The 127,500-nt window shown below is 44.3% G+C and overlaps 2 protein-coding genes across 3 annotated transcripts; both read left to right on the top strand.

The window, feature by feature from the left end:
- Window positions 1-8,976: 8,976 nt before the first annotated feature.
- On the top strand, window positions 8,977-86,558 carry LOC308311390 (L-threonine 3-dehydrogenase, mitochondrial-like). 2 transcript variants are annotated; one of them, XR_013963649.1, is made up of 11 exons: window positions 8,977-9,103; window positions 11,836-12,073; window positions 12,842-12,884; window positions 13,330-13,400; window positions 14,627-14,776; window positions 15,944-16,116; window positions 18,200-18,290; window positions 18,808-18,900; window positions 19,188-19,364; window positions 20,487-20,936; window positions 86,435-86,558. XR_013963649.1 is itself a non-coding variant. In XM_080758075.1 (10 exons), the coding sequence occupies exons 2-10, from the start codon at window positions 11,848-11,850 to the stop codon at window positions 20,624-20,626; spliced, it is 1,164 nt and encodes a 387-aa protein (XP_080614201.1). In that variant the 5' UTR covers window positions 8,977-9,103; window positions 11,836-11,847; the 3' UTR covers window positions 20,627-21,082. The 2 variants fall into 2 exon arrangements, 1 of the variants encoding a protein (XP_080614201.1); XM_080758075.1 differs by lacking the exon at window positions 86,435-86,558 and having other exon boundaries at window positions 20,487-21,082.
- A 2,528-nt stretch (window positions 86,559-89,086) lies between these two features.
- Window positions 89,087-109,407, top strand: LOC308311597 (retinol dehydrogenase 16-like). Its single transcript, XM_080758348.1, has 5 exons — window positions 89,087-89,187; window positions 91,770-92,090; window positions 94,991-95,249; window positions 105,917-106,080; window positions 108,034-109,407. Exons 2-5 carry the CDS (start codon window positions 91,772-91,774, stop codon window positions 108,252-108,254), a joined length of 963 nt encoding a protein of 320 aa, XP_080614474.1. The 5' UTR covers window positions 89,087-89,187; window positions 91,770-91,771; the 3' UTR covers window positions 108,255-109,407.
- The last annotated feature ends 18,093 nt before the right edge of the window (window positions 109,408-127,500 follow it).

Raw genomic sequence — 127,500 nt, 5'->3', positions numbered from 1 at the left:
TGCGCGCTGCGCGACGCACGCTCCTCTATAAGGCTGCTATGACGTAGTGCATCCCCCGCGGTTCTGATGTATGTGGACACAGTCTTCTTCTAGAATCTAGATTATATTAGAATGAGTTATTATTTATGTCTTTGTCGAAAAACCGCGACTGCCAGAATTAAATAATGTCAACGTTCCCGTTTCGCAAATTAAGCGGCCACCATATGAAGCATGAGCCCCGGGCCGGCGGCTCCCTTATCATCCCGCTCCCGTCGCAGGGTACCCTGTAGCCGGTCACTGCAGCCCCTCCTGTCCGCTCCTTCTAGCCTATAGTGTGTAGGCTACACACTGTGCTCAGTGTGCTGCTCTGCTCTCCGCAGCTCCACAGCCCTCTGCTCTGCGCCGATTCACTTTAACCACACACACACACACACACACACACACACACACACACACACACACACACACACACACACACACACACACAACGCGCGCACACACGCGCGCGCACACACCGTGCCTCACTTCGCCCTCTGCCGGAGAACAGCCTCATTTGCACATCTGCACACGTGCGCGCACACACGCATGATCATGTCTCATGAACGAGTGCTTTAGTTGGTATTTTGGGGGCTGGTGGAGACAGGGAGACTCGCCCAGAGTCCGAGCCGCAATCACTGAACCTCTGGACGGACAGCGGCATGACGGGCACCGGTGGTCACGGAGGAGACGGGGAGTCTGACTCAGCCACAGATGATCTCTTTAACAGCTTACCTTCTAAACATGGTAATTGATAACTAAGACGGGATTTAACCATTCAGTTTACAACACGTACCTCTTTAATATATCGCCGTGCGGAGTTGGTATACATATATCCGACTAGAGCAAACTAACGCTGTTGCAAACAAATAAAGGCCACTTCCTACTTGTCACTTGAGTGTTACGTAGCAGGCTGTGTGCCTCTGACTAACTGTAGGTCTAACCAATTGCGTCAAAGATAAATTGTTTGAACCCGACCCCCCCCCCCGGGAAATAAACACATAGAGCCCATCCAGACTAATATCCCGACACAGTGTTGTGTGATATTAGTCTGGCTTATACACCGGCCACCTGTGCAAAATTCTAACATCCGTGGCCCCGGAGGTGAGCACTAGTTTTTAAATCTGAACGCTCATGTACACGTTGGCTTCGTAAATGTAGCAAGGAGCTCAAAAGAGTGGGAAGGTCTGCCATCATGCTCGTTAAGAACGAGCATCACCATGGCTTACATTTCCCGTGGTAGTTGGAGGAAATGTTTGTCAATAAGTGTTTACTTCCTTGTAGTACAACAGAGGGAACACTGCATGGAAAATGTTAAGTTCAACATTTAACGGATTTCTTTCATTTTATCTTTTGCCTAAAGAAGAGCTTTCCCCTGAACATCAGGAGAGGAGTCTGGTCCAGGAGGAATCAGAGGCTTTTATGAATAAAAGAAGGCTACTTCAAAAATCAGTGGAGGATGCAGTGGAAACTGATGATGATGATGATGATGATGATGATGAAGGCAGAGAGACAGAAGCCAGCACTTCAACGGGTAAGGACTAGTTATCATATTTTTTGAGCAGTGACATAACCACGTATTTATTGGAAGAGGCATTTGATATAGTAAAGATAGATTTTAGGTTGATCCAAGATTTGGGTCACAAGGTGGCGGTAATGCACCAAAAACTGGTTGCCAAGGTTGCCATCTGCGTAAAGGGCTGAAAAAACCACCACAAAATGCATTGCTAACTATGGGACATATCTGTACACCAGAGCTCTACACTAGCCGCAATTTGCAACTCTAGATTTTTTTATAATGGGAAGAATCTAGAGTTGCAATACCCTCCATTGACTCCCCACTCATCCAATTTGGTTTGCGATCTGCTTGTCTTAAACGACGTTAAACTCACCAACATTGCAGCTGTAGTCCAAGCTTGAATTATCCTCTTTCAATCTGCCGAGCTTGTTTTTCATAAAAATCCACCGTAGACATGTTATGAGCTACTTTCTGTCAATATATTCTGTGCAGGTGATTATTTTAAGTGCTGGAGTTTGGAATCACTCGTCGTATGTCATTGAACGGCCCTGCGTATCACCTGTTTCGAATTTGCACATAATGCAGGAGGCAGCAGCGCGACCCGTTAACAAAAACGAGTGCTTCCAAACACTTAGAAAAATAATCACCTGCAGAGGATGTCTTGACAGAAAGTAGCTCATAACATGTCTACGGTGGATTTTATGAAAAACAAGCTCGGCAGATTGAAAGAGGATAATTCAAGCTTGGAATACAGCTGCAATGTTGGTGAATTCGTAGACTGAGACTAAACAACAAAGTTCACACCCACAACTACAGAGACAGTTCAACAAACCATGTGCAACCCAGATTACGGCACAGCTGGGACTAAATACATTTTGCTCCTATGCCACCAAAATGTGGAAGGCCCTACTAACAGCCATTAAGGCATGCAAATCCCTTGACTCCTTCAAAATCTCTCTCAATTTCAATTCAATTTAAAGGGCTTCATTGGCAATACAGCAATAAAATCAAAACAAAAATGATGTACATTTGAAGGTCAGAATCTTCAATAGATCAAATTCTATGTACCAAGATCACTCGATGCAGGTATAGTGCACTGTGCAGGGATATACACAATGATTAGTATTTAGGGTGGTTGTGTTCCATTTGATATCCTTCGAGCTGAGCACGATATTTAGGAGTTTTAATATGGCCAGTTGGAATTTGAGGTCGGTGAATTTTATCATTTCATTTAGAATCCTATCTGCCCCACAGGCCTTCTTGGTTTTAAGTGTTTTTATTTTTTCTTGTAGTTCTTTTAGGTTGATTTGGGAATCTAGTGGATTCTGGTAGTCTTTTATGGCTGACTCTAGGTTTTGTAGTTTATCTTTTATTTGTTCTTCTCGATTGGGCCAAAGAGGCTAGAAAAATGGTTCACCCATATATCTCCATTTTGGATGGGTAGTTCGTCCTGTTTTAGCTTATTAAGTCTGTTCCAGTTTTCCCAGAAGCTGTTTGAGCTGAATCCTCAATATCTTGCAGTTGGTTTCTAACATGTTGATCTCTTTTTCTCTTACTGTGTTCTTGTATTGTTTCAGTGTTTCCCCATATTGGAGATGTGTGTTGTGGTTGTCTGGGTCTCTGTGTTTTTGGTTTCCTTATTTTTTCTTGCAGTCTCTCTCAAAGGGCACGGACGGCTGCAATTTAAAACTTGTCCCCGTAAAATCTGAATCCCCCACCCACTAAATGTGATCTTAAACAACCAGTAGTTGTACTGGCAGCAGCAACAGCAGTAATAATATTTGTGTGGTTGCATCTTGTTGATGGCACTGTTATTAATGTAACCCTGACGTTACATCAGTGTGTTGTACTGCAGTGGTTATACATAATAGTATGAGAGAGAGCTAGTTTCAGCTAGCTCGGTTTGGAACCTCTATGCCGCTACGCTTTGGCTTCGAGATGAGGTTCCGAGGAAAGCTATCCCTGCGCTGGTAGAAATGGAGTCTAGCTGGGTCCAGCTCGTCAACAAGTAGTGGATTAAACCCCTTTTGCAGTATTTATTTAAAAAAAGTATAGGTATCAGAACCAAGATACATTTTAAACATTTTTTAACATGGGCATCAAACAACCGCTTAAAATCAGGCTTAAATAAACATAGTCCAGTCAACCCCCGTTCACATGCGCAGTACTGCTTCCATAAGAATGCATTGGGAAAACCTGGGAAAAGAATCGTACTGGCTGACAGACAACCGTTTTGTAAGCGGTTGTTTGATGCCTATGTTAAAATCTCTCTCTCTCTCTCTCTCTGAAAAATAACACAAAGGGGACTAAAACAAATTTCATCAACTTTTTTTTACCTGTATTAACTGATGTGATTCAGTGTAGGCCAGTCAATCTAAGCAGAAAAGGGGCGTGACCCAAAATAAATTGCAAAAGTAATCGCTCAAGGTTTTTTATGATCTTTAGGTTTAACCCATTCTGAACGGGAACCCATTTTGGTGCTGGCATCATGTTATGCTTTAGCTATTGAAAAATAGCAGATCTACAAGCTCATAGCGCGCCACCGAGTGGCGCGCTACGAGCTTGTAGGTCTGCTATTTTTGAAAAATCGAAGAACGACTGACATTTTTTAGAATCTGATCTCGGGTCAGAATGGGTTCATCAGAACAGTGTGTGTCCAGTGGAAACCTCACTATGAATCTGATCTCAGGTCAGAATGGGTTAACCATCCAATAACAATAACCGGTATTGAGGATCATGGTAAATGCAGGGGTTGAAAGTTTGAGTACCATTAAAAACCTTTAGGCCCTTAAGGCAAAAGAATATATATATATAATTTGAATTATGCTTTAAGGCAAAAAAAAGTAAACGTAATACTTTGTAAAGTTAATGAGTATCAAAGCAATATTTTGTACATTTGTTATTAGCACGTGCATTCCATATTTCCATAGGGCTGGACCACACATGGACATATCACATCATCAACTTGCCACAGGAGAAGTCCCTATTGAGTGAAAGAAATAAAATATTTAAGGTGCTTTTATTTATTTATTTTAGTTATAGAGGGCAAGTCAAATGTTTTAAGGCATATTTGTCTCATTAGCCAGGGGTCCTTTTAAGAAGCATGTAAGCATGCTAACACCACTAGCTCTCGAGTTACTGAAGTCCTTCCTTATTCACTTGATTTCAGGCCAGTGTGTGGAGTCCAGACTGCAGGTGAAGATGGAACCTGAAGACATTTCTATTAAACCTGAAGACCACCCACACCTCAGTAAGTTTCATGCTCTTCCTTATATCCCAATTATGTAAATCAATTATTGGAATATCCATCAAATTTCATTTTGAAATATATTCTATTTAATGTTTATTTTCTTATTACCATATCCAAAAGCACTTTGGATTTTGCACAAATGCAATGCGAAAGAAAACGGGACCATATAAGTTCACCTTGTGATTGCCTTTACAGTATGGATGTAGGTCTCAAACAGATTTCATGGTGTCTCTCTGTAGGAGAGTCTAGAAAGACTAGAAAGTGAGTCTGAACTGTGTGAGATAACACAGATATTTGCCTGTATTTTTCGAGGTTTAACCATTTGAACCCTAGCATCCCTATATTGTGGGGGGAACAGATGCCTTATACATAGTCGATCTACAACAGGGGTGCCCACACATTTTGGACTTGAGAGCTACTTTCAAAATGACCAGCTCAACACGATCTACCCATCAAACAGATTATCCCATTGCTGAAAATAGTTTTTTTTTTTAAATACCTGAGGGGGCTTTGGAATAGCGGCGATGGTGTTTTAAAAGACAAACACACTTGGAATGGGAAATAGAGGGGTGGAAATGAAGTTGTTTTCTTGTATAACTTTGTAATGCTACTACAGCTGTTTGTGCGAAACACTCTTGAAAACAAAGTATTGCATAAGCCCTTTTTGATGTCAATCAAGTCAACAAGTCAAGTGGCAGAAAAATAGTTTAAAGAATATATACATTTAAATTGTATATTTTTAGGGGAATGTCATGTGATCTACCAGCATAGCCTTTGTGATCTACTGGTACCTTTTTGGCGACCCTGATCTACAAGCTCACAAAACATTGCAATGAGCTGCAAGTGAAACAAGATATTAAGCACTTGGAAGTGTGCAGGAATTACTCTTCTGTTTGATTCTGTTTATTAATTTGACATTAATAGCTTAAAGTGTATAGTGCTACTTTTCAACACTTATCCACAGGAGGCTTTTCTAAATAGAATAGCACTAGTCTAAAACCCAATCAAGTAAAAAAAATATACTGTACTTATATACTGTGAGTGTCAGCCTATAGCAGGCTGTATTGTTCCATTTTGTGATGAGATTAATATCTTGCATGTTCATAATGTAATTGTCAAGCCCCAGTGCACGCTCTCCTGTGAGTGTTCACTCGTGTTATGAGTTGCTGATACATAGCTAGCTATACATGATGGGAAAGCACTAGCTAAATTATGCACTGTGGTAGTCTATATTTTACTGACGTGTAGTCTAGGCGCTGGCAAATTGTGTCTTGGTGATGTACTGAGGCTAAATCGGTCTGGCGGACTACCTAAACACATGCAGACAAGATCGGAGCCTGCGTGTGAAGTATTGTCTTTTTACATATAGTTTCATGACTCAAATGGAAGAAGTAACTAAACATAGCAATTCTAATTATTACTCACAATATTTAAGGTGCTGATCTGTTGTTAAAACTTTGAAGGTGGCTCATTTTCTACATGGAACAAGGACTGGAAGATTTTAGGAATCTAGTATTAACTATTATGCAATTTTTCTGCTCCTAGACATCCTGCACATGGATGTGTGTAAAGAGGAGGATTCTATTAAACGGGAGAGGAGCCCCAGTCTGCTCCAGGAGGAACCAGAGCCTCCACACATTAAACATGAACAGGAGGAGCTTAAAGAGGAACAGAGGAACAGTGAAGAAGAAAATGATGATGATGAAGAAGAATACACCTCTTCCCACTGCTCTGAAATCGAAGTTGAACTTGAATCTGACTCTGAAATCACTAAAGACAGTGATGATTGGGAGGAGACCAGTGAACACATTGATGACAAACAGCCATCATCATCATCATCGAAACAGAAGAGTTTCCACTGTAAACATTGTAAGAAGAGTTTCACTAAATCAAATAATCTGAAAACACATCAGCTTGTCCACACTGGAGAAAAAGCTTTTCACTGTAAACATTGTGACAAGAGTTTCAGCCAGTCAGGTGTTCTGAAAAGACATCAGCTTGTCCACACTGGAGAAAAAGCTTTTCACTGTAAACATTGTGACAAGAGTTTCAGCCAGTCAAGTGTTCTGAAATCACATGAGCTTGTCCACACTGGAGAAAAACATTTCCAATGTAAACATTGTGACAAGAGTTTCATTGAGTCGCGTTCCCTGAAGTCACACCAATATATCCACACTATCCACACTTTTCACTGTAAAGATTGTAGCAAGAGTTACACAACGTCGCGTTCCCTGAAGAAACATCAGCATATCCACACTGGAAAAAGAAGGGGGAAGAAGCTTGTCCACACTGGAGAAAAACATTTCCAATGTAAACATTGTGACAAGAGTTTCATTGAGTCGCGTTCCCTGAAGTCACACCAATATATCCACACTGGAGAGAGACCTTTTCACTGTAAAGATTGTAGCAAGAGTTACACAACGTCGCGTTCCCTGAAGAAACATCAGCATATCCACACTGGAAAAAGAAGGGGGAAGAAGCTACTATAAATTAATTTATTCATTGTTCATTGTTCTGTTCTTTAACTACATAGAAGTGTCTATTTGTATGTCTCTAAATGTTTTGATGAATTGAACAATGTGGACGTATGTTAATTTAAAAGACTTAATTCAGGCATTCATTGTTTAAGAATACTAATTGTTTAAAGGACATGATTATTTAAGAATACTATAGATCTGAGTGTGCGGAGCTTCCCTTTATTTTTTCTTATACTACCTTTGTGGCTCCAGCACCTCCCTTAAGTTTTTTTCAGCAGATGAGCGGTGGTTATTTTTCTATTTTTGTAAGAATACTATAGTTAAAACACTTTGTTTAAAAAACGTTTGATTATTTAAAATATATATTTAATGTTTAAAATCAACCATGTTTAAAAAGAGAACTTGTTTCTTTGTTTTCGAAGGTTTTCAACCTTATGCATGAAAAAGTTGGACAATAAAAAAAGTTGACTTGAGTTGGAAAAACGGAGTTGTTTCCTTTAATGTCCTTTGGAGTGGAAAAGAGTTGACTTTACTATGTGTAAACAAGTGTAACGCTTAATTGGGTCGTCCACTCACAGTTAACAGTCTTTTTTGATTGATTGATTGAAATCTTTATTAACAGTTTGCAGAATTACAGTACATTTCAAGCACAAACTCAATACAAAGACTGTTAACTGTGAGTGGACGACCCAATTAAGCCTTACACTTGTTTACAACAGGGTCCACATTGTTCAATTCATCAAAACATTTAGAGACAAACAAATAGACACTTCTATGTAGTTAAAGAACAGAACAGGAATTCATCATATAGGAAGCGAAAAGGGAAAAAATATATATATACAGTGAGGGGAACAGGGGGATAAAAGAGAACGAAAGACAGAGTGTAGGGCGCCTGCACACAACACCATGCGTTGATGCCATGTGTGCATATGTGCAGGCACCCAACACCACGTCCATACAAAAACATAGTACAATCCAGATAAAAATTCAGCTTTTACAGAGGCCAGTTTCGAATTGCAGCCATCCGTAGGTGCCCTTTGAGAGCAGTTTTGAAGGAGCCAAGGGATTCACATGTCTTAATGACTGTTGGTAGGGCGTTCCACATTTTGGTCGCATAGGAGCGAAAAGAATTTAGTCCCTTGTTTGTGCCGAATCTGGGTTGTACATGGTTTGTTGCACTCCCTCTGGTGTTGTGGGTGTGGACTTCGTTTACATTAAGGAAGTATTTAGACAGGTACATGGGTATCTTGGTGGTACTTTGTATTGAGTTTGTGCTTGAAATGTACTGTACTTCTACAAACTGTTAATACATGTATCAATCAAAACACACAAGACAAACATATTTTCTGATCAAATCTTTCAATTCCGTTGGATTGCCTCCCATGCGCAATTGCTACTGTACTTTTGACTATTGTATGGAGTGCTGTTATATAGCTTGTAACGATCTGTAAGGTCTGAGATTATTCCACGTGCAGGCACTGCAGACTCGGGGGCACTATCTTGAATGGAGCCTTATATCCCTTATGCCAAATAAGCATCCTTGTATTACTAGAGTCGGTCGGTCACATAATAAGGAAGTGGGCCGGGCACGTGTCTGTTGCTGCAGCTGTAAAGCAGGAGGGGGCTCTGGTTGGCGGAGTCGTGGAACGTGTGGCCCGGGTGGGCGGGGCCGCATCCGGCGGAACGGAGTAGGCCAGCGAAGCAACGAGCAACGCCGTCTTCCGGTTGGTACTGGGCAGGTCTGCCGCTCCGCCTTCCATTCTGTCTGGATGAAAACACAGAGGAGGGAATCATAAAAGTCTGCATTTTAAAGCTGTCCACCAGTGAAAGGCAAATAGTAAAGTGAGTGGACGAACCCGGCATGTCGTTTTATTTTGTGTGTGTGTGTGTGTGTGTGTGTGTGTGTGTGTGTGTGTGTGTGTGTGTGTGTGTGTGTGTGTGTGTGTGTGTGTGTGTGTGTGTGTAATGCAAGCGTGCCAATAGATAGATATGTAGGCTATGCTGCCATGCTAGCTGAATTTAAACCTAGTAGCTCCCATGACAACTGGCTCAGTTCCAGTTTTCCAGTTCCTGTGATATATTAGCCCTAGCTAGCCGTGTGTGTGTGTGTGTGTGTGTCTGTGTGGGTGGGGGTGTGTGTGTGTGTGTGTCTGTGTGTTTTATCTTATCAGCATCTGCTCTTAGCAGCTTCTTCTTTCTGTCGTTATCACACTGTCTCACACACACACACACACACACACACACACACACACACACACACACACACACACACACACACACACACACACGTGAGCTTTATTTATTGACCAACGTGCAGTGGTTTTTGTAAACGTTTAGTTAGCTATAATGCTAAAGAAGTGCAGTATGTACGTATGTATGGCACACCACGCAATTTATGTTGGCTAACGGTTAGCCATGTTCATCTTAGCCCTGAAACATATGACTGTCATACGAGCGTCATGTGAACCATGGCTATTGTTGATCTCATCATAATAGTATTGCCAAGGTCAGTGGTTCCCAAAGTGGGGTCCGGGGACCCCCAGGGGGTCCCTGAGGGAGTTCCAGGGGACCCAAATGGACCCTTATGGGTCTGCAACTGAGTGTACAAATGGAACCAAAATGGACCCGTACACTCTCAGAGTTAAATTAACATTGATTTTACAATATCATTTGGGGGTCCCAGAGATATAGAAATGCCATTAAATGGGGGGTCCGTAGACTAATGCATGTCAAACTGGGGGGGGGGGGGGGTCCTTGAAATGAAACGGGTTGAGAATCACTGCCAGAGCCATAGAAATCTTCTCTTATCCTTGGCATATCTTTTCAAATGGGGGTCCGTGGCGTGGGCTAATTAGTGTCACTTTGGGGGTCCTTGACATGAAATAGTTTGGGAAGCACTGATGTTAATCTCATCATACGATTGCACAAGGTGGTCTACTACTACACTCTACTCTGGGCTGGGCTGGGCAGTAAACCCCTTCTATATTTAGAGGCGGTCAGCAGCCTCTCTCTCTGCGGCTTGTTCAAAGTAATTAAGATCAGGTGGCCGTGGCAGGTGACATCACTGCACTGGACATGATGTGTTTTACTGCCCAGGCACTGTGTGTGTGTGTGTGTGTGTGTGTGTGTGTGTGTGTGTGTGTGAGAGAAACAGGCGAAAGTTAAGCCATGATCATGTGAATCATGTCTATAGTTCTGCCGAAGTGTGCACAGACAATAGTTATTTATAATACTATACTATATATAATACTATACTATAATACTATAGCTGCTTCAAGGACAAGCTGAACCGTAACAACACAGGCTGAGGCTGTAACAAAGACAACAGGCCTATAGTGGAGACGTCGTCCACAATCTGACCTGAGATGAGATCAGATTCAAAAAATTTTCTTCTACATCCTGACAGTTTTCATTCTGACCTGAGATCAGATTCTAAAAATTGTCTTCTACATCCTGACAGTTTTCATTCTGACCTGAGATCAGATTCTAAAAATGTCTTCTACATCCTGACAGTTTTTATTCTGACCTGAGATCAGATTCTAAAAATTGTCTTCTACATCCTGACAGTTTTCATTCTGACCTGAGATCAGATTCTAAAAATGTCTTCTACATCCTGACAGTTTTCTGAAAAAGCTATGTTTCTATAAGTCGTTCTTCGATTTTTCAAAAAAATAGCAGATCTATAAGCAGATCTACAAGCTCGTATAGCGCGCCACCGAGTGGCGCGCTATACGAGCTTGTAGATCTGCTATTTTTCAATAGCTAAAGCATAACATAACGCTAACACCAATTGGGGTCCCCGCCCCCAAAATGGGATAATATCCTTCCTGGCCTCATCGGCCGAAGTGACTTTGAGAGTTGAGATCGGGTACACTAAAAAGTGATGTGAGATTAGAACATAAAATGATAGCGTTATCACCCACTTGAGGTGGATAAAGGGTGTTATTGGCGGAGTAGAGCCGAGTGCTCGACACATCATAATCAGTAATAAACACGCACGCACGCACGCACGCTCAGCTCAGCTCAGCTCAGTTGTTGACAACATTTGTCCTTGTATTGCACAATGATGTTTAAAGGAGAATTCCATACTAAAAGGCTTTCTTACCTTTCTTTGTAGTTGTTACTTCCCCACCAAAGAGGTCCAGGTGTTATTTTGTGCAAAAGCTCCTTATTGGCTATTTTCCCTACCATAAGCCCTAAATGAATTGCATTGAATTGAATGGGAATTGAATGGGGCTATGGGCCTGGGGTGTTGTGCTAATTCGCTTATTTCCATCGCTCAAAATTATAATTTCTTTGTATATATCCTCTCTTCATAATGTAAATAATATCCCAAGCGGCACACTTTACTACTTATTTCGATGGAAATAAGCGAAATTTTATTATTTATTTTAATATTTTTGAAAAATCGAAGAAGACTTGACATAGAAACATATCTTTTTCAGAAAACTGTCAGGATGTAGAAGGATATTTTTTTAGAATCTGATCTCGGGGTCAAAACGGGTTGAGTGGGTCATGTATGTTATTATTCACAGACTGGACACGTGTGTCTTCTTTCTTTGTCTTTTGAACAGGGAGTGTTCAGGATGTCTTCGGCGGCGGCGGCGGCGGTGTTGCTCCGCGCTGCAGCGAGGCGTGCCTCCGGGGGGCGTGGGGACGGCGCGTACGGCGCCCTGAGGTCCAGCAGCGTAGTCGACGGCGCCTCCAGGTGTCGCGCCTCTGCCCATGTCGAGAGGAGGAGTTACGCCTCCTCTTCATGCACGGAGACGGACCATCATCATCATCATCATCACCCCAAAGTCCTCATCACTGGTGGGACATTTCAGTGCGTTCTGTTTGCAGTGTTATGTCAACATCGGGGCTGTGTGTGTGTGCATGATGCATCGCTCTCCGCTTTGCCTATATAATTATAGTTAATTCACCTATAGTTCTTCTTCGTTTTCTGGGTAATCTGGGGTGTGTCTGTCTGTCTGTCTGTCTGTCTGTCTCTCTGTCTGTAGCCTGGAACTCACCTATGCTTTTTATGGCATAGGCAGCTCCCGGCAGGATCCGCCGGGAGAATGTATGCGCAGCTGCGCGACATGAGACTAATTAATTAGAGCGACAGAGAGAGAGAGGAGCGAGGAGCGTGTGTGTGTGTACATGTGTGCGTGTATGTCAATTTTACAAAGGTGCAGACGATCAGAAATCAGCAGAGAGTGAGCAATGTTTGCGCTACTCTATGCCGAATTGAAGTGGACTCAGACCCAGACTTTTTTTTTCCTCCCTGGAAATAAAAAACAGGCTCACTGCTACAATCTAAAATATCTAAAACCACATATTACACACATAAAGACCCCCAGGAAAGTGTTCTAAAGCTTCTAAATGTCATTAACATGTATTTTTTTGCAAAAAGGGTGAAGTGTCCCTTTAATAGTGGCCTCTATTCCAAGCTTCTGACGGACATATTCCTGATTATAGGCTGATAACATTGGAAGTGGGGCGCGTGCCGCCCTACACCAATCATTCCAAGTTGCTGCTCCTCATAGTGGTTTCCATGACGGCCTATATGCTTTTTTTTTTTGTCTTTCTCTGTTCCAGGGGGACTCGGTCAGCTGGGGGTGGGGCTCGCAAAGTTGCTGAGGTACAGTAAGCACCTCCGTAACGTAACCACCTTCACCAAATGTCCATGTACCAAGTGTGTGTGTTGAGTGTGTGCTAGACCCATTTCGACCTGAGGAAGATTCTACAAATGTCTTCTAAATCATGACCGTTTTCTGAAAAACCTCATGTTTCTATGTCAGTCGTTCTCAAACATTTTCACGTCAAGGACCCCCAAGATTATATGTATTTGGCCACCGACCCCCCATCTGAAAATATGTTGTTCCAGGGACCCCCCGTTCGCTCTGAAAGAATATATATTCAAAGATTTGTGCCACATTTTCACGATTTTTCAAAAATAGCAGGACCTACAAGCTCGATTGTCTTATTTGTGTGCTGTCTAGATTTGAAGTAACAAAACTTGGGAAAGTTTCCGAGTGGGGTACAATCCATTCTCATAAAGTGTTGTGTTCATGTTTCATCCCCAGGAGACGGTTTGGAAAAAACAATGTGATTCTGTCTGACATCCGGAAGCCCTCAAATGATGTGTTTCACAGCGGTAAGTGCGTGGTAGGGGTGTCACCATTACACAAAATTAATTTTAAATTTTAAATTTTAAAACAAAAAACTAAATAAAAAGTTGGTCACAAAAAAAACCATTACACAAAATGATACACGATAATGGGCTCACGATAGCTATATGATACTGTGTTATCTATCTATCTATCTATCTATCTCTATCTCTATCTCTATCTCTATCTCTATCTATCTATCTATCTATCTATCTATCTATCTATCTATCTATCTATCTATCTATCTATCTATCTATCTATCTATCTATCTATCTATCTATCTATCTCTCTCTCTCTCTCTCTCTCTCTCTCTCTCTCTCTCTCTCTCTCTCTCTCTCTCTCTCTCTCTCTCTCTCTCTCTCTCTCTCTATCTCTATCTCTATCTCTATCTCTATATATCTTTTTATTTTTTAGTCTGTTTATCCAATTTTCTGCATTGTAACTTCAACTACACTTTGCTGCGGTGGAATCCATGTTAATCATTGTAAATTGTATTAGCTCAATGGACAAGTGAAGCGCTTCTCCTTTTTTAAACCGTAACCCGCATGTTTTCTACGGATGGATAGACACCGGGAATAATACATGGTCATCAATACTGCATTTTAAACCTAAATCCCACTAACATCTGATCATTTTAGATGTTCGCCTCATTAGTGTATCCTTGTTATTTCCAACACAGCAGAATACCAGAGAAGGTCGCCTTTAAAATCCTTAATATTGACGCTCTCTTAGATCATATATATGTGCCGGTATATACACACTATTGCCGGCTATGTAAGATCGTCGTGAACGAGCGTGGACATTATACTATTACTAATTAGAGAAGTAGGCAAACTAGCCAGGGTTAGGCGGGGTTGGCGAAAAGGCCTTTCTGTGTGGAGTTTGCATGTTCTCCCCGTGTCCCCTATAGGGTAGGTACCCTCACAAAAAACATGCAGTAATCCTGGTCACTAAACTGCCTCCCCCTGGCCAACAACACTGTAACCTCGCTATGCAAATGTGTGTGTTTGCACATCTGGTCTGGTCACCCAAAATGCGGAAGTGCAACCGAGCGCTCAATGTTAAAGCCCCCAGCTGCACGCACGGGGGGGGTTTCCTCGCCATGAATCCATGGGTCCGCCTGCAGTCCTTCCTCTTACCACTAGGGGCACCATAGCGCTTCAACGTTGGAGCGCCTCACACTGGCCCCCTTGTATTGGTCTCTCCCCTGCAGGTCCATTCATCTACTCTGACATCCTGGACTACAAGAACCTGAGGGAGATCGTGGTGAACAACAACATCAGCTGGCTGGTCCACTACTCGGCCATCCTGTCCGCCGTGGGGGAGAGCAACGTGTCGCTGGCCAAGGAGGTCAACATCACAGGTACACACAACGTTCCATCTGTTCCATCTGTATCGAGTTGGCTCCATAATGTTCTACAACTGCTCCCACTAGAACGGCTCACACATGTTCTCCAAGGAGACATGGATGGATTCTTCTTGGTTTGGGGCCCAGTTGTGGAATACATGGGAGTAGAATACGCAGAAATATTATCAAGAGGTTTGGCAAATTAAGGAAATATTCATGTTAAGAACAAAGGCTTTAAGATTTCTAAGACTACATGAACAAGTATATAAGGAGTAAGAAGAAGATGATGTATGGACGTATGTATGTATAATGTATGTCGGTTAGTCTGTGTATGTATATGTGAGTCATGTATCGGTTTGTGCAAAAATGAAAAAAATAAAATGATTGAAAGAAAGGTACACACAACACACGCACACACACGCACACCCAGATTCGGCACAAACAAGGGACTAAATTCTTTTCGGTTCCTATGCCACCAAAAGGTGGAACGCCCTACCAACAGTCATTCAAATATGTGAATCCCTCGACTCCTTCAAAACCGCTCTCAAAGGGCACCTATACGGACGGCTGCAATTCGAAACTGGCCCCCGTAAAATCTGAATCCCCCACCGCACACCCCCTTTTTCCCCCTCACTGTATATGTTTCTTTTCCCTTTTTACCTCCTTTATGATGAATTCCTGTTCTGTTCTTTAACTATATATAAGTGTCTATTTGTACGTCTCTAAATGTTTTGATGAATTGAACATGGTGGAACCCTGTTGTAAACAAGTGTAATGCTTAATTGGGTCGTCCACTCACAAGTTAACAGTCTTTGTATTGAGTTTGTGCTTGAAATGTACTGTAATTCTGCAAACTGTTAACCCATTCTGAACGGGAACCCATTTTGCTGTTGGCATCATGTTTTGCTTTAGCTATTGAAAAATAGCAGATCTACAAGCTCATAGCGCGCCACCGAGTGGCGCGCTACGAGCTTGTAGGTCTGCTATTTTTGAAAAATCGAAGAACGACGTGACATTTTTAGAATCTGATCTCAGGTCAGAATGGGTTAATCAGACCAGTGTGTGTCCAGTGGAAACCTCGTATGAATCTGATCTCGGGTCAGAATGGGTTAATAAATATTTCAATCAATCAATCAATCAATCAAAAAACACACAGTGACGACCTCGTTCTCTCCACAACAGGCCTCCACAACATATTGGACATCTCCACCGAGCACGGCCTGCGTGTGTTTGTGCCCAGCACCATCGGGGCCTTCGGGCCCTCGTCGCCCAAGGACCCCGCTCCGGAGCTGTGCGTGCAGAGGCCTCGCACCATCTACGGCGTCTCCAAAGTCCACGCCGAGCTGATGGGTGAGGTGAGATGCACGCATGCACACACACACACACACACACGCACGCACGCACACGCACGCACGCACGCACGCACGCACGCGCAGCCTACATAGACAAACACAAGAACATGAAATACGTTGCTATACAAGGGCTGGCCCCGAAAGGCAAACTTCTTTGTTAGAAAAATTCTCGACAGGGGCATTGTTGTTGTTTTTTTATATTTCGGACTAAGTTTGAACTTGTGAACTAGAAACTTTAAAAACACAAAAGCCAGGGTAGTTTTTTTTTTTTTTTTTTAATCAAGCCCAAGCATGTTTGAAAGGGAAACATCGATAAATGGTAAATGGTAAATGGTGCATTTATATAGCGCCTTTATCCAAGGCGCTTTACATAGATTGTGCATTACATTCACCCATTCATACACCGATGGCAGCGGAAACCATGCAAGGCACCAACTAGCACATCGGGAGCAATTAGGGGTTCAGTGTCTTGCTCAAGGACACTTCGACAGTAACTCTGGGGGAGCCCGGGTTCGAACTGGCAACCTTGCGGTTCCCATCCAGGCACTCTACCCCTGAGCCACCGCCGCCCCGATAGTGTGACCGTTGAGTTATTCATTCTACCTTCTGAACTCCTTTGGCCAGAAATCGTATATCCTGAACATTACACTTAACTCGTTCTGTACGGGAACCCCTTTTGGTGTTTTTTAAGCTTTGTGTACGATATGAAAACAATCAGCCAGGATGAATGGATTAGTAGTAGGTTGGAGAAGTAGTCGATCTCTATACTAAAATTAAGAAAGAATAACATGACACAGAGACGGTCACCGCTTAATTAAATTAATTTAGGACCTTCTAGCAGTTAATTTCGTTTTATTAAACACATTTCTCCTGATTTAGCCCATTTGTTGTAATGGCATCATCATGCTATTATGCCCGTGGATATGCAGAGTGAACTTAATGATAAATTAATATGATAATACTTTTTATATAATCAGTATAATAGTGGGGCAGGATGGAAAAGGGGCGACCGACCGTGCAGAAACCTTTACATAATGGTAATTAAACATTAAAACACCTGCGGCTTATAGTCCGGTGCGGCTTGTATACGTACATATTTCCCCTAAATTTGGCTGGTGCGGCTTATATTCAGGTGCGCCTTATAGTCCGGAAATTACGGTATATATATTTCTTTCAGAGCGAACGTTTTCAATCTTTGCTTCTGGGGGGGGGGGGGTCCCTGAATACAAACCAAATACAGATCATTTTCGGGGTCCTTGACATGAAATAGAACCACTGACGTATAGAAACATGGGTTTTTCAGAAAACTGTCTGATTTAGACTGTCGAATCGTCCTCAGGTCTACATAACGAAGGCATTACACTTTACCTCACGTTTTCCACTTACCGTATCATCACTAGCAGAAAACTACATGGAAACGAAATGAAAACCAAGCTATGATGACTAAAACTATTCATGTTAAGACATTTTATCTACATTTATTGTGGTATTAACGCTTGGGGGGTCAATACCGATGTCAACATTGCTGTTATGGTCGATTATCGATTTTCGAGATGTTGAATAATCTGTATCAAAACTAGTTCAAACAAGTTCAAACTGTAGTGTATGTAGACACAGAATTTGAGAAAGCAATGCTTCTTTATTCCAAAACTCTTATTGAATCTGCAGCCTTCATCATCATCATAATAAAAGGCTTTTTAGTTATTATAAAATAAAATATCGGCTGAAACAGATTATTGTTATTTCGGTTTCGATACCGCATTTTTAAGGCCAACATTGGCCTATATACCGATAAGATGAGCGGTTCATGGTTCATCCCTATAGGGGGAACCTACTATGTTCCCTGCTCTTTTGTGTTTAACCCATTTTGGCGTTAGCATTATGTTATGCTTTAGCTATTGACAAATAGCAGACCTACAAGCTCTCGGTGGCGCGCTATGAGCTTGTAGGTCTGCTATTTTTGAAAAATCGAAGAACGACTGACACAGAAACATAGCTTTTTCAGAAAACTGTCGGGTTGTAGAAGAACATTTTTAGAATCTGATCTCAGGTCAGAATGGTTCAAGTCCCGTTGTCTCTCTCCCAGTACTACCACCACAGGTACGGGCTGGACTTCCGCTGTCTCAGGTACCCCGGCATCATTTCTGCAGACTCCCAGCCCGGCGGAGGCACCACTGGTAAGCACTTAACTGGTTAATTTCCTCTCCATATGCACATCCCAGTTTTTGAGTGGTGCAACCCAGGGGGGGCTGAAGGGTGGGAGGGAAATCGCGGCCGAGCACAGCGATAATAATAAGTTATTTAGGATCTAGTTAACCGAGTTAATCGTAACAGTATGTGACTCTTGTGTGTTGTTGTTTGGGTTAGATTCCTTTAAACCTGGTGCAGGTGAAAGTAAAACTACAATAGGTGTTTGCTGTCTCGTCATGTTGTGTCTATCTGTCAACTCACTCGCTGTGCATTCTGCATTCAGCACGCTCTGATAGACATGTCAAAAAATGCTCCTCTCTTGTAGATCAGCTATTTTCATTTGTGCTTGTTTTCATAGACCTGGCCACTTGTTTCTCTTGCAAAACTGGCAACACAGCAAGAGAAAGAGGAACTTATGCACACACAAACGCAAAGACTTATGGGCTGTATGAAAAATGTGGATAAAGCGCTTGACCAGTCCAGATCTTTCCCTCATTCCGCCAGACTATGCAGTCCAGATCTTCCATGCAGCCGCGAAGACGGGTCAGTTTGAATGCAACCTGCGCAGTGACACACGTCTCCCAATGATGTACATAGGTAGGAGTACACACACACACACACACACACACACACACACACACACACACAGGGGGGTGGCGGTGGGGGTAGGCGTCACGCGTCCGGTGGTTGGGAACCTCTGCTTTATGCTTTCCTCTCTGCAAGCTCGGTAGAAAAAAAAAAAAAAACAATCTGCATCATCCCCATTCTCTCATGTCTCCATGTTTTCTTCATCCTCTCCGCCCACCTTCGCCCCTCTTGTTGCTCCACTGGTGCTCCTCTTCTGCCCTTCCTCTGCACCTCTTGCCCCTCCCCCCTCCCTACAGATGACTGTCTGAGGGCCACCCTGGAGGTGCTGGAGGCTCCGGCGGAGGCGCTGAGGAGCCGCACGTACAACATCCACGCCATGAGCTTCACGCCACAGCAGCTCGCCCAGGAGATGCAGAAGGCGCTGCCCGACTTCAGGATCACCTACAACGCGGAGCCCGTACGACAGGCCATAGGTGGGTGGACTTTAGGCCATAGGTGGGTGGGTGGACTTTAGGCCATAGGTGGGTGGACTTTAGGCCATAGGTGGGTGGGTGGACTTTAGGCCATAGGTGGGTGGACTTTAGGCCATAGGTGGGTGGACTTTAGGCCATAGGTGGGTGGACTTTAGGCCATAGGTGGGTGGACTTTAGGCCATAGGTGGGTGGACTTTAGGCCATAGGTGGGTGGGTGGACTTTAGGCCATAGGTGGGTGGGTGAACTTTAGGCCATAGGTGGGTGGACTTTAGGCCATTGGTGGGTGGACTTTAGGCCATAGGTGGGTGGACTTTAGGCCATAGGTGGGTGGACTTTAGGCCATAGGTGGGTGGGTGTATGCGTGGGTGGACTGTTTGTTGGTGTTGTTTGGATGAATGAGTGGATGGATTTGCTTCAGTGTTGACTTTGTTGGATGGATCATGGATGTTGGGAGGATGGATGTTACATGGATGGAAGGTGGATGTTGGAGGGATGGATTAGGTACTACTAGGACTATTACTACCTTTTTAATATTTAATATAGACAGCAAATAGCATATATGGCAAGAATAACTTTGCACCTCGTGTCACCTAATTTCTTCTTTTTTAAAACATCACAAAGCATCGCAGACAAACACAAAGGTAAAAGCAACATTGTATACCCCCCCCAAAAGAAACAAGCACAACAGGACAAAGGATCAAATGAAAGGGGAAAAGAACTAAACAAAGAAACACAGGTCACATCATGGGATGGGTTACAGTCATAGTATTGTACACTTGTGAGAGAGGCACTCTCTGTTAAATCTAAAATCCACTGTCTCCGCTACGTTTGGGTCACACCAAGCAGTCTAATCTAGGGAGGTACGGATATTTAAGTATTCGAGAATAGGTCTCCATGCCTTAGAAAAAAACGGCACAGAAAACCACCCAATGATAGAACCGCAGACATTTCGATTAATTATTAACTGTTACGTCTAATTGATGGATTTCTTAACGGCGATTAATCGATTAGCGATTAACATTAACATCCCTACTTGCTAGAGATGAAGTGTGATTAAAAGAAAACTAATATTTTGACTTGATTTCTCTCTCTCTCTCTCTCTCCCTCCCTCCCTACTCTAGCGGACAGTTGGCCAATGGCATTGGAGGACAGTGCGGCGCGCCAGGACTGGGGCTGGAAGCACGAGTACGACCTCCCGGAGTTAGTGACCGCCATGCTGACCCGCCTCACCCCCGGGAAGCGGCTGGCACACGCCGCCTGAGCCCCGTCGTCGTGGCACGCCGTGAGAGTGGACTCCATCCAGGAGAGAGTTGAACTTCAGTCCCTGTGTCCACATGTCACTCCTCTGGGACGGTACTCTTAAGGCCTATTCATAGTCTGGATTTTCGGTGGTGAGGTGACCACCGCTCCGGTGGTGAGGTGACCACCGCTCCGGTGGTGAGGTGACCACCGCTCCGGTGGTGGTGAGCTGACCACCGCTCCGGTGGTGGTGAGCTGACCACCGCTCCGGTGGTGGTGAGCTGAAATAACGTTGAGCGGTGGTGAGTAAAAACAGAGAGAAGAAGGTGGCGGTGGTGGTTTGGTCTTCACCGCGGCTCAGTGACGTCATGTTGTAGTTCGGTGGTCAGTACCTAACCACCGAAAATCCAGACTATGTATGAGTCTTTATGTCCACATGTCCCTCCTCGAGGACGTGCACTCTGATGTCCAAAGCCTTATTATCATCATTACGACGTTTCTGTGAGTTAGACCGGAGTTTATGGAAACCCAGATCCATTCTGGAGACGTATGCTCCCGTCACCAAGTGTAGTTCTGTTTAGTTTAGTTTTGGCTTGTGCTGACACTGGCAGCTATAAAAACCAAAGCCATAAAATATACTTTTAGGTATTACAAAAAAAGGAAAGAGAAGAAAAATGTCCAAAACCAACTAGCTGTTACTTTTCAACAGCCATAGTATTTGCCTAGAGTACATCCAAATATCCTCCTGAAAGGCTAGCTCCCCATATCCTATACCGGTTACCCTGTTTTCTTTCGCTTACTTGTCTATTTCACCTTATTCCTTCTCCTTCTAACCGCCGTCCCCTCCTCTGGGACACGGTGGCATTGTTGTGCACTAGTCATAAACGAGAGTCAAAGAAGAATCCGACCGCGCTGCTGGATGCTAAAGCGAAGTTACTGAACCTTTCCAGAGAATTCCGCTCTCTGCGTTCCTGAATGTAGTATATGCATGTTCTCGTACCTCGCCATCTGCAGATAACTACTATTATGCAGATGACTTTCCCGCCCGTGGAAGCATGACAGTGTTGCGTATAATAGCAGCTCTGGGGTAAAAAAATTAAAATAAGAAAAAAGGACACCGTCCTTGAAACCAGTTGGCCTTTAGAAATGACCCTTTACTCAGAATTCCCAACTTGCTCCTAAATATAATATGTACTGTAACCATAGATACTTGAGCCTTTACTGTTACCATGGATGTTGGTGCAGTATGGTGGCCATAGCCGGTGTTGCTATAGTCACGTCTTTACGGGTGCTTGAACCATAGTGGCCTGCTGTAGCTTTATGTATCATGGGTCTTGAACCATAGTGGCCTGCTGTAGCTTTATGTATCATGGGTCTTGAACCATAGTGGCCTGCTGTAGCTTTATGTATCATGGCTCCTGAACCATAGTGGCCTGCTGTAGCTTTATGTATCATGGCTCTTGTTGCAATAGAGCGTCACAGTCGTCCCGCCCCCCCCTTTCGTGACGACGAGCGGCGGCCCGGAAGATAATGTCCCATTCATTTTTCCCATAGACGTTTCATAGGGTATTTATTTAAGCCATTAAGACCTGGAACAACCATTACTGAAAAATCGTGAAAATGTGGCAGAAATCTTTGAATATATATTCCTTAACATTCGGTTTTACACGGAAATCTTTGCTTCTGGGAAAACAACATATTTTCAGATGGAGTTGGCAGCTGATTGCATATAATTCTTGGGGTCCTTGACATGAAATAGTTTGAGAACCACTGATATACACTGTAGAAACATAAGGTCTTTCAGAAAACTGTCACGATTTTGAAGACAATTTGGAGAATCTGGTTACAGGTCTTAATGGGTTAAAGACCTGTAAGCGTCGGACAAAGCCAACTCGGATGGTGGCAACTCATGACGATAAACAATTTTTTTTGGGGGGCCGAACGAATAATTAGAAGGAGAAACAACAACTCATGACAATAAACAAATAAAGTCTTTATTGTATATGACTTGTCACCATCCGAGTTGGCTTTGTCCGAGGCTTACAGGTTTTTAGATAAATACTATCTGAAACTTCTATGGGAAAAATTAATGGGAAATTATATTCCGGGTCGACGCTCTATGGGAGCCCCAGGGAAGTGCTTTGTTCTACTGTATACTAGGGAAATTGTTTTATTTATTATTTTATAGATTTTTCATTTGCACTTGTGTGTGCTTTATGTATTTAGTGTGATTTTAAGTTATCAATAACTTCTTAGCATTGTTTCATTTTGTTATTCTGTCTAGCAGCTTTAAGCATATTATATTATTTTGGTGCTAAGTGGCTTGTTTGAATGTTGAATGCGTTAGCAATGTGTTTTATTCTGGTGGGAAGCTGTGTAGTGGTGCTCAGTTTGGGGAATTATAATGTGCTTTATGTAATTCTATATTTTTTATCCCACGATTTTGTAACCCATTTTTCACCCCTGTGTCAATCATCTAATGTGACCCTGGGCTCTACACACCCTCCGCCAACCTGGGGAGAGCAACGGACTTAACTCATGCTTCCTTCATGCTTGAGTGTCCAAGTTGCTCCTTTACACCTGACAGGGGGGGGAGTTTCCCTGGTTGGACGTAGCGCGTGGAAGGAACACGTTATTCCAACCAGTTCCTTTCCCCTAATGTGCTTTATGGATGTTGGATGCACTAATAAGCTGTAGATGTAGAGAATGAGATGTTAACGTTTTGGTACTGTGTGTGTGTGTGTGTGTGTGACACATGTCAGCAATTTGTGATCCATGGAAATGTAAGACTTTCTTTTCAAAAATGTAGGTTGGTATATTTTGCTGCTTTTCTCATTTAGGCAAAAATGTGTTCTTTTTTTTCTTTTTTATTAAATATTTATATAGATGGATCACATTCTCACTATTGTGACTATTTTAGTTTGTTTTAATTTTTTCTGTCATAGAACTTGCCACTTTCTTTGGAGAATAGGTTTCTCATCGACGCTGGGTAGTAATTGGGTAATATTACAACTGAAGTTGTAATATACAAAAAAAACTATATGAACATTGAAATATTGTTGTTATATTATGACAATAAAGGAGATGTAAAAAAAACAAAAAACTGTCCTATTTCATATTCATATTCTCCAAATAATCAATTTGTGCCTTTATAGATGGCAGATAATTTTCGCATTCTGTTTCCGTGCGGGTAACAGGAAATACTATATTGAAATAATATAATATGCCTATAGCCATTAGCTTTTAACCCATTTTAGACTGAGGCCCATTCTAAAAAGCGGCCTCAGGGTTAGGAAAAGAAATGCCATTAGGGGGTCCGTAGGCTAATGGGTGTCAAGCCTGGGGTCCTTGACATTAAACTGGTTGAGAATCACTGAATAGAGCTTTCTCTCATGGGCGTCCATGGCATATCTTTATAAACAGGGGTCCGGGGGCTAATTAGTGTCAATTATTTTGCTTGTCCAGTTGTCCTCCTTTGTTTACTAGTATTGATTGTGTCGCTGAGTAGGTCCATATGTCTTTATTTGGTTGTGTGAGCAGCCCCTCAGGCTGTATCGTATATTGTAAAAAAAATACATTGAAAAACATAAAAGTAAAAAGAAAAATACCAATCAAACCTTAAGCCTATAACTCTTTTAGGACGGTAACCCTTTTGGGGGTTTATTTGCATTTCAAGAACCTATATTTTTGGCTAGCCATGTACAACCTAATTGTTTGGTAAGTGGCCCACAAAGTGAACAGTGTACATTGTATACTGTGTAGAGAGTAGCCTATATGAGGACTGTAGTGGCACTCCGTCTAAATGTTTCACTTGGTGGAGTAGACCTCATGAAAACACAAATAGTAGTTGTACGCAAACGACAAGACAAAAATAACTTTTCTTCCCCTACTGGGGAAAAAACACCAACAGTTACAGAGTCATGGTCAAAAAACGTTGTTGCTTCCTTCTATGTCCGACTCCAACTGACTACAAGACTGTGACATCACACAGAAATACACACAGGTGCCTCAAAATGGTCCAAATTGGCTCACATTAACGTCAAAGGACAATTAGGTCACACTCAGGTCAGGTCAGCAGTCAGCTAGACCTTTTTAAACACACATGACACTCATGTGATGCAATCAAATAACCAGCATAGCTTTTTACCCTTTTTTTTTTTACCAAACTAATTCTTAATCTTACTCATGAATTCACTTAAACATAAAAACATTGACAATTGGCACCTATACAAGGACCACATCTCTGTGTGACTGTGTCAACACTTTATTAGTGCCCCTCTGGGACCCAATCAAATTACATACATGAATTAATGAAGTACATCACAATATTAGACCTAAATATTGCATAGAAATAAATGTAGGCCTATGATAAATGTAGACCATATAGGCCTACACAATAAAACAAACACAAATAGCAAAGCATTTTCTGAAAGACTTAAAATAATTCTATTAAATACATCGTTTTTTCCCCTTTTTTATTTACAAAGATATTTGTAGTGTATTGCTTCTCCAGGGACTACTTTATGTGGCAGACCACTCTGCCTTGTGCTATAGGTGCCCTTAGGTCCTACACAGCTGCATTGGATATCCTTGATTGATGTGTGTCAGTTCTATAAACCTGACCACATGCGCGGCAATATTAAAGCTCGCGAGGTTTGCCTAAAAAGCACAGACATACAAGCGCTCGCAGCAGTTGTATGCGCTGGTATTGTGGCTTGTAGCTCTGATATTTTCGTCTCGCGCGGCTGCACCGCGGCCACTTTCCTTTAGTTGTCAAGTTTCCGTCTTTGAAGCTGGTCGCATGAACCCGGGAGAAGAGAAAAGAATGAATGGGGAAAACACACACCTGCCGAGCATAGGAGGAGATAAGGTGAGTTTAAATTATTAATTATTAATTAGTTATTAATTTTAAATGTTTTTTTACAAACACAGACCGTGGAGGAGATAAATACGTGAGGTATTAAAAAGATAACTTATATTTTTAAATGTTCTGTGGCAGTGTGGCCTATTGAACACCTTAAGCCCAACTCCTAGCACCCTTTTGGGGGTTTTACATTTTCAAGAACCTATATTTTTGGCTAGCCATGTAGCCTAACACATAATTGTTTGGTAAAGTGGCCCAGAAAGTGAACAGTGTAACATTGTATCAGTGTAGGCAGCAGGCTACAGAGTAGCCTATACGGACCACATGGCAACACTTTATTAATGTACTGTACATGTACATTACATACATGGTTCATGCATTAATATAGTGAAGTACTTCGCAATAGTGTACTTTGGGAGGGATAGAACAAAATACAAACATTTATAATAACTATTACATCGTTTTACTTTCATGGCAAGGTCGTGCTTTGTAATTAGGCCTATTTCACCCCGCCCCCCTATTTTTTTCGCGCGCCTAATAAACAGAAATTAGGCTTGCAGCTCTGTTTTCGTCTCGCGCGCCACTTTCCTAAAGTGAAGTTGTTTATTTGTTTGATGTTGCAGCCTTGCAGGAGGAGAAGAGAAGAGAAGAGGGGGAAATACACACACACCGTGCGAGCAGACGTGAGTTATTATAATTTTTTTGTAATTTTAAATGTTTTCTCCATATTAACATAAAGCACACTCGACGAAGAATGGAGAACAACGGCAACAGCGAGCCAATGTGTAACTGCACAACGAGGCCAGCTCGTGCATGCATATAACAACATTAACACGTTGAGTTTATAACTTTTATATGTACATAAATACAGTGACTTAGGCTATGACATTAATTAAGTAGATTTATGCCTATATTAGGCTATTGTTATTGTGTGAGGCATATTGTTGGGCTTTCAGTCGTCTGAACAGCTGAACTTGGGTCGAAATTGTCAGTATATTTAGTCTTAGTTTTAGTCATCGTAGCTTAATTTTCATTTAGTTTCCATTCGTTTTTGTCAGTGAAAAAAAGTAGTCGACGAAAACAACACTGCTATAGCTTAGGCTATTGTGTGAGGCATATGGGCTTTCAGTCGTCTGAACAGCTCAACTTGAGTGAGGTTCTCCATAAAAGCATAATTATACAGAAGAGAAGGAAAGCCATAATGTATAGAAGAAACTTGAAATAATAACTATAGTGTTTGACACACGTCACGTGGTGTTACATTAACAATATCAGCAGCACTCTTGACTCTGTTTGGACAATGGAAACACATTATTATAATATTATTTCATAATTAATATTATTGATATTAATATAATATTATTATTAGACTGCTATTGGTGTAAATTGTATCACAGACACATTTCTTCAGTGTTTCAAAGTGGTCATTCAACATGACACTGGTTGCACTGGTGTGTCTAAAGCAGTTGGTTTTCAATCAATTTCATTAATATTAATAATATACGGTATATAATCAGCTCTCATCAAGCAAAGTGATAAAGTAGAAGACATTACAATGATGATTATGCAATGTTTCCACTACTCTGCTGCCACCTAGTGGGAAGCGGGGTGGAGTGCAGTGGTATGGCAGGTCTATTATGAAAGGGGAATGAAAAAGAACAATGAAATAAAACACAACTTCTTTCTTTTTCTTCTTTCTAGGTCCAGCTATTCCCGTAGGAGTGGACGTCCAGGTGGAGAGTTCGGACAGCATCTCTGAAGTGGATATGGTACGTTCTAAAATGACTACTACAGGCTGACAAGCAGTGTTGTTTTTGGCAGCAGATTTAGATTTTAGTTTTAGTCATATATGGCTGTATTTTGCGTGTCTTAAGGACCAGGTCTTATTCCCTAACTTGAGTAAACTAAAGACCTGGAGGCGTGATCAATGCTCTTTGGCCACTCAGAATAGCCAAATGGCCAAATGTTTGTGCACTAGTGCCAACTGCTGTGGACATTTAAAAAAAAATAGTCTAATCCCCACTGCTCATGATCACTGTTGCTGTGTTAATGTGAATGCATTTTATATAGTATTTTAATGCACCTGTGTATTTTTTGTAATGTTTTATTGTTGTAACTGACTGCCGGTGTGCCAAAGATGAATTTCCATTTTATGTCAATTTAACCCATTCTGACCTGAGATCAGATTCATACGAGGTTTCCACTGGACACACACTTGTCTGATTAACCCATTCTGACCTGAGATCAGATTCTAAAAATGTCAGTCGTTCTTAGATTTTTTTCAAAAATAGCAGACCTACAAGCTCATAGCGCGCCACTCGGTGGTGCGCTATGAGCTTGTAGATCTGCTATTTTTCAATAGCTAAAGCAAAACATGATGCCAACACCAAAATGGGTTCCCGTTCAGAATGGGTTAATGGACAATAAAGTTTTCTTTATCTTTATCCTTATAATTATATGCTAAAAATAAATAATAAATACATTAAATAATAATTATAGGCTAAGTTAGGTGCTTAACCTACCTACCAGTAGATCACAAAGGCTGTGCAGGTAGACCACATGACAAGCCCCTAAAAATACATATAATTTAAATATAAAAATGTATTTTTGCACCTGCCACTTGAATTAAGGTGACTTGATTGATTGACATAAAGTGCCTGTCAGCTCAAACCCACAATGCAATGAAAGTCTTTGTTTTCAAGTGTGTTGCGCAGATGTCAGTAGCATTATACAGTTATACTGTATATATATTTTTAAAACCCTACCAGTTCCATTTCCTCCCCTCCTCCCATCTATTCCTCAAGTGCGCCGCTAGGTACATTTAAAAATAAATCAGCAATGGGATAATACTGTTTTTTGGTGGGTAGATCTTGGTGAGCTCGTCGTTTTGAAAGTAGCTCGCAAGACAAAAAAGTGTGGTCTTTATGCCAGAGCATTTTCACTGTTTTAACCATTTAGGCCTGGTGTCGAAATTTAAAAAAATGTCTTCAAAATCCCGACAGTTTTCTGTATCAGTGGTGCTCAATATTTCATCTCGAGGACTGGCGTTTCTTTCTAGTGTGCCAAAATGCATGTTTTTTTTACTCTGATCCATTGATACTTGTAGACAAGTATTGTTTGACAAAAAGGTCTTTGGCACTGCTTTAAACCACTGCATCTGTTATCCAAAATGTAAAATGAAATTTGGAAAATTATAATTAATGTAAAGTGTATGTGAACATGCACGGTACATACTTGTCAGACTATTAATCTTAGCCTTTTATTCTTGTTTATGCCCCAAAATGACCGAATATACAGGCTTTGTAGGAATTGTAGAAATGTTAGACCTTGATATTAAACATGTATATAGGCTACTTTACTTTACATTTTCCAACTATTTGATTTTTTACCATTTTGAACAAAATAGGCAAAAAATAGGCAACCTAGCCGCAATTTGCAACTCTAGATTTTTTTTTATAATGGGATCTAGAGTTGCAAACTGCGGCTAGGGTGGGGTTGGCCTTTTCTGTGTGATGTTGTGAAGTGAATCATATTGTTGCATTGAGCTGTGTTTTGGTTGTGATGTATGCCATGCTGACACAACATTAAGCCCCAGTGAAGCAGGCAGCCTATAGTAGCTCATAGCCCTGGTCCAATGCTTACAGCGAGTGTCTCTCTCTGACGCCTTGTGGAAGTACCTTCCACAGCCCTCTGGTCATATTTCCTCTCCAGTGCGCTGTTTTTCTAATACCAGCAAATAAACAAAACGGCGCCACATTTTTAGGACTTTTCAAAAATAGCAGACCTACAAGCTCGTAGCGTGGCACTCTGTGCCATGCTACGAGGTTGTAGATCTGCTATTTTTCAATAGCTAAAGTGCAACATAATGCTTAAAACACCTGCAGTGTTCTATTAGACTCCATAGTCCTTTTATATAGTGATTCAAACAGACACCGTGAACTACTGAGATAAACACAAGTCTATTCCACACAAGATAGTCTGCCATTATCCTAGTTCAGTCGCATTCCGTTGCATTTGTATTTCTTATGTGTTAACTCCATAGACGCATATAAAAACAGAAAAAGCAAAAAAAAAGAAGAAAGAAGTTTACTTGTTTTTTTAATCCTTTTTGTATTTTTTTTTCTTTTAAAGGGCTGGTATCCTGGAACGACAGCGGTACAGGGTGGGAGAGGTTCAGATGTGATCAGGTGTGTAGGGGTGACCCTGCCTTTGGGAGATGGGCTAGTTAGGCTGACCCTAAAACACTCCCTCAGGCACGCCGGAAGGTCCCCTTCCGCGCGTGTGATGATCGGACTTCGCTGTCTGGTGTCCACGCGGCCCTTACTTACACCTGCCATCTCGTCTGGAATCCTCCAACAGAGCAGCCTCCTCTGAAGACAACTGATGGTGGAGACAAAGTACGAACCCCCTTACCGGAACAAACGTCACAAAGAACTGTCGCTCATTTTTTTTTGGATTATGTTCAGGTTAATTTATTTGTTTGTCCCCGAAGGGCCATTTGGTGTAGAGCAAAGCATAACAGGCAGACCCATGAATCACATAAAACACAGTAAAAAAAAAAAACATGGACGGTACACATAGAAAATATTTGTACCGGCGGGGGCAGCGGCTGTCCACCTCTGAACAGCGCTCAGTGGGTCAATGGAGATCCAATTGGTCTCTGGTTCCAACTCCGATGTTGCAGATTTACCCCCTTTACCCCCCTGCCTGGGGTTTAAGAGGATTTACCCCCTTAACCCCCCTGGCGTTTGAGAGATAAGACATGATCCAGGCTACTAAAATGTACTCCAGCTATTTTTGAGGCCGTTCTCACAATCTGTTGGGTGTTTTTTTCCCTTTATGTTCAGGTTTCCGTACCAGCAAATGATGGAGAAGGAGATAATTGACTCAATAAATGCACTGTAGAACAGTTTCATTAGAGATTTGTCAACCTAAAATTTGGCGAGCCTCCTCAAACAAAAGAGGCGTTGTTGGCCTTTCTTAAACAGCAAATCACAGTTTACATCGAATTTCAGCTTGCTATCAAATGCAGTGTCCAAGTATTACTGTATTTGTAGCTGATCACCAGGTCAACTTGCTCACCATGGACAACACTGCTCTGGGGGGGGGGATCTCCTATAATAATATCTGGGACAAGTGGCATTTCTTCCTCAGCCTAGTGGGAATATGCATGCACAGTTTAACCGCAATCGGACGCTGCGTTGAGTAGTTGTCGCGATTTGTACAAAAATATGTATATATATTTACTTATTGTCGAAGTTAACTGAGCTCTAAACAGCTGGGTGTCTGTATCGGTTCATTCATATGGCTTCACTTCTTTTTTTTTTTTATGATTCAAATTTGTATTGCTTTTTCAGTTTGGCACAAAGGAATAACTGAGAATGTACATGAAATAATCATACAAACAATTAAGACAACAAATGAAACGAAACTAGACGAGAAAATAATAAATACAATACATTACACTACCAAACCTTTACAGAAAATATAATACAATACAGACAATACAATACAATACTGGCATCACTTCTTTATACAGTACACACACCTATCACACACCATCCATCCATCCATCTCGCACCCATTTAAGCAGATGTTTTCAAAAGGTGGTCCATGGACCACTGCAGTGGTTGTCCAGGTATTGGACTGTTGGTATTTGTGTGATATAATTTACCGTTTACACGGACGACCAATTTGAAGCAGATTTAAGGGTGTCTTGTGGATCTTAACCCATTCTGACCTGAGATCAGATTCATACGAGGTTTCCACTGGGCACACACTGGTCTGATTAACCACTTGAACGTCGATTATCCCTATTCTGAGGGGAACTTTAGCCAAAAATCTACAATCTACAAGCGATCTACAAGCTTGTAGATCGCTATTTTTTGCAAAGAGGTTTGGTATAGAGGGAATAGATGACATGCCAAGTACAGGTTTGAGGCTTTAAGTGGATAACTGTCTGAAAATATTGTAATAAATGTGGGTTCTAGCGTTGTGGTAGTAAATGTCAGTCCCTGGAAGCACCACAGACAACAATGTACTAATTATAAGAGCGATCTTTATTAATTATAATGCTCAAAATGACATTACGTATAAAATAGAAGAATGCAAACGGCTGATTCATGGAAATTGATTCAATACAGTGCAATGACCCCAACCTAGTAAAACCATCTATAAAATACAGGCCTATATAAACCAGTAAGACGCGCAAACACGGGAAGCGAACGCAGCTGCAGATCATGTCTGTCTGTCTGTCTGTCTGTCTGTGTGTCTGTCCCGCTGTTACTGTATATGTGGACCTGGCCCCTTTTGTGCCCATATATGGAGCGGAGTGGTTTGTTTGTGATTGATGCAACACACTCCATATTTGGACGTACAGTACACTCCATATTTGGACGTATAGCGGGACAGACAGACAGACAGACAGACAGACAGACAGACAGACAGACAGACACACACACACACACACAGACAGACAGACATGATCTGCTAGGTCTCATAGTAAGTGCTCACTGCGTTCGCAATCACTGCATTCGCAATCAGTGGATAAATATGCATACAATACAACAATACTATTAGGGCATGCAAGGCTCACGTCACGGTAGGCTGTCACGCCTACCGGCGCGTGCAATGTCACGAGACCTGGGCATAGTGTATAGTATAGCTTTTCTCCATATATGGAGCACTAGGTGAAAGCCTGCGTTATTTCACGTGGAGCTCCATATACAGTATGGAGACAACAGCGATATCCAGCACTGACATCAGACTAGAAACCTCATAATATGGATATACAGTACACGCCTGGCATCGTCATGGTGATGCGTATACTTGGTTGGCTGGCATCGTCATCATGAGTCATGACAGGCATCTAGTGAACCATAATTATATAATAATCATCTAGTGAACCATAATTATATAATAATCATCTAGTGAACCATAATTATATAATAATCATCTAGTGAACCATAATTATATAATAATCATCTAGTGAACCATAATTATATAATAATCATCTAGTGAACCATAATTATATAATAATCATCTAGTGAACCATAATTATATAATAATCATCTAGTGAACCATAATTATATAATAATCATCTAGTGAACCATAATTATATAATAATCATCTAGTGAACCATAATTATATAATAATCATCTAGTGAACCATAATTATATAATAATCATCTAGTGAACCATAATTATATAATAATCATCTAGTGAACCATAATTATATAATAATCATCTAGTGAACCATAATTATATAATAATCATCTAGTGAACCATAATTATATAATAAGAATCATCATGAGTCATGACAGGCATCTAGTGAACCATAATTTTATAATAAGAATCCCAAGAGGTTCTGTGGGGGATCGCGACTACACTGCTCAGTCTGGATTAATGTTCAGATGTTTTACTTTTCCTTTTGTATTCATAATCTATACACGTAATAAAACGGTGTTTCACGTGGCTTTGTGTGGTGATGAAGGGGGAAAACACACACCGTGTGAGCAGAGGAGGAGGGAAACGTAACTCTTCTCCATGAACATAAAGCACCTGAAAAAAATATATATACATTTTAAGTATAAATTATTTTAATTTCAACGTCGGGCCTAAATGGGATAACCACCTGTGACAAATCTTAAAATTAAAGTTTGCATCCACATTCCGAAATCAATTCAAACGTTTTTTGTTAGGTTCTTTTTTTCAGTTCCCATTGATGATGAATGGTGAATTTACGTCATGTGTGTCTGAGCAAATCGACACACGTTACGTCATGATGTACGATGATAATACACCCCTCACTTCACACGAGTGTGATTTTTATTTAATACAGCATTTGTCCCCACACGTCTCAATATTTGCCAATAACAGGAGAAATTAGGTCAAATTTACTTCAAATATGACGTAAATTAAACATCAAAACATTAATTGCCATTGACAATGAAGGGAAAATATGTATGTCATATGTAGACGAGCAAATCCGCTAACCAGTCAGATGTCGGTGGGAACACTAGGGACCACTAAGGGACCACCATTCTTGATGATGATGTACGATGATGATGAGCACCCCTCACTTCACACGGGTGTGATTTTTGAGTGGCGCAACCACTCCTATAGACAGCTATGTGTGTGGCTGTGTCCTTGTGTCCGAGCACGAAAATAGTATTATAGCGTTTGTTCACCAAGTGTCACTGTTGCACAGCCTGACACAGACACACACGGGCCATGGAGGAGGGCTTGTACAGTACAGTACAGTACAGTACAGTACAGTACACTTCAGACGGGTCTTTTTATAATATATATACTTTTTTGTTTGTTTTTAAAGGAGAATGATGCCTGGTGCTCTTGGAACCCTCCTCAGAACAGCGGGGGGGGAGAGGTACAGATTTGGCTCCCTGCCTCTCCCCGGCCTGTGGACCCGGCAGACCGGTGAGTGTGTTGTTACAATGTTACAATCATGTTGTTACAATGTTATTGCAAGGTTACTACAATGTTGTTACAATGTTAAAAACAGTTTTTGAGGGAATTTGAGTACTTCCGGTCATTCCTTTAAATTTTGAGGTAGTTGCACTTGAGTTTTTCCCCAATATTTTTGAGTGGTGCAACCACTCCTACAACCAGCAATGTCCGTGTACCTGTGTAGTCATGAGCATGAGTGGTGTGCGCATGCGTGAAATTGGAACGACACGAGTGTGTGACTTATTAATACCAGTAGGGGGCGCCAGAAACAGAGAGAGGGGTATGCTCTGCCTGCTAGAGAGAGAGAGAGAGAGGGGCACCGAGTGCCACGCTTCGAGCTTGTAGGTCTGCTATTTTTCAATAGCTATGAAACCAATACTTTTGTAATTTTGCTGAAGTACATTTTAAATTCTGGACTGGCACAGAAACAGTATTTCTATACAGCACTATTGATACTTTTACTTAAACAACTTTAGATTTTTTTCAACCAAGGTTCATGTTTTAGGTTATTAGAGAAAGTAAAAGATGAGTGTACATTTTCTTTCGCTGCTTTGTTTCGTTTTAGTGATTTTTATCTATTTTTGACATGGGGGTGGGGGCATTCGAACATGGTGCTAAATAATGTTTTCTTTTTTTTTTTCTTTTTTTACAAAATCTTATAGCGATTTATTTCATTTGTTATAGTCCTACTGTCAAAAATAGCTAAAATCGTTCAAACGAAACAAAGCAGCAAATGAAAATAAACCAATAAACACTCATCTTTTACTTTCTCTAAAACATGAACATTTGTTGAAGAAACCTTCAAGTCAGAAATGAGAGTACTTATCCCAATACTGCTTATCAATACTTTTTAATAGTATTCATCATTGCTGTTAGAATATTTTTTGTAGCTACAGCATTGCAGTGGCAAAGGCAATACCTTGTACTGCGAGCTGTTGTGAGCTTGTAGATCAGCTATTTTCAAAATCTTTGCCTTTCTGATGTAATTACCAATTTGGCTAATGTTTGATCATTTTTGGGGTTGCTTTAAACGCAGCAATCTTAGTTTATTTTTATTTGTCATTTCAGAGATTTTTTTTTTTTTAGAAATGTAGTGAATGTAGCAATTAGGGCGGAGCTATGCCCGATTGTGGTCCCAAATCCTACTATAAATGTGCCACGTCTCTGCGTGCGTGCTGTTGTAATGCACGTAACTCAAGGACAACCGCAGTTTGCCCCACCAACTTCAAACTTGACACACGCGTTCCACACCCCCACAGGGAGTGCAGTGCCCGGCCTTGAGTCGGTGGCATACACCGTTGTCCAGAAACACCACAAAAGGCTCTGGTCATGCTCTGCCAGTGGACCTAATGAGCCCAAGTCCCTCAACTGTGCAATTTCCAGTCTCTGCCTCAGCCAATTGATTGCCACGGCAACCCCACACCTGTTAATTGATTACTTAACCACTAGTCCACTTGTCACAGTCAGTTTGCACTCTTCAGGCACAGACAGACAGATGCAGAGACCTCCATATAGTATGGTCACAAAAGGGACCCGTTAAAACGGGTGCTATGACAAGTTGACAACGGGTATTATTAGGTTCCCTAGTTGCATCGTTCTCAAGTAGGCCGATGGGCACGTACATGTGTAGTCATTTCTAACATTTGTTTTTAACACCTTTTTTTTTTAGGAAAATTATGCCTGCTGCCCTTGATGTCTGGAATGCTCCTTGGGAACGCCAGGGGTAGGGTCGATGGTCTCCCTGCCAGGACAGTGACCTCAGAACGCCGGGGGTAGGGCCGAGACTCAAGGGTCTCCCCAGCCGGTCAACGATAGTGGGCGCGCTATGTTGTCTGGAATCCCCAAATGTATCGCTCAAGCTGGTACATTGAGGTACATTAGGCCCATCACAAGTATTAATACATTATTTAAATTACAATAAAAATACATGAATAGTGAAAGTATCAGATCTACGAGATCAAAACGGTTTTGAGCTCCTAGATCTGCTACTTCCACTACGTTTCAACATGGGAACGAGTATGACTATTATGACTATCATCCCAAAAGTATTGCGATTATCACAAATACTTATTATGTAGTAATTGTGATGGGCCTAAGGGTGTGTGTGTGTGTGTGTGGTACAGTATGTGGTATGTGTGTTGAATCTGTTTTTAATTGGTTGGCCAAATGTTTTCCGTATCTTGTTGTTTCCTTCCCGCCAGGTTGGCCAACCAACTGTTTGTGTTTGATTAACCCCCTTTAGTGTGAAGCTATATATTAAGTGACTTGAAGAACTATTCTAGACCTAACATCATCCCAGTGCCTAAAGCTGGAGACCTCTCAAAAGCAGACAACTACCGAGGTATCAGACTGACACGTACCACCACAAAGGTCCGTCCATCCATCTTCAACAGCTTCTCCGTAGTCGGGTCGTGGGGGAAAACTGCTCCACCAGAGAGCTCCAGACCTCCCTCTCCAAAGCAACATTAGTAACTTAATTCTGGGGGATCCCGAGGCGTTTTCGGAAGATTTTGTAGATATAATTCTGACATCTCATCGTTGGGCTTCCCAGGGGTCTCTTTCCAGCGGGATGTCCGAGGACCTCCCTAGGGAGATGATTGAGAGGAATCCACCTAAGCTGGCTCCATCATGCCTCGTGACACGCTCCATATATGGCCGTCTCCATAATATGAAGATCACGACACTGTCCTCAACAAACCCTGGATAGCCATATATTGAGAAGACTGGATCATCACCTATATCTGCATATATGGAGCCGCTAGCAACTCTTATCTGTCCATTCAAACTAGACGGTCCCACCCCAAAGTTATCAGTGCAGCTGATTTCAACAGGCTTGAAAATTTCAGCGGTGATCAACTTCATTGACTTCCAAAAGGCTTTCGATACCATCCACCAGGGGAAACTCATGAGTATTCTACGTGCCTACGGAGTTCCAGAAAAGTTGGTCCAGATGATAGTCAAGCTACAGCCAGACTCGAGCCAAGGTCCAAACCTGTGACTGACACCAAAACATTTGAGATTCTAGCAGGCGTCCTACAGGGTGACACTCTTGCCCCCTTCCTGTTCGTTGTAGTGATGGATCATGCACTGAGACTTGCAATCAATGGCAGAGAGGAGGCTCTGGGGTTCCCGAGGAAGTCAAGGTGAGTACACCCCATCATGGTCACTGACCTAGACTTTCAAACCCTGTACACTCAAGATGTGCTCCATATATGACCAGACCTCATCAAACCCTGTACACAAGACGTGCTCCATATATGGCCAGACTTCATCAAACCCTATACACTCAAGACGTGCTCCATATATGGCCAGACCTCATCAAACCCTGTACACTCAAGACGTGCTCCATATATGGCCAGTACAGAATTAATTCCAGATGTTCATCTGACCCACCCATGCCAAAGCGCCAGTGCTCGCCCAGCAGTCTGCCGGGGCGAGGTCGCTTCTAGCCCTCAGGGCGTCTTACTGTATTATGCTTGACTGTAATACTCTTCTGTAATATGTCCTGGGCATGACGTTAAACTGTTCCGTTCGAGAGGACCGGCGACCCTCGAATGTAAACAGCCATGAAAGGAAACTATGGATCATTACACCCGAAACACAAATCCTATACTTCCAGGGGCGGGAGTCCCCAGGAACATAACAGTGCCAGGTACCAAAGCGCGTCTGCCAGACAGACCGGATGATGCAGCGCCCCTAAACCCACCTGGGCGGGGCGTAGCTAACGGGTGCAGGGCACCTGATGCTATACTAAGATGCAAGCGGCCCCTCAGACTCTCCACATTCAATATCCGGACTCTTGCAGCACCCACGAGCAGTAAGCAGGAAGGAGAACGTGGGCTGAAGACTGAGGAGCTAGCACTGAACCTTTGGGAGCAGCACGTTGACATATGCGGCCTACAAGAGCACAGGCAGGTGCACAAGGACGACATAACAAACGAGATTAACCTCCAGACAATTGGAATGGGGTATGCCCTATACACAGGGTCAGCATGGCGGAATGCAGCACAGGCAGCGAAATGGTGGTGTTGGAATCCTCATAGGAAGGGAGGCACAGAAGGTACTGATCGGTGTTCAACGCATATCAGAAAGCTTACTCCCCGACTGAAGATGCCAGCATGGAAAGTAAGGAACAGTTCTACCACAAGCTCAAGCATGCAATTGAAAGAGTCAAGCTACACAACTTCCTGGCCATCCTAGGGGACTTTCTCAGACCAGGAGATGCGCTGTTCACCTACAACGAACAGACAAATGACAATGGAAAACGCTTGTTAGAGATTATGGAAGAGCACCAACTTCTGGCCACCAACACAATGTTCCAAATGAAGAGGGGGAAGTTGTGGACATGGATGTCACCACACAACACGGCACATCAGATTGACTACATCCTCACTCGTAGAAAATGGAGCTCACTCTACACAGACCACAGGGTCGTAACAGCAACAGTTAGACTGAGCCTGAGGGCCCCAAGGAAGGAGGGAAGGAGGAAGGTGAAATATGAATGGAGTCAACTGGCAACGGACCTTCTGCTACAGGAACGCTACGCAGTAGAAATCAAGAACAGGTTCCAAGTACTGCAGGAGGAGGAGAACATATCAGCGCGCTACCAACGTTTTGTTGAAGCAAACAATGCAGCAGCTGAGACATGTCTCCAGCAAGCCCCCAAAGCAAGGATGAAAGACAGATGTCTTGACCCCAGAATCATCAAAGCCAGGGAGGAGCTGAGAGCAGCACACAGGGACTTTGTCGCTGATCGAAAACTAGAGGGTCTGAAGGAGGAATACAGGCGGAGGAAGGAGGAGCTCTACCAAGTCTATGAAACACTGGAACAACAGGAGCTAAACCAGAAGATCAAGGAGATCGAGGATGCTCATGTTAACCAGAAGCATGGCATGGGCTGGAAGCTCATCAATGACATCTCTGGCTGAAACTCCTCTCAGACTACCAAGATCCGGGGAGAAAATGCAGAGGAACGGGTTGAAGCATGGTACCAGCACTTCAAAACACTCCTAGGTAACCCACCTGCAACTGAGGATGAGGATGTTCTGATGGCCCCTGTCTTCCATGACCTTCCCGTTCCAGATGGACCATTCACCATGGATGAGTACCAGAAGGCCAAGGCTACGATCAAGTGGGGCAAGAGCTGTGGGGAGGATGGATTGACACCAGAGGTTCTGAAATACGTGCCTATAGACGAGGTGGTGCTAGATTTCATCAACAAAGCACACATGTCTGGAGAGAAGCCGGAGATATGGCGCACAATGAACATCGTTCCAGTACCAAAGTCAGGTGACCTCACTAAAAGGCTCAACACAAGCCAATCAATGCCCCTAGAGATCCATCACAAAGCTTCCCTCAGGGCGCCCAGCAAGCCAGCTAGCCAGCAAGCCCGCCCAGTCAGCCAACACAGCCAGCCAGCTCCGCCAGTCAGCCAGTGTAGAAAGTCAGGCTGCCAAGCCAGAGCATATCAGCCCTTGCAGTCAGCCATTGCAGCCATACCAGCCTTGCTCAGTCAGCTCAGCCAGGCCTCACTCGAGGCCTGGCTCTCTGTCTGCCTGGCCCGGTCTGCCCCACCCTGCCTTGCAGCAATAGAACCAGCCGGGCTGACGAGCCAGCCAGCTCAGAATGCTAGCTCAGCAACAAGCCCAGACTGGCCAGCTGCGCTAGCTTGCTGATCTCTTATTCTGAGCTGGCTGGCTTGCCACTCCGGCTTGTTCTGTTGCTGCAAGGCAGGGCGGGTCAGACCGGGCCAGGCAGGCAGAGAGCCAGGCCTCGAGAGAGGCCTGGCTGAGCTGACTGAGCAAGGCTGGTATGGCTGCAATGGTTGACTGCAAGGGCTGATGTGCGCTGGCTTGGCAGCCTGACTTTCTACACTGGCTGACTGGCGGAGCTGGCTGGCTGTGTTGGCTGACTGGGCGGGCTTGCTGGCTAGCTGGCTTGCTGGGCGCCCTGAGGGAAGCTTTGTGATGGATCTCTAGGGGCAATGATTGGCTTGTGTTGAGCCTTTTAGTGAGGTACTAAGAAGCCCCGGCGCTCCGGCGTCGAGGAAACTTCCCGCAAGCTGTGGTAGTTCCGGGTGGATGTGGGGGCCCTCAAGGGTCTCAGGCGCGGCTGGTCCGCGTCGGGGACCTTGCTTGAGACGGGCGAGTCTGATGTAACGTTCCCGTGTGGGACGCTAGCGCAGGCACGTCCACGAGATGTTCCCAGTCCTAGCGGGGGCGACCGTGGGTGTTTCCGCGCGGATTCCCCCAGGTCGTGGAGCGACCTCGCTGATGGTAGCAGATGTCCCGTTGACTTTGGTACTGGAACGATGTTCATTGTGCGCCATATCTCCGGCTGCTCTCCAGACATGTGTGCTTTGTTGATGAAATCTAGCACCACCTCGTCTATGGGCACGTATTTCAGAACCTCTGGTGTCAATCCATCCTCCCCACAGCTCTTGCCCAACTTGATCGTAGCCTTGGCCTTCTGGTACTAATCCATGGTGAATGGTCCATCTGGAAAACGAAGGTAATGACAGTCAACACAGAGGACAAAACCATTGCCACTGCAGACGGGACGGTGCTCGAGCAAGTCGAGGACTTCAAGTACCTCGGGGCCTGGACTGCCTCAACTGAACAGGATCTGAAGGTTCGGAGAGCACTTGCCTGGAAAGCCTTGCACGGGATGAGGAGAGTGTGGAAATCAGACATGGGAGAAGACCTTAAGCGGCGGCTGTTCATAGCTACTGTGGAGTCAGTACTGCTGTATGGGGCCGAGACATGGACCCTCACAGTACAACAGGAAAAAGCCCTGGATGGAGTCTACACTAGAATGCTACGAATGGCACTAGGTGTCACATGGACGGATCGCATCAGAAATGTGGACCTCTATGGGGACCTACCACGCGTCACGGACAAAGTCAGAGAGAGAAGGATGAGGCTGGCAGGGCACTGCGTCAGGCACCCAGAACTTGAGGCAAGTAAATTCACCCTATGGGAGCAAAGCCAGGAGGGGAAAGAAGCGTACCACCTATGTAGACGTGCTGCGGCGCGACAGCTTGGCTGACAACACTGCAGAGCTCAAGAACCTGATGTTGGATAGGAATTTGTGGAGGGCAGCGATCCAGGAATCCCGAGATCTTGTTGGCTAGACCTCACTCTCGCAGCAAGAAGAAGTAATACTCTCCAAAAAGCTTCCAGATCAATCATGTATAGTTGTATAGTATGTATAGTTGACATAGATACTCCACTGTTACGTTCTTAGTTTATACACGATTCATGATAACTACTTTTTTATATATGTGATGTATGACATGCTTTTGTTTTTTGCTTAATTGTAAGTCGCTCTGGATCAAGAGCGTCTGCTAAATGCCTAAATTGTAAATTGTAATTGTAAGACGTGCTGCGGCGCGACAGCTTGGCTGACAACACTGCAGAGCTCAAGAACCTGATGTTGGATAGGAATTTGTGGAGGGCAGCGATCCAGGAATCCCGAGTTGGTGTTGGCTAGACCTCACTCTCGCAGCAAGAAGAAGTAATACTCTTCAAAAAGCTTCCAGATCAATCATGTATAGTTGTATCATGCCTCGTGACACGCTCCATATATGGCCGTCTCCATAATATGAAGATCACGACACTGTCCTCAACAAACCCTGGATAGCCATATATTGAGAAGACTGGATCATCACCTATATCTGCATATATGGAGCCGCTAGCAACTCTTATCGGTCCATTCAAACTAGACGGTCCCATCCCAAAGTTTTCAGTGCAGCTGATTTCAACAGGCTTGAAATTTTCAGCTGTGATCAACTTCATTGACTTCCAAAAGGCTTTCGATACCATCCACCGGGGGAAACTCATGAGTATTCTACGTGCCTACGGAGTTCCAGAAAATTTGGTCCAGATGATAGTCAAGCTACAGCCAGACTCGAGCCAAGGTCCAAACCCCACTCTGGGGGTTCACTCTGGTCCCGAGGAAGTCAAGGCGAGTACACCCCATAATGGTCACTGACCTCGACTATGCAGACGACATCGCCCTAATCTCGGATGCAGTCGAGAAATGAATGGAGCTACTACTGGCAGTAGAAAAGGAGTGCAGGAAGATCGGCCTCAAGCTCAATGCCAAGAAAACAAAGGTAATGACAGTCAACACAGAGGACAAAACCATTGCCACTGCAGACGGGACGGTGCTCGAGCAAGTCGAGGACTTCAAGTACCTCGGGGCCTGGACTGCCTCAACTGAACAGGATCTGAAGGTTCGGAGAGCACTTGCCTGGAAAGCCTTGCACGGGATGAGGAGAGTGTGGAAATCAGACATGGGAGAAGACCTTAAGCGGCGGCTGTTCATAGCTACTGTGGAGTCAGTACTGCTGTATGGGGCTGAGACATGGACCCTCACAGTACAACAGGAAAAAGCCCTGGATGGAGTCTACACTAGAATGCTACGAATGGCACTAGGTGTCACATGGACGGATCGCATCAGAAATGTGGACCTCTATGGGGACCTACCACGCGTCACGGACAAAGGCAGAGAGAGAAGGATGAGGCTGGCAGGGCACTGCGTCAGGCACCCAGAACTTGAGGCAAGTAAATTCACCCTATGGGAGCAAAGCCAGGAGGGGAAAGAAGCGTACCACCTATGTAGACGTGCTGCGGCGCGACAGCTTGGCTGACAACACTGCAGAGCTCAAGAACCTGATGTTGGATAGGAATTTGTGGAGGGCAGCGATCCAGGAATCCCGAGTTGGTGTTGGCTAGACCTCACTCTCGCAGCAAGAAGAAGTAATACTCTTCAAAAAGCTTCCAGATCAATCATGTATAGTTGTATAGTATGTATAGTTGACATAGATACTCCACTGTTACGTTCTTAGTTTATACACGATTCATGATAACTACTTTTTTATATATGTGATGTATGACATGCTTTTGTTTTTTGCTTAATTGTAAGTCGCTCTGTATCAAGAGCGTCTGCTAAATGCCTAAATTGTAAATTGTAATTGTAAGACATGCTGCGGCGCGACAGCTTGGCTGACAACACTGCAGAGCTCAAGAACCTGATGTTGGATAGGAATTTGTGGAGGGCAGCGATCCAGGAATCCCGAGTTGGTGTTGGCTAGACCTCACTCTCGCAGCAAGAAGAAGTAATACTCTTCAAAAAGCTTCCAGATCAATCATGTATAGTTGTATCATGCCTCGTGACACGCTCCATATATGGCCGTCTCCATAATATGAAGATCACGACACTGTCCTAAACAAACCCTGGATAGCCATATATTGAGAAGACTGGATCATCACCTATATCTGCATATATGGAGCCGCTAGCAACTCTTATCTGTCCATTCAAACTAGACGGTCCCACCCCAAAGTTATCAGTGCAGCTGATTTCAACAGGCTTGAAATTTTCAGCTGTGATCAACTTCATTGACTTCCAAAAGGCTTTCGATACCATCCACCGGGGGAAACTCATGAGTATTCTACGTGCCTACGGAGTTCCAGAAAATTTGGTCCAGATGATAGTCAAGCTACAGCCAGACTCGAGCCAAGGTCCAAACCCCACTCTGGGGGTTCACTCTGGTCCCGAGGAAGTCAAGGCGAGTACACCCCCATCATGGTCACTGACCTCGACTATGCAGACGACATCGCCCTAATCTCGGATGCAGTCGAGAAATGAATGGAGCTACTACTGGCAGTAGAAAAGGAGTGCAGGAAGATCGGCCTCAATGCCAAGAAAACAAAGGTAATGACAGTCAACACAGAGGACAAAACCATTGCCACTGCAGACGGGACGGTGCTCGAGCAAGTCGAGGACTTCAAGTACCTCGGGGCCTGGACTGCCTCAACTGAACAGGATCTGAAGGTTCGGAGAGCACTTGCCTGGAAAGCCTTGCACGGGATGAGGAGAGTGTGGAAATCAGACATGGAAGAAGACCTTAAGCGGCGGCTGTTCATAGCTACTGTGGAGTCAGTACTGCTGTATGGGGCCGAGACATGGACCCTCACAGTACAACAGGAAAAAGCCCTGGATGGAGTCTACACTAGAATGCTACGAATGGCACTAGGTGTCACATGGACGGATCGCATCAGAAATGTGGACCTCTATGGGGACCTACCACGCGTCACGGACAAAGTCAGAGAGAGAAGGATGAGGCTGGCAGGGCACTGCGTCAGGCACCCAGAACTTGAGGCAAGTAAATTCACCCTATGGGAGCAAAGCCAGGAGGGGAAAGAAGCGTACCACCTATGTAGACGTGCTGCGGCGAGACAGCTTGGCTGACAACACTGCAGAGCTCAAGAACCTGATGTTGGATAGGAATTTGTGGAGGGCAGCGATCCAGGAATCCCGAGTTGGTGTTGGCTAGACCTCACTCTCGCAGCTAGAAGAAGTAATACTCTTCAAAAAGCTTCCAGATCAATCATGTATAGTTGTATAGTATGTATAGTTGACATAGATACTCCACTGTTATGTTCTTAGTTTATACACGATTCATGATAACTACTTTTTTATATATGTTATGTATGACATGCTTTTGTTTTTTGCTTAATTGTAAGTCGCTCTGGATCAAGAGCGTCTGCTAAATGCCTAAATTGTAAATTGTAATTGTAAGACGTGCTGCGGCGCGACAGCTTGGCTGACAACACTGCAGAGCTCAAGAACCTGATGTTGGATAGGAATTTGTGGAGGGCAGCGATCCAGGAATCCCGAGTTGGTGTTGGCTAGACCTCACTCTCGCAGCAAGAAGTAATACTCTTCAAAAAGCTTCCAGATCAATCATGTATAGTTGTATAGTATAGTATGTATAGTATAATATATAATATAGTATAGTATGTATAGTTGTATAGTATGTATAGTATAATATATAATATAGTATAGTATGTATAGTTGACATAGATACTCCACTGTTACGTTCTTAGTTTATACACGATTCATGATAACTACTTTTTTATATATGTGATGTATGACATGCTTTTGTTTTTTGCTTAATTGTAAGTCGCTCTGGATCTTCTAAATGCGCTTCCTCCTCCTGCCCTCTTAGCATTGGGGCTATATGGACCAGAGCTAGGGCTACCCATTCCTCATCTATTTTTCCGATCATTCTTGATGCTAATTTCGACCGTTTGAAAAATAATTGCATCTCATATATTTATAGGTAAATTAATGTGAATTAATATGGCGTGTAAACGTACTGTAATGCCATTGTTGGCTTTATGTGAGCCTGAGGTCGGACTAGTTTGTAGCCTACAAAATCTTCACAGGAGGTCCTTGACACGGTCTGAGAACCACTAGCCATGACGCCCGTGTAGCCGTGTTTCATTGCTAGAGAACCACGTGCCTTAAATTAATTGTATTAAGTTATTCAAATGATTTACCTTGGTCGTTCTCAACATTTATATTTTACAACTTTTAAATGAGAGTGGCCTACACGAATGGAACCAAAGCAAATGGACTAATACTAAAACTCCTGACAGCGTGCCGGCCCGTGGCAATTTGCTTAATTTTGCCAAAATCGTGCATCTAACAAGCTTTTAAAGAACCAGCTTTGGGCCTTCCGTTCCAGAGATTTGCTAAAACGCCTCTTCAGCCATGAAAATAACTGTATTTTATTGTTTTGGGCAGGTTTTGAGAACTATAGGTCCATTTCCTGCTCCATTCGGTCCATTTCCTGCTTCTGACGGCTCCTTCCTGCTCCTGGCGGCTCTTTCCTGCTCCCTGTGGCTCCATTTGGTCTGTTTCCTGCTCCTGGTGGCTCCTTTCCACTCTTCTAAGGTGAGTGAACTATTGCCACACGTGCTGTTTTGAGCTGTGTGGGGGCGTTGCAACTAAAATGAATATCAAATATCTAAATACTGAATCAAGCAACTGTAAAACTCACTGGGGCGTTCATATAAGCCTGAGTAGACGTATCGTCTACTCAATGACCATAAAACAAAAGGGAAATATCCCTTTTTAACTTTAAAGACTAATTCATTTAGACAGGTTAATATACAGGTGCTATATGGAACCAGAAGTAGCCGTAGGCCTTTATATCCATCAGCTGATCAAACTCAGTTGAGTGTTTGCAGGTGTTACTGTTAGTTTAGCTCAGTTACCTTTTTCACATCAATGTCCATTTATTTATTGGGCATTTGAGTCACGGAGCACCATTTGATGACATTTAGCTCTGATTTAGCCTCTCAGACCCATTTGAGCCACGGACCACCATTTGATGACATTTAGACTCTCATACCCAAAACTAGAGGATAAGAGTTTGGAACTCCCTCAAGGACCCCTGGGGGTCGTCCGGGGAGTTATAGAAGCATTGTTGTTTTGTGTGATGTGATATGAAGCTTTTATTTAGCCTAATACTGGAGTATTTTACTTTTATGGTGCAAATTTGGAATATATATTCTTTCCGTGCGAACGTTTTTAACTCAAATCTTTGCTGGTCCCTGGTCCCTGCAACAACATAGTTTCTGATGGGGGTCCACGGCCAAATACAGATAATTCTGGGGGTCCTTGACGTGAAAAAGGTTGAACACCACTGACATAATAATAATAATAATAATAAAACTTTATTTGTATAGCACCTTTCATGACATGAAATGCAGCTCAAAGTGCTTTACAGAGCAATGGAGAAAAAAAAGAAAAGCAAGGCAACTACATTAAAAAACAAGCAGTAATGCAATACAGTGAGGACATGAATAACAAAAAATAAAAGATCAATTAAAAGCAATGTTGTAGAAGTGGGTCTTGAGCTGTGCTTTAAAAATGTCTACAGAGGCTGCCTGACGAAGGTACAGTGGGAGCTTGTTCCATGCCGTCGGCCCGTAGAAGCAAAAAGCTGCTTTTTTAGTTGCCATTTTTAGGCAAAGCGAGCAGGCCACCAGTGGAAGACCTTAGTGGGCGGTTTGGGACATATTTAGGCAGGCAGTCATGTAGGTAGGAAGGTGCGAGACCATTGAGAGCTTTATACACAAGTAAAATAATTTTAAAATCAATCCTAAAAACAACCGGAAGTCAGTGCAGTGTAGACAAAACTGGAGTTATATGTTCTCTCATCTTAGTTCTAGTTAAACTCTGGCTGCTGCATTTTGGACAAGTTGTAATCTGTCAGTTGTTTTCTTAGGCAGTCCTTCTTGCATCGTCCAAAGACAAATAGACTCTGATTCGTGCAATATTTCTAAGGTGAAAAAAGGCAATCTTGGTGACATGATTAATGTGTGAATTAAAATTCAATTCAGAATCAATAATGACCCCCAGGTTCTTTACTGTACTGTTACTTTCTACAGTCAGGTTGCCAAGTCTGCTAATAGGATTTAGAAGGCATTCGTAGAATCGTCCTCTGGCCTCCGTATCGCTCTGTCCTCACTGCTTGTGTCACAAGGCGTGATGCACTGACGCCCGTATATGGTGACAGAGCCACAGGTTTTGCAGGTTTTCATAGTAATCTACGGTTGCAATTACTATGCAGAATGTCCCATTTCACACAACATTATCAAATGTATAAATTGTATACAAATATTTTTGAAAATGGCAGATCTACAAACTCACAATGTGTCGCATCGCATGCTTGTAGATCAGCAATTTTCAAATGGCCGAAGTGTATATAGGGCTTAATGTGGTTGATGTGTGTTTTGTAGTAATGATCTAAAACTATGGGTCTCAAACCAGTGGTCCGGGGACCACCAGTGGTCCTTGAGGGGTTCCAGGTGGTCCCCAGCTAAATGATGAGTTGGTAACCAAATGGACCCTTATTAGATCTTTAACTCTTGAGAGCGTAAAATGATACGAATATAATTTTACGCTCTCAAGAGTTAAAGCGCAAATAACATGCATTTTAAAACTGCTTTTAATATTTAATAATCATATTGTCTATGTCCTTCAAAGTTATTTCTAATGGTTTGAGCCTCAATCACCACTCTGATATAACCAGCCTTGTCAATTATTTCTGGACTTTGAAAGCAGTTTTAGCTGCAGTACCACAATGTCCTGAGGTGGAGAGGGTGCTGATATGCAGATTATTTAATATTTGAGTCATTATAATACTCATGCTAGATAAAACCAGGCTTGTTTCCATTCCATGCCAGCTTGGAAAATCAACAATGGTGGACATTGTAAACAAAGTGGAAATGCAAATTTGCAACTAAAGACTGAGAAAAGGAGGAATTATACAAAGTAGGGTGACATTGATGACATCACGATGAGGCCAAAATCAGTCGAGCTGTTTCTGAGAGCAATTTCCATTAAACACCCATATGACATGAAGGCCTGATTGTTCAAAATTGGTTATTTGTGGGGATAGAAAACACACATGGGAGCCCCAAAAACACAAAAGAAATTGAAAAAGTTGAATTTTATGTTATAGGTCCTTTAAATTATTGTTAAACATCTGCATTACTTAATTTACCAGAAGTCCACACAATTAGAGAATGTAGAAGAATTGTTTTTTTGATCAATGTCTGCCTGTTATCTCCTAATGGTACAGCAAAATCTTATCGAACGACATAAAAATATGCTTTAGTTTTGGTTCTGAGAGGCTAAATGTCATCAAATGGTGGTTCCGTGGCTCAAATGCCCAATAAATAAATAATGAGCCTTGATATGAAGAGGGTTGAAAACCACTGATCTAAATGTACAAACTAACATACAGTAATGAAAGGTTTCAAATTAATGTAGGGGAGTAAAAGTAGAATATTTGCCCCTGAGATGTAGTGGTGAAAGTGAAGTAAAAGTACTGGAAATTGAAATACTCAAGTAAAAAAAAAAAGAAACATTCACTGTTGTACTTATGTTTTTATATATATATATATATATATAAATAAACTGTCCAACAGTTTGTGTAACTATTGTGCCAGAATGGTATACCCCTGCTTTAAAGGAGTAATGCCACGTCTTTCTGGACGGCGAAGCTATGCCCAATTTTGGTCCGAAATCAATTCAAACATTTTTTGTTAGGTTTTTTTTTTCAGTTCCCATTGATGATGAATGGTGAATTTACGTCATGTGTGTCTGAGCAAATCGACACACGTTACGTCATGATGTACGATGATAATACACCCCTCACTTCACACGAGTGTGATTTTTATTTAATACAGCATTTGTCCCCACACGTCTCAATATTTGCCAATGACAGGAGAAATTAGGTCAAATTTACTTCAAATATGACGTAAATTAAACATCAAAACATTAATTGCCATTGACAATGAAGGGAAAATATGTATGTCATTTGTAGACGAGCAAATCCGCTAACCAGTCAGATGTCGGTGGGAACACTAGGGACCACTAAGGGACCACCATTCTTGATGATGATGTACGATGATGATGAGCACCCCTCACTTCACACGGGTGTGATTTTTGAGTGGCGCAACCACTCCTATAGACAGCTATGTGTGTGGCTGTGTCCTTGTGTCCGAGCACGAAAATAGTATTATAGCGTTTGTTCACCAAGTGTCACTGTTGCACAGCCTGACACAGACACACACACGGGCCATGGAGGAGGGCTTGTACAGTACAGTACAGTACAGTACAGTACAGTACAGTACAGTACAGTACAGTACAGTACAGTACAGTACAGTACAGTACACTTCAGACGGGTCTTTTTATAATATATATACTTTTTTGTTTGTTTTTAAAGGAGAATGATGCCTGGTGCTCTTGGAACCCTCCTCAGAACAGCGGGGGGGGAGAGGTACAGATTTGGCTCCCTGCCTCTCCCCGGCCTGTGGACCCGGCAGACCGGTGAGTGTGTTGTTACAATGTTACAATCATGTTGTTACAATGTTATTGCAAGGTTACTACAATGTTGTTACAATGTTAAAAACAGTTTTTGAGGGAATTTGAGTACTTCCGGTCATTCCTTTAAATTTTGAGGTAGTTGCACTTGAGTTTTTCCCCAATATTTTTGAGTGGTGCAACCACTCCTACAACCAGCAATGTCCGTGTACCTGTGCGTGTACCTGTGTAGTCATGAGCATGAGTGGTGTGCGCATGCGTGAAATTGGAACGACACGAGTATGTGACTTATTAATACCAGTAGGGGGCGCCAGAAACAGAGAGGGGTATGCTCTGCCTGCTAGAGAGAGAGAGAGAGAGGGGCACCGAGTGCCACGCTTCGAGCTTGTAAGTCTGCTATTTTTCAATAGCTATAAAACCAATACTTTTGTAATTTTGCTGAAGTACATTTTAAATTCTGGACTGGCACAGAAACAGTATTTCTATACAGCACTATTGATACTTTTACTTAAACAACTTTAGATTTTTTTCAACCAAGGTTCATGTTTTAGGTTATTAGAGAAAGTAAAAGATGAGTGTACATTTTCTTTCGCTGCTGTTGTTGCTGCTTGTTTCGTTTTAGTGATTTTTATCTATTTTTGACATGGGGGTGGGGGCATTCGAACATGGTGCTAAATAATGTTTTTTTTTTTTTTTTTTTTTTTTTACAAAATCTTATAGCGATTTATTTCATTTGTTATAGTCTGTCAAAAATAGCTAAAATCGTTCAAACGAAACAAAGCAGCAAATGAAAATAAACCAATAAACACTCATCTTTTACTTTCTCTAAAACATGAACATTTGTTGAAGAAACCTTCAAGTCAGAAATGAGAGTACTTATCCCAACACTGCTTATCAATACTTTTTAATAGTATTCATCATTGCTGTTAGAATATTTTTTGTAGCTACAGCATTGCAGTGGCAAAGGCAATACCTTGTACTGCGAGCTGTTGTGAGCTTGTAGATCAGCTATTTTCAAAATCTTTGCCTTTCTGATGTAATTACCAATTTGGCTAATGTTTGATCATTTTTGGGGTTGCTTTAAACGCAGCAATGTCTTAGTTTATTTTTATTTGTCATTTCAGAGATTTTTTTTTTTTTAGAAATGTAGTGAATGTAGCAATTAGGGCGGAGCTATGCCCGATTGTGGTCCCAAATCCTACTATAAATGTGCCACGTCTCTGCGTGCGTGCTGTTGTAATGCACGTAACTCAAGGACAACCGCAGTTTGCCCCACCAACTTCAAACTTGACACACGCGTTCCACACCCCCACAGGGAGTGCAGTGCCCGGCCTTGAGTCGGTGGCATACACCGTTGTCCAGAAACACCACAAAAGGCTCTGGTCAGGCTCTGCCAGTGGACCTAATGAGCCCAAGTCCCTCACCTGTGCAATTTCCAGTCTCTGCCTCAGCCAATTGATTGCCACGGCAACCCCACACCTGTTAATTGATTACTTAACCAGTCCACTTGTCACAGTCAGTTTGCACTCTTCAGGCACAGACAGACAGATGCAGAGACCTCCATATAGTATGGTCACAAAAGGGACCCGTTAAAACGGGTGCTATGACAAGTTGACAACGGGTATTATTAGGTTCCCTAGTTGCATCGTTCTCAAGTAGGCCGATGGGCACGTACATGTGTAGTCATTTCTAACATTTGTTTTTAACACCTTTTTTTTTTAGGAAAATTATGCCTGCTGCCCTTGATGTCTGGAATGCTCCTTGGGAACGCCAGGGGTAGGGTCGATGGTCTCCCTGCCAGGACAGTGACCTCAGAACGCCGGGGGTAGGGCCGAGACTCAAGGGTCTCCCCAGCCGGTCAACGATAGTGGGCGCGCTATGTTGTCTGGAATCCCCAAATGTATCGCTCAAGCTGGTACATTGAGGTACATTAGGCCCATCACAAGTATTAATACATTATTTAAATTACAATAAAAATACATGAATAGTGAAAGTATCAGATCTACGAGATCAAAACGGTTTTGAGCTCCTAGATCTGCTACTTCCACTACGTTTCAACATGGGAACGAGTATGACTATTATGACTATCATCCCAAAAGTATTGCGATTATCACAAATACTTATTATGTAGTAATTGTGATGGGCCTAAGGGTGTGTGTGTGTGGTACAGTATGTGGTATGTGTGTTGAATCTGTTTTTAATTGGTTGGCCAAATGTTTTCCGTATCTTGTTGTTTCCTTCCCGCCAGGTTGGCCAACCAACTGTTTGTGTTTGATTAACCCCCTTTAGTGTGAAGCTATATATTAAGTGACTTGAAGAACTATTCTAGACCTAACATCATCCCAGTGCCTAAAGCTGGAGACCTCTCAAAAGCAGACAACTACCGAGGTATCAGACTGACACGTACCACCACAAAGGTCCGTCCATCCATCTTCAACAGCTTCTCCGTAGACGGGTCGTGGGGGAAAACTGCTCCACCAGAGAGCTCCAGACCTCCCTCTCCAAAGCAACATTAGTAACTTAATTCTGGGGGATCCCGAGGCGTTTTCGGAAGATTTTGGAGATATAATTCTGACATCTCATCGTTGGGCTTCCCAGGGGTCTCTTTCCAGCGGGATGTCCGAGGACCTCCCTAGGGAGATGATTGAGAGGAATCCACCTAAGCTGGCTCCATCATGCCTCGTGACACGCTCCATATATGGCCGTCTCCATAATATGAAGATCACGACACTGTCCTCAACAAACCCTGGATAGCCATATATTGAGAAGACTGGATCATCACCTATATCTGCATATATGGAGCCGCTAGCAACTCTTATCTGTCCATTCAAACTAGACGGTCCCACCCCAAAGTTATCAGTGCAGCTGATTTCAACAGGCTTGAAAATTTCAGCGGTGATCAACTTCATTGACTTCCAAAAGGCTTTCGATACCATCCACCAGGGGAAACTCATGAGTATTCTACGTGCCTACGGAGTTCCAGAAAAGTTGGTCCAGATGATAGTCAAGCTACAGCCAGACTCGAGCCAAGGTCCAAACCTGTGACTGACACCAAAACATTTGAGATTCTAGCAGGCGTCCTACAGGGTGACACTCTTGCCCCCTTCCTGTTCGTTGTAGTGATGGATCATGCACTGAGACTTGCAATCAATGGCAGAGAGGAGGCTCTGGGGTTCCCGAGGAAGTCAAGGTGAGTACACCCCATCATGGTCACTGACCTAGACTTTCAAACCCTGTACACTCAAGATGTGCTCCATATATGACCAGACCTCATCAAACCCTGTACACAAGACGTGCTCCATATATGGCCAGACTTCATCAAACCCTATACACTCAAGACGTGCTCCATATATGGCCAGACCTCATCAAACCCTGTACACTCAAGACGTGCTCCATATATGGCCAGTACAGAATTAATTCCAGATGTTCATCTGACCCACCCATGCCAAAGCGCCAGTGCTCGCCCAGCAGTCTGCCGGGGCGAGGTCGCTTCTAGCCCTCAGGGCGTCTTACTGTATTATGCTTGACTGTAATACTCTTCTGTAATATGTCCTGGGCATGACGTTAAACTGTTCCGTTCGAGAGGACCGGCGACCCTCGAATGTAAACAGCCATGAAAGGAAACTATGGATCATTACACCCGAAACACAAATCCTATACTTCCAGGGGCGGGAGTCCCCAGGAACATAACAGTGCCAGGTACCAAAGCGCGTCTGCCAGACAGACCGGATGATGCAGCGCCCCTAAACCCACCTGGGCGGGGCGTAGCTAACGGGTGCAGGGCACCTGATGCTATACTAAGATGCAAGCGGCCCCTCAGACTCTCCACATTCAATATCCGGACTCTTGCAGCACCCACGAGCAGTAAGCAGGAAGGAGAACGTGGGCTGAAGACTGAGGAGCTAGCACTGAACCTTTGGGAGCAGCACGTTGACATATGCGGCCTACAAGAGCACAGGCAGGTGCACAAGGACGACATAACAAACGAGATTAACCTCCAGACAATTGGAATGGGGTATGCCCTATACACAGGGTCAGCATGGCGGAATGCAGCCCAGGCAGCGAAATGGTGGTGTTGGAATCCTCATAGGAAGGGAGGCACAGAAGGTACTGATCGGTGTTCAACGCATATCAGAAAGCTTACTCCCCGACTGAAGATGCCAGCATGGAAAGTAAGGAACAGTTCTACCACAAGCTCAAGCATGCAATTGAAAGAGTCAAGCTACACAACTTCCTGGCCATCCTAGGGGACTTTCTCAGACCAGGAGATGCGCTGTTCACCTACAACGAACAGACAAATGACAATGGAAAACGCTTGTTAGAGATTATGGAAGAGCACCAACTTCTGGCCACCAACACAATGTTCCAAATGAAGAGGGGGAAGTTGTGGACATGGATGTCACCACACAACACGGCACATCAGATTGACTACATCCTCACTCGTAGAAAATGGAGCTCACTCTACACAGACCACAGGGTCGTAACAGCAACAGTTAGACTGAGCCTGAGGGCCCCAAGGAAGGAGGGGAGGAGGAAGGTGAAATATGAATGGAGTCAACTGACAACGGACCTTCTGCTACAGGAACGCTACGCAGTAGAAATCAAGAACAGGTTCCAAGTACTGCAGGAGGAGGAGAACATATCAGCGCGCTACCAACGTTTTGTTGAAGCAAACAATGCAGCAGCTGAGACATGTCTCCAGCAAGCCCCCAAAGCAAGGAGGAAAGACAGATGTCTTGACCCCAGAATCATCAAAGCCAGGGAGGAGCTGAGAGCAGCACACAGGGACTTTGTCGCTGATCGAAAACTAGAGGGTCTGAAGGAGGAATACAGGCGGAGGAAGGAGGAGCTCTACCAAGTCTATGAAACACTGGAACAACAGGAGCTAAACCAGAAGATCAAGGAGATCGAGGATGCTCATGTTAACCAGAAGCATGGCATGGGCTGGAAGCTCATCAATGACATCTCTGGCTGAAACTCCTCTCAGACTACCAAGATCCGGGGAGAAAATGCAGAGGAACGGGTTGAAGCATGGTACCAGCACTTCAAAACACTCCTAGGTAACCCACCTGCAACTGAGGATGAGGATGTTCTGATGGCCCCTGTCTTCCATGACCTTCCCGTTCCAGATGGACCATTCACCATGGATGAGTACCAGAAGGCCAAGGCTACGATCAAGTGGGGCAAGAGCTGTGGGGAGGATGGATTGACACCAGAGGTTCTGAAATACGTGCCTATAGACGAGGTGGTGCTAGATTTCATCAACAAAGCACACATGTCTGGAGAGAAGCCGGAGATATGGCGCACAATGAACATCGTTCCAGTACCAAAGTCAGGTGACCTCACTAAAAGGCTCAACACAAGCCAATCAATGCCCCTAGAGATCCATCACAAAGCTTCCCTCAGGGCGCCCAGCAAGCCAGCTAGCCAGCAAGCCCGCCCAGTCAGCCAACACAGCCAGCCAGCTCCGCCAGTCAGCCAGTGTAGAAAGTCAGGCTGCCAAGCCAGAGCATATCAGCCCTTGCAGTCAGCCATTGCAGCCATACCAGTCTTGCTCAGTCAGCTCAGCCAGGCCTCACTCGAGGCCTGGCTCTCTGTCTGCCTGGCCCGGTCTGCCCCACCCTGCCTTGCAGCAATAGAACCAGCCGGGCTGACAAGCCAGCCAGCTCAGAATGCTAGCTCAGCAACAAGCCCAGACTGGCCAGCTGCGCTAGCTTGCTGAGCTCTTATTCTGAGCTGGCTGGCTTGCCACTCCGGCTTGTTCTGTTGCTGCAAGGCAGGGCGGGTCAGACCGGGCCAGGCAGGCAGAGAGCCAGGCCTCGAGAGAGGCCTGGCTGAGCTGACTGAGCAAGGCTGGTATGGCTGCAATGGTTGACTGCAAGGGCTGATGTGCGCTGGCTTGGCAGCCTGACTTTCTACACTGGCTGACTGGCGGAGCTGGCTGGCTGTGTTGGCTGACTGGGCGGGCTTGCTGGCTAGCTGGCTTGCTGGGCGCCCTGAGGGAAGCTTTGTGATGGATCTCTAGGGGCATTGATTGGCTTGTGTTGAGCCTTTTAGTGAGGTACTAAGAAGCCCCGGCGCTCCGGCGTCGAGGAAACTTCCCGCAAGCTGTGGTAGTTCCGGGTGGATGTGGGGGCCCTCAAGGGTCTCTGGCGCGGCTGGTCCGCGTCGGGGACCTTGCTTGAGACGGGCGAGTCTGATGTAACGTTCCCGTGTGGGACGCTAGCGCAGGCACGTCCACGAGATGTTCCCAGTCCTAGCGGGGGCGACCGTGGGTGTTTCCGCGCGGATTCCCCCAGGTCGTGGAGCGACCTCGCTGATGGTAGCAGATGTCCCGTTGACTTTGGTACTGGAACGATGTTCATTGTGCGCCATATCTCCGGCTGCTCTCCAGACATGTGTGCTTTGTTGATGAAATCTAGCACCACCTCGTCTATGGGCACGTATTTCAGAACCTCTGGTGTCAATCCATCCTCCCCACAGCTCTTGCCCAACTTGATCGTAGCCTTGGCCTTCTGGTACTAATCCATGGTGAATGGTCCATCTGGAAAACGAAGGTAATGACAGTCAACACAGAGGACAAAACCATTGCCACTGCAGACGGGACGGTGCTCGAGCAAGTCGAGGACTTCAAGTACCTCGGGGCCTGGACTGCCTCAACTGAACAGGATCTGAAGGTTCGGAGAGCACTTGCCTGGAAAGCCTTGCACGGGATGAGGAGAGTGTGGAAATCAGACATGGGAGAAGACCTTAAGCGGCGGCTGTTCATAGCTACTGTGGAGTCAGTACTGCTGTATGGGGCCGAGACATGGACCCTCACAGTACAACAGGAAAAAGCCCTGGATGGAGTCTACACTAGAATGCTACGAATGGCACTAGGTGTCACATGGACGGATCGCATCAGAAATGTGGACCTCTATGGGGACCTACCACGCGTCACGGACAAAGTCAGAGAGAGAAGGATGAGGCTGGCAGGGCACTGCGTCAGGCACCCAGAACTTGAGGCAAGTAAATTCACCCTATGGGAGCAAAGCCAGGAGGGGAAAGAAGCGTACCACCTATGTAGACGTGCTGCGGCGCGACAGCTTGGCTGACAACACTGCAGAGCTCAAGAACCTGATGTTGGATAGGAATTTGTGGAGGGCAGCGATCCAGGAATCCCGAGTTCTTGTTGGCTAGACCTCACTCTCGCAGCAAGAAGAAGTAATACTCTCCAAAAAGCTTCCAGATCAATCATGTATAGTTGTATAGTATGTATAGTTGACATAGATACTCCACTGTTACGTTCTTAGTTTATACACGATTCATGATAACTACTTTTTTATATATGTGATGTATGACATGCTTTTGTTTTTTGCTTAATTGTAAGTCGCTCTGGATCAAGAGCGTCTGCTAAATGCCTAAATTGTAAATTGTAATTGTAAGACGTGCTGCGGCGCGACAGCTTGGCTGACAACACTGCAGAGCTCAAGAACCTGATGTTGGATAGGAATTTGTGGAGGGCAGCGATCCAGGAATCCCGAGTTGGTGTTGGCTAGACCTCACTCTCGCAGCAAGAAGAAGTAATACTCTTCAAAAAGCTTCCAGATCAATCATGTATAGTTGTATCATGCCTCGTGACACGCTCCATATATGGCCGTCTCCATAATATGAAGATCACGACACTGTCCTCAACAAACCCTGGATAGCCATATATTGAGAAGACTGGATCATCACCTATATCTGCATATATGGAGCCGCTAGCAACTCTTATCGGTCCATTCAAACTAGACGGTCCCATCCCAAAGTTTTCAGTGCAGCTGATTTCAACAGGCTTGAAATTTTCAGCTGTGATCAACTTCATTGACTTCCAAAAGGCTTTCGATACCATCCACCGGGGGAAACTCATGAGTATTCTACGTGCCTACGGAGTTCCAGAAAATTTGGTCCAGATGATAGTCAAGCTACAGCCAGACTCGAGCCAAGGTCCAAACCCCACTCTGGGGGTTCACTCTGGTCCCGAGGAAGTCAAGGCGAGTACACCCCATAATGGTCACTGACCTCGACTATGCAGACGACATCGCCCTAATCTCGGATGCAGTCGAGAAATGAATGGAGCTACTACTGGCAGTAGAAAAGGAGTGCAGGAAGATCGGCCTCAAGCTCAATGCCAAGAAAACAAAGGTAATGACAGTCAACACAGAGGACAAAACCATTGCCACTGCAGACGGGACGGTGCTCGAGCAAGTCGAGGACTTCAAGTACCTCGGGGCCTGGACTGCCTCAACTGAACAGGATCTGAAGGTTCGGAGAGCACTTGCCTGGAAAGCCTTGCACGGGATGAGGAGAGTGTGGAAATCAGACATGGGAGAAGACCTTAAGCGGCGGCTGTTCATAGCTACTGTGGAGTCAGTACTGCTGTATGGGGCTGAGACATGGACCCTCACAGTACAACAGGAAAAAGCCCTGGATGGAGTCTACACTAGAATGCTACGAATGGCACTAGGTGTCACATGGACGGATCGCATCAGAAATGTGGACCTCTATGGGGACCTACCACGCGTCACGGACAAAGGCAGAGAGAGAAGGATGAGGCTGGCAGGGCACTGCGTCAGGCACCCAGAACTTGAGGCAAGTAAATTCACCCTATGGGAGCAAAGCCAGGAGGGGAAAGAAGCGTACCACCTATGTAGACGTGCTGCGGCGCGACAGCTTGGCTGACAACACTGCAGAGCTCAAGAACCTGATGTTGGATAGGAATTTGTGGAGGGCAGCGATCCAGGAATCCCGAGTTGGTGTTGGCTAGACCTCACTCTCGCAGCAAGAAGAAGTAATACTCTTCAAAAAGCTTCCAGATCAATCATGTATAGTTGTATAGTATGTATAGTTGACATAGATACTCCACTGTTACGTTCTTAGTTTATACACGATTCATGATAACTACTTTTTTATATATGTGATGTATGACATGCTTTTGTTTTTTGCTTAATTGTAAGTCGCTCTGTATCAAGAGCGTCTGCTAAATGCCTAAATTGTAAAGGAATTTGTGGAGGGCAGCGATCCAGGAATCCCGAGTTGGTGTTGGCTAGACCTCACTCTCGCAGCAAGAAGAATTAATACTCTTCAAAAAGCTTCCAGATCAATCATGTATAGTTGTATCATGCCTCGTGACACGCTCCATATATGGCCGTCTCCATAATATGAAGATCACGACACTGTCCTAAACAAACCCTGGATAGCCATATATTGAGAAGACTGGATCATCACCTATATCTGCATATATGGAGCCGCTAGCAACTCTTATCTGTCCATTCAAACTAGACGGTCCCACCCCAAAGTTATCAGTGCAGCTGATTTCAACAGGCTTGAAATTTTCAGCTGTGATCAACTTCATTGACTTCCAAAAGGCTTTCGATACCATCCACCGGGGGAAACTCATGAGTATTCTACGTGCCTACGGAGTTCCAGAAAATTTGGTCCAGATGATAGTCAAGCTACAGCCAGACTCGAGCCAAGGTCCAAACCCCACTCTGGGGGTTCACTCTGGTCCCGAGGAAGTCAAGGCGAGTACACCCCCATCATGGTCACTGACCTCGACTATGCAGACGACATCGCCCTAATCTCGGATGCAGTCGAGAAAGGAATGGAGCTACTACTGGCAGTAGAAAAGGAGTGCAGGAAGATCGGCCTCAATGCCAAGAAAACAAAGGTAATGACAGTCAACACAGAGGACAAAACCATTGCCACTGCAGACGGGACGGTGCTCGAGCAAGTCGAGGACTTCAAGTACCTCGGGGCCTGGACTGCCTCAACTGAACAGGATCTGAAGGTTCGGAGAGCACTTGCCTGGAAAGCCTTGCACGGGATGAGGAGAGTGTGGAAATCAGACATGGAAGAAGACCTTAAGCGGCGGCTGTTCATAGCTACTGTGGAGTCAGTACTGCTGTATGGGGCCGAGACATGGACCCTCACAGTACAACAGGAAAAAGCCCTGGATGGAGTCTACACTAGAATGCTACGAATGGCACTAGGTGTCACATGGACGGATCGCATCAGAAATGTGGACCTCTATGGGGACCTACCACGCGTCACGGACAAAGTCAGAGAGAGAAGGATGAGGCTGGCAGGGCACTGCGTCAGGCACCCAGAACTTGAGGCAAGTAAATTCACCCTATGGGAGCAAAGCCAGGAGGGGAAAGAAGCGTACCACCTATGTAGACGTGCTGCGGCGCGACAGCTTGGCTGACAACACTGCAGAGCTCAAGAACCTGATGTTGGATAGGAATTTGTGGAGGGCAGCGATCCAGGAATCCCGAGTTGGTTTTGGCTAGACCTCACTCTCGCAGCTAGAAGAAGTAATACTCTTCAAAAAGCTTCCAGATCAATCATGTATAGTTGTATAGTATGTATAGTTGACATAGATACTCCACTGTTATGTTCTTAGTTTATACACGATTCATGATAACTACTTTTTTATATATGTTATGTATGACATGCTTTTGTTTTTTGCTTAATTGTAAGTCGCTCTGGATCAAGAGCGTCTGCTAAATGCCTAAATTGTAAATTGTAATTGTAAGACGTGCTGCGGCGCGACAGCTTGGCTGACAACACTGCAGAGCTCAAGAACCTGATGTTGGATAGGAATTTGTGGAGGGCAGCGATCCAGGAATCCCGAGTTGGTGTTGGCTAGACCTCACTCTCGCAGCAAGAAGTAATACTCTTCAAAAAGCTTCCAGATCAATCATGTATAGTTGTATAGTATAGTATGTATAGTATAATATATAATATAGTATAGTATGTATAGTTGTATAGTATGTATAGTATAATATATAATATAGTATAGTATGTATAGTTGACATAGATACTCCACTGTTACGTTCTTAGTTTATACACGATTCATGATAACTACTTTTTTATATATGTGATGTATGACATGCTTTTGTTTTTTGCTTAATTGTAAGTCGCTCTGGATCAAGAGCGTCTGCTAAATGCGCTTCCTCCTCCTGCCCTCTTAGCATTGGGGCTATATGGACCAGAGCTAGGGCTACCCATTCCTCATCTATTTTTCCGATCATTCTTGATGCTAATTTCGACCGTTTGAAAAATAATTGCATCTCATATATTTATAGGTAAATTAATGTGAATTAATATGGCGTGTAAACGTACTGTAATGCCATTGTTGGCTTTATGTGAGCCTGAGGTCGGACTAGTTTGTAGCCTACAAAATCTTCACAGGAGGTCCTTGACACGGTCTGAGAACCACTAGCCATGACGCCCGTGTAGCCGTGTTTCATTGCTAGAGAACCACGTGCCTTAAATTAATTGTATTAAGTTATTCAAATGATTTACCTTGGTCGTTCTCAACATTTATATTTTACAACTTTTAAATGAGAGTGGCCTACACGAATGGAACCAAAGCAAATGGACTAATACTAAAACTCCTGACAGCGTGCCGGCCCGTGGCAATTTGCTTAATTTTGCCAAAATCGTGCATCTAACAAGCTTTTAAAGAACCAGCTTTGGGCCTTCCGTTCCAGAGATTTGCTAAAACGCCTCTTCAGCCATGAAAATAACTGTATTTTATTGTTTTGGGCAGGTTTTGAGAACTATAGGTCCATTTCCTGCTCCATTCGGTCCATTTCCTGCTTCTGACGGCTCCTTCCTGCTCCTGGCGGCTCTTTCCTGCTCCCTGTGGCTCCATTTGGTCTGTTTCCTGCTCCTGGTGGCTCCTTTCCACTCTTCTAAGGTGAGTGAACTATTGCCACACGTGCTGTTTTGAGCTGTGTGGGGGCGTTGCAACTAAAATGAATATCAAATATCTAAATACTGAATCAAGCAACTGTAAAACTCACTGGGGCGTTCATATAAGCCTGAGTAGACGTATCGTCTACTCAATGACCATAAAACAAAAGGGAAATATCCCTTTTTAACTTTAAAGACTAATTCATTTAGACAGGTTAATATACAGGTGCTATATGGAACCAGAAGTAGCCGTAGGCCTTTATATCCATCAGCTGATCAAACTCAGTTGAGTGTTTGCAGGTGTTACTGTTAGTTTAGCTCAGTTACCTTTTTCACATCAATGTCCATTTATTTATTGGGCATTTGAGTCACGGAGCACCATTTGATGACATTTAGCTCTGATTTAGCCTCTCAGACCCATTTGAGCCACGGACCACCATTTGATGACATTTAGACTCTCATACCCAAAACTAGAGGATAAGAGTTTGGAACTCCCTCAAGGACCCCTGGGGGTCGTCCGGGGAGTTATAGAAGCATTGTTGTTTTGTGTGATGTGATATGAAGCTTTTATTTAGCCTAATACTGGAGTATTTTACTTTTATGGTGCAAATTTGGAATATATATTCTTTCCGTGCGAACGTTTTTAACTCAAATCTTTGCTGGTCCCTGGTCCCTGCAACAACATAGTTTCTGATGGGGGTCCACGGCCAAATACAGATAATTCTGGGGGTCCTTGACGTGAAAAAGGTTGAACACCACTGACATAATAATAATAATAATAATAAAACTTTATTTGTATAGCACCTTTCATGACATGAAATGCAGCTCAAAGTGCTTTACAGAGCAATGGAGAAAAAAAAGAAAAGCAAGGCAACTACATTAAAAAACAAGCAGTAATGCAATACAGTGAGGACATGAATAACAAAAAATAAAAGATCAATTAAAAGCAATGTTGTAGAAGTGGGTCTTGAGCTGTGCTTTAAAAATGTCTACAGAGGCTGCCTGACGAAGGTACAGTGGGAGCTTGTTCCATGCCGTCGGCCCGTAGAAGCAAAAAGCTGCTTTTTTAGTTGCCATTTTTAGGCAAAGCGAGCAGGCCACCAGTGGAAGACCTTAGTGGGCGGTTTGGGACATATTTAGGCAGGCAGTCATGTAGGTAGGAAGGTGCGAGACCATTGAGAGCTTTATACACAAGTAAAATAATTTTAAAATCAATCCTAAAAACAACCGGAAGTCAGTGCAGTGTAGACAAAACTGGAGTTATATGTTCTCTCATCTTAGTTCTAGTTAAACTCTGGCTGCTGCATTTTGGACAAGTTGTAATCTGTCAGTTGTTTTCTTAGGCAGTCCTTCTTGCATCGTCCAAAGACAAATAGACTCTGATTCGTGCAATATTTCTAAGGTGAAAAAAGGCAATCTTGGTGACATGATTAATGTGTGAATTAAAATTCAATTCAGAATCAATAATGACCCCCAGGTTCTTTACTGTACTGTTACTTTCTACAGTCAGGTTGCCAAGTCTGCTAATAGGATTTAGAAGGCATTCGTAGAATCGTCCTCTGGCCTCCGTATCGCTCTGTCCTCACTGCTTGTGTCACAAGGCGTGATGCACTGACGCCCGTATATGGTGACAGAGCCACAGGTTTTGCAGGTTTTCATAGTAATCTACGGTTGCAATTACTATGCAGAATGTCCCATTTCACACAACATTATCAAATGTATAAATTGTATACAAATATTTTTGAAAATGGCAGATCTACAAACTCACAATGTGTCGCATCGCATGCTTGTAGATCAGCAATTTTCAAATGGCCGAAGTGTATATAGGGCTTAATGTGGTTGATGTGTGTTTTGTAGTAATGATCTAAAACTATGGGTCTCAAACCAGTGGTCCGGGGACCACCAGTGGTCCTTGAGGGGTTCCAGGTGGTCCCCAGCTAAATGATGAGTTGGTAACCAAATGGACCCTTATTAGATCTTTAACTCTTGAGAGCGTAAAATGATACGAATATAATTTTACGCTCTCAAGAGTTAAAGCGCAAATAACATGCATTTTAAAACTGCTTTTAATATTTAATAATCATATTGTCTATGTCCTTCAAAGTTATTTCTAATGGTTTGAGCCTCAATCACCACTCTGATATAACCAGCCTTGTCAATTATTTCTGGACTTTGAAAGCAGTTTTAGCTGCAGTACCACAATGTCCTGAGGTGGAGAGGGTGCTGATATGCAGATTATTTAATATTTGAGTCATTATAATACTCATGCTAGATAAAACCAGGCTTGTTTCCATTCCATGCCAGCTTGGAAAATCAACAATGGTGGACATTGTAAACAAAGTGGAAATGCAAATTTGCAACTAAAGACTGAGAAAAGGAGGAATTATACAAAGTAGGGTGACATTGATGACATCACGATGAGGCCAAAATCAGTCGAGCTGTTTCTGAGAGCAATTTCCATTAAACACCCATATGACATGAAGGCCTGATTGTTCAAAATTGGTTATTTGTGGGGATAGAAAACACACATGGGAGCCCCAAAAACACAAAAGAAATTGAAAAAGTTGAATTTTACGTTATAGGTCCTTTAAATTATTGTTAAACATCTGCATTACTTAATTTACCAGAAGTCCACACAATTAGAGAATGTAGAAGAATTGTTTTTTTGATCAATGTCTGCCTGTTATCTCCTAATGGTACAGCAAAATCTTATCGAACGACATAAAAATATGCTTTAGTTTTGGTTCTGAGAGGCTAAATGTCATCAAATGGTGGTTCCGTGGCTCAAATGCCCAATAAATAAATAATGAGCCTTGATATGAAGAGGGTTGAAAACCACTGATCTAAATGTACAAACTAACATACAGTAATGAAAGGTTTCAAATTAATGTAGGGGAGTAAAAGTAGAATATTTGCCCCTGAGATGTAGTGGTGAAAGTGAAGTAAAAGTACTGGAAATTTAAATACTCAAGTAAAAAAAAAAAGAAACATTCACTGTTGTACTTATGTTTTTATATATATATATATATATATATATATATAAATAAACTGTCCAACAGTTTGTGTAACTATTGTGCCAGAATGGTATACCCCTGCTTTAAAGGAGTAATGCCACGTCTTTCTGGACGGCGAAGCTATGCCCAATTTTGGTCCGAAATCAATTCAAACATTTTTTGTTAGGTTTTTTTTTTCAGTTCCCATTGATGATGAATGGTGAATTTACGTCATGTGTGTCTGAGCAAATCGACACACGTTACGTCATGATGTACGATGATAATACACCCCTCACTTCACACGAGTGTGATTTTTATTTAATACAGCATTTGTCCCCACACGTCTCAATATTTGCCAATGACAGGAGAAATTAGGTCAAATTTACTTCAAATATGACGTAAATTAAACATCAAAACATTAATTGCCATTGACAATGAAGGGAAAATATGTATGTCATATGTAGACGAGCAAATCCGCTAACCAGTCAGATGTCGGTGGGAACACTAGGGACCACTAAGGGACCACCATTCTTGATGATGATGTACGATGATGATGAGCACCCCTCACTTCACACGGGTGTGATTTTTGAGTGGCGCAACCACTCCTATAGACAGCTATGTGTGTGGCTGTGTCCTTGTGTCCGAGCACGAAAATAGTATTATAGCGTTTGTTCACCAAGTGTCACTGTTGCACAGCCTGACACAGACACACACACGGGCCATGGAGGAGGGCTTGTACAGTACAGTACAGTACAGTACAGTACAGTACAGTACACTTCAGACGGGTCTTTTTATAATATATATACTTTTTTGTTTGTTTTTAAAGGAGAATGATGCCTGGTGCTCTTGGAACCCTCCTCAGAACAGCGGGGGGGAGAGGTACAGATTTGGCTCCCTGCCTCTCCCCGGCCTGTGGACCCGGCAGACCGGTGAGTGTGTTGTTACAATGTTACAATCATGTTGTTACAATGTTATTGCAAGGTTACTACAATGTTGTTACAATGTTAAAAACAGTTTTTGAGGGAATTTGAGTACTTCCGGTCATTCCTTTAAATTTTGAGGTAGTTGCACTTGAGTTTTTCCCCAATATTTTTGAGTGGTGCAACCACTCCTACAACCAGCAATGTCCGTGTACCTGTGCGTGTACCTGTGTAGTCATGAGCATGAGTGGTGTGCGCATGCGTGAAATTGGAACGACACGAGTATGTGACTTATTAATACCAGTAGGGGGCGCCAGAAACAGAGAGAGGGGTATGCTCTGCCTGCTAGAGAGAGAGAGAGAGAGGGGCACCGAGTGCCACGCTTCGAGCTTGTAGGTCTGCTATTTTTCAATAGCTATGAAACCAATACTTTTGTAATTTTGCTGAAGTACATTTTAAATTCTGGACTGGCACAGAAACAGTATTTCTATACAGCACTATTGATACTTTTACTTAAACAACTTTAGATTTTTTTCAACCAAGGTTCATGTTTTAGGTTATTAGAGAAAGTAAAAGATGAGTGTACATTTTCTTTCGCTGCTTTGTTTCGTTTTAGTGATTTTTATCTATTTTTGACATGGGGGTGGGGGCATTCGAACATGGTGCTAAATAATGTTTTCATTTTTTTTTTTTTTTTTACAAAATCTTATAGCGATTTATTTCATTTGTTATAGTCCTACTGTCAAAAATAGCTAAAATCGTTCAAACGAAACAAAGCAGCAAATGAAAATAAACCAATAAACACTCATCTTTTACTTTCTCTAAAACATGAACATTGGTTGAAGAAACCTTCAAGTCAGAAATGAGAGTACTTATCCCAACACTGCTTATCAATACTTTTTAATAGTATTCATCATTGCTGTTAGAATATTTTTTGTAGCTACAGCATTGCAGTGGCAAAGGCAATACCTTGTACTGCGAGCTGTTGTGAGCTTGTAGATCAGCTATTTTCAAAATCTTTGCCTTTCTGATGTAATTACCAATTTGGCTAATGTTTGATCATTTTTGGGGTTGCTTTAAACGCAGCAATCTTAGTTTATTTTTATTTGTCATTTCAGAGATTTTTTTTTTTTTAGAAATGTAGTGAATGTAGCAATTAGGGCGGAGCTATGCCCGATTGTGGTCCCAAATCCTACTATAAATGTGCCACGTCTCTGCGTGCGTGCTGTTGTAATGCACGTAACTCAAGGACAACCGCAGTTTGCCCCACCAACTTCAAACTTGACACACGCGTTCCACACCCCCACAGGGAGTGCAGTGCCCGGCCTTGAGTCGGTGGCATACACCGTTGTCCAGAAACACCACAAAAGGCTCTGGTCATGCTCTGCCAGTGGACCTAATGAGCCCAAGTCCCTCAACTGTGCAATTTCCAGTCTCTGCCTCAGCCAATTGATTGCCACGGCAACCCCACACCTGTTAATTGATTACTTAACCACTAGTCCACTTGTCACAGTCAGTTTGCACTCTTCAGGCACAGACAGACAGATGCAGAGACCTCCATATAGTATGGTCACAAAAGGGACCCGTTAAAACGGGTGCTATGACAAGTTGACGGGTATTATTAGGTTCCCTAGTTGCATCGTTCTCAAGTAGGCCGATGGGCACGTACATGTGTAGTCATTTCTAACATTTGTTTTTAACACCTTTTTTTTTTAGGAAAATTATGCCTGCTGCCCTTGATGTCTGGAATGCTCCTTGGGAACGCCAGGGGTAGGGTCGATGGTCTCCCTGCCAGGACAGTGACCTCAGAACGCCGGGGGTAGGGCCGAGACTCAAGGGTCTCCCCAGCCGGTCAACGATAGTGGGCGCGCTATGTTGTCTGGAATCCCCAAATGTATCGCTCAAGCTGGTACATTGAGGTACATTAGGCCCATCACAAGTATTAATACATTATTTAAATTACAATAAAAATACATAAATAGTGAAAGTATCAGATCTACGAGATCAAAACGGGTTTGAGCTCCTAGATCTGCTACTTCCACTACGTTTCAACATGGGAACGAGTATGACTATTATGACTATCATCCCAAAAGTATTGCGATTATCACAAATACTTATTATGTAGTAATTGTGATGGGCCTAAGGGTGTGTGTGTGTGGTACAGTATGTGGTATGTGTGTTGAATCTGTTTTTAATTGGTTGGCCAAATGTTTTCCGTATCTTGTTGTTTCCTTCCCGCCAGGTTGGCCAACCAACTGTTTGTGTTTGATTAACCCCCTTTAGTGTGAAGCTATATATTAAGTGACTTGAAGAACTAATCTAGACCTAACATCATCCCAGTGCCTAAAGCTGGAGACCTCTCAAAAGCAGACAACTACCGAGGTATCAGACTGACACGTACCACCACAAAGGTCCGTCCATCCATCTTCAACAGCTTCTCCGTAGTCGGGTCGTGGGGGAAAACTGCTCCACCAGAGAGCTCCAGACCTCCCTCTCCAAAGCAACATTAGTAACTTAATTCTGGGGGATCCCGAGGCGTTTTCGGAAGATTTTGGAGATATAATTCTGACATCTCATCGTTGGGCTTCCCAGGGGTCTCTTTCCAGCGGGATGTCCGAGGACCTCCCTAGGGAGATGATTGAGAGGAATCCACCTAAGCTGGCTCCATCATGCCTCGTGACACGCTCCATATATGGCCGTCTCCATAATATGAAGATCACGACACTGTCCTCAACAAACCCTGGATAGCCATATATTGAGAAGACTGGATCATCACCTATATCTGCATATATGGAGCCGCTAGCAACTCTTATCTGTCCATTCAAACTAGACGGTCCCACCCCAAAGTTATCAGTGCAGCTGATTTCAACAGGCTTGAAAATTTCAGCGGTGATCAACTTCATTGACTTCCAAAAGGCTTTCGATACCATCCACCAGGGGAAACTCATGAGTATTCTACGTGCCTACGGAGTTCCAGAAAAGTTGGTCCAGATGATAGTCAAGCTACAGCCAGACTCGAGCCAAGGTCCAAACCTGTGACTGACACCAAAACATTTGAGATTCTAGCAGGCGTCCTACAGGGTGACACTCTTGCCCCCTTCCTGTTCGTTGTAGTGATGGATCATGCACTGAGACTTGCAATCAATGGCAGAGAGGAGGCTCTGGGGTTCCCGAGGAAGTCAAGGTGAGTACACCCCATCATGGTCACTGACCTAGACTTTCAAACCCTGTACACTCAAGATGTGCTCCATATATGACCAGACAACATCAAACCCTGTACACAAGACGTGCTCCATATATGGCCAGACTTCATCAAACCCTATACACTCAAGACGTGCTCCATATATGGCCAGACCTCATCAAACCCTGTACACTCAAGACGTGCTCCATATATGGCCAGTACAGAATTCATTCCAGATGTTCATCTGACCCACCCATGCCAAAGCGCCAGTGCTCGCCCAGCAGTCTGCCGGGGCGAGGTCGCTTCTAGCCCTCAGGGCGTCTTACTGTATTATGCTTGACTGTAATACTCTTCTGTAATATGTCCTGGGCATGACGTTAAACTGTTCCGTTCGAGAGGACCGGCGACCCTCGAATGTAAACAGCCATGAAAGGAAACTATGGATCATTACACCCGAAACACAAATCCTATACTTCCAGGGGCGGGAGTCCCCAGGAACATAACAGTGCCAGGTACCAAAGCGCGTCTGCCAGACAGACCGGATGATGCAGCGCCCCTAAACCCACCTGGGCGGGGCGTAGCTAACGGGTGCAGGGCACCTGATGCTATACTAAGATGCAAGCGGCCCCTCAGACTCTCCACATTCAATATACGGACTCTTGCAGCACCCACGAGCAGTAAGCAGGAAGGAGAACGTGGGCTGAAGACTGAGGAGCTAGCACTGAACCTTTGGGAGCAGCACGTTGACATATGCGGCCTACAAGAGCACAGGCAGGTGCACAAGGACGACATAACAAACGAGATTAACCTCCAGACAATTGGAATGGGGTATGCCCTATACACAGGGTCAGCATGGCGGAATGCAGCACAGGCAGCGAAATGGTGGTGTTGGAATCCTCATAGGAAGGGAGGCACAGAAGGTACTGATCGGTGTTCAACGCATATCAGAAAGCTTACTCCCCGACTGAAGATGCCAGCATGGAAAGTAAGGAACAGTTCTACCACAAGCTCAAGCATGCAATTGAAAGAGTCAAGCTACACAACTTCCTGGCCATCCTAGGGGACTTTCTCAGACCAGGAGATGCGCTGTTCACCTACAACGAACAGACAAATGACAATGGAAAACGCTTGTTAGAGATTATGGAAGAGCACCAACTTCTGGCCACCAACACAATGTTCCAAATGAAGAGGGGGAAGTTGTGGACATGGATGTCACCACACAACACGGCACATCAGATTGACTACATCCTCACTCGTAGAAAATGGAGCTCACTCTACACAGACCACAGGGTCGTAACAGCAACAGTTAGACTGAGCCTGAGGGCCCCAAGGAAGGAGGGAAGGAGGAAGGTGAAATATGAATGGAGTCAACTGGCAACGGACCTTCTGCTACAGGAACGCTACGCAGTAGAAATCAAGAACAGGTTCCAAGTACTGCAGGAGGAGGAGAACATATCAGCGCGCTACCAACGTTTTGTTGAAGCAAACAATGCAGCAGCTGAGACATGTCTCCAGCAAGCCCCCAAAGCAAGGAGGAAAGACAGATGTCTTGACCCCAGAATCATCAAAGCTAGGGAGGAGCTGAGAGCAGCACACAGGGACTTTGTCGCTGATCGAAAACTAGAGGGTCTGAAGGAGGAATACAGGCGGAGGAAGGAGGAGCTCTACCAAGTCTATGAAACACTGGAACAACAGGAGCTAAACCAGAAGATCAAGGAGATCGAGGATGCTCATGTTAACCAGAAGCATGGCATGGGCTGGAAGCTCATCAATGACATCTCTGGCTGAAACTCCTCTCAGACTACCAAGATCCGGGGAGAAAATGCAGAGGAACGGGTTGAAGCATGGTACCAGCACTTCAAAACACTCCTAGGTAACCCACCTGCAACTGAGGATGAGGATGTTCTGATGGCCCCTGTCTTCCATGACCTTCCCGTTCCAGATGGACCATTCACCATGGATGAGTACCAGAAGGCCAAGGCTACGATCAAGTGGGGCAAGAGCTGTGGGGAGGATGGATTGACACCAGAGGTTCTGAAATACGTGCCTATAGACGAGGTGGTGCTAGATTTCATCAACAAAGCACACATGTCTGGAGAGAAGCCGGAGATATGGCGCACAATGAACATCGTTCCAGTACCAAAGTCAGGTGACCTCACTAAAAGGCTCAACACAAGCCAATCAATGCCCCTAGAGATCCATCACAAAGCTTCCCTCAGGGCGCCCAGCTAGCCAGCAAGCCCGCCCAGTCAGCCAACACAGCCAGCCAGCTCCGCCAGTCAGCCAGTGTAGAAAGTCAGGCTGCCAAGCCAGAGCATATCAGCCCTTGCAGTCAGCCATTGCAGCCATACCAGTCTTGCTCAGTCAGCTCAGCCAGGCCTCACTCGAGGCCTGGCTCTCTGTCTGCCTGGCCCGGTCTGCCCCACCCTGCCTTGCAGCAATAGAACCAGCCGGGCTGACAAGCCAGCCAGCTCAGAATGCTAGCTCAGCAACAAGCCCAGACTGGCCAGCTGCGCTAGCTTGCTGAGCTCTTATTCTGAGCTGGCTGGCTTGCCACTCCGGCTTGTTCTGTTGCTGCAAGGCAGGGCGGGTCAGACCGGGCCAGGCAGGCAGAGAGCCAGGCCTCGAGAGAGGCCTGGCTGAGCTGACTGAGCAAGGCTGGTATGGCTGCAATGGTTGACTGCAAGGGCTGATGTGCGCTGGCTTGGCAGCCTGACTTTCTACACTGGCTGACTGGCGGAGCTGGCTGAACTGGCGGAACTGGCTTCCAAAAGGCTTTCGATACCATCCACCGGGGGAAACTCATGAGTATTCTACGTGCCTACGGAGTTCCAGAAAATATGGTCCAGATGATAGTCAAGCTACAGCCAGACTCGAGCCAAGGTCCAAACCCCACTCTGGGGGTTCACTCTGGTCCCGAGGAAGTCAAGGCGAGTACACCCCATCATGGTCACTGACCTCGACTATGCAGACGACATCGCCCTAATCTCGGATGCAGTCGAGAAAGGAATGGAGCTACTACTGGCAGTAGAAAAGGATTGCAGGAAGATCGGCCTCAAGCTCAATGCCAAGAAAACAAAGGTAATGACAGTCAACACAGAGGACGAAACCATTGCCACTGCAGACGGGACGGTGCTCGAGCAAGTCGAGGACTTCAAGTACCTCGGGGCCTGGACTGCCTCAACTGAACAGGATCTGAAGGTTCGGAGAGCACTTGCCTGGAAAGCCTTGCACGGGATGAGGAGAGTGTGGAAATCAGACATGGGAGAAGACCTTAAGCGGCGGCTGTTCATAGCTACAGTGGAGTCAGTACTGCTGTATGGGGCCGAGACATGGACCCTCACAGTACAACAGGAAAAAGCCCTGGATGGAGTCTACACTAGAATGCTACGAATGGCACTAGGTGTCACATGGACGGATCGCATCAGAAATGTGGACCTCTATGGGGACCTACCACGCGTCACGGACAAAGTCAGAGAGAGAAGGATGAGGCTGGCAGGGCACTGCGTCAGGCACCCAGAACTTGAGGCAAGTAAATTCACCCTATGGGAGCAAAGCCAGGAGGGGAAAGAAGCGTACCACCTATGTAGACGTGCTGCGGCGCGACAGCTTGGCTGACAACACTGCAGAGCTCAAGAACCTGATGTTGGATAGGAATTTGTGGAGGGCAGCGATCCAGGAATCCCGAGTTGGTGTTGGCTAGACCTCACTCTCGCAGCAAGAAGAAGTAATACTCTTCAAAAAGCTTCCAGATCAATCATGTATAGTTGTATAGTATGTATAGTTGACATAGATACTCCACTGTTACGTTCTTAGTTTATACACGATTCATGATAACTACTTTTTTATATATGTGATGTATGACATGCTTTTGTTTTTTGCTTAATTGTAAGTCGCTCTGTATCAAGAGCGTCTGTTAAATGCCTAAATTGTAAATTGTAATTGTAAGACGTGCTGCGGCGCGACAGCTTGGCTGACAACACTGCAGAGCTCAAGAACCTGATGTTGGATAGGAATTTGTGGAGGGCAGCGATCCAGGAATCACGAGTTGGTGTTGGCTAGACCTCACTCTCGCAGCAAGAAGAAGTAATACTCTTCAAAAAGCTTCCAGATCAATCATGTATAGTTGTATAGTATAGTATAATATAGTATAGTATGTATTGTTGGCATAGATACTCCACTGTTACGTTCTTAGTTTATACACGATTCATGATGACTACTTTTTTATGTATGTGATGTATGACATGCTTTTGTTTTTTGCTTAATTGTAAGTGGCTCTGGATCAAGAGCGTCTGCTAAATGCCTAAATTGTAATTGTAAGACGTGCTGCGGCGCGACAGCTTGGCTGACAACACTGCAGAGCTCAAGAACCTGATGTTGGATAGGAATTTGTGGAGGGCAGCGATCCAGGAATCCCGAGTTGGTGTTGGCTAGACCTCACTCTCGCAGCAAGAAGAAGTAATGCTCTTCAAAAAGCTTCCAGATCAATCATGTATAGTTGTATCATGCCTCGTGACACGCTCCATATATGGCCGTCTCCATAATATGAAGATCACGACACTGTCCTCAACAAACCCTGGATAGCCATATATTGAGAAGACTGGATCATCACCTATATCTGCATATATGGAGCCGCTAGCAACTCTTATCTGTCCATTCAAACTAGACGGTCCCACCCCAAAGTTATCAGTGCAGCTGATTTCAACAGGCTTGAAAATTTCAGCGGTGATCAACTTCATTGACTTCCAAAAGGCTTTCGATACCATCCACCAGGGGAAACTCATGAGTATTCTACGTGCCTACGGAGTTCCAGAAAAGTTGGTCCAGATGATAGTCAAGCTACAGCCAGACTCGAGCCAAGGTCCAAACCTGTGACTGACACCAAAACATTTGAGATTCTAGCAGGCGTCCTACAGGGTGACACTCTTGCCCCCTTCCTGTTCGTTGTAGTGATGGATCATGCACTGAGACTTGCAATCAATGGCAGAGAGGAGGCTCTGGGGTTCCCGAGGAAGTCAAGGTGAGTACACCCCATCATGGTCACTGACCTAGACTTTCAAACCCTGTACACTCAAGATGTGCTCCATATATGACCAGACAACATCAAACCCTGTACACAAGACGTGCTCCATATATGGCCAGACTTCATCAAACCCTATACACTCAAGACGTGCTCCATATATGGCCAGACCTCATCAAACCCTGTACACTCAAGACGTGCTCCATATATGGCCAGTACAGAATTTATTCCAGATGTTCATCTGACCCACCCATGCCAAAGCGCCAGTGCTCGCCCAGCAGTCTGCCGGGGCGAGGTCGCTTCTAGCCCTCAGGGCGTCTTACTGTATTATGCTTGACTGTAATACTCTTCTGTAATATGTCCTGGGCATGACGTTAAACTGTTCCGTTCGAGAGGACCGGCGACCCTCGAATGTAAACAGCCATGAAAGGAAACTATGGATCATTACACCCGAAACACAAATCCTATACTTCCAGGGGCGGGAGTCCCCAGGAACATAACAGTGCCAGGTACCAAAGCGCGTCTGCCAGACAGACCGGATGATGCAGCGCCCCTAAACCCACCTGGGCGGGGCGTAGCTAACGGGTGCAGGGCACCTGATGCTATACTAAGATGCAAGCGGCCCCTCAGACTCTCCACATTCAATATACGGACTCTTGCAGCACCCACGAGCAGTAAGCAGGAAGGAGAACGTGGGCTGAAGACTGAGGAGCTAGCACTGAACCTTTGGGAGCAGCACGTTGACATATGCGGCCTACAAGAGCACAGGCAGGTGCACAAGGACGACATAACAAACAAGATTAACCTCCAGACAATTGGAATGGGGTATGCCCTATACACAGGGTCAGCATGGCGGAATGCAGCCCAGGCAGCGAAATGGTGGTGTTGGAATCCTCATAGGAAGGGAGGCACAGAAGGTACTGATCGGTGTTCAACGCATATCAGAAAGCTTACTCCCCGACTGAAGATGCCAGCATGGAAAGTAAGGAACAGTTCTACCACAAGCTCAAGCATGCAATTGAAAGAGTCAAGCTACACAACTTCCTGGCCATCCTAGGGGACTTTCTCAGACCAGGAGATGCGCTGTTCACCTACAACGAACAGACAAATGACAATGGAAAACGCTTGTTAGAGATTATGGAAGAGCACCAACTTCTGGCCACCAACACAATGTTCCAAATGAAGAGGGGGAAGTTGTGGACATGGATGTCACCACACAACACGGCACATCAGATTGACTACATCCTCACTCGTAGAAAATGGAGCTCACTCTACACAGACCACAGGGTCGTAACAGCAACAGTTAGACTGAGCCTGAGGGCCCCAAGGAAGGAGGGAAGGAGGAAGGTGAAATATGAATGGAGTCAACTGGCAACGGACCTTCTGCTACAGGAACGCTACGCAGTAGAAATCAAGAACAGGTTCCAAGTACTGCAGGAGGAGGAGAACATATCAGCGCGCTACCAACGTTTTGTTGAAGCAAACAATGCAGCAGCTGAGACATGTCTCCAGCAAGCCCCCAAAGCAAGGAGGAAAGACAGATGTCTTGACCCCAGAATCATCAAAGCTAGGGAGGAGCTGAGAGCAGCACACAGGGACTTTGTCGCTGATCGAAAACTAGAGGGTCTGAAGGAGGAATACAGGCGGAGGAAGGAGGAGCTCTACCAAGTCTATGAAACACTGGAACAACAGGAGCTAAACCAGAAGATCAAGGAGATCGAGGATGCTCATGTTAACCAGAAGCATGGCATGGGCTGGAAGCTCATCAATGACATCTCTGGCTGAAACTCCTCTCAGACTACCAAGATCCGGGGAGAAAATGCAGAGGAACGGGTTGAAGCATGGTACCAGCACTTCAAAACACTCCTAGGTAACCCACCTGCAACTGAGGATGAGGATGTTCTGATGGCCCCTGTCTTCCATGACCTTCCCGTTCCAGATGGACCATTCACCATGGATGAGTACCAGAAGGCCAAGGCTACGATCAAGTGGGGCATGAGCTGTGGGGAGGATGGATTGACACCAGAGGTTCTGAAATACGTGCCTATAGACGAGGTGGTGCTAGATTTCATCAACAAAGCACACATGTCTGGAGAGAAGCCGGAGATATGGCGCACAATGAACATCGTTCCAGTACCAAAGTCAGGTGACCTCACTAAAAGGCTCAACACAAGCCAATCAATGCCCCTAGAGATCCATCACAAAGCTTCCCTCAGGGCGCCCAGCTAGCCAGCAAGCCCGCCCAGTCAGCCAACACAGCCAGCCAGCTCCGCCAGTCAGCCAGTGTAGAAAGTCAGGCTGCCAAGCCAGAGCATATCAGCCCTTGCAGTCAGCCATTGCAGCCATACCAGTCTTGCTCAGTCAGCTCAGCCAGGCCTCACTCGAGGCCTGGCTCTCTGTCTGCCTGGCCCGGTCTGCCCCACCCTGCCTTGCAGCAATAGAACCAGCCGGGCTGACAAGCCAGCCAGCTCAGAATGCTAGCTCAGCAACAAGCCCAGACTGGCCAGCTGCGCTAGCTTGCTGAGCTCTTATTCTGAGCTGGCTGGCTTGCCACTCCGGCTTGTTCTGTTGCTGCAAGGCAGGGCGGGTCAGACCGGGCCAGGCAGGCAGAGAGCCAGGCCTCGAGAGAGGCCTGGCTGAGCTGACTGAGCAAGGCTGGTATGGCTGCAATGGTTGACTGCAAGGGCTGATGTGCGCTGGCTTGGCAGCCTGACTTTCTACACTGGCTGACTGGCGGAGCTGGCTGAACTGGCGGAACTGGCTTCCAAAAGGCTTTCGATACCATCCACCGGGGGAAACTCATGAGTATTCTACGTGCCTACGGAGTTCCAGAAAATATGGTCCAGATGATAGTCAAGCTACAGCCAGACTCGAGCCAAGGTCCAAACCCCACTCTGGGGGTTCACTCTGGTCCCGAGGAAGTCAAGGCGAGTACACCCCATCATGGTCACTGACCTCGACTATGCAGACGACATCGCCCTAATCTCGGATGCAGTCGAGAAAGGAATGGAGCTACTACTGGCAGTAGAAAAGGATTGCAGGAAGATCGGCCTCAAGCTCAATGCCAAGAAAACAAAGGTAATGACAGTCAACACAGAGGACAAAACCATTGCCACTGCAGACGGGACGGTGCTCGAGCAAGTCGAGGACTTCAAGTACCTCGGGGCCTGGACTGCCTCAACTGAACAGGATCTGAAGGTTCGGAGAGCACTTGCCTGGAAAGCCTTGCACGGGATGAGGAGAGTGTGGAAATCAGACATGGGAGAAGACCTTAAGCGGCGGCTGTTCATAGCTACAGTGGAGTCAGTACTGCTGTATGGGGCCGAGACATGGACCCTCACAGTACAACAGGAAAAAGCCCTGGATGGAGTCTACACTAGAATGCTACGAATGGCACTAGGTGTCACATGGACGGATCGCATCAGAAATGTGGACCTCTATGGGGACCTACCACGCGTCACGGACAAAGTCAGAGAGAGAAGGATGAGGCTGGCAGGGCACTGCGTCAGGCACCCAGAACTTGAGGCAAGTAAATTCACCCTATGGGAGCAAAGCCAGGAGGGGAAAGAAGCGTACCACCTATGTAGACGTGCTGCGGCGCGACAGCTTGGCTGACAACACTGCAGAGCTCAAGAACCTGATGTTGGATAGGAATTTGTGGAGGGCAGCGATCCAGGAATCCCGAGTTGGTGTTGGCTAGACCTCACTCTCGCAGCAAGAAGAAGTAATACTCTTCAAAAAGCTTCCAGATCAATCATGTATAGTTGTATAGTATGTATAGTTGACATAGATACTCCACTGTTACGTTCTTAGTTTATACACGATTCATGATAACTACTTTTTTATATATGTGATGTATGACATGCTTTTGTTTTTTGCTTAATTGTAAGTCGCTCTGTATCAAGAGCGTCTGTTAAATGCCTAAATTGTAAATTGTAATTGTAAGACGTGCTGCGGCGCGACAGCTTGGCTGACAACACTGCAGAGCTCAAGAACCTGATGTTGGATAGGAATTTGTGGAGGGCAGCGATCCAGGAATCACGAGTTGGTGTTGGCTAGACCTCACTCTCGCAGCAAGAAGAAGTAATACTCTTCAAAAAGCTTCCAGATCAATCATGTATAGTTGTATAGTATAGTATAATATAGTATAGTATGTATTGTTGGCATAGATACTCCACTGTTACGTTCTTAGTTTATACACGATTCATGATGACTACTTTTTTATGTATGTGATGTATGACATGCTTTTGTTTTTTGCTTAATTGTAAGTGGCTCTGGATCAAGAGCGTCTGCTAAATGCCTAAATTGTAATTGTAAGACGTGCTGCGGCGCGACAGCTTGGCTGACAACACTGCAGAGCTCAAGAACCTGATGTTGGATAGGAATTTGTGGAGGGCAGCGATCCAGGAATCCCGAGTTGGTGTTGGCTAGACCTCACTCTCGCAGCAAGAAGAAGTAATACTCTTCAAAAAGCTTCCAGATCAATCATGTATAGTTGTATCATGCCTCGTGACACGCTCCATATATGGCCGTCTCCATAATATGAAGATCACGACACTGTCCTCAACAAACCCTGGATAGCCATATATTGAGAAGACTGGATCATCACCTATATCTGCATATATGGAGCCGCTAGCAACTCTTATCTGTCCATTCAAACTAGACGGTCCCACCCCAAAGTTATCAGTGCAGCAGACGACATCGCCCTAATCTCGGATGCAGTCGAGAAAGGAATGGAGCTACTACTGGCAGTAGAAAAGGAGTGCAGGAAGATCGGCCTCAAGCTCAATACCAAGAAAACAAAGGTAATGACAGTCAACACAGAGGACAAAACCATTGCCACTGCAGACGGGACGGTGCTCGAGCAAGTCGAGGACTTCAAGTACCTCGGGGCCTGGACTGCCTCAACTGAACAGGATCTGAAGGTTCGGAGAGCACTTGCCTGGAAAGCCTTGTACGGGATGAGGAGAGTGTGGAAATCAGACATGGGAGAAGACCTTAAGCGGCGGCTGTTCATAGCTACTGTGGAGTCAGTACTGCTGTATGGGGCCGAGACATGGACCCTCACAGTACAACAGGAAAAAGCCCTGGATGGAGTCTACACTAGAATGCTACGAATGGCACTAGGTGTCACATGGACGGATCGCATCAGAAATGTGGACCTCTATGGGGACCTACCACGCGTCACGGACAAAGTCAGAGAGCGAAGGATGAGGCTGGCAGGGCACTGCGTCAGGCACCCAGAACTTGAGGCAAGTAAATTCACCCTATGGGAGCAAAGCCAGGAGGGGAAAGAAGCGTACCACCTATGTAGACGTGCTGCGGCGCGACAGCTTGGCTGACAACACTGCAGAGCTTAAGAACCTGATGTTGGATAGGAATTTGTGGAGGGCAGCGATCCAGGAATGCCGAGTTGGTGTTGGCTAGACCTCACTCTCGCAGCAAGAAGAAGTAATACTCTTCAAAAAGCTTCCAGATCAATCATGTATAGTTGTATAGTATGTATAGTTGACATAGATACTCCACTGTTACGTTCTTAGTTTATACACGATTCATGATAACTTCTTTTTTATATATGTTATGTATGACATGCTTTTGTTTTTTGCTTAATTGTAAGTCGCTCTGGTTCAAGAGCGTCTGCTAAATGCCTAAATTGTAAATTGTAATTGTAAGACGTGCTGCGGCGCGACAGCTTGGCTGACAACACTGCAGAGCTCAAGAACCTGATGTTGGATAGGAATTTGTGGAGGGCAGCGATCCAGGAATCACGAGTTGGTGTTGGCTAGACCTCACTCTCGCAGCAAGAAGTAATACTCTTCAAAAAGCTTCCAGATCAATCATGTATAGTTGTATAGTATAGTATGTATAGTATAATATATAATATAGTATAGTATGTATTGTTGGCATAGATACTCCACTGTTACGTTATTTTAGGATAAATCTAAATGACTCTGCACAATAGTTTGAGAGTCAATATCTCATATCATGAGCTTGCCTCCTGGTCTTTGTAACAACTTGAATACAAATTACAAAAGATGTTGAGGACTGTACATGTGTTGATGCCTCCTAGTGGCACTCAGGTTGAATGTCTGACAGCTTTCCAAGCTAATCAAAGTCTTAATGACCCTTTTGTTAACCACTTCAACCCCAGCATCCCTATTCCGTTCAGCAAAAATAGCAGAGCTACAAGCTCACACTGCAACGTGTTGTGAGCTTGTAGAGCTAATGGTTTCTTTTTTTCTCTCTCAGGATGGAGATCATAGACACAGCTGGAGCCTCTAGAGATGGAGATCTGCAGGTCTGTCCATGGATGGGAGGACGGAGGACAGAGATCTGGGTAGACGCTGGAGGACTTCGGACCTGGCCCTTCTCAGTGAGGAACTCAACGGTACGAACCGCTTTAGGGTTAGGGCTTTTTTAGGCTTCGTAAAAAGCCAATAATCGTCCGTTGCCGATAATTGGTCGATCCCTATTAAACGTTACTGTAAGTGCATGTGTATGTTGTGACAGGACACGCACACACACAGCAAAGCTAATTTGGTGTGTGTCTTTCGTTCTTTGTTAGACTGGAGATCTCAGCCGATGCCCGAGATCCGAAGCTTTCCCTGGGTGTCTCCGCTGAGGACTTCTGGGTCGCTGGGAGGCTCGGACGGAGCTAGAAGGTTCGGTAGACGCCACTGGAACCTGTTTAGGCCTGTCAGAATTTAAGGTTTTATAATGGCCGATTTAATTGTCGCTCAAATAAATTACAAGTAACAATTTAATTGCGTCATACTAACATTCTAAATATAACTTTGGCTTTTGTAGGCTTTGTAAACAAAAAGCTGCACATGGCATAATTCAATAACTTTATACACTAAAAAAAGAGAAGTAAATTACAAAGTGACACATTTAGAGCTTGTAGATCGGTTGCTTGCATTATTTCTTTAAAATGTTTGAAAATATATGAACATTTTCAACATGGAGACGATTATGACTAATCTCTAAAAAAGTATCTCAAATACTTGGCGATTAGGTAATTGTGACAGGCCTAAATCCTTCTAGTTGTGTTTTTTTTATATCATGTTCTGTAATCAGTTAGGGTTGACTATAGACTTTGTTTTAGGAACAAGATCATCATGCTGGTGAAGAGCACGTTTCTAGCCGATGGAGCAACTATTTCTGATCACCTTTGGAGTTACATCACAGCAAGGTAACTATACAACACACGCACACACACTATGATCATGACATGACATCAGCTTGTGACTGCAACTTGTTCCTGTTCGCAGATGACTCGGCACTGCTAGTCTCGGACAGGAACAAACTGCAGGTTGAAAAGGCCCTCAGCTCTGAACTCGGTAGAATCTGCACCTGGCTCGCTGATAACAAACTATCTTTACACCTGGGAAAAACTGAATCCATTCTCTTTGGATCTAATAGTAATCTCAGCAAGGCAAATGGCTTCTTGGTTAGAGTTGGTGACAATGTTATCACACGTAAAGATGAAATTACCTACCTAGGTTCCATCCTGGAGGCTAATCTTTCCGGTGATAAAATGGCCACCAACGTAATCAAAAAAGTCAACCAAAGAACAAGATTCCTTTACAGGATCTCCTCACTGGTCAACAAACACCTTGAAGACCTTAACAGGAGCCCTCGTACAAGGTTTCTTTGACTATGCATGCACCTCAAAGGCCCTTAAAACTAGGCTCCAGACCTCCCAAAACAAACTAGTCAGGCTCCTACTTGGCCTCACCCCCCGAACCTACCTCACTCCTGCCCACTTTGACAGGCTGGAATGGCTTAGGGTCGACGACAGAGTACAGCATCTTCCAATGGGTCTGGTCCACAAGATTTGATACACCACCAAGATACCCATGTACCTGTCTAAATACTTCCTTTATGTTAATAAGTCCACACCCACAACACCAGAGGGAGTGCAACGAACCATGTACAACCCAGATTCGGCACAAACAAGGGACTAAATTATTTTCACTCCTATGCCACCAAAATGTGGAACGCCCTACCAACAGTCATTAAGACATGTGAATCCCTTGACTCCCTTTTCCCCCTCACTGTATAAGTTTATTTTCCCTTTTTACCTCTATGATGAATTCCTGTTCTGTTCTTTGACTATATAGAAGTGTCTTATTTGTACGTCTCTAAATGTTTTGATGAATTAAACATGGTGGACCCTCTTGTAAACAAGTGTAATGCTTAATTGGGTCGTCCACTCACAGTTAACAGTCTTTGTATTGAGTTTGTGCTTGACATGTACTGTAATTCTGCAAACTGTTAATAAATATTTCAATCAATATTGTTTTATGAACAAAGTAGTAATGAGCATTTCTTTCTTTTCTTTAGGACGTTGCTGGTCTCCTGTGTGGCTCCATCTGGAGGTCACCAGGGTTCTGAGTCACTCAGATCCTGACTGGTAGTGGTGATATGTAGATGTGATCAATCAGGGCTCTTTGGAAATAATAAACAATAAACAAATCTAAATAACTAGATCATAATATAAATAAATGGATAAAACGAACGATAAAAAAATGGATTATAGTCAAATAAAAATAAATTAAAATAGTAAAATAAAATTAGTAATAGCATAGTAATGGCTAAAATACATATAATTAGTAATATAGACAATAATACATAAAATAAATTAAAATATCAATATAGTAATGCATAAAATTAGTAATAACAGTAATACATAAAATAAATAAATGCATAAAAAATAAAATTGGTAATAACAGTAATACATAAAACAAATACAATTTGTAATGCATGAAGTAAAATTAGTAATAACATAGTAATACATCAAATAAATACAATTAGTAATATAGTTATACATAAAATTAGTAATAACATAGTGATATATAAAATACAATTAATACATAAAATAAATAAAATTACTTTGTATTGTAATTATAGAATGATTTAAAAAAAACAAACAAACAATTTCAATCACATCTACATATCACAACCAGGCTATATTGCCAGCAGGCAGTTGGACTGTAGACTCACTACAGCTGTCACAATGTGGTGTACTGTATTTTGACCCAACTGGCCTCCAAGGAGAGGCGAGCATGGAGCCGGACATCTGATGATACACGAGAGAAGACGCCATAGTCAAAAAAAAATGTAATAAAAGTAATGTTTCATGTTTATTGTAATTTATTCATGATGCCATATATCTGTAAATATTCATTATTTTCTTGTTAATAAAATATTGCATTTATACCCGGGTGTCCGTTATGGGTCCATTGACAATCTCCCAGAACAGAGCCAAACATGAATGTTGAATATTGTAATTAAATTCTATAGAAACTGATGAAAACTATTCATCCACCATCCACTTAATTACTTATTTTACGTTTCGATTTGTTGATATCTGAATTGTTGATTATTAGATTGATCAAAAACGCAATCAATAGAATCATCATCACTAGGTCAATCAATAGTTGCTCTAAATTGGCAGTGTGTCTGTGTAGAGCTCAACAGGCGGTGGGTGGAAGGATGCAGTCAGTCCTGAAGGGCTTACTTACTATTACAACACAGCAACGGGAGGTAAGTTGCAATGATTGTTGTCGATTATTCATCTAGAACCGTGTTTTTATTTGACTTATTTTTATACGAATACTAGTTTATACGAACCCCAACCTCCCAGTTTCAGGGGGCGGACAGTCTAAAAAAAGTGGAATGAAATATTTATATTATTACTACAGGTAGTTATTCTGACCAGTGTTGGTTTTTGTCGACTAAAACTAAGACGAAAATTGTTCGACTACCTTTTTCCACTGACGAAAACTAAATGAAAACTAAGCTATGATGTCTAAGACTAAATATACTGACAATTTCGTCGACAAATAAAAACTAGACTAAAATGTTAGGAAGGGACTAGTGGACGAGACATCCAGTATAAGTAATTTTACACTTGGTTTGCATGGTGAAAAAAGCCGATCTACAAGCTCACATGCACATTCTTCCAACTTCCGGTCCAGGACATTCTCACTCTTCGTTGTTGTAACTCTTGTCTTACTCTGGCTTATGGTCCGAGTGCCGCATTACGAGCTTGTAGATCTGCTATTTTTGGAAATATGTAATTATTCTTTCCCAGCTAGCGTTTTTTACGCAAATCTTTGCTTCTGCGGGGTCCCTGGAACAAAGTATTTTCAGATGGGTGTCCGGCGGCCAAATTCATATAAATATTCAAGGTCGTGAGATGGTCTTTCAGGATGGTGGACACAAACGAATGAAATCATAAATGGAGGAAAATAATCCATTGATTTACTGGTCCACAGCTATCAATGTTGACCTTTTGATTTTTTTATTGACAGAGTTGTACAGATGAGATGAACATACCAGTGATAATAATATATAGCGATTATCCTGTTCTTTTGTCTGCTTCTGGCTGCTGGCTGGTAAGAACGGTGTGCTCCCACCGTACCCTGTGTCTAACCTCAATCACTGCACCCGAGTGCCCTTTAAAATACACACCCAGTGCTGTCAAATCTAAAGCCCGCCACCAAGTGTTCAAAAATAGTATGCCAACCTAATGGCTCCTACAAATGATACTGAACACAATCCCATCCGTGTGCTCTTTGGTAGAAAAGGAAAGCAGACACAGAGTCCACCGGAAAGGAGGAGGACGGACACTCTGACAGCTGTGACGAGAAAGAGGAGGAGGACGACGAGGAGGAGAAGGAACAGGAAGAGGCCTCAAACGAGGAGGCGATAAAGACGGAGGAAGAGGAGGAGAAGAAGCCAAAGGAGGGGGAGGTGAAGGAGGAGCAGGAGGGAGCACATGCCAAGAGGGAGGAGGTGGAGAGGAAGGCCAAGAAGCCGAGGAAGACCACTCCATACGGTGCCTGGGAACAGATCCAGGAGGAGGAGGATCCATAGTAAGTTGAATGAACGAATTCATGTTTTGAAATAAATTAATTAACCCATTTTGACCTGAGATCAGATTCTAAAAATGTCTTCTTCGTCCTGACAGTTTTCTGAAAAAGCTATGTTTCTATGTCAGTCGTTCTTTGATTTTTCAAAAATAGCAGACCTACAAGCTCATAGCGCGCCACTCGGTGGCGCGCTATGAGCTTGTAGATCTGCTATTTTTCAATAGCTAAATCATAACATAATGCTAACACCAAAAGGCGTTCCTGCCCAAAATGGGTTTAATGAATGTTTATTTCGAACTCTATTTTAAATAAAAAGACAATAAAAAAAACATTAATACAAATTAGTACATTAAAAGAAAAATAAAAGAATAGCTAAAACAAAGGCAAAACTAAATATAGTACAATTGTTCGAAAAGGAGTCGTAAGCCTAAGCTTATCTGGTCCTAGCCCTATTTATACAATAAAAAAATAAACAAATATGTCAAAGGTTCCCTTTATATTTATCTGTTTGTCTATTTATTTTAGCACTAAGTGGAACCATAGACCATAGGAAGTTAGACCAGTGGTTCCCAAACTTTGTCACGTCAAGGACCCCCAAATTGACACTCATTGGCCCCCATTTGAAAAGATAGGCCAGGGACCCCCATTTGAAAAGATAGGCCAGGGACCCCCATTTGAAAAGATAGGCCAGGGACCCCCATTTGAAAAGATAGGCCAGGGACCCCCATTTGAAAAGATAGGCCAGGGACCCCCATTTGAAAAGATAGGCCAGGGACCCCCATTTGAAAAGATATGCCAGGGACCCCCATAAGAGAAGAGCTTTACAGCTCTAGCAGTGATTCTCAACTATTTTCATTTCAAGGACCCCCAAGGTTTGGCCTGAATTAGGCTACGGTCCCCCATTTAATGGCATTTCTAACTCCGAGACCCCCAATTTATATTGTAAAATCAATGTTAATTTACTCTGAGAGTGTACAAATGGAACCAAACGGACCAACGGTTCCATTTGTACACTCTCAGAGTTACAGACCCATAAGGGTCCAGGGGGTTCCAAACTATCATTTAGCTGCCTGGAACTCCCGCAAGGACCCCACTTTGGGAACCAGTGAGTTAGACTGTCTGTAGGCAAACCCACAATGTTAATACTTTGTTTTCCAGTGCGTTTGTCTTATACTGTATGTAATGCCACCGCCGCTGTTCCAAAGCCCCCTCATGTAATTTATTTAAACTGTCACGACACATAGAGAGAGGTCCTCTAAAAGTCTAAATGTATTGGATGTCAACGTTAAAGGCGAGACAAGGGAAGAGATGTACCTTTGGCTTTTTTTAAAGTATTCAGGACGGGAACCCCTTTTGGTGTTTAAGCATTATGTTATACTTTAGCTAGCACATACTTTAGCTAGCACATCTACAAGCTCATAGCGCAGCGCAGAGTGCCGCGCTACACGCGTGTAGATTTGCTATTTTTGAAAAATCTTGAAATCATTGAATATATATTCTTTCAGAGCGCACGTTTTTAACTCAAATCTTTGCTTCTGGGGGTCAGCGGCCAAATTCAGATCATTTTCTCGTCCTTGACACAAAATATTTGAGAACCCACTGACGGGTTTTTTTATTTTTCATGATTTAGAAGAAGACATTTGTAGAATCTGCCTCAGGTCTAAATGGGTTAATAATATTTTGAAACAATAAGAGCTAAGATAACAAATAAAATGTATAGTATATTGTTTTATTACAATGTAAAAAATGTAGATGTCCTCTTTTTTTCCCCCAGTGACAATGTGGACCTGCAGTTGCCCCAGATGGAGGGCATGGAGGGAATCCCCAGCAGTCTGGACGGCCTGCCCCCGGAGCCCAAGTTCAGGGAGCGCACCATCACGTCTCTAAGGGACGAAGGAGGCCCCGCGTCCTTCAAGAATTCCAGGGCTCTCAACGGCAGAGCCAGAAGCATCAGACAGAGGGTGGAAGACGACTGAAGGCCTATCCATAGTCTGGATTTTCGGTGGTGAGGTGACCACCGCTCCGGTGGTGAGCTGACCACCGGAGCTGAAATAACGTTGAGCGGTGGTGAGTAAAAACGGATAGAAGGCCTGGAGCGGTGGCGGTGGTTTGCTCTTCACCGCGGCTCGGAGACGTCATGTTGTAGTTCGGTGGTCACACCCCACCACCGAAAAGCCAGACTATGTATGAGTCTTGCCACTCCGACCGCCCTAAAACAATACCCTAAAGGCTCATACATAGTCTGGATTTACGGTGGTTAGGTGACCACCGAACTACAACATGACGTCACGAGCCACGGTGAAGAGCAAACCACCGCTCCAGCCCATCTCTCTGTTTTTACTCACCACCGCTCAATGTTATTTCAGCTCCGGTGGTCAGCTCACCACCGGAGCGGTGGTCACCTCATCACCGAAAATCCAGACTATGAATAGGCCTTTAGACTCCACTCAACACTTCGACACAGACACTCAAAACTTAATTAACTCACAGCTGTACAAACACTAAAGCCTGAGTTACCGGTAGGTATACTTGGTTGTGCGCGGGTGTCACGTATCGAAAACAACTGATCTACAAGCTAGATGGTTTTTACTACCCCGTTTCGCACTAGTATGGGGAGGGAGGCCCTATAGTTAGTTAGTTGAATCGTCAAAACTCCTGCAATTTATCATCCATTTATTCCATTAGATTAGAGTCAGACCATAGACCATTTTATCCAGAATGAAAACATTCTCTTGATGTAAATGAGTTAGTGTACATTTCCCATATACAGCCTATAGCCACTAAAATGTTTTAGTTATTACATAACTTAATATGCTTCTGGCTGTATTCTTCTTGGAAAAATCTAAAAAGATACTCCTGTGGAAAGGCTATACTATTTTACTCATATCGACCAATTAGTATAATTTAGTATAGCATTGATTGCATACATCTTATTTGTAGGCTACTGTCGTGAAAGTTTATAATAGTTTCAACAAGTAGTAGTAGTAGTTGTGAATTAGCAGACTGGACATTTTGGACTGAATGTCTCCTTCATCCACACGTTGTGGGCTTCTGTTTTCTTTCAGTCATAAGCACTTCACGTGGGCACGGTGTGGTTAGACATGGGTGCGTTAAAACGACCGGATTAAGGCTGGTGCGTTAAGGGTTGGGGAAAAAGCATGAAAAGCTGTTTTCCATGATGTTGATTTCTGTCATCTGTGTAATTTATGTAAAGATCTCAACCTAATCTTTTACAGAGGTTATAATACCAATATAATATTTGCAATATAAAGGATGAGGATTGAACAAGTAATTGTCGTTTTCATCACATGCATTGTGGAGTGTTACTAACATGGAAATACAATTAATATAATAAGAAATAAATTCAAACTTTGTCCAAACACATCTTTTAATATAAAAGCATGTCAGTGAAATTGCACACCTGAAGGATAAAACACTATACACACAATGTTTTTGTATTGTATTACAACAAGTACTACTATTACCTAAAGAAAAGGGTGGCGATCCGAGCACTCAAAAATGTTTAAAAATGAGGAGAGGGTGGATACAAATTGAGGTACTTTATTTAGAAATGTTTTGTTTAAAAACCAACATGTTACAACGACTCCAAGGGTCCTTAGAGTATAAGGGGCAGATAATGGTATCCATACCTAGCCTGCATCCAGCCCAAAGACCCCGCCCACTCTGAGTGGTCTCAAGAAAGCTAGTCTGATAATCAGGCTAATCATAGTTCCATACCAGCATAGGGCATAGGCAATTCAATTTCAATTCAAAGGGCTTTATTGGCATGAGAAAACATACGTTTACATTACCAAAGCAGAAAGAACAATACAGCAATACAATCAAAACAAAAATTATGTACTTTGAAGGTCAGAATCTTCAATAGATCAACTTCTGTGTACCAAGATCACTCGATGCAGGTATAGTGCATAGGCCCTAGCTATCTTTGACTGTGGCTCCATCTGCTGACAGAAAGTGGCTATCGCAGCTAATACGCAAACGCAGTCTTTTGACCAGGCCTCTACCTTCCGTAGTATAGTACGGCTTACACGTGACGAAAGACAAAATAAACTTACTGGTGTTTATTTTTTATCCACCCGGTTTCTGGTTTGTAGGCTTATTATTAGTATTATTATTAAATGCTGTCTTCTTTCATCACACAGACATCACTGACACTGTCCAGTGTTTGTAAGGTAAGGCTAGAAGAACCAGGCCTGTGTGGTTCCCAAAACGTTCATGTCAAGGACCCCCAAATTGACACTAATTAGCCCGTGGACCCCCATTTGAAGAGATATACCAGGGACCCCCATAAGAGAACTTTTTACGGCTGGGAGCTAGAGATTCTCAACTTGTCCCCGCCTGTTTCACATGCATAGTTTACAGACTATTTTGATGGAATTTCTATATCTGAGACCCCAATTTATTGTAAAATATATGTTAATTTAACTCGGAGTGTACACATTGAACCAATAAATGGACCCGTCAGGGTCCAATTTGTATTCCAATTATGTAATTATGATTACAGAACCATAATTAAGGGTCCAAACTATCATTTAGCTGGAACTATCCCCTGGGTGCTGGTCCCTAAGGATCCAGGGTGGTTCCCACTCTTGCTTTTACCCTGCTTTGACCCTTTTTGAACTGTGTATTATTGATCAACGCTTTTAAAAAAGAATGTTACGCAACGGAGTGGTTACCATGGTCACTTGGTGCACTTTGTGACCTAGCTCGGTTGTTATTGGTCAACGGCAAAACACGTGACCATCCTCCTCGATCATAACGTAAACTTAGTAACTGTTAAACTCTCTAATCTGTAGCAGAATTTAGAGGACCATCCCGATCTGAGCAGGTATGACGTTATAATTAAAACACAGCTGTGGAAAAGACCGTTGAAAAGGCTAGAGTAGCCTAAAGCATGAATATGAGTCATTGATGTGGCGTAGGAGGGGAAAGACAAATGAAGTTATCACAGTGTTGTTATACTTTGAATCGAGACTTTCACTTTGATTTGATGTCACTTTATACACTTGCGAGAATGCCTAGTCGTTTGTTTTGCTATCTAATCAGAAACTATAATGGATAAATAAAATAGCCTGCTGTTAAGTTGATGTTTTCACTGTTCAGCTATATTGTCAACCGTATAGCAGCAGTTTTAGTAAAACTGTTACGGTTGAAAAAAGAAGTAGAAGAAAAGAAAAACAAGGCTGTTGGAAATTGGAATTATGGTAAAACGTTCCAACAACAGCCTTGTTTCTGTTCTTTTCTTTTGGTACTGTACCATATCGGCTAGTGTACTTTGCACACGTGCAAATAAAGTAGGTTGTGTTGTACGTGTGTCCGCATGCATCTGCACTATGTAGATACATGCACTTATCAGCACACTGAGCACAGATAATCAGACTGCGGTGGATCCTTGGCACCGCTATCTGGCTCGCGGTCTTGAACTTGTAGAATTGTACACGCAGTAGTAGGCTATTATAGTTAGGGATGACCCGATATTAGCATTTATGACTTCTTCATCCCGATAAATTCGATAACATTATAATAGCGCCGATAATATACTTTATATGGGCTCGAAATTGCGATAATTTGGGACGCAAATGCGCCTGAAATTTTTATCTATGCGACATAAAAAATATAGTTGGTAGCAACTATGGGACTACCAATCATTTCTGTGGTGCGCCCAAACGCTCCCCGAGTCGCCAATCTCTCCGTAGGAACGGCTGAGACGAGAGAGAGAGAGAGACGCTTCTCCACTCTGTCTGTTGCAGTGTGTATTAGTTCCATAGCAGGCTAATAGCCCCGCCTGCTTCTCCTCTCTATCTCCCCTCTCTCATTTCACTCAATTCAATTCAATTCAAAGGGCTTTATTGGCACGAGAAAACATACGTTTACATTGCCAAAGCAGAAAGAACAATACAACAATACAGCAATACAATCAAAACAAAAATTATGTATTCACTCACTGACTCGCATTCACTCTGAGCTCAGCCGCTGACGAGCGCGTATTGGTGCTCGTTCATTCATCGCGCTGTTGAATGCGTGTCACTCGTTACCGGTTATTAATTTGCTCCAGTTGTGTAGCATTGTGAAACGCGACGCGACCGTTTTGCTTGAGAACTGTAGAAATAGTAGCTGTTTGGCTACATGATGCTACAGACCATGCTAACAACAACAACGTCTATCACTGGAACTTGGATAGTGTTGTACGCACACACACAGACAATAGTGGTTCTCAAAGTGGGATCCGGGGAGTCAGAGTTTACAAATGGAACGAAATGGACCCTAACAGGTCCATTTGGTTCCATTTGTACCCTCTCAGAGTAGGTCAGTAGCCTAATGCATGTCAAACTGGGTGTCCTTGAAATAAAAATGATGAGAATCACTGCTAGAGCCCTGGCATAGATTTTCAAATGGGTCTGTGGGCTAACAATTTGGGGTCCTTGCTCCTTGACATGGAAAAGTTTTGAGGCCAACTGACCGGACAAGCACAGACATTCACAGTACAATAATAATTGCATGCTTTGTAAGGCTACTTTCACAATTTCATGTTATGTTGTTGTTTTTATTAATTAAAAAAAATTCACACCTGTGTGAAGTGAGGGGCACTCTTATCATCATACGTCATCATACATCATCTGTTGTTAAGACACTGGGTTCTTAACATCCCTGTGTATTTTGTGGCACGGTGGCACAGTCGGTATAGTGCTGTCGCCTCACAGCTAGAAGGTCCTGGGTTCGATTCCCGCTAGGTACGCTGTGGGCGCTGGGGGCGTGCTCCCTCCCCCAGTGCCCATATACCCGAGGCGGGGTTGGCGAAAGGGCCTTTCTGTGTGGAGTTTGCACGTTCTCCCAGACGTCCCCTATAGGGCAGGTCTCTGGTCGCGCTACGTCCGGCCGGGGAAATCCCCCCCCTGTCAGGTGAAAAGAAGCAGCTTGGACTCCTCATGCATAGAAGGAAGCATGAGGTCAGTCCGCTGCCCCCCCCCCCCCCCCCAGGTTGGCAGAGGAAGTGTAGCGCCCAGGATTACATTAGATAATTGACACTGGGTGAAGAAATGGGTTGCAAAATCGTGTGTATTAACCCATTCTGGGCGGGAACCCATTCTGGTGTTAGCACTATGTCATGCTTTAGCTATTGAAAAATAGCAGCGCTACGAGCTTGTACGTAGGTCTGCTATTTTTTTTTTTATCGAAGAGCGACTGACATAGAAGACATTTTTTTAAGAATCTGATCTCAGGTCAGAATGGAAAACTGTCAGGATGTATAGAAGAATTTTTTAGAATCTGATCTCAGGTCAAATTGCGTTAAAGAACCACCATTCTTCTGTGCGTTATAGAATCTGATCTCAGGTCAGAATGGGTTTTTAAAGACATGTATTCTTTTTGTCCTGTTCGTTCCTCCCCTCCTCCTTGTGTCCATAATAACAGCCATGTATGTGTACGTGCTGCTGGCGCTGCTGGTGGTCTGTTACTACCTGACCCGCTGGGTCAGGGAGATGGCCCGCGTCCCGGACAAGGGCAGCAAGTACGTCTACGTCACGGGCTGCGACTCCGGCTTCGGCAACCTCCTGGCCCGGCACCTGGACGAGCGGGGCTTCAGGGTGGTCGCCGGCTGCTTCACGGAGCGCGGAGAGGAGGAGCTGACCAAGGCGTGCTCCGAGAGGCTGACCACCGCCCACCTGGACGTCCGGAGCAGCGACAGCGTCGCCAAGGTGGCGGCGATGATCAAGGACCTGGTCGGAGAGCGAGGTGAGTGAGTGGAGAGGGTCAGTTTATTTATGGTTGATGAAATGAGTCTCCCGGGTTTGATTGTTGTTGTCGTGTTTTTGTTGCTGCTTAAAGGGACACTTAATGACGTTAAGAAGCTTTAGAACACTTTCCTGGGGGTATTTATGTGTGTAATATGTGGTTTTAGATATTTTAGATTGTAGCAGTGAGCCTGTTGTCTCTTGATGTCATGGACACTGGGCTCACTTCCTTCCTGGACTACATGTTGTCTCAGTAAGACAGATCTCCCCCCTATCCACAAGGAGGAGCAGAGCACCAAAGAATTATGGGAATTGTAGTCCAGGAAGGTAGTGAGACCAGTGTCCTTGACATCAGAGACACTGTGCTCACTGCTACAATCTAAAATAGCTAAAACCACATATTACACACATAAAGACCCCCAGGAAAGTGTTCTAAAGCTTCTAAACATCATTAACATATATATTTTTGCAAAAAGGGTGAAGTGTCCCTTTAATGTACTATAGTCCGGTATTGCCGACAGGCTTCTTTTGTTTAAAGTGGGGGAAATTTGGTATAATTATAGGCTTTTTTTATTGGCTTAAAATAATTGTCTATATATGTACATACATGCATGAATCCATGCACTGTCTGACCGGCTGTTAGTATTGGGCAATCTTTTTATAGGGGTTTCGTGACCCTTACCATTAATCCATTTTGGACGGGAACCCCTTTTGATGTTTTAAACATTATGTTATAATTTAGCTATTGAAAAATAGCAGATCTACAAGCTCATAGGAGCTTGTAGGTCTGCTATTTTTGAAAAATCGTAAAAAATGTGGCACAAATCTTTGAATATATATTATTCTTTCAAAGTGAATGTTGTTAAATCAGGCAAAAAATGTCAACCAATGTCAAAATTTCCCACCCGTCCACCTCGGCTGCCTCAAAAGAGCCATAGGAATATCCCTTTGGCTTAGTGGTTAAGATGTTAGCTTTCCACACGATTCCCCGGATTTAACAATGGTGCCGGGTTTCCCCCGTGGGAGGTCGTCAAAAGGGGGGGGGGGGGGGGGTAGCAGAGTATCTCACAGCCTCAGCCCGACGGCCTCAAAAGTCCATAGACCAATTGTTTGTTTACAGACATTGAGACTGGCACAAACAGGCTCTGCTGCTGCCGTGATCATGATGAGCGCACCTCCCGTTCTTATGACAGCGACTGGAGGTGTGGTTTTGAGGACAACTGCTTTGTTTCTGTTGTTCAAACACATGCTTTGTTTCTGTTGTTACTTCCAACACAACAGAAACCGATGAATTATATATATATATTTCAAGAGGTGAGAGATCACAATAGAAATCCTAATCATTCTTCCTCCACACTGGGAGAAAAACAGCATCTGAAAGTTCGATGGGGCATTTATTTTCTATCTATTGGCATTGTTGTATAGCGACTACTTCTTTCCGTCAAACCAAATTAAAGTATGTCAAGAATTATGTGTAATTGGCCTCCATCAGGCGCCCCGGCTGGCCAGGGGGAGGCAGTTTCGGCCTGTCTAGAGTACTTTGAATGGACAGGTTATCAGTCAAAAGGGAGACATCGAAGAGGAAGGACGGGTGGGGATGGATCAACATAACCTTACGTTACCCCCCCCATAGAACGTACCAAAATCACTTTGAGGGGGCGTCAACATACGTATGTCTCACGTGCTAGCGATCGCCATACTTCTGGTATCGTCTGGTTTCTTTACAAACTTTACACAGTGAGCGACTATCCGTGTGCGTTCTTTTTTTTTAAACACCAGAGGGAGTTCAAGTGCAACCATTCTAAACTGACATTTCACAATGTTCCTTCTACGGTACTTTTGTCTTTCCATTCTGGTGTCGGCCGCGGGAACGAGATCAATGTTTACAGAAACAGACCACCGCACCGCCACTCTATTCTGAGTCACGTGGGCTAGAGTTGAACCCATTCTGAACGGGAACACCATTTTGGTGTTATAGCATCATGTTATGCTTTTTAGCTATTGAAAAATAGCAGATCTACAAGCTCACAGCGCGCCACCGAGTGGCGCGCTGTGAGCTTGTAGGTCTGCTATTTTTGAAAAAAAACGACTGACATTTTTAGAATCTGATCTCAGGTCAGAATGGGTTAATCAGACCAGTGTGTGTCCAGTCAGTGGAAACCTCGTATTACAATTACAATTTACAATTTAGGCATTTAGCAGACGCTCTTAATCCAGAGCGACTTACATTAAGCAAGAACAAAAAGCATGGGAATACATCACATAAAGACATTTATCATGAAACATGCGTAGCTAAGAAAGTAACAGTGGAATATCTATAATGAAACTATACATATAAGCTATACATCTATACTACTATGCTACACATATGTACTATGACGTGCTATGACTACATACAATGCACTTATGCTGTCTACATAACATGCTATAAGTCTGTATCAAATGCTATCTAAGTCTACAGAATTGCTATCTAAGTCTGTATCAAATGTCTGTATCAAATGCTATCTAAGTCTACAGAATTGCTATCTAAGGGGGTGGGGTAAGTGCTATGGGCCATGATGGAGTCTGAAAAGGTGGGTTTTCAGACTACGGCGGAAGATTGGGAGTGATGCTGCAGTTCTGACTGCAATGGGAAGTGCATTCCACAGTTTTGGAGCCAGAAGGGAGAAGAGTTTGGGACGTGTGGAGCGTTGTCCCGGCGTTTTTAGTGAGGGTACTTCCAGCTTCCCTGCGTTGGCTGATCTGAGTGAGCGGGAGGGTTTGTAGGGTTCGATCATACTTGCAAGATATGGGGGAGCCATACCTTTGGTTGCTCGTATGAATCTGATCTCAGGTCAGAACGGGTTAAATCCCACAAAAAATGGTGACGCACACGTCATTTGTTTTTTTAACCCCCGACAGGCCTGTGGGCGGTGGTGAACAACGCCGGCGTGGCCCTCCCCTCCGCCCCCTGCGACTGGCTGACCATGGAGGACTACCGGTCCATGCTGGAGGTCAACCTGAACGGCGTCATCGCCGTGGCGCTGAGCGTGCTGCCGCTGGTGAAGCGGGCGCGCGGCCGCGTGGTCAACGTGGCCAGCGTCTTCGGGAGGATCAGCGTGGTGGGCGGCCCGTACACCGTCTCCAAGTACGGCGTGGAGGCCTTCAACGACAGCCTCAGGTCAGTTTGGTTCACACTCGGTATCTCCCCTCAGTGGTGTGGGTTTAAGGCCTATTCATAGTCTGGAGCGGTGGTGAGGTGACCACCGCTCCGGTGGTGAGGTGACCACCGCTCCGGTGGTGAGGTGACCACCGCTCCGGTGGGTGAGGTGACCACCGCTCCGGTGGGTGAGGTGACCACCGCTCCGGTGGTGAGGTGACCACCGCTCCGGTGGTGAGGTGACCACCGCTCCAGTGGTGAGGTGACCACCGCCGCTCCGGTGGTGAGGTGACCACCGCTCCGGTGGTGAGGTGACCACCACTCCGGTGGTGAGGTGACCACCGCTCCGGTGGTGAGGTGACCACCGCTCCGGTGGTGAGGTGACCACCACTCCGGTGGTGAGGTGACCACCGCTCCGGGTGGGTGAGGTGACCACCGCTCCGGTGGTGAGGTGACCACCACCGCTCCGGTGGTGAAGTGACCACCGCTCCGGTGGGTGAGGTGACCACCGCTCCGGTGGTGAGGTGACCACCGCTCCGGGTGGGTGAGGTGACCACCGCTCCGGTGGGTGAGGTGACCACCGCTCCGGTGGTGAGGTGACCACCGCTCCGGGTGGGTGAGGTGACCACCGCTCCGGTGGTGAGGTGACCACCGCTCCGGTGGTGAGGTGACCACCGCTCCGGTGGTGAGGTGACCACAGACGTAAAGATATGAGTTAAAAACTTTTGCTCTGAAAGATATATATTTATATACCGTATATATATATATATATATATATTCAAAGATTTGCACTCCATTTTCATGATATTTCAAAAATTGCAGACCTACAAGCTCGTAGCTGTGAGCTTGTAGATCTGCGGTTTTTCAATAGCTAAAGTGTAACATAATGCTTAAAACACCAAAAGGGGTTCCCGTACAGAATGGGACGGGTTAAGCAAAAGTGTCGATACTACGACGTATAGAACTACGCCGTTACACGGTAAAAGTCCCGGGAATTCCAAGTGTACTTGAGTAGAAGCACAATACAAAGTGTACTTGAGTAGAAGCACAATACAAAGTGTACTTTAGTAGAAGCACAATACAAAGTGTACTTGAGTAGAAGCACAATACAAAGTGTACTTTAGTAGAAGCACAATACAAAGTGTACTTGAGTAGAAGCACAATACAAAGTGTACTTTAGTAGAAGCACAATACAAAGTGTACTTGAGTAGAAGCACAATACAAAGTGTACTTGAGTAGAAGCACAATACAAAGTGTACTTGAGTAGAAGCACAATACAAAGTGTCCTTGAGTAGAAGCACAATACAAAGTGTATTTGCGTCAAAGAAAGTGTACTTAAGTAAATGCACTTAGTTACTTTCCACGCCAGGGACAGTTTCCCTTGGGCATCTGCAGGGACTATTTTCTTTGTTTTAATACAGACACCGCTTGTTCAAAGTCACACAAACCAACGATTGTTTGTTCAACCAGCCTTTGTACGGGTAAATGTCAACCGTTTGTTGAGTCAGAATCAGATCAGACGCTAATCAGGCATTTCAGGACACAGCCGACTCTGTTCATGTGCAGTTTAGGGCTTCACAGTTCATCAAACGAATATATTTAACCCATTTTGGACTGAGGTCGATAAAAAAAAAAAAAAAAGGCTTCTGACAATAGTTTTCTGAAAACCCTATGTTTCTGTCAGTTGGTGCTTAACCTTTTTCATGTCAAGGACCCCCAGAATGATCTGTATTTGGCCACGGACCCCCCCCCCATCTGAAAATATGTAGTTACAGGAATATATATATAAAAAATTTTGCGACACATTTTCACGATTTCCTAAAATAGCAGATCGACAAGCTTGTAGCGCGGCACTCGGTGCCACACTATAGAGCACCGAAGTCTGACGTCACTTTCAGTAGAGGGTGTCAGTCCCCAGGTTCATGTATTTGTTTAGTTGCATTTAAATCCCCACATATAACAACTGTGTTTGAAAAATAAACATGTCACCCCGGCCGCTTCACTCATATGGATATGAAGAATCAACTGACTGAGAGAAAACGCTAATGTTACTGCTGCTGAACTAGTTATATTTTCGCTAGAAGCAGACTGTATCATATATGAGTGACTGACTGTTGCAAACGATACAGAGACAACCTCCCTGACAATAACGCCGAGACAGCTTGTTTATTTTTGGACCACAACGCTTATAGTAGACGATATTAAGATCACCCCATGTTATTCTCCATGGAGAAATTACTTCCGCGAACCAGGGGAATCGAAGGGATGAGCGAGTTACGTCAGCACTTCGGTGCTCTATGAGCTTGTAGATCTGCTTGAAACGGGCCTCCAGATTCCTAAGGCCGCCCCTGCTGATACTGCCCTCCTATAACTACGTGAGGGGGCCATTTACTGTTTTATTTATTTCTCTGGAAAGGCTCCTCCTCCAGGAAAAAATCTGAAATAATTATTAAAAAAATGTATTTTTCTCTGTCAGGTTGTGCATGGCGCCGTTCGGTGTCAGAGTCCTCTGCATCGATATATATAAAGTAGAGCTGGGACTCGATTAAAAAAAATTATCTAATTAATCAGAGGCTTTGTAGTTAATTAATCTAGATTAATCACATATCAATATTCAACCTGAGAACAGCGAGAAACCTTTTTTTTTATCCCAGTGAATCAATGAATAGTGACTACAGGATACCACTCATTTTCAACATTTTACTGTCATTAATATACCTGTTGTGGAAATGATAATAAAAAGTCACCCCATTCTGTGTTGCCTAGAACTGGAGGTCTGAAAAAAAAATTGTAACAGTAACAAGTACATCTCAGTGACATCACAAAGCTGTACTTACTTCATATTGTTACTGTTTTTTGTCAGACCTCCAGTTCTAGGCAACACAAAATGGGGCGACTTTTTATTATGACCAAATTTTTCCAAGATGGCCACCGTGGTGTGAGCATGAGCGTTTGCTGAAGCCTCAGTCTGTACTATAACATTACTATTAGACCTTTTTGCTGCTCCTATTGTTATCCTGACTATACACAGCCTTACTTTGATAACCCAGCTTTAAAAATCTGACTCTAGTAGCTCAAGTTAACTCAGTTAACTCAGTGTACTTAACCTAACTACTCTGACTGACTGCATTACCATCAGCTGATCATGGTTGAACCCATCACCAACCAAGCCATCTGGGCTGCCCTACAGCAAATGAAGACTGAAATGATTTCCCATTTCGACACAAAAATGGACAACATCCATACCAGCCTAACAGCTATTGATGGAAAGCTATCCACGATGGGTGACCAGGTCGAACAGCTTGAGCAAAGAGTCAGCGCTAACCAGGATAACATAATAGAACTTGTAGATCGGGTGAAAAAGCTGGAGAAAGAGAACGAATACCTGAGGGAGAAGGCCGACGAAGCTGAGAACAGAAGCCGGTCCTCGAACCTTCGTTTCCTTCATGTACCAGAAATGGAAGAGGCCGACGACATCATGGGCTTCATGAACCAACTGATCCCCCATCTGTTCGGCAAGGAGAACTTCCCCGCCCCGCCGGTCATCGAGAAAATACACCGCAACCCGACGGCTCGGCGCCAGGATTCCCAAGCGGGCCCGAGGCCAATCCTGGTGAAATTTCTTAATTTCCAGGATAAGCAGAGGATCCTTCGACTTGCCCGGGAGAAGGGTGAGCTGCTGTTCAAGGGGCGTCGTATCCATATCTACGCAGACTACAGTGCTGCCCTGATGCAGAAGCGCCGAATGTATGACCCCATCAAGAAAAAATGCCAAGAACGCACCCTCCAATACTCCCTACTCTACCCGTGTAGATTTAAAATAATGTTCAAAGGCAAACCCGTTTTCTTCTCCTGTCCAGAAGATGCCGAGATATTCCTCCATGACGTCCCGGTATGATCTCCATTCACCGCTGGTGATAAACTTCATATTTTCTCTCCATCTCGTCATGTAAGGCCTATTTATACTTTCTCCACATGAACTTGCCTAGTTGCATACAGATCGCTTATCAGCACTGTGGTCCCGAGACGTAAAAATGACTCTTTTTTGTTGTATTAGTTTGTTATAAAACGGCATGTTGCTGTGGCGTTGGAGGCCGCCATCTTTGTTTATGCCGTAAATCGTCTTGCAGTGAAGTAAGTTCCTGTGCTGTGAACTGTCGTGAAATATTACCGCGACACCTGATTTCTGCGTTCTGACGGTTCTGACAGCAAGTTGCAAAAAGCCTGCCAAAGGGGATAAACACTCGGGACCTTAGACCCCACATTTATTTAAATGACTTTGGTTTCTACCCTCTCCTTATTATTTATTTATCGATGATTGCTATTATTATTATTATTAATATTACTAATTTACTATTTATTTTATTTTATCTTTTGTTAAGAAAACCTCCAGTAAATATTGAAACTATTTGCTCCAGAGCTATCCCCTGTTATTCATTTTGCAGACTGAGTTCTGCTAGATGCTGAGCTCCATATTGTTCTGCTCCACCCAGTCTTTATTTTTATTTGTTTTTTGTGTGTGCGCTTGTGATGTCGGTGTGTGTGTGTGTGTGTGTGTGTGTTTGTGCGTGCGTGTGTGTGTCTCGTGCTCTCCTGTGCGCTGCTCTTCCCACCATCAGCCCAGCTCAATGTATTCCACTCTTACGCATACTCATGGTCATAATGTCATCTTTATTTTTTCTATAATCAGACTATGAAAGGTTTACATATTATTCATGTTAACATCAGGAGCCTGTTCCTAAAAATCAACCTTTTAAGGGCTTGGGTCGAGTATAATAAACCTAATGTAATCACTCTCTCTGAGACATGGCTGACTGACTCTATCCCAGACAATGCTGTCCAACTTAATGACTATGTGTTGTATAGAGCTGATAGAGGCACAAGAGGAGGTGGTGTAGCTACATATGTTTCTTCTCAATTTGCCTCTGAGCTGGTTAACCCAAATGTGAATCCTGTGCATTTTGAATGTCTATTCATAAGGATACTTTTTCATGAAAATAAACACTTGGTGATAGGAAATATTTATAGACCTCCAAATGCTCCCGCTGAATCGATACAACATATCCTGTCTACTATCAATTCCATAGATCGGCTAAATGAAAACATTATTTTGGGGGACTTTAACCGAAATTGGCTTGAAAGGTCATCATCCAATGACCGTAATACTATCAACAGCAGTAATCTCACCCAACTCATTAGTGAACCTACCAGAGTCGATCCTGTTCATTTAACTAAATCTCTGCTAGATTGGATTCTTGTCTCTCATCCTGACAGAATTACAAAATCTGGGGTTTTACCCGACTGCTTTAGTGACCACTCAATTATTTTCTGTGTGTGGAAGATCCAATTACCTCGTTTACCACCAAAATATATAAAAGTAAGACAGCTTAAAAATTTGAACAATGAACTCTTTACCCATGATTTACTCGACATTAACTGGGATCGCTTTCAATTAATACCCTCGGTTGGAGACGCTTGGAACTTCCTCTATACAGAACTTAACAAAATCATAGATAAACATGCCCCCTGGATTTCCATCAAGGTTAAAGGTAGACACTTACCCTGGATTAATGGTGAACTCATTCAGCTGTTCAAACAGAGAGACAAGGCCTGGCTAAAATATCGATCATCAAATGATTCGTCTGACTGGAACACATATAAACATTTAAGGAACACATGTAAAACCAAAACTAGAAATGCCGAAGCAAATTTCTACAAGGACTGTCTAAATAATGAGTTCAATAACCCCAAAAAATTCTGGAACAGAATTAATAACATATTTAATAAAACAAGTAAAACTCCAAATCTCATTAAGATCAATGACGGGCTAACTGGCGATCCTTCCATAATAGCCAATGCTTTTAGTCACCACTTCTCCTCTGTTTGCAGCTCCCAATCGGGCCCACCTTATTCTCATGCCCCCCCGAATAATCCCAGAGTTGGTAGCTCCTTCTCTTTTGCCAAAATCACTCCAATTGATGTCGAACTGGCAATCCGGGAGTTACGGTCAGGTGCTGCTGGTCCTGATGGTTTAGAGATCAAATTCCTGAAAATTGCACCTCATATTCTCTCATTCCCACTCTCTGATTTATTTAATCTTTCTTTATCAACATGTGAAATTCCGTCAATCTGGAAATGTGTCAGTGTCACCCCCCTACATAAAGCTGGAGATCCTCATGATCTCAACAACTATAGACCAATTTCTATTATAAATAGCACAGTAAAGATTTTTGAAAAGTTAATCTTTAAACAACTCTCCAAGTATGCCAATAACTTTCACATTCTATCTCCATTTCAATCTGGCTTCAGACCCAATTTTTCCACCACTACAACACTCATAAAATTTACAAATGATATGTTTTCATCATTTGAAAACGGCATGCACACCGGTGCTATATTTATCGACCTTACCAAGGCATTCGATCTTGTAGACCACTACCTACTCCTCGACAAATTACACTCCATTGGTCTCTCCCGAGAATCAGTTCTCTGGTTTAATTCATATCTCCATCTTAGACGTCAGTGTGTCTCGTTTCAGGGGAACCGATCTGAATTTAAAATTATAGAGAAAGGTGTACCCCAGGGTTCTTCCCTGGGGCCTCTGCTTTTCTCCATTTTTATTAATGACCTACCCACAATCTGTTCTGATTGCCAAATTCAATTATATGCCGATGACACAGTCATCCACGCATCAAATTCCGACATTGCCCAAATCCAGTGTACATTACAGGTTGACTTTGATGCAGTTCAAAGATGGTTCCATCTTAACAAGCTGATATTAAACAAAAAGAAATCTGTTAGCATGGTCTTTTCCACAAGACCAACTTCTTTGCCTCTAGCAATTACATTTGCTGACGGCACACAGCTCGAAATGGTTGACAAATTTAAATATCTCGGCCTTTGGCTCGACCCTCAACTGACATTCGAGCCTCACATCACCTCTGTTATCCAGAAAGTTAATTTCAGCCTGAAAATTCTATATCGATCAATTAACTGTTTCACCCTTCAGGTCAGGAAAAGAATCATCTCTCAACTAATTCTCCCCATCTTAGACTATGCTGACATTGTTTACCAAAATACCTCCGATACACACCTCTATCCCCTCAACGTAACATATAACAATCTCTGTAGATTTATACTGAGGTGTCCCTATATGACCCACCACTGTACCCTGTACGAGTCCCTCAACTGGCTAACACCAAAAGCTCGAAGACACTCTCACTGGCTTCTATTTATCTTCAAATGCATACACTTCAATTACCCGGAATACTTAAAACAATATCTACGTCCCTTCAGCTCACCTTACAACCTGAGGCACACTGACCATCTTTACCTTACAGTCCCCACCAACATCAGAAAAGTAGTTGGTCGGCGTGCTTTTAAATTTAAAGCTCCTGTCGACTGGAACAATCTCCCCAGTTCCCTCAGATCCATTAACTCCTTCAATATTTTTAAAGTGTCTATCTTTACCCATCTCCAAAAACCATGCTCCTGCTTCTAAATGCCTCCTATTGTTCGGATTGTTCTCTCTCTCCTTACATCATGTGGCAAATGTTCTACTCACTATTTACTATTTACTATTTACTATTTTCAAGTGCATGTTTGTACTCTGCTATGATGTATTGACAATGCTGTTAATGCATTCTCACGTCTGTCATGATGCTCGGCCTGATGTTCTTCCGATGTATGTTCATCATCTTGTACACTATACTATTTTGACTTATTGATACCATGTTGTGGGTGAATAGGTGGGATGGGAGCAGCTAGTTTTAGGAGAGCTTTGTTGTTTGTTTTGTCCTCGATTATGTATGTATGATTGTACTTGTTGTATTGTCTTGTATTTACTGTATGTTGCTGGACCCCCTCGAAAACGAGATGATGCATCTCAAGGGGATATCCTTTCTCAATAAAGGTTCATATATTATTTCCAGTTTTCAGTACTATAGAAAAGCGCCCAGTGAGAAACGTTCCGCGGTGAAAAAAAAGGTGCGATTAATTTATCTGTAGTTAATCGCGATTAATTTTTCTGTAGTTAATTAATCTAAATTAATCGCAATTAGTCCCGGCCCTAATATAAAAGTATTTTTCTCCGTCAGGTTGTGCATGGTGCCGTTCGGTGTCAGAGTGCTCTGCATCGATATATATATAAATGTATTTTTCTCTGTCAGGTTGTGCATGGTGCCGTTCGGTGTCAGAGTCCTCTGCATCGATATATATATAAATGTATTTTTCCCTGTCAGGTTGTGCATGGTGCCGTTCGGTGTCAGAGTGCTCTGCATCGATATATAAATGTATTTTTCTCCGTCAGGTTGTGCATGGTGCCGTTCGGTGTCAGAGTCCTCTGCATCGATATATATATAAATGTATTTTTCCCTGTCAGGTTGTGCATGGTGCCGTTCGGTGTCAGAGTCCTCTGCATCGATATATATAATGTATTTGTCTCTGTCAGGTTGTGCATGGTGCCGTTCGGTGTCAGAGTGCTCTGCATCGATATATATAAATGTATTTGTCTCTGTCAGGTTGTGCATGGTGCCGTTCGGTGTCAGAGTCCTCTGCATCGATATATATAATGTATTTTTCTCTGTCAGGTTGTGCATGGTGCCGTTCGGTGTCAGAGTCCTCTGCATCGATATATATAAATGTATTTGTCTCTGTCAGGTTGTGCATGGTGCCGTTCGGTGTCAGAGTCCTCTGCATCGATATATAAATGTATTTTTCTCTGTCAGGTTGTGCATGGTGCCGTTCGGTGTCAGAGTGCTCTGCATCGATATATATAAATGTATTTTTCTCTGTCAGGTTGTGCATGGTGCCGTTCGGTGTCAGAGTCCTCTGCATCGATATATTATATATATAATATATAAAAGTATTTTTCTCCGTCAGGTTGTGCATGGTGCCGTTCGGTGTCAGAGTCCTCTGCATCGATATATATATAAATGTATTTTTCTCTGTCAGGTTGTGCATGGTGCCGTTCGGTGTCAGAGTCCTCTGCATCGATATATATATAAATGTATTTTTCTCTGTCAGGTTGTGCATGGTGCCGTTCGGTGTCAGAGTCCTCTGCATCGATATATATAAATGTATTTGTCTCTGTCAGGTTGTGCATGGTGCCGTTCGGTGTCAGAGTCCTCTGCATCGATATATAAATGTATTTTTCTCTGTCAGGTTGTGCATGGTGCCGTTCGGTGTCAGAGTGCTCTGCATCGATATATATAAATGTATTTTTCTCTGTCAGGTTGTGCATGGTGCCGTTCGGTGTCAGAGTCCTCTGCATCGATATATTATATATATAATATATAAATGTATTTTTCTCTGTCAGGTTGTGCATGGTGCCGTTCGGTGTCAGAGTCCTCTGCATCGATATATATATAAATGTATTTTTCTCTGTCAGGTTGTGCATGGTGCCGTTCGGTGTCAGAGTCCTCTGCATCGATATATATATAAATGTATTTTTCTCTGTCAGGTTGTGCATGGTGCCGTTCGGTGTCAGAGTCCTCTGCATCGATATATATATAAATGTATTTTTCTCTGTCAGGTTGTGCATGGTGCCGTTCGGTGTCAGAGTCCTCTGCATCGATATATAATATATAAATGTATTTTCCTCTGTCAGGTTGTGCATGGTGCCGTTCGGTGTCAGAGTCCTCTGCATCGATATATAATATATAAATGTATTTTTCCCTGTCAGGTTGTGCATGGTGCCGTTCGGTGTCAGAGTGCTCTGCATCGATATATATATAAATGTATTTTTCTCTGTCAGGTTGTGCATGGTGCCGTTCGGTGTCAGAGTCCTCTGCATCGATATATAAATGTATTTGTCTCTGTCAGGTTGTGCATGGTGCCGTACGGTGTCAGAGTCCTCTGCATCGATATATATAAATGTATTTTTCTCCGTCAGGTTGTGCATGGTGCCGTTCGGTGTCAGAGTCCTCTGCATCGATATATAATATATAAATGTATTTTCCTCTGTCAGGTTGTGCATGGTGCCGTTCGGTGTCAGAGTCCTCTGCATCGATATATAATATATAAATGTATTTTTCCCTGTCAGGTTGTGCATGGTGCCGTTCGGTGTCAGAGTGCTCTGCATCGATATATATATAAATGTATTTTTCTCTGTCAGGTTGTGCATGGTGCCGTTCGGTGTCAGAGTCCTCTGCATCGATATATAAATGTATTTGTCTCTGTCAGGTTGTGCATGGTGCCGTACGGTGTCAGAGTCCTCTGCATCGATATATATAAATGTATTTTTCTCCGTCAGGTTGTGCATGGTGCCGTTCGGTGTCAGAGTGCTCTGCATCGATATATATATAAATGTATTTTTCTCTGTCAGGTTGTGCATGGTGCCGTTCGGTGTCAGAGTCCTCTGCATCGATATATATATAAATGTATATTTCTCTGTCAGGTTGTGCATGGTGCCGTTCGGTGTCAGAGTCCTCTGCATCGATATATATATAAATGTATTTTTCTCTGTCAGGTTGTGCATGGTGCCGTTCGGTGTCAGAGTGCTCTGCATCGATATATAATATATAAATGTATTTTTCTCTGTCAGGTTGTGCATGGTGCCGTTCGGTGTCAGAGTCCTCTGCATCGATATATATAAATGTATATTTCTCTGTCAGGTTGTGCATGGTGCCGTTCGGTGTCAGAGTCCTCTGCATCGATATATAATATATAAATGTATTTTTCTCTGTCAGGCTGTGCATGGTGCCGTTCGGTGTCAGAGTGCTCTGCATCGAGCCGGGCTTCTTCAAGACCAACGTGACGGACCCGGCCATCCTGGGAAAAGACATCAAAAGGCTGTGGGACAAAATGCCCCAGGACGTCAGAGACGCTTATGGGCCGGAGTATTTGGACAAGGGTAAGTTTCGGTAATACGTTGTACAGTTCCCCCCCCCCCCCCTCGATACATGTTCTGGATTCATAACCCACAACTATCGAAACCACACACACGCACACACGCATGCGCGTGCACTCAGGCAGGCAATCATCCTCATTTGTACAACCAGCTAATTTTCTAAATCAGACTTTGCCCTCAGAGAACACACACACAGGCTGCCTCTCAGAGAACACACACACAGACCGGCTGACCCTCAGAGAACACACACACAGGCTGCCCCTCAGAGAACACACACACACAGGCTGCCCCTCAGAGAACACACACACACAGGCTGCCCCACAGAGAACACACACACACACAGGCTGCCCCACAGAGAACACACACACACACAGGCTGCCCCTCAGAGAACACACACAGGCTGCCCCTCAGAGAACACACACACACACAGGCTGCCCCTCAGAGAACACACACACAGGCTGCCCCTCAGAGAACACACACACACACACACACACAGGCTGCCCCTCAGAGAACACACACACAGGCTGCCCCTCAGAGAACACACACACACACAGGCTGCCCCTCAGAGAACACACACACACACACAGGCTGCCCCTCAGAGAACACACACACACACACACAGGCTGCCCCTCAGAGAACACACACACACACACACAGGCTGCCCCTCAGAGAACACACACACACACACACACACACAGGCTGCCCCTCAGAGAACACACACACAGGCTGCCCCTCAGAGAACACACACACACACACACACACAGGCTGCCCCTCAGAGAACACACACACACACACACACAGGCTGCCCCTCAGAGAACACACACACACACACACACACACACACAGGCTGCCCCTCAGAGAACACACACACACACACACACACACACACACACACAGGCTGCCCCTCAGAGAACACACACACACACACACACACACAGGCTGCCCCTCAGAGAACACACACACAGGCTGCCCCTCAGAGAACACACACACAGGCTGCCCCTCAGAGAACACACACACACAGGCTGCCCCTCAGAGAACACACACACACACACACACACACACACACACACACACACACAGGCTGCCCCTCAGAGAACACACACACAGGCTGCCCCTCAGAGAACACACACACACACACAGGCTGCCCCTCAGAGAACATACACACAGGCTGCCCCTCAGAGAACACACACACACACACAGGCTGCCCCTCAGAGAACACACACACAGGCTGTCCCTTTGCTTCCATTTGTACACTCTCAGAGTTAAGCTGGCTGTTGATTGTTCAAATTTAGGTTAAAAAGATGATAAAAACACAGAAAAACACGAAAACGTTTGCGTGTTTGAATGTTCCCTTCAAATATTCCCGGCCCAGGGGCCCTCATGGGGGTTAATGCGTCCCCTGATCGGAGTCAACGCTATGATAGTGTCACCTGCACTCTCTTACTATAGATGACTCTGATCTAATACTGGACTACTCGCCCCGGTGCTTGCCCGTTTTTCCTCCCGGAATTTTCCCCAGTGAGGGGGATAACTTTGTAATGCTATTGGCTGTTTGTATTCTTTTTGGAAAAATATAAAAAGATACTGCTGTGGAAAGGCTATATTATTTTACTTATGTTGACCCTATAAACAATTTAGTATATGTAAGGTTTTGCCCACTCAAATGGTACCTCGTTAGATAATCCCCACATAGCCTACAACAACTTCTGTGAACAGACTTCACTGTAGTAGCTTTTCATAAATTATATTTGTACTTAGGCTGTTCTGCTGTCATGATCGTTTATAGTTAGAGAAATTCAAAGTCCAGCCGTCTGCTGTCCAGCCTCTCCCACCAACCCCTCACTGGGGAGAATTCTGGGAGGAAAACAGAAACGGGGCGAGTAGTCTTGTTACCCTCTGATCTAACCCCAGTCATTTCCTCTCCTCCCCTCCCCTCCCCGTCCTGTCCTGTCCCAGTGGAGGTGATGATGAAGGAGAAGGTGACCCAGATATCCGACGGGGACCTGATGAAGGTGGTGGGCTGCATGGAGCACGCTGTGGCGGCGGTGCACCCGCGCACGCGCTACTCCCCCGGCTGGGACGCCAAGCTGTTCTGGCTGCCTCTGTCCTACATGCCCAGCTGTGTGTCAGACTACCTGATGCTCCAACAACAGGTCCCCCTGGCTGTGGCCCAATGAAACAACACCTAGTCTCCATTATTACCCAATGAAACAACACCTAGTCTCCATTATTACCCAATGAAACAACACCTAGACTCCATTATGCAGACCGTGGCCCAATTAAACAACACCTAGGGCTGTATTTTGCGTGTCTTAAGTACCAGGTCTTATTCCCTATAACTTGAGTAAACTAAAGACATTACAAATGGCATTGATCACGCGATCAATGCCATTTGGCTATTCTGAGTGGCCAAAGAGCATTGATCACGCCTCCAGGTCTTTAGTCAAAATGATTCAACAGGTAAAAGGAATGCCAAATGCAGATTTACAATTCACACGCACAATTGAGGATTTAAACAATTTTTTTAGGATAAATGCACACACAAATCTAATATTTTCTTTGTAAAAAATACAAAATACATCTGTAAATCATGGAAAAACATTTCCAAATCTTGGAAACACATTTGTAAATCATAGAAACACATTTGCAAATCATAGAAAAACATTTGCAAATCTTGGAAACACATTGTGTACTTTCGAGAAATTTTTCTCCCCGGAAAACGAGTGCTTCCAAACTCTGATGGAAACAAATGTCTGCAAATGGACAATAGTGCAGGGCTAGGCAACTAGAAGTTTGTCTCCTCGGTTTGTCTCCTCTGCAGGACTTTCTGGACAATGTAGGCCTTCTTTTTTCCTCTTAAAAATTAGAGGAATATCTCAATTTAAATTAACATTAAGATGCCAGCTGCTCTCCCTGCACTGTCACTAGTCTCAACATGGAGTATATCCTATATTAAGAATAACTAAGTAGGCTATAATAAAGTTCTTAAAGTTTCTCTATATGAACATAATAGCCTATGGGCTATGTCTTGCGCCACCCCCTTATCCCTAAAATAATTTGCAATTTTTCACTATTAAAAAACAACCTTAAAATAGTTCAAATAGCTGATCTACAAGCTCACAATGTCTCGATGTAGATCGGCTAGTTTTTTTTTTTTTTTTTTAATAGTAAAAAGTTGCATATTAGTAGTAATAATAATTATATTATTTACTGATCGACATATTTTTGATACTTTCCTTATTTCCTTACCAAAGTCGTCGTCGTCGTCCAAAATGCACTTTTGTAGAGCCAGGCAGCCAGCGTTACTTGGCTGGGGTTAGTAATAATATACACACAGTAATGCATTAAAAGAAAACCCTGACGTTGAACACATTTTGTCTGTGATTTCTCTTCCATCAAGAACATTGAGTTGCAGTGTTACACGTAGCATTAAATACTAGTATTGTGCAACTAGTTTTCTCTGTGTAGCCGTTTTCAAGGTTTAACTTATCTACCAAGGGCCGATAGAAGTGTGTTTGCGCAAGCTAAGTGTCTCAGCCTTGGGACTGTCTGTGATAGCAGATAGTGTGAAAGGCCAAGGTCAAGGATGATACTTAACGCGTTTTGGTGTTTTAAGCATTGTTGTACTTTAGCTGTTGAAAAATAGCAGATCTACAAGCTCGTAGGAGCTGCACCGAGTGCCGCGCTATGAGCTTGTAGATCTGCTATGTTTGAATATATAAATCTACAGTTGATTTAGTCGACTAAAATGTGTTTTGACAGGCCTTGATGTCGTTGTAATGACATATTTTACACTTTGCTTGCATGCTGAAAATAGCAGATATACAATCTCACAACGCGACGCGTTGTGAGATTGTATATCTGCTATTTTCAGCATGCAACCCAGCATAAAACTGGATCTCTTGTCCACTACTCCCTTCCTAACATTTTAGTCTAGTTTTTATTTGTTCACGAAATTGTCAGTATATTTAGTTTTAGTTTTAGTCATCATTCGATTCGAAAAAGGTAGTCGACGAACATTTTTCTTCTTAGTTTTAAGTCGACGAAAACAACACTGCTGACATTAGAAACATGGGGGTTTTTCAGAAAACTGTCATGATTTAGAAGACATTTGTAGAATCGTCCTGAGGTCTAAATGGGTTAGACCAGGGGTAGGCAATCTGTGGCTCTAGAGCCACATGTGGCTCATGTGTCCCTCTCCCGTGGGGCCCTCTCCCGTGGGGCCCTCTCCCGTGGCTCCCAGTTGTTACGGCAAAGAAGTAAGAAGAAAGGAATAAGAGGTTTTCTTTTGCTTTTATTTTTTTATTTTTTTACATTTAATCATAATTTATTATTGAATTTGTAGTAGGCATAAAGTTATTATTTCATTTTGATATTGCAAAACAATGTTGCCTATACACCAGATAAAAATAAGAATCAAAGGAAAATAGAATAGAAGAATGTATTCATGATAACAAGACATCTACCGGTATGTTTGTTTTCACCACCAATGCATGCTGGCTTACTGGTATACAGTATACGGGTATATCGGCCTACTTTCCTCTCTAAGTAAAATCCTGGAGAAAGTAGTTAGTGATTATATATGGAAATACATGGAAACAAATAACCTATTAACTCATGCCCAACATGCATATCGTAAAAACCATTCCACTGAAACAGCTCTCATTGAGATGACGGATACCTGGCTGAATGCTCTCGACCAAGGTAAACTTGCATCCATTTTACTTTTAGATTTCACTGCCGCTTTCGATCTGATTGATCACACAATTCTTCTAAAAAAATTAAATCATCATGGCTTCAGTCAGAATTCTATCAATTGGATGAAATCCTATCTGTATGGCAGAAAGCAGTCTGTAGATGTCAACGGCTCATTTTCCTCACCTCGTTCTACTTCCTGTGGAATTCCACAGGGGAGTTGTCTTGGTCCTCTATTATATATACATATACACAAATGATCTTCCATTAGTACTAACCAACTCAAATGCACACATGTTCGCTGACGACACAACCATCACTGCAGTAGCTGAATCACAAACTCAGTTGCGTGAGCACCTGGCAAATGATTTTAAACACGTTGTTAAATGGGTTGAGAATAACAAATTAGTACTGAACACTGATAAAACTAAGAATATGGTCATATGCACCAACAGAAAAAGGAATAGGTTAGGGCCATGGAACTTATCTTATGGAGGGGTATACAGATAAATGAGGTCACAGAAGTCAAACTACTAGGAATTAAAATACAAAACAATTTATCATGGACAGCTCATACCACAGATATCTCTAAAAAGGTAATGCAAATGGCAGGAATGGTTGGGCGAATTACAGGGCTTTTATCTGAAGAGACGTTGAGGTTAATATCCCGTAGTCTGATTTATAGTCACGTTAACTATTGCTGTGCAGTGAGGGGGCAACGCAGCTCAGACAGATCAGAAAACTACAGATCACACTAAACAAGGCAGCTAGAATGGTCTTAAGATGTGGGTATGAAATTGACACGGGTGAACTGCATAACAGAATGGGATGGCCCACAGCACTTGAATGCATAGGAAAACAGTCTCTTGCATTGATTTCTAAAATAAAAACATCTAATAAACCAGTAAACATAAAGAATAAATTAACATTAGTTCGAGATAAACATCAGGTCAACACAAGATCAAGACACAAAGATATTTATGTTCTACCAAAAATAAAAACTAGTATGGGAGGCCGATCTTTTATTTCTAGGGCAGTTAAATTATGGAACTCATCACTATAGCTGAGATTGATTTTATTGATGCACTATCATGTTGTGATTTCTGTTAAGCTTTGTTCTTTTTTAGTTCTAGTTTCTGTGTTGGTACTTGGTATGCGGTCAGGTTTTCAGCTGGCTCAGGGAAGAGGACGACCCTGCCATGCATAGTCCACCATAGATAGGTGAATGAACTGTATCTGTCTGTGGGCAGGCATATGCTGTGCCTGTGTGTGCGTGAGTGTGTGCGGCTGTATGAGTTGAGGATTAGAGGTATAGGTATTTTTTATTATGTTGTAACATTTAACTCACTGTTGTCGTTTAGCATCAGTGTAATTTGAGATGTAATTTTGAAATGAAATGTACTATTTTGTAATGTAATATAATGTATTGTGTTATGTTTTAATTTATTTCTGGACTCTTGGAAGATTAGCCGAAAGGCTAAAAGAGATCCAAATCAAAATAAAAAGCAAAAAGCAAACATATTTTAGCCGTGTATTACTCAACGACACTGACAACGAGTTTGATTTATTTTCAGGAATAAATAAAACTTGAATGAATCATGAATGAATGACACCACATAATCCTTCCTGAAGGTAGCAACCTATATTCTCCATACAACACATGGTTTGTATTATTAGGGGTGATATTCCTTGCTAGGATGCTGTTATGTAGGCTATACAGTTTCTGAAGTGGTTATCCAGGCAACAATCTTGGAGGAACAACCACTTCAGAAACGTTTAAGTTATTCTATGTATTATATTTTTTAAAGATCTGCCATTTAATTAAGTAAAGTAAAATATTCGTACATGATGAAACTAAAAATGTCTTTCTATCTTGTATTTCTCCCCTTGGACACCAGAGGGTGCCCTTTCCTCAACTATATGTTTTCTGTATGACCTCGCGTCACCAGGCTAATGCTTTCCGGCAACATTGTGTGTGTGTGTGTGTGTGTGTGTGTGTGTGTGTGTTATGTCACGTGACGTGCCCCCCAGTTCAAACAATGTGCGACGCAGTGCAATGTGAGATCAAAGAACAATAACGTAGCCTCGGTCCCAGCCTTTTACTCATCTGAAGTTGTTGTTGAATAATTTCTCATCATGATTCTTATAGTATCTGCGGACTGCATGGATATGAAGAAAAGCTCCACTATGCATGTGCGACTGTCTGCATGATACAAGCAGCAACACATCCTCATAGTTTCAGCTGCTAAACACAACTGACTGAAGCATGGTAAGCACGTTAGATTTTGCATTTTCAACATGGAACTCGGAGTGTATTGATTGAAAACTTTATTTCAGACACAATGGGTCCATATACAAACAACATGTAAAAACACAACAGTAAATACAAAAACAAAAATCAACAACACAGAAATAGCCTATATATTATCAGGCTATTTTCACTCCAGGCAGTCCTTGTCAATTAAAAACATATAAACATTGCCTCCAGTGTTTCCAGAAACATGAGGAGAATACTGTGTCACTCTGTGTGATCCCTGTTAAGGCCATAATTAGTGCATTATTTGAGTCCCTCAGTCTACACATGAATCTGTACATAAAATTCCTCAGTACAGCATGAAATGTGGGTACATTACTGGTCACAAACATTTCACTAGCACTGGTCCATCTTGGGAGTCTCAGGAATATTCCAAAAGCACTATTTATATTGTATATAAATGGAACCAAAAGGACCCTATAACAGGTGCGCCAGTGGTTCCCAAAGTGGGGGTCCTTGAAGGAGTTAAATGAACATTGATTTTTACATATAAATTGGGGTCCCAGAGATAGAAATGGGGGGGTCCGTAGCCTATGCATGTCAAACTGGCGGGGGCCGTTGAATCACTGTTAAGAGCCCTAACAATCTTCTCTTATGGGGGGTGGGACAGCTGATGTTTGAGGGGTGCTAGCCTCTCCTATGCTCAGCTTTGTGTGTGCTGCTTGTAGCATGGAATGTGACGACTCGATTAAGTTGATTGGCTGATGTACTGATAATAAGAGCGCGGCCCTCACTTCACACGAGTGTGCTTTTTCCAGCTTTTGGTGCAACACAAACTTTGTCCTAAACACAAACATTAAATTGCCATTGGACATTGAATGGACAATTTTGAGTGTTTTTTGTGTAAACACAAAGTCCGATTGGCCGAAATGAGATGATGTGTGATGATGATTGATGTACGATGATAAGAGCGCCCCTCACTAACTTCACACGGGTGTGATTTTATTTTTAAGGTTTTGATTAGGCGTTCCCACCATGCTCGTTTAATTAAGCACGGCTATAGATGGCTCTTTCAACCAATCGGAATGCTTCCTCGAAATGAGTCGTCCTGTTGTATAATTTATCATAACACCATGACTACGTGCCTTTCAGCAGATATAAAAGTTCAAGCCTTTTTGGGTTTCTGGTCCATTCCAAGTAAATGGGGTCATTTATACAGGTATGCGGTCTAGCCTAACTTGGACTCAGGGGGGTGGACGCCTCTGCCTTGCATAGTCCCCAGTGAATAGGCATTGCCCTTCACTGGTAACCCTATTTTGGAGTAGTTTTAAATAAATTAAGGTATGGTGGGCTGGGCTTTTTACAAAAAATCCCCCCTTTTAAATACTACACACATACATACATACATATCTACATGCATACATTTCAGAAGGACCCTCTTTTAGGCCAGTGCACCAGAGCAAACTCTTGCCTTTTTTTAAACCCTACCCATTTAACCAAATACATGCAGTATTTGAGTATTGTGTTGCTGAACAGAACAGCGCACATCCTGCGATCTTGGTGCTGACTGAGCCAAACTGTTAAAGTTATTAAACTAACATATCACTTTTGTAATGCTCCAGGTATTTTATATTCACAATCACAGCAGGTGTCAGGACATATACAACGTTTCCACCGGTTTTGGTCTTTCTCAAGTACAATACTTGAAGCATGAGCATTACACTGGAGCATTACAGGAGTGAGTTGCGAGCCTTTGCTTTTCCTCATGCGCTACCAGTAGTTTGCCTGTGTTATCCCATTCTGAACGGGAACCCATTTTGGTGTTGGCATCATGTCATGCTTTAGCTATTGAAAAATAGCAGATCTACAAGCTCATAGCGCGCCACCGAGTGGCGCGCTACAAGCTTGTAGGTCTGCTATTTTTTTTTTAAATTGAAGAACGACTGACATTTTTAGAATCTGATCTCAGGTCAGAATGGAATTAATCAGACCAGTGTGTGTGTCCAGTGGAAAACCTCGTATGAATCTGATCTCAGGTCAGAATGGATTAATCAGACCAGTGTGTGTGTGTCCAGTGGAAAAACCTCGTATGAATCTGATCTCAGGTCAGAATGGGTTATTATGGGGACACTGCAGGTGCAAAGAGTTTGCCTTATTTCTCTCTCCTTTCACTTGTTCCTCTCCTCACCCTCCCTATACTTCTCTGGGTAACTCGACGAGGTTCCCTCCCTCTTCAGCGTCTGACAGAACTCTGCCCAGATCCCAGGACATCAAAGGTGGGGGGGGGGGACGAGAGGGGACGTTGGGGGGGGGGGACGAGGACGGAGGGGACGTTGGGGAGCCCCGGGTCACCGATGGCAGAGAGGAGGCTCATAGGGGGGCCTCATAGGGGCCCACGACGGGGGGATGGGTCAGAGAGGGCTTCCCTTCCACACATTCCCATCATGGGAGACGGGGAGGGACGGACGGACGAGCGAGCGAGCGAGGTATATATATCTCGTGGGACGCTGTCCTTTTCCCTGTCAAAGCTGTGAAGCTCCAGCGGTCCTGGCCGGGCGGGACCCCTTCATCCGGGCTGTCATCGGGGGGTTTGGGGGGAGTGTGCACTGAGACCCTTGTAGTGGCCTCGACACGGCCCCCGCGGATCCCCTGACACAAAGGGAACGAACGCGACCACCTTCGGATGAAACCTCCGGGCTTTGAAAGAGAAGCTTAATCACCACGGTAACTCATCTGTCTTTCCCTGACCAGTACTACCCCCCCCCACCCCACACACACACACACACACACACACACACTGTCCTTTTTTTCCCCCAAGAGGTCCCGTCGACCTTTGGAGTCTGGAACCAAAACAGCGTTGTTTGAGGTCAACGTCATTTCATTTTGGATTTAAATGTCCCCCCTAACCCATGGCCTCATTAGTTTGAGGAGGACACTCTGAGGCCATCTTTTAACCCATTCTGACCTGAGATCAGATTCATACGAGGTTTTCCACTGGACACACACTGGTCTGATTAACCCATTCTGACCCGAGATCAGATTCTAAAAAATGTCAGTCGCTCTTAGATTTTTTCAAAAATAGCAGACCTACAAGCTCGTAGATATTCTATTTTTCAATAGCTAAAGCATAACATGATGCTATAACACCAAAATGGGTTCCCGTTCAGAATGGGTTAATTGAGCCCAATTTTCTCCATGCAGAAGCCATAATTTTAAGTTTGCACGTAATAAATCACGTTCCTTTCCTCTTTTCTTTTGTTATGTTTATTGTTTGAACAGAGTGCTCTGTCGGTCTTCATGTCAGTCCGTATATCTCTGGAAGCTATACGGAACCCCGACTGCCATGTGTTTGACAATCAACTTGACGTCACAATAAACATTCTAGACAATGAACCCACACCGCCAACACCACAATTATAGACGCGCTCGTTCTGGCAATGTGGGCTATATGCAGAAATATATATACACCCAAAACAAACAAACCACGAGAACCACATGAACCCGAGCATCCAGAGAGAGTAGGCCAACATTCAGCCAGAATAGCTGATCTACACTGAGCTAGTTGTATGATGAATGAGAAAAATAACAACGATAATAATAATAATAATGATGAATGAGAGAGAAAATCACACCCGTGTGAAGTCAGGGGCGCTCCTATCTTTGCTCGTCCACATATGACGTAAATTCTCTGTTCTGTGTGGAACTATAGTGGCCCTCTGGAGTGAGTGTGTAACTATAGTGGCCCTCTGGAGTGAGTGTGGAACTGTAGTGACCCTCTGGAGTGAGTGTGGAACTATAGTGGCCCTCTGGAGTGAGTGTGGAACTATAGTGGCCCTCTGGAGTGAGTGTGGAACTGTAGTGACCCTCTGGAGTGAGTGTGGAACTATAGTGGCCCTCTGGAGTGAGTGTGGAACTATAGTGGCCCTCTGGAGTGAGTGTGGAACTATAGTGGCCCTCTGGAGTGAGTGTGGAACTATAGTGGCCCTCTGGAGTGAGTGTGGAATAGTGGCCCTCTCCATCGTCAAAGTTGCCCACCCAAGGTTGCCAGTTCGAACCCGGGCTCCCCCAGAGTTGGTGTCGAAGTGTCCCTGAGCAAGACTCTGAACCCCTAATTGCTCCTGATGTGTTGGTTGGTGCCTTGCATGGTTTCCGCCGCCATCGGTGTATGAATGGGTGAACGTATAATGCACAATCTATGTAAAGCAGCCTTGGATAAAGGCGCTATATAAATGCACCATTTGACCCCTGACGTAATATATTCAGGTGTCACTAGTACTCACAGACTTCTTTGTTATTTTCAGTAGTGCGCTGATTTGTGATGTGTAAATGGATGTAGGGGCTGTTCATCACACCTGTGTCTCTCATGGATGACTGTCTCAGGTCGGCTTCCATGCAATTCCAAATGTCTCCCTATAGCCCATTTTGGGCCGTGAACCCCTTTTGGTGTTAGCATCATGTTATGCTTTAGCTATTGAAAAATAGCAGATCTACAAGCTCATAGCGCGCCACCGAGTGGCGCGCTGCGAGCTTGTATAGGTCTGCTATTTATTTGAACCGTCAGGATTTAAGACATTTTTTAGAATCTGATCTCAGGTCAGAATGCGCTAAAGAAGCACCATTCTTCTGTGCGTTATAGAATCTGATCTCAGGTCAGAATGCGCTAAAGAAGCACCATTCTTCTGTGCGTTATAGAATCTGATCTCAGGTCAGAATGGGCTAGAGCACCCCTCGGGCCCTTTCCTTTCTGTATATGGGCCACCCACCCACCCCAAGCCAGACCACCTGGTTCACAGTTAGATTTATATCTCCATGAGACTATATATATACAGTATATACTGTCTCACTGGGAAAACCTCACACGTTTATTCTGACAGATAAATCTTCCCCAAAACAGGACCCTAGAATAGGCTTAATACACATTCAAAGTCCTGAGTGTTAATTAAACATTTTAGACTAGTGTCAAAATGGAGACTCTTAAATTTATAGCTATAGGTCCTCCAGGGAAATACAGACAAGTCCGAACAGCCTTGCTTTTTTGATAATGTGTGCAGGTGTGCAATATACAGCACATGGTGTGTGTGTGTGTGTGTGTGTGTGTGTGTGTGTGTGTGTGTGTGTGTGTGTGTGTGTGTGTGTGTGTGTGTGTGTGTGTGTGTGTGTGTGTGTGTGTGTGTGTGTGTGTGTGTGTGTGTGTGTGTGTGTGTGTGTGTGTGTGTGTGTGTGTACGTGCGTATACTGTGTAGCATCAGATCTGATCCTTTCCAGTTTTGACGTCCTATAACCTAAACCTCAATGGAAACGAGGGGTGAGACTGGCATCCTCTATGTGTGTAACACGCAGCTAATTACAGGGCCCTGTTCTGTGTTCCCTCTCAGCTGTGTCACCTCTCTTTACATGTCAATGACAGCCAAATGGGACCACATGCATCCTCTCGCCATACAACAATGCCCTCATTGAAGAGTGGTGAGAGAGAGAGAGGGAGGGAGAGAGAGAGAGGGAGGGAGGGAGGGGGAGAGAGAGGGAGGGAGAGAGGGAGAGAGAGGGAGACGGTGCCACTCTTCAACCCACAGCTGCCACCACGGTGCAGGGCACAATGGAATGAAAGGGCAGGGAGTCTCATCCACCCGTGAAATCGCAGCCTTACAAGCTTGTAGATCGGCTATTTTCAGCAAGTGTAAAGTAAGTCATTATGACGGCAACACAAGGCCCAACAAAATACATATTAGTCGACTAAATCACCTGTAGATTTAGAAAACTATATTCAAGAGACTATGACTAAAACTAAAATAGTTCCCATGGCAGCCGGTCACAAGCGCATATACTGTACATGTGAGCTTGTAGCCAGCAATTCCTTTCACTACTGTATGTGGCTGCAGTTCATCTTTAAAATGTATTAATTTCAATTATCCACAGTATTTGAAACGGCTTATGATACCATACCACTTCTATACACATCAACTTAGACATTGCTCACATTGGTTTACTTCAATATACCCACATCAGTTGGCAAAAAATACTTTATGTTCAAAGCTCCTTGTGACTGGAACAATCTATCTATACCAGTCCATATTCGTTCAATAACATATTTTCATTTGTTTAAAACTTCATGTGCTGTCCTCTCATCTGGAGACTATACATGTTCATGCTTTCACTAAATCATCACTGTAGCAGATCCATGATGCAATAATGATCCATGTGTTATGTCTACGTTATGTCCATGTTATGTGAAATGTATTTGAAATCATGACGGTTTTCTGTATGTTTCTATATGTCAGACTCATCATATCTACTATCGGACACTCCACAGACTCTACGGACACTCCAAACGCACATCTTTGAGTTAAAAACGTTGCGTTTGCGCCACATTTTCACGATTTAAAAAAAGAATAGCACGAGTGCCGCGCTATGAACTTGTAGATCTGCTATTTTTCAATACCTAAAGCATAACATAATGCTCAGTCAAACACCAAGAGGGGTTCCCGGGGGCCCAGAATGGATTAACCCATGCAGGTCCCGTTCCGGGGACCCCGCACGCGTTCCACTGACTCGCACCACGCTCCCCGTCAGCTCTGCCTCCTTTTTGGTGTTTGCCAGTATACTCTGATGAGGTGCAGAAGAGAACGGATTAGTTATGGGTGTGTGTGTGTGTGTGTGCATGTTGGGCTGGGGTGGGTCGGGCTCTGTTTCATTTTGCCATTTGGAGAGGAGGTGGGGATGAGGCGGGGAGGGGGGGTGCCTTGGCAGAAGGCCTGGTCGTGGGACTGCATAGAAACACAACACTGGCCCATTTGTCTGACTCTCCTCCATCTCACCCTCTTTCCTCTCTTTCCCCCTCTTCTCTCTACCTCTAACCCCCCCCCCCCACACACACACTCTCTCTCCCTCTCTCTCTCTCTCTCTCTCTCTCTCTCTCTTTATAGACGATTGGATGAGCTTAGACAATCAAGATGCACTCCGCCTGATCTCCTGGAAGGCTCATCCTCTCATCGTTTCTGCTTGGGGGGGGGCGGACGGACAGAGGGCCACGCAGGCCAGCTATAGACGGTGAGTGACCGTGGGGACATGCAGACAGAGGGCCACGCAGGCCAGCTATAGGTGCTGACCGTGGGGACAGACAGAGGGCCACGCAGGCCAGCTATAGGTGCTGACCGTGGGGACAGACAGAGGGCCACACAGGACAGCTATAGGTGCTGACCGTGGGGACAGACAGAGGGCCACGCAGGCCAGCTATAGGTGCTGACCGTGGGGACAGACAGAGGGCCACACAGGACAGCTATAGGTGCTGACCGTGGGGACAGACAGAGGGCCACGCAGGCCAGCTATAGGCGCTGCGTGACCGTGGGGACATGCAGACTTGACATTTCGTCTTAGTTTTAGTCGACGAAAACAACACTGCAGGTAAGCTGACCTTTTGGGCCACATGGCTCGGGAACCGATGGGATCCCAAGGCTACTTACTTACTTACTTACTTACTTACTTACTTACTTACTTACTTATACAAGTAAGACGCGCAAACGCGGGAAGCGAACGCAGCTCGTACATATTTGGGTTTTGGACGTATAGCTGCTTTGGGGACTCCTTATATGGTTATGGCTGAGTCATGCCGGTGACGTAACAGCGGGACAGACACACAGACACACAGACAGACAGACAGACAGACATGATCTGCTAGGTCTCATAGTTAGTGCTCACTGCGTTCGCAATAATTGCCACACGCACATTCAGCCTGGAAACCTTAAGTGTTTCTAGTCTAGACGGTTTAGACTCCCAGGAGTTCCACGTACAATCTTACAGATGTTTGTGACGCAGAGTGTGTGTGCCTCACGTTTAAAGCGTGTTACAGATAAGGGCCTGAAGGCATCGCTCATGGAGTGTTTCCCACGAAGCAGCAGGTATGTACAGTAAAGCCTACTGTACTGTACTGTACGTCAGAGGAGCTCTGAGTATTCCAGTGGAGATGTGGAGATGACTGCTTTATGATCACACGGGTCTAAACACTAAACCACAGACACAGCCAGTAACCCAAAGGGAGACATTGCGGTTTGAAGGAGAAAAAAGCAGTTTAACCACTCAAGCCTTATACTGTGTATACTGTACTGTGTATACTTCATTGTATGAGGATTTGACGAATATAATTAACAGTGAAAATAAATAGCCAACAGCGGCCCTTTTGTGAGCTTGCAGATCTTGCTATTTTTTTGAACATATTCAATCAATCTTTATTATTTTCAGACCCAGCCAGGTTTCTGACCTCATGCGAGAGGATATTAATGGCTTCCTCTTCTCCACGGGACGTGGTTTCCTTTGATGGACCCCATGGCGCTTCTGACCTGTCAGTCACATCATGAAACTGTTGCGGATCGAGTCACTCTCCCAGAATGCATCCGTATGTGTTGCACAGGTCCAGACATGCATTCTGGTATCATTGCTGTATATATATACCACGTGCACGCACGCGTGCTGATTGCAGTGAGTGCATGTGTCATGCACATGGAATAGCTTTGTCATGCCAATGAGATATTTGACACTTGAATTCCCTAAATTTCCCCCAAGGGGATCAATAAAGGGTTTATTATCTTGTGTTGTCTTACGCTGCACATGCGTGCTAGCAGAAGCAGATGAGACTGTATATCACAGTGTCGTCAGATGAGACAGTGGGCTGTATTTTGCGTGTCTTAAGTACCAGGTCTTATTCCCTAACTTGAGTAAACTAAAGACCTGGAGGCGTGATCAATGCTCTTTGGCCACTCCGAATAGCCAAATGGCATTGATCACGCCTCCAGGTCTTTAGTTTACTCAAGTTAGGGAATAAGACCTGGTACTTAAGACACGCAAAATACAGCCCTGTGTATCATAGTGTCGTATTGTTGAGACTGTATTTCATCATATAGTGTCATATTGTTTTCACGTTGAATGAACCAAAGCCTTTATAAGTGGATCTGGCATCCTCTTCGTCGTCACCATTATCATGATCCTATTGGAAATAATAATGCTATTGGATTATGAAATTCCTAAAATTAAAATTAAAATGTTCCAAAATAATTCCATTAGGTACCGGGGCACAGTGGCACAGTTGGTATAGTGCTGTCGCCTCACAGCTACGTAGAAGGTCCTGGGTTCGATTCCCGCTGGGGAATCTGTGGGTGCTGGGGGGCGTGTTCTCTCCTCCGCGTCATCAGTGCCCATATACCCCATGTACAGTATGAGCTGTAATGATATTACACTGCAAAGCCCCCCCCCCCCCATGTACAGTATGAGCTGTAATGATATTACACTGCAAAGCCCCCCCCCCCCCATGTACAGTATGAGCTGTAATGATATTACACTGCGAAGCCCCCCCCCCGCCCCCATGTACAGTATGAGCTGTAATGATATTACACTGCGAAGCCCCCCCCCCGCCCCCATGTACAGTATGAGCTGTAATGATATTACACTGTGAAGCCCCCCATGTACAGTATGAGCTGTAATGATATTACACTGTGAAGCCCCCCCCCCCCCCCCATGTACAGTATGAGCTGTAATGATATTACACTGTGAAGCCCCCCCCCCCCGCCCCCATGTACAGTATGAGCTGTAATGATATTACACTGTGAAGCCCCCCCCCCGCGCCCCCATGTACAGTATGAGCTGTAATGATATTACACTGTGAAGCCCCCCCCCCGCCCCCATGTACAGTATGAGCTGTAATGATATTACACTGTGAAGCCCCCCCCCCGCCCCCATGTACAGTATGAGCTGTAATGATATTACACTGTGAAGCCCCCCCCCCCGCCCCCATGTACAGTATGAGCTGTAATGATATTACACTGTGAAGCCCCCCCCCCCCCGCCCCCATGTACAGTATGAGCTGTAATGATATTACACTGTGAAGCCCCCCCCCCCGCCCCCATGTACAGTATGAGCTGTAATGATATTACACTGTGAAGCCCCCCCCCCCGCCCCCATGTACAGTATGAGCTGTAATGATATTACACTGTGAAGCCCCCCCCCCGCCCCCATGTACAGTATGAGCTGTAATGATATTACACTGTGAAGCCCCCCCCCCGCCCCCATGTACAGTATGAGCTGTAATGATATTACACTGTGAAGCCCCCCCCCCGCCCCCATGTACAGTATGAGCTGTAATGATATTACACTGTGAAGCCCCCCCCCCGCCCCCATGTACAGTATGAGCTGTAATGATATTACACTGTGAAGCCCCCCCCCCCCCCGCCCCCATGTACAGTATGAGCTGTAATGATATTACACTGTGAAGCCCCCCCCCCCCCCCCCATGTACAGTATGAGCTGTAATGATATTACACTGTGAAGCCCCCCCCCCCGCCCCCATGTACAGTATGAGCTGTAATGATATTACACTGTGAAGCCCCCCCCCCCCCGCCCCCATGTACAGTATGAGCTGTAATGATATTACACTGTGAAGCCCCCCCCCCGCCCCCATGTACAGTATGAGCTGTAATGATATTACACTGTCGAAGCCCCCCCCCCCCCCATGTACAGTATGAGCTGTAATGATATTACACTGTGAAGCCCCCCCCCCCGCCCCCATGTACAGTATGAGCTGTAATGATATTACACTGTGAAGCCCCCCCCCCCGCCCCATGTACAGTATGAGCTGTAATGATATTACACTGCGAAGCCCCCCCCCCCGCCCCCATGTACAGTATGAGCTGTAATGATATTACACTGCGAAGCCCCCCCCCCCCCCATGTACAGTATGAGCTGTAATGATATTACACTGTGAAGCCCCCCCCCCGCCCCCATGTACAGTATGAGCTGTAATGATATTACACTGTGAAGCCCCCCCCCCCCCCCCCGTGTACAGTATGAGCTGTAATGATATTACACTGCGAAGCCCCCCCCCCCCGCCCCCATGTACAGTATGAGCTGTAATGATATTACACTGTGAAGCCCCCCCCCCCCCCCCCCGTGTACAGTATGAGCTGTAATGATATTACACTGTGAAGCCCCCCCCCCCCCCCCCGTGTACAGTATGAGCTGTAATGATATTACACTGCGAAGCCCCCCCCCCGCCCCCATGTACAGTATGAGCTGTAATGATATTACACTGTGAAGCCCCCCCCCCCCCCCCCCATGTACAGTATGAGCTGTAATGATATTACACTGTGAAGCCCCCCCCCCCCCCCCCCGTGTACAGTATGAGCTGTAATGATATTACACTGCGAAGCCCCCCCCCCGCCCCCATGTACAGTATGAGCTGTAATGATATTACACTGTGAAGCCCCCCCCCCGCCCCCATGTACAGTATGAGCTGTAATGATATACACTGCGAAGCCCCCCCCCCATGTACAGTATGAGCTGTAATGATATTACACTGATACCCCCATGTACAGTATGAGCTGTAATGATATTACACTGTGAAGCCCCCCCCCCCCCATGTACAGTATGAGCTGTAATGATATTACACTGTGAAGCCCCCCCCCCGCCCCCATGTACAGTATGAGCTGTAATGATATTACACTGCGAAGCCCCCCCCCCGCCCCCATGTACAGTATGAGCTGTAATGATATTACACTGTGAAGCCCCCCCCCCCCCCCCCATGTACAGTATGAGCTGTAATGATATTACACTGTGAAGCCCCCCCCCCCCCCGTGTACAGTATGAGCTGTAATGATATTACACTGTGAAGCCCCCCCCCCGCCCCCATGTACAGTATGAGCTGTAATGATATTACACTGTGAAGCCCCCCCCCCGCCCCCATGTACAGTATGAGCTGTAATGATATTACACTGTGAAGCCCCCCCCCCGCCCCCATGTACAGTATGAGCTGTAATGATATTACACTGTGAAGCCCCCCCCCCCCCGCCCCCATGTACAGTATGAGCTGTAATGATATTACACTGTGAAGCCCCCCCCCCGCCCCCATGTACAGTATGAGCTGTAATGATATTACACTGTGAAGCCCCCCCCCCGCCCCCATGTACAGTATGAGCTGTAATGATATTACACTGTGAAGCCCCCCCCCCGCCCCCATGTACAGTATGAGCTGTAATGATATTACACTGTGAAGCCCCCCCCCGCCCCCATGTACAGTATGAGCTGTAATGATATTACACTGTGAAGCCCCCCCCCCCGCCCCCATGTACAGTATGAGCTGTAATGATATTACACTGTGAAGCCCCCCCCCCGCCCCCATGTACAGTATGAGCTGTAATGATATTACACTGTGAAGCCCCCCCCCCCCCGCCCCCATGTACAGTATGAGCTGTAATGATATTACACTGTGAAGCCCCCCCCCCCCCCCCCCCATGTACAGTATGAGCTGTAATGATATTACACTGTGAAGCCCCCCCCCCGCCCCCATGTACAGTATGAGCTGTAATGATATTACACTGTGAAGCCCCCCCCCCCCCGCCCCCATGTACAGTATGAGCTGTAATGATATTACACTGTGAAGCCCCCCCCCCGCCCCCATGTACAGTATGAGCTGTAATGATATTACACTGCGAAGCCCCCCCCCCCCCATGTACAGTATGAGCTGTAATGATATTACACTGTGAAGCCCCCCCCCCGCCCCCCATGTACAGTATGAGCTGTAATGATATTACACTGTGAAGCCCCCCCCCCGCCCCCATGTACAGTATGAGCTGTAATGATATTACACTGCGAAGCCCCCCCCCCCCGCCCCCATGTACAGTATGAGCTGTAATGATATTACACTGCGAAGCCCCCCCCCCCCCATGTACAGTATGAGCTGTAATGATATTACACTGTGAAGCCCCCCCCCCGCCCCCATGTACAGTATGAGCTGTAATGATATTACACTGTGAAGCCCCCCCCCCCCCCCCGTGTACAGTATGAGCTGTAATGATATTACACTGCGAAGCCCCCCCCCCCCCCGCCCCCATGTACAGTATGAGCTGTAATGATATTACACTGTGAAGCCCCCCCCCCCCCCCCCGTGTACAGTATGAGCTGTAATGATATTACACTGTGAAGCCCCCCCCCCCCCCCCCGTGTACAGTATGAGCTGTAATGATATTACACTGCGAAGCCCCCCCCCCGCCCCCATGTACAGTATGAGCTGTAATGATATTACACTGTGAAGCCCCCCCCCCCCCCCCCATGTACAGTATGAGCTGTAATGATATTACACTGTGAAGCCCCCCCCCCCCCCCCGTGTACAGTATGAGCTGTAATGATATTACACTGCGAAGCCCCCCCCCCGCCCCATGTACAGTATGAGCTGTAATGATATTACACTGTGAAGCCCCCCCCCCGCCCCCATGTACAGTATGAGCTGTAATGATATTACACTGCGAAGCCCCCCCCCCCCCATGTACAGTATGAGCTGTAATGATATTACACTGATACCCCCATGTACAGTATGAGCTGTAATGATATTACACTGTGAAGCCCCCCCCCCCCCCCCATGTACAGTATGAGCTGTAATGATATTACACTGTGAAGCCCCCCCCCCGCCCCCATGTACAGTATGAGCTGTAATGATATTACACTGTGAAGCCCCCCCCCCGCCCCCATGTACAGTATGAGCTGTAATGATATTACACTGTGAAGCCCCCCCCCCGCCCCCATGTACAGTATGAGCTGTAATGATATTACACTGCGAAGCCCCCCCCCCCCCATGTACAGTATGAGCTGTAATGATATTACACTGATACCCCCATGTACAGTATGAGCTGTAATGATATTACACTGTGAAGCCCCCCCCCCCCCCCCATGTACAGTATGAGCTGTAATGATATTACACTGTGAAGCCCCCCCCCCGCCCCCATGTACAGTATGAGCTGTAATGATATTACACTGTGAAGCCCCCCCCCCCGCCCCCATGTACAGTATGAGCTGTAATGATATTACACTGTGAAGCCCCCCCCCCCGCCCCCATGTACAGTATGAGCTGTAATGATATTACACTGCGAAGCCCCCCCCCCCCATGTACAGTATGAGCTGTAATGATATTACACTGATACCCCCATGTACAGTATGAGCTGTAATGATATTACACTGTGAAGCCCCCCCCCCCCCCCCATGTACAGTATGAGCTGTAATGATATTACACTGTGAAGCCCCCCCCCCGCCCCCATGTACAGTATGAGCTGTAATGATATTACACTGTGAAGCCCCCCCCCCCCCATGTACAGTATGAGCTGTAATGATATTACACTGTGAAGCCCCCCCCCCCCGCCCCCATGTACAGTATGAGCTGTAATGATATTACACTGTGAAGCCCCCCCCCCGCCCCCATGTACAGTATGAGCTGTAATGATATTACACTGTGAAGCCCCCCCCCCGCCCCCATGTACAGTATGAGCTGTAATGATATTACACTGTGAAGCCCCCCCCCCCCCCATGTACAGTATGAGCTGTAATGATATTACACTGTGAAGCCCCCCCCCCCCGCCCCCATGTACAGTATGAGCTGTAATGATATTACACTGTGAAGCCCCCCCCCCCCCCCCATGTACAGTATGAGCTGTAATGATATTACACTGT

Source organism: Protomyctophum bolini (genome assembly GCF_963924005.1).
Source record: "Protomyctophum bolini genome assembly, chromosome: 24".
NCBI classification, from domain to species: Eukaryota; Metazoa; Chordata; class Actinopteri; order Myctophiformes; family Myctophidae; genus Protomyctophum; species Protomyctophum bolini.
The sequence above is the reverse complement of the archived record's forward strand: the minus strand, read 5'-3'. Positions and strand labels throughout refer to the sequence as shown.

Excerpts from the sequence above, each read along its gene's own strand:
- LOC308311390 (XM_080758075.1), top strand. The coding sequence starts at position 11,848 with ATGTCTTCGGCGGCGGCGGCGGCGGTGTTGCTCCGCGCTGCAGCGAGG. Across the intron at positions 14,777-15,943 it reads CAAGGAGGTCAACATCACAG|GCCTCCACAACATATTGGAC; the intron begins GTACACACAACG and ends TCTCCACAACAG. Across the intron at positions 16,117-18,199 it reads ACGCCGAGCTGATGGGTGAG|TACTACCACCACAGGTACGG; the intron begins GTGAGATGCACG and ends TCTCTCTCCCAG.
- LOC308311597 (XM_080758348.1), top strand. The coding sequence starts at position 91,772 with ATGTATGTGTACGTGCTGCTGGCGCTGCTGGTGGTCTGTTACTACCTG. Across the intron at positions 95,250-105,916 it reads GCCTTCAACGACAGCCTCAG|GCTGTGCATGGTGCCGTTCG; the intron begins GTCAGTTTGGTT and ends TTTCTCTGTCAG. Across the intron at positions 106,081-108,033 it reads GCCGGAGTATTTGGACAAGG|TGGAGGTGATGATGAAGGAG; the intron begins GTAAGTTTCGGT and ends GTCCTGTCCCAG.